This window comes from Cottoperca gobio, chromosome 11 (assembly GCF_900634415.1).
Source record: "Cottoperca gobio chromosome 11, fCotGob3.1, whole genome shotgun sequence".
Lineage (NCBI taxonomy): Eukaryota > Metazoa > Chordata > Actinopteri > Perciformes > Bovichtidae > Cottoperca > Cottoperca gobio.
In genome coordinates, this window is record NC_041365.1 from 5969133 (window position 1) to 6112266 (window position 143134).

The 143134-nt window shown below is 41.5% G+C and overlaps 11 protein-coding genes across 20 annotated transcripts in view; 3 read left to right on the forward strand and 8 right to left on the reverse strand.

The window, feature by feature from the left end:
• Positions 1 to 7276, reverse strand: part of sesn2 (sestrin 2) — a 9487-nt gene extending 2211 nt beyond the window's left edge. Inside the window, exons 1-8 of one of the 3 annotated variants that reach the window (XM_029443669.1) lie at positions 6452 to 6559; positions 5954 to 6249; positions 5316 to 5381; positions 4577 to 4765; positions 1460 to 1642; positions 600 to 836; positions 295 to 427; positions 88 to 203 (exon numbers count right to left, since the gene is read on the reverse strand). In XM_029443669.1, coding sequence (XP_029299529.1) covers positions 88 to 203; positions 295 to 427; positions 600 to 836; positions 1460 to 1642; positions 4577 to 4765; positions 5316 to 5381; positions 5954 to 5959 — 930 coding nt within the window. In that variant the 5' untranslated portion in view covers positions 5960 to 6249; positions 6452 to 6559. Of the gene's footprint in view, positions 1 to 87; positions 204 to 294; positions 428 to 599; positions 837 to 1459; positions 1643 to 4576; positions 4766 to 5315; positions 5382 to 5953; positions 6250 to 6451 lie in introns of all 3 variants that reach the window. The other 2 variants (XR_003833054.1, XM_029443668.1) reach the window with 2 other exon arrangements.
• A 1744-nt stretch (positions 7277 to 9020) lies between these two features.
• matn1 (matrilin 1) lies at positions 9021 to 13345 on the reverse strand. Its single transcript, XM_029443370.1, has 10 exons — positions 13258 to 13345; positions 11825 to 12009; positions 11563 to 11727; positions 11245 to 11467; positions 10235 to 10357; positions 9972 to 10144; positions 9651 to 9882; positions 9369 to 9521; positions 9185 to 9265; positions 9021 to 9070 (listed from the first exon to the last, which is right to left on the reverse strand). Exons 1-10 carry the CDS (start codon positions 13343 to 13345, stop codon positions 9021 to 9023), a joined length of 1473 nt encoding a protein of 490 aa, XP_029299230.1.
• A 5460-nt stretch (positions 13346 to 18805) lies between these two features.
• Positions 18806 to 29965, reverse strand: nobox (NOBOX oogenesis homeobox). The gene is made up of 9 exons (XM_029443405.1): positions 29810 to 29965; positions 27102 to 27841; positions 25100 to 25262; positions 24871 to 24977; positions 24523 to 24665; positions 24272 to 24408; positions 22566 to 22827; positions 21218 to 21534; positions 18806 to 19465 (listed from the first exon to the last, which is right to left on the reverse strand). Exons 1-9 carry the CDS (start codon positions 29841 to 29843, stop codon positions 19026 to 19028), a joined length of 2343 nt encoding a protein of 780 aa, XP_029299265.1. The 5' UTR covers positions 29844 to 29965; the 3' UTR covers positions 18806 to 19025.
• Positions 29966 to 34014: 4049 nt separating this feature from the next.
• sdc3 (syndecan 3) lies at positions 34015 to 67298 on the reverse strand. The gene is given in 6 exon segments (XM_029443403.1): positions 34015 to 37019; positions 39080 to 39269; positions 40205 to 40640; positions 40642 to 41071; positions 43615 to 43708; positions 66854 to 67298. Coding segments are annotated over 6 exon segments (1371 nt in total). The 5' UTR covers positions 66908 to 67298; the 3' UTR covers positions 34015 to 36852.
• A 1073-nt stretch (positions 67299 to 68371) lies between these two features.
• pum1 (pumilio RNA-binding family member 1) lies at positions 68372 to 94154 on the reverse strand. 4 transcript variants are annotated; one of them, XM_029442761.1, is made up of 24 exons: positions 94026 to 94154; positions 89328 to 89500; positions 88971 to 89024; positions 87572 to 87694; positions 87221 to 87289; positions 85956 to 86058; positions 84504 to 84697; positions 83999 to 84171; positions 83623 to 83887; positions 82922 to 83015; positions 82220 to 82318; positions 81958 to 82100; positions 81449 to 81587; positions 81086 to 81220; positions 79639 to 79935; positions 79201 to 79443; positions 77890 to 78160; positions 76211 to 76340; positions 75793 to 75927; positions 74913 to 75050; positions 73396 to 73521; positions 73181 to 73302; positions 72831 to 73023; positions 68372 to 71784 (listed from the first exon to the last, which is right to left on the reverse strand). In XM_029442761.1, the coding sequence occupies exons 2-24, from the start codon at positions 89487 to 89489 to the stop codon at positions 71653 to 71655; spliced, it is 3540 nt and encodes a 1179-aa protein (XP_029298621.1). In that variant the 5' UTR covers positions 89490 to 89500; positions 94026 to 94154; the 3' UTR covers positions 68372 to 71652. The 4 variants fall into 4 exon arrangements, with proteins under 4 accessions (XP_029298621.1, XP_029298619.1, XP_029298618.1 ...); XM_029442759.1 differs by having other exon boundaries at positions 85956 to 86061; XM_029442758.1 differs by having other exon boundaries at positions 79591 to 79935; positions 85956 to 86061.
• A 1509-nt stretch (positions 94155 to 95663) lies between these two features.
• Positions 95664 to 103757, reverse strand: nkain1 (sodium/potassium transporting ATPase interacting 1). Of its 2 annotated transcripts, none has more exons than XM_029443686.1 (8): positions 103688 to 103757; positions 102978 to 103373; positions 101967 to 102104; positions 101770 to 101850; positions 101011 to 101208; positions 100345 to 100405; positions 98938 to 99019; positions 95664 to 97878 (listed from the first exon to the last, which is right to left on the reverse strand). In XM_029443686.1, the coding sequence occupies exons 2-8, from the start codon at positions 103029 to 103031 to the stop codon at positions 97869 to 97871; spliced, it is 624 nt and encodes a 207-aa protein (XP_029299546.1). In that variant the 5' UTR covers positions 103032 to 103373; positions 103688 to 103757; the 3' UTR covers positions 95664 to 97868. The 2 variants fall into 2 exon arrangements, with proteins under 2 accessions (XP_029299546.1, XP_029299545.1); XM_029443685.1 differs by having other exon boundaries at positions 103581 to 103756.
• A 1747-nt stretch (positions 103758 to 105504) lies between these two features.
• On the reverse strand, positions 105505 to 110845 carry snrnp40 (small nuclear ribonucleoprotein 40 (U5)). Its single transcript, XM_029443428.1, has 10 exons — positions 110605 to 110845; positions 109726 to 109855; positions 109529 to 109622; positions 108931 to 109096; positions 108592 to 108714; positions 107769 to 107889; positions 107573 to 107655; positions 107076 to 107137; positions 106634 to 106737; positions 105505 to 105837 (listed from the first exon to the last, which is right to left on the reverse strand). The coding sequence occupies exons 1-10, from the start codon at positions 110713 to 110715 to the stop codon at positions 105788 to 105790; spliced, it is 1044 nt and encodes a 347-aa protein (XP_029299288.1). The 5' UTR covers positions 110716 to 110845; the 3' UTR covers positions 105505 to 105787.
• On the forward strand, positions 110810 to 114873 carry zcchc17 (zinc finger, CCHC domain containing 17). Of its 2 annotated transcripts, none has more exons than XM_029443429.1 (7): positions 110810 to 110961; positions 111884 to 112060; positions 112575 to 112675; positions 112757 to 112848; positions 112938 to 113038; positions 113168 to 113337; positions 113992 to 114873. In XM_029443429.1, exons 2-7 carry the CDS (start codon positions 111922 to 111924, stop codon positions 114160 to 114162), a joined length of 774 nt encoding a protein of 257 aa, XP_029299289.1. In that variant the 5' UTR covers positions 110810 to 110961; positions 111884 to 111921; the 3' UTR covers positions 114163 to 114873. The 2 variants fall into 2 exon arrangements, with proteins under 2 accessions (XP_029299289.1, XP_029299290.1); XM_029443430.1 differs by having other exon boundaries at positions 110858 to 110961; positions 111914 to 112060.
• A 1799-nt stretch (positions 114874 to 116672) lies between these two features.
• fabp3 (fatty acid binding protein 3, muscle and heart) lies at positions 116673 to 120627 on the reverse strand. Its single transcript, XM_029443576.1, has 4 exons — positions 120435 to 120627; positions 118070 to 118242; positions 117212 to 117313; positions 116673 to 117129 (listed from the first exon to the last, which is right to left on the reverse strand). The coding sequence occupies exons 1-4, from the start codon at positions 120505 to 120507 to the stop codon at positions 117076 to 117078; spliced, it is 402 nt and encodes a 133-aa protein (XP_029299436.1). The 5' UTR covers positions 120508 to 120627; the 3' UTR covers positions 116673 to 117075.
• Positions 120628 to 129794: 9167 nt separating this feature from the next.
• Positions 129795 to 139735, forward strand: dclk3 (doublecortin-like kinase 3). The gene is made up of 7 exons (XM_029443402.1): positions 129795 to 129861; positions 131301 to 131503; positions 131846 to 131977; positions 135149 to 136375; positions 136975 to 137107; positions 137295 to 137462; positions 137567 to 139735. Exons 1-7 carry the CDS (start codon positions 129795 to 129797, stop codon positions 138415 to 138417), a joined length of 2781 nt encoding a protein of 926 aa, XP_029299262.1. The 3' UTR covers positions 138418 to 139735.
• Positions 139736 to 139887: 152 nt separating this feature from the next.
• The window catches only part of zftraf1 (zinc finger TRAF-type containing 1), a 12665-nt gene continuing 9418 nt past the window's right edge, over positions 139888 to 143134 (forward strand). For 2 of the 3 annotated variants that reach the window (XR_003833027.1, XM_029443326.1), the window contains exons 1-3: positions 139888 to 140387; positions 140657 to 140993; positions 142205 to 142299. Coding sequence is in view for 2 of the 3 variants with exons in the window: in XM_029443326.1 (XP_029299186.1) it covers positions 140706 to 140993; positions 142205 to 142299 (383 nt within the window). In the remaining variant the exon portion in view is untranslated. Of the gene's footprint in view, positions 140388 to 140656; positions 140994 to 142204; positions 142300 to 143134 lie in introns of those variants that run through there. The other variant, XM_029443328.1, reaches the window with a different exon arrangement.

The following is a 143134-nucleotide window of genomic DNA, read 5'->3' on the forward strand; positions in this document are numbered from 1 at the left end:
CAATTAACAGGCACTGTATACTGTAAAAAAGTATGAATTCATTAATTAATTAAATAAACTTGAACATGCAGAAATGCTTCAAACTACCTGGGCTCTCATGGTGGGTGGTGCCTGCTCTCCTCTGGGGGCAAAGTCCTCGTATCTAAACTCTGGATCCTCCACCAGACGCAGCACCAGGTCAGGTGGCGCTCCCCGCACCACCGCTAAGACAAACACGACAAATAGGAACTAGTGAGTAAACGCGTGTACATCAAGTGACGGAGTAACGCATGGGATTAACAGGCATGATTGTACCGGTTGGTATGCTCTCGCTCCTCTCCCTCTCAAAGCGAGTAACCATCTCCTCCTGTGTGCACTCCTCCTCCTGCTGCTGCAACTCCACCATCCTTTGCATCAACATCTCCACCTCCATCGCTCCATCGACCAACTGGAGAAGATACGAGAGTAGGGTTATTTACTAAGGACTTTGTTTTTAACAGTAAATCAACCGTCTACTACCTTTACTCAGCCGGTGTGACTGGTGAAACTACACTGGAATAAATTAAACACTTATTTGTTTTTCTCTTGTTGACATTCTGAAGTGGTGAAAAATGACTCACCTCTTGCCTGCCGTCCTCATGAGCGGGGCTGTGAGGGCTGTGGGGGCTGCAAGGGCTGCGAGGAAGGTGACTGGGTGATGGAAGTTGAAAGGTATAACCTCCAATGTGGTCGGGCTCAGGGTTTAAGCCGCAGCCCCACACAAAAGAGCAGAGTGAGTGAGCGTGTGCCATCAGAACCACCGCATGTATGAGTTCAGCCAATGACCAGCGAGGCTCTGCTCCAGGACACACCAGCTCCTGCAGGGCAGAGAGGCGGGTGTTAAGTTAGGTTTCATAAAGTGGCAGTTGGTGGGAGGTCATCAATTATATATCTCAACAAATATTGGAGGGATTGCCATAACATTTTGTACAGCCGTTCATGTTCCTCTTGGGATGAATTGTAATGATTTTAGTTATCCTTTATATTTACATTTTCATTTATCCAAAACTTTGGTTCCTAACACTGATGACGTTCACGTCAGCCTCAGCTGCATTGTGTTTAGTGCTACAACTGTTTGCATGCTTACAGTGAGAAGTGAGGTTATTGAATGATGTCAGATGTCTGTTTTCATATTTTGTGTCTGCGCAAACAAAAGAAATGTCTTGCTCAACTCAAATAAAAAATTAATATATCCATCTTTTTTCAATACATTTTAAATTTTGGACTTGGAGTTATTGGAAATGTGTGTGTGTGTGTATGTGTATATATATATATATAGCGTTCCATTTTATATGAATCAACAAACTGCATAACGAACGATACATTCCAACAGTGCCCCTAATTTACAAATGGTCCAATGTGTGCAAGAGTGCTCTCCGGCGCTTGGAGTGACTATATACAAACTCACGTAGTGAGTGAGTAAGAGGGTGTAGTGTCTGACCTGTATGTGCTGCTGTGTGATGAGCCAGGGTCTGTGTGCCAGCAGCTTGTTGAGTGTTTGCAGGCTGCGGAGTTTAGTGGGAGCGTGCTGGAGGCCGCTCAGCCAGCTCTCCTCCCCTCCAGCCTCCAGGAAGCCTGCGCTGTGCTGCTGCACCGGGTACGAGCAGTGGTGTCGAGCCGCAGCCTGTGGAACATAATCAAAACACGGTACACCCTCAGTTAAAAACAAAGCTCAATCACTGGTGTAGAACAACTACATAATGCATAACAACTGCCCATGCTCATAAATATAAAAAGGGCTCAGAGGTTAAAGCAACACAACTAAATATCTCTACCGATAGATCATTTTGAGTCTAATGACTGGTATTTCTGAAAGGGCAGCTAATGTGATGAATATATGAGCGATGAGAGTCATTAAATGTTTATGAGGATCGCAGTCTTTGGCAGACCCTGTTAGTGGCTCGCTATGATACAGCACCTGGATAACCCTCAAGCAGAGAATGAACTGCCAAGTCAATTATGCATCCATCAACTTTCTCCTTCGTAAAAAGATCATTTAATTAGCTTCCTGCGACCAAAAACTCGCTCGTTATCCTCTCCTCTAGTATCCTTTAATATAACTATTGATTGTGATATCTACAGAAATGTGTTTATTCATTTTAGTCCCTTGAATGATAAACTGTTTCAGAAGAAAATGAAGGTCTACCAAAACACTTAAACTTAAAATTGATTATATTATAACTTTTCTTTATGTCTTTGGAGCACAATTTATAGATCCTTTCATATATCTGGGTATGTTTGAGAGAACTATCAACTAACAGCCATTCCTTTAATGGCCACTGAAACACTGATGAGGCAATAACGTGCGACAGTTCAAAGGTGGAGCATCATAATGAAATAAAAACATCTGGCTCATGATATGCAGGTCATGGTGCAAAATGTCTTAAAAAATAAAGAACAAGATGTACAAACAGTTTGTTTGTAGCTTTAACAATAAGTGCATTTGTTTGATTATGGTTTGTTAAGGATCAAGCGCTGACAATAATCATTAAGGTTAGTGCTTGCTCCAGTAACTGGCCCACATAAATCAAACTTAACTCGCTTCATTGTATTAGCTGCAGCTGTTTCCACCCAGCTATGGCACTGCGAGAGATTATGTTGGAAAAGTAGAAAAACAGAAGTGATATCACTTCACTAAACCCATGACCCAGTCTAAATTAATTTATTAATTAGTCACCAAATCCAACTGGGATTGTAAAAGCAGTGGGCTGCAGTGGAAACAGCATTACAGCAATATTATACCTGTATTACTGCAATACTGGTTTTGTCCAACTACTAGTGGAGGCATGAATAAAAAGCAAGAAATCATAAAAACCCTTTGGCACACTTGACTTAATCACAAAAAGAGAAAATAATAGCGGCAGACTTTGACATTACTTTTAAAGTTTAGACTATTACTCAAGCGATATCTAGTCTAAATGTTAAAAGGATAGACTCCCTGTACCTGTGGCCTTTCACAAGGGTTTATAGTTGTTGTTGTTGTTGTTGTTGTTGCCGCTTCATTTGACACAAATATAGATGCAAATAAACAGATGATTACTGAAACGCTTTACTCACTGGCTTCTGTATAAGATCAGGTTATGATTTAACCTGCGGTATCACCTCTTGCAGCATTAGCTCTGTACACCAAGATTGGAAATCTAACAAGGACAAGTTTAATTTGTACTAATATTACTTTGATTCATGTGTATTGAGCATGTACCAATCGACAATCATTTACAGTAAATCAAATGGTCAATATGAACAATATTTAACATGTCATTACATGGTATCTGTTATGACGCGAGAGCAAATTATATGAGGAAATAAAAAATATAAAGAGACTAGTTGCTTTACAGCAATACGACAATATATAGTAGCTGCAACTGGGACTCGAGTTGATTAATTTTCTTGACTAAACACGTTTAGTTTTAATTTATTACACGCTCAAGCTATCCATCTATTCAAGCACTCAGTAAAAGTAAGTCCTCTAATAATATGTGTTGCAATTTATTGTGCTGTAGTGTACTTTTGTCTTGTTTATTGGTTGTACAGGAAACACCTGCGTTAGTCATCACACTATGTGAACTACTCAGAAGACAGACACATAGTCCTTGTATGGAAGTCTTTGGAAACTGCTGACTCCAAGTTGATTGCAAAATAGTCAGCATTTGGGGATCTTCATTTGAATCAGGGCTTCCCAGGGTCAAAGGGTTTTATTGATAAGGCATAATAAGAGAATGAATACAGCTACAGAACAATAGATAGAAATAGACAATAGATTATGTATTATAAGCAAATGGAAGGAAAAGAGGAAGAGAGACACCAGCCTTGTGGTCACTTTTCATGTCAACACTAAACGAAGCAGATGAAGGATTTTATGACAGCAGAAGCAGGGAAGTGATCAGAAGTCGGCAACACTCGCTGAACCTAAGATTTAATAATAATAAATATATATATATATATATATATATATATATATATATATATATATATATATATATATATATATATGGCATAATTGTTTAACTTATATATATATATATATATATATATATATATATATATATATATATATATATATATATAAGTTAAACAATTATGCCATATATATATATATATATATATATATATATATATATATATATATATATATATATATATATATATGGCATAATTGTTTAACTTATATATATATATATATATATATATAAGTTAAACAATTATGCCATATATATATATATATATATATATATATATATATATATATATATATATATATATATATATATATATATATATGGCATAATTGTTTAACTTATATATATATATATATATATATATATATATATATATATATATATATATATATATATATATATATATATATATATTAGTTAAACAATTATGCCATTGCAAAAAGACTGACTCATTTTTTTCCCCCAAAAAAATCTTATGTCTTCAGAAACAGAGTATCGTGAAATATTTATTTTGAGATTGTTATGTTTTATTTTGACCCAGTCATCACCAGCGATATATATATATATATATATATATTATATAATAAAGGTTTTCTTACCATAACAGCAATGTAATGTCTCCAATGACGGGGCAAGGGGCCGTCCATCTCCAACAAAGCATGCTGGGTCCTCAGGAAGCAGCTGAGATAGGCGGGATGCAGCGCCATCACCATGGTGATGTGGTCCACACGACCCAATGAAAGGAAAGATTCGATAAGGATGTCCTGGTCCGGCCCTTCTTTCAACATCTGAAGAGAAAGAGCGAGACACAATGCATGTTCAGTCCCGGACAACTAAATTCATATCATACGATGCTTGAGGACACATCGTCAGGGATTCACCTACAAATGTTCCTTGTACAGAAAGAATGAAGCAGATACAACACTCCCACTTTCTCTAGTGGAAAGCTTGGAGTGAGTCACAGATGACATTTACATTTTTAGTCATCAACTTTTTCAACATATCACTGCTGTGTCTTCATTTGATGGCATGAAGCAACAGGCACGGCAGTATTGCGGCAGTTAGCTACACTGCTTATAATAGAAACTGTTGAAACAACCTCTCTACTACCAATAAACTTTATATGGTCAACGTTACACACTGCCCCGTGCCTTATGGGATTTACTATTGGAAAGAAAACACTGCACTTTCTTGTGATTTCACACTATAACAACAATTTACAAAGATGTATGTGGAAAACAATTGTAAACTACAGTATTTATTTGGAAATCAAATATAATAGTTGATATAAATAAATGAGCAAATAGATGTATTTTATTTTAAACAAGCCACACACACCTCTTTGGCAGGAATAAAGGCACTTGGACCTGATGCCAGAGCCCGAGGTACTTCAACGCCTTGTTCCTATGAAGGAAGACACAGAGAGTTAAGTTAATTATAGTCAAATAACGATTCATGTGACAATTATCTTCTTGATTTATCGTATTCAATATCAAAAAATACTAGTGAAAGATGTTTGTCACAATATCCCAAAGCCCAGGATAATGTCATCAAAATTGCTTTTTTCATCCGATCAACAGTCCAAAACGTAAAGATATTGAGTTTGACATCACAAAAAGCAAAACAAAAGGTCACAACTGAGAAGCTGGAACTGGGGAGTTTTGCTTAAAAATGATAAAACAATAATCAAAATAGTATTTTTCTGTTGGTCAACAAATCGACTCATTGGTTCAGCTTTACATTGAAATGTAATGACATTACTTCAAATCTTCTTTAAATTGGGCAAACTACTTAACTAAAGGATTGGCTAGTTCAGAATATATGAATAATACAAATAATAAAGATAAATGAGTAAAACTGCATTCAGCTTCAACCCCCTTGGAGTTGACTAGACTTACTGAATCGGATGAATTGTAACTGGACTGTTTCATAACTCGCAGCCAACAGAATATGTACAAACCATGCGTTCAACTCACCGACATGATCGGAAGAACCACCGCAGAATACCGCAAGTCACCGCTTGTTATTTCCAACAAAGAAAGACAAATAAACTGAAAAATGCGTCAAACGCAGTCCGACTTTTTATTTTTATTTCTAGAAGCTACAGTGGGCTGTGAAAAGGCTCGGGGGGTGTGTGGGGGGGTGTGTGGGGGGGGTGTCTGGTGTGTTTTTCAGTGCACCGGGAGGAGGCGTGTCCGGCCAGCTTGTTTGTGCACACCGCAGCAGAGTCTTGCATCACCACAGTTCAATGTCTGATGAAATATCCAGCAATCTGGTAGAAAGTGGTAATCAGCTGATAACTGCAGCTGATCAGCATCGACTAATAATCAATCATTCACATTACCTTGGAATTTCATGATAAGAAACAAAAAGCAATAGCGCTTAAAAATGAACAAACTCATTCCCAATAATATATTTATGTTTGGAAAGTCCGCGTCTCTCTGGTGTGAAGCAGAAAAGTATCCCAACATTACCTTTGCTGTTCGCAGCAGCTCAGTTGCTCTCCCCCGAACCTCTTTTAGTGGGCATGACCGGGACAGCCGAAGTAGATGTAGGAGTGTTTGTTCACTCAGCCGTGCCGAACCAGGCCGGTCCAGTTCCAAACACAACAGCACCCCTTGGCAGAGCTCCTCCAGAGCAGCTGCTCGCTCCTCTTCGTCCCTGCTGCATAGCCGTGCTAAGCTTTTGACAGTCTGGCCAACATCGCACTCTGACTCGGACCGGTTGCGACGTAAGTCCCCATAAACAGACCCTCGTCCCGGTGTGTTGCCTCCGTTAGCCTGGCAGGTGAAGCCTGCTGCGGGATTACTGGCCATGTCTTGACCCGAAGCACCTCGGAGTGACTCTTGAAGCCCCTGAGCTACCTGACGTTCCTGCTAGCGTCTGTTAGCTGAAGTATTAACTGTAAACGTTACGTTACTTTTCTTAACTGCCGGATACTCGGTGTCCGTTGACGTTGTTAGTTCACTGCGCAATCATCTGTTCTGCTAATCATTGACGCCTCTCTCATACCCGGCTACCTGGCCGTAAATACGGTCTACCTCTCACGAAGCTAGCTTAGCTACTGTTAGCAGATGCGGGAAAGCGTTTAACAGCGTTAAATGATGTCTCGGTAAGAAATAAATAAACACTTTGAGCCTCTGGTTTGTGTTTGTGCTGCGTACTCCCAGACTAGAGCACACAGTTTCGTTTAAAATCAGCTTTCATGAGGCACAAAACTACAGGTTTCAATCGCTGCTTTCTTCAGCTGTTCAGAGTTGGAGAGCTTTTTCTTCTTTTCATGCAACGTCACTGTGACGTCAGCGAAACTTTTCGTTTATGGACTTCAGGACTTCAAAAAATAGTTTTATTTCTGCATCATTTTACTAACTTTTAAATAGTTTTATTGTGAGGTGTGTGGTGGTTTCTGGCATATATGTTTATCATTAGTTGATTTACTGGTTTTTTTTGTGGAAAATGCTTAATTGTTACATTTTACCACATGCTAAAACTAATAGAACATTGGTTAATAATATATAATAACCTAATAGAAAATAATAATAGAAAATAAAGTCTGTTGTACACATAACTGTGTTCAAATGACTAATAACTATAGTATTGCCTATTAATCTATTAATCAATCAATTAACTAAGTCTATAAGATTTCTACACTGATGACACATGCCCATTATAATTACCCGAGTCTAAGGCACGGTCTTAAACTTGTCCTCCATTTTATATGAAGCAGCATCACATTTAGTATTAATAATGCTGTACATGTTTGCCTTGATTTGACTAAGCCTGATTCATTTTGTGACAGTCAAAAGAAATATAATTTTTTATTTTAGCTCTACATTACTTCCATGGCTGCACTCCAATGCAAACCTTTTTGTTGACAGGGAACCCCACAAATCCACACCGGAGTAGTGATCCTACTTTTATTTTGGTCCTTATTACTGCCATCTGGGAAGAATATTAGTACTTCAAAGAAGACTTTATGCAGAATAACAATTAAGTTGTAAGTGTAAAGGTCTGCTGTTGTGAAAATCTTTGACAATGATTTGAAATGGTTCACCATTTACTTTGAACACCTGTCAAGCCCTTGTGGTCCTCGGAGCCCACATTTTGGAGCCATAGGAATATTCTGTGTATACATATTTATAATTAATTAACTAAAACTGTGTAAAAGTAAGAATTGTATGTGTCTGTGTGTGCATACAATAGTTTCACAATTTATAATATATACTTCCTGAATCACCTTTATTTAGGAAAATAAAAAACATCAATGGTACCCATATTATTAGACATATATCTTATATTAATTTACCTGTATATATGCATGTATATATATATATATATATATATATATATATATATATAGCATGTGTATATATATATATATATATATATATATATATATATATACCATATATATATATATATATATATATATATACCATATATATATATATATATATATATATATATATATATATATATATATATATATATATATACCATATATATATATATATACCATATATATATACCATATATATACCATATATAATATTAAATAGGTGTGGGGCTAAGACTAGAAAGTTAAAGCCTTCAGATATGACAGGAACGAAAGGGAAAGATAGAAACAGACAAACAAGTGAGGGAGATGTGCTTCTCCGTTTTGACATGACAAGACTTTTTTGGGGAAATTCAACATTGGCAGCAACAAAGAAAAACCCTTCAGCGTACAGTCACCGTTTCCCTATGAGGGAAGACTTTTATTAACAAACACACAGGCTGGCTATGGAGGACGGCCTTCGGAGCACACACAAAGGCAAGGTCCCTATGGCAACCGGCGCTTCGTGTCCCAGGAGACCCAAGGGTAGGAGAGGTAAGACCGAGAGGAGGCGGCAGAGGTGATTTGGAAGAGCTCGGGATACAAGCAGAGGTCAGGGTTCACACACACGGGCTCTTCAGTATTTTACAGGAAGTAGAAATTGTTTGTGTGTGTGTGTGTGTACGTGAGTGTGTGTGCAGATGTATAGTAAAAAGGGATGTGAGTTCTCAGACGATTTTGTTCTCCAACAAGGCGATCCTCTTCGACATACTGTCTAGTAAGATTTTGTCAAGGACAGCAACAATAAAGACAAACAAGACAGAAAATATAATAACAACATTAAAACCCTAACATCTTATTCGCACACCATTTCACCCGTTGTAAAGGATATATTTTTTTGTTAGTGCCTGAAGGGCGTCTTCTACTTTCTTTTGGAACTTTACGAGGGAGTCACATTCGCAAGGGTCGTCCTCTGTGGGAACAGAAAGCACAAGTTCTGAGTTATTGGACCAGTGTATATCATAAAATGAGCAGTAATAACACAATTATGTTTGTATTTAATCATCATGTGTGACCTTGACAGATGTTAATCTGCAGCTTCTTAGCGATCTGGGTCATAGCCTTGAAGTCAGCGGTGTAGAAGTAGTGCTCTCCAGTCGGCTCAGAGGCGATCTCTTTCAGCTCATCCTCCACTGCATTGCCCACTCCAACAGCGTACATCTTGAAACCTGTAACACAACATAACACACACAACTAATCATTGCAGTTCGACATCTGACTGGTAAAAGTAGGCTTTGGATTGTATCTTCTTATACTACACCCATGCATTGAGAAGTAATCCATCCTCTCTCTCTCACCGTGCTCCTTGGCCTTCTTGGCGGCTTCTCCAATGTAGTCCTGACTGCGTCCGTCAGTGAAGACAATGCCCACCTTGGCAACTCCGGGACGGGCGCCCTGACCGGCGCTGAAGCTGTTGTCGGTCAGATAGCGGAGAGCCTGGCCTGTCATGGTTCCCCTCTCCATGTAGGCCATCTTCTTCACAGCATCCTTCAGGTCTTTCTTGTTGTTGAAGCGGCCCAGGGGGAACTCCTGTGGGAAGGAGACAGAACAATTACGTTGATACGGAAGAAGGAGGAGAATTATTAGATGACACTAAAATGGCAAACGCAGACACGTGCCTGTCTGACTGAGCTGGAGTACTGAACCAGTCCAACGTGAGCCTTGCTTTCAGAAACATCCAGTTTGTCGACGATCTGGTTGATCCACTTCTTGACCAGCTCAAAGTTCTCAGGACGCACGCTCTTAGAGCCATCGATCAGGAACACCACGTCTGTCGCTGAGTTGCTACAAGCTGGTGATGTCAGACACACAACAGGGCATGTTACTCTGATAGCACATTGACCGCGCCTGGACAAAAACCTTCATACACACACACACTCACCACTGCAGCTGCGACCATTGTCCATGAGGGTAAAGCCATCTTTGCAGGCACACTTGTATGATCCGGGGGAGCTGATGCATATCTGCTCACAGTCATGATCCCCGGTGGCACACAGGTCCGACACTGTGTGTGTGTGTGCGTGCAGAACACACAAACACACAGTGGAATATATGTTGAGGCACACACACACACAGACAGACACACAGAGGGGGGGTGTTGGTGGTTGGAGTTAGGAGGAGAGAATGAAACTATGTCAGTTTGAAAACGGGAAATTCTAGCATTGATTTTTAATGATCCACTGTGACTTGCAACCAACAGTTTTGAATGTGTGGATGATGCATGAGTCCAGTGGATCCTTAAAACAAACAGGTGGAAAAGATTGGAGTAGCCTCAAATGAAGAAGATCCGTTTGTATGTTTTTTTAAATGTGAGGCGCAGGCTCGTCCAATAACAATCCAACACTGTGATCATGCAGCTCTGCCCTTGGATGAAACATCTGCAGTGAGATTGCCTAGCAGTCAAAGCTGCCACAGACTTGGAGAGCCAAAGGGCATCACTAATTAGAGGTTTAATGATTGTCACTAATGGATCGGTAATTACAGAGAGATCAGTCTTGCCTCTCGGTTATGTGAGAGTTGACTGAAGAACAGGAGCGATTTTTCATTCCTAAAGGTTGTTCCTGACCTAATGCCCTCCAGCACTGGGAGTATTGAATGATTTTGAATGTTTGAATGAATATACTGAAGTCTTTTTGAGGACAAAAAGGAGGGAACAATGTAAAGGAATGAAAAGATGACAGTCCTGATACCTTACCCTCAGTATAGGGGGGCAGCTCTGTCCACAGTGATGAAGGAACATGATGAAGACCCACTCTGACAGTAATTATTTTCAACCATCAATTTCCTATTCCTATTTCCTTCACTCAGCACTAATCCCTCTGTCGCTCTAACTTTAAACAATTAAACCCATATCTTTCCTTCTTCTGCTCCCACTTCCTCCCCCCATCTTACCACAGAAAGCTTCCTGGAACTTCTTGGTGAGCTTCTCGATGACGCTGTAGCTCTCCACGTAGTCCACATGGTCATCCAGAGGATCACTGGCCATCTGCTTCAGGGTGCTCATGTCCACACGTCCCACACCGATGGCAAAAATCTCAATACCGGCATCCCGTGCGCGCTGAGCCACATCCTTCACGTTGTCCTGGGGACGCCCGTCTGTCACAATAATGGCAACCTGCGAAGGTAAAATTAGATTTTTTTAAATGATGATCAAAATGATGGAATATGTTGAATTGTACATGTGTGAATGCATTTACATGTGTGTCTGACCTTGCTGATATCAGGAGATTTGACACGAGCGCCCTCGCTCTCACTGAAGGCCACATTCAGGGCAAACTGGATGGACAGGCCAGTCATTGTTCCAGTGGAAAGGGGCTCGATTTTGGTCACAGCCTTAATCAGACCGGCTTTGGTGCGGTGCGTCTTCAGAGACACCTACAGTTGCATAATAGCAAGGTCAGTGATATTAAATAGTTTGACAAATAAATAAAAACGTCGCTCTGTGCTAGTGAAGGCTAGCGGAGTGCCATACCTCGTTCTTGACGCGGCTGGCGTAGTTGACCACTCCCACACGGGTGGCGTTGGGTCCAACATCCAGCCCCTCGATTACCTTAGCCAGGAACACCTTGACCTGCTCAAACTCTGCAGGGCGAACACTCCGACTGCTGTCGATGATGAACACAATGTCTGTGGGACGGGTTTTGCACAAACCTGCCGCTACACATGAGGAAAAGATGACAGAAAGGAGATTGTTGTGTATTTATATCTTAAAAGTTTGCAACTGTACATCCACGAAATGTTCAGAAAAGTAGATGCATAAAGAAATGTAATTGATGAAGAAGGGATAAAAGGGGGGAGGGTGGGAGGAGCATAGGGAGAACGGAGGAGAAGGGAGGGAGGAGGGGATCGAGGCTGGTGAGAAAGTGGGAGGAAACAGAAAAACAGGATGCAGGGAGGCAACAGGGGTGGAGAGATGTGAAGGATGAAGGCCAGGGAAAGATCAGATGAAAGTCGCCTGCTTTAAATATATATATTTTTTAATTACTTCTTAGATAATATTAATAAATAATTATTAGAATGATAACTGAACAAAAAATCAGAAAGACGGTGAGATGCTCAGAAACAATACATACAATAGGAAACATTTTTGCTGCAAATGGAGCTATTTTATATGTGTTAGAGACGGAAAACTATTTTTGTGATGGTGTCTGGTAACAATAATAATAAAAAACACTTTGCAACAGGAAACATGTTGGATTTTCAGTGAGGGTTCAGGCATTTGAGGCCTCTTTAAATTAATCGCTAAAACTTCCAGTGTCTGTTTAACATCACTGATCTCCCTTCTCACCCTTCACCTCTCTCCCACCACCTTCTACATCACACACACACACACACACACACACACACACACACACACACACACACACACACACACACCCACACACACACACACACACACACACACACACACACACACACACACACACACACACACACACACACACACAACCAGCAACAACACAAAAAGCACTGCTGTCTTTAACACTGGCTGACTTGTCACTCCAAATCAATACATGCCCAAAAACGCTGAAACTATATAAATCAATATAACTGTGGAATTATATTCTTTTGCAATTATTAACACCAATTTTAAAGCGAAACATAATGAAGCTAAATAAATACTTGCCTTTTTCCATTCCTTCCTTGCAATTCTGTTACCTCTGAGAATGTATGCCACTCTACAGGAGCTAGTTCACACACATCATACTCTCCTTGGATATGGAAAAGACCATACTCAGACCAGAGGGATTTACCTTCTAAAATACTGTCACCTCTGTATAAAGTCAAGCATTTACTTTGCTTATTCATGTTATCTATTCTGAGGTTTACTGTTTTCAGTAGAAGGACTGAAGCGTTATTACCCCATTAGAATCCACGTTAAGGGTTAGCGGTCATCATTCTTACCCATAGCAGCGGCCGTGCGGAGGTCCAAGGTGGCCCGAGCCCCTATGAGGCCGAGAAGCAACAGGAACAACAGCGGTGTAGGCGTCATGGCGACAGAGGGGTGACAAGTAAACGCAGGGGTCTGAGCGTGTCCACAGACAGTCCTAGAGTGAAGAGCCAGAAAGGAGACAGAGCAGGGCGAAGGGAGTTCCAGGCGAGGGGACGGCCACAAAGTGAGGCTGAGTGACTCTGAGCTGGAGGTTATCAATGCATGTGCTTCACACACTCAGCACAGACACCCCCCCTCTAAAGCTTCAGTTTGTGTGTGTAAATGTGTGTGTGCGTGAGTACGAGAGGGAAATACCTGCTCTGGGAGGACCTAATATGGTGGCCAAGGAAAGACAAACACACCTTGATATGGCTAGGATGGACAGATGTGTGTGTGTGCGTGTGCGTGTGCGTGTGCGTGTGTGTGTGAGAGAGAGAGAGAGTAGTACAATTTGTGTTGTGTGTGTGCTCAAGTACCTGAGGGTGTACAGTATGTGTGTGTGGCTGGGGGTACAGGAGCGGCTGGGGTTTGGTGCAGAGTGCACGCCAACGCAACCGCCCCAGGTTGGATTTGGCCAAAAGCTCAAATAAACACCAACATGAATTCCTCTTTTCTCCCCGTGTTCCCTCTTATAGCAAACACACATTTATGGTGCGGAAGTGAAGGAGAGCCACCGTACACAGCCCACAGTGTTCCTGCTGCTCTGCATGTTGGGAGGTGTGTGTGCATTTTTGCATAAGCATGCATTTCTGTATAACTTGAAGTCTACAAGCCAATTCCTAGATTCTTAAGTTCAGCTCAGTTCAGCTCCTGAATCATATGTAACATTTTGCGTATTTCTATCACGTTTAGTCATTTTCTCCCACCCTTCCTAATTTTATAGATTTTTAAAGCCTTGACTTTCATTTATTTTAAGATCAAATTTACTACGGAGCAGATCACAACAAACATAAAAATAGAAGGTAAATATTCCCTAAATTGCAACCATCAAAAACTTTCATCCTGACTCATTACTCTCCTCTCCACTGTCAGGTAGGCGGGCCCCAGCGACGTAAACACAGTAGGAAAAACACACTTTCATCAACACTCACATACACATCTTTAATCTCTATATATACTCCACATACACACTAAACAGAGACCCCTCTTTTCCCTCCGACATCCCGCTCCATGCGACCCAACCCTGCATTCCTCTGCACCTTCCCTCCTCCTCCACACACACACACACACACGACCTGAACAAGCCGCAATTGAGGGGGTAAGTCTGGGAGGGGAAGAGGAGTTGGGGGCTCAGGCTGTACAGTAACTAGCCAGACAGATTTCCTACCGAACAAGCTGTATAATCAAGAGTGCTTGTGTGTGGGTTTGTTATGTTGCCGTATAGTCGGAGATGAAAGATTTTAGATGTTATTCCTGGACAGCATGTCATCTCTGGGATGGGCTTTTTGTCTTATAAGAGAAGATACAACAGACACAGACGTACGCATGATCGCGGAAACACACAAACATATACAGTACACACACACACACACACACACACACACACACACACACACACACACACACAGGTTATGTAACCCCCGTCTGCTTGGCAGGCGGGACAAACATAAGCTGGATGAGCTTTACCTGCATCCATCAGCATTTGTGAAATATTTCACAGCACCATGAAATTTTCTCATTTTTCATCCGCTGTTTACACATGATTAGAGTTACATGGTAATAGAGGTTCACTGTCTAAACTGATGAAAATAACAGTCTGCTGTGTGTGATATACCCTGTTACAAAGCTAGATTGTCCGTTTCAATAAAACATTTACAAATTAGGCTGGTAACTTAAGATTTTCTTTCATGTTTCAAGTAATCATTTAGTATAACACATGTCCGAAAGAAATTGTTTTGTCTGACAGTAAAACATCCAAAGATATTTACTTTACATTAATGTACAACACTAGATTTACATTTGAGAAGCTTGAATTAGTGAATGTTGGCATTTATACTTTTAATTTACCTATAGCTGAAACAATCAGAAAGTTAATCAGTTTTAATCAATAGAGTTTTTTTCAAGCAAAAATAAACAAAATGTGCTGGATCCAGTTTCTCAAATGTGTTTATTCTGGTTTGCTTAGTCTTCTATGATGATACATTGATTTGAATGCCATTGGGTTTGAGATCTGTGACAACAAGATTCAAAAAAACAAAAAACCTTTTCTGACATTAGCGATTAGTCAATTAGGCAAGGAAATAATTGTCATATTCATCAATAATGGAAAAAAAAGCCATAATTGCAGATTTATCAGCATCACATTTGTTCAATTCAAGTTGAATAACATTTAAAAATCAGTTTAGTAAATTCACTATAACCCCAAAAGCTCAGTTTTTTTCCGTTTCCCTTTTTGTCTCAACCATTTATTTTCCCAGTAGCAAAACAGAAATCTAATCTAAAGACAGAGCATATTTGCTTTTTTACTGAAAAAAGGAAATGTTCCTGTAAGTCCTCTTTCACTGCCAATAGCCAAACCACCGCGGAGATAGATTTAGAGAATATTCATCACAATAGTCCTGCCAGACCCATAGATTAAATGGAAACAAGTCTAAAACAAACATATTCCTTCATCTCAACCACACTGCAAGTCATTGACATTTTTATACAAGGACACATTTAAATAACATCGCTCTCAGCAAATATATTTACTATCAACATGGGGAGGTGAGATATTTTGTCTCTGTCAAAGCTGGGCCTTTCATTGTTTGTCTTCATGTTTACACAGCATTTGAACAGACTAATCTATTCATTTTATCCAGTAAGTCGTTTTCCCCAACGACTCCCTCGTGTCATCTGTTCCCCCAAACCCAACACAAGTCTATTTGTTGTTTCTTTTCAAAACAAACTAAAAATCAACACCCTGAACCAGAGAACCAAAGCACTGGTGGATCTCCAAACCATGTTTCAGCTTTGTTCCACAACCAACATTGGCCTATTACGTTCAGTTATACTAATAGACTTTAACCACTAATATCAATAAACTGCCTTACTTGGCTATATCAAATCAGTGCAAGGTTTTCTTTCACTTTTTTTCGTGTGTGTGTGTGTGTGTGTGTGTGTGTGTGTGTGTGTGTGTGTGTGTGTGTGTGTGTGTGTGTGTGTGTGTGTGCATACAGTCACAAGGTTTTGGAAAGACTGCGAGGATTTCTTGTTAGACCACATCCATAAATATTGAAACAAGTTCCCTTTCTTCAAATCTCAGAATACTGAGTAAATATTGACACGGTGGAATCGGGGTGGACTGAAGCATCCCTTAACTGTGCTTAGACCACTCTCACATATGTGCACACAACACACACACACACACACATGCACAAGCACATGCCTTCCAGCTGTGCTCTGAGCACTCTCTGTTCACACCAGGGAAGTTGTGGAAAATTAATTACAAAGTTAAACCTACATGAAACCCTCCTCAGTCACACATGAAAGCTCACTGACACATGAATGTAAAGAAAGCTGAAACTGTGCATACTGACACGAGACAGATACACAGTGATAGGCTTCACCTATTCAAAAATAAAATCCAGAGTAGAAAACTCTGCTACACTGAATTTGAATGCAGCTCTCACACTCAGGGTTTCATTCCTGAAATGAATGTGTTGTGTGTTTCTTTATGCAAGAGAGTTTGAGAAATGAAGTTTTATGTGTGTGTATTCATGTGTGTTTATGCTGTGCTTCTCCTGCCAACAGTAACAGCTCAGTAGCCAGTGAGCAGGAAGAGAGAGGTTCATTAAAAACCCAAATACAGCAGTTACATAACCCAGTTCTGTTCATCCCAGAACCCCCTGTGCTACCAACACACTTCTCCCTCATCCCCATCTTCTTCTCCCTCCCACGCCTGCTGGCAGAGCCCACCCATCATCCTCTTCTCCTCCCATAGCAACAGCTCATCTCAGCTCTCCTCCCTTGTTCCCCGACCAACACACTGCCTCCCTCCTCCGTCTCCCCCCTCCTTTATCCGCTCCCCTGGTCCCTGCCACCTCCTCCTCACTCTCATCAAACATTTCCTTCTCTTACTCCCACATCATCATCCAAGCTTCAAACTTTACTTCACATGCAGCATGACTACGAACCAGGAATATTAACTAGAGTTAAAACAAGAAACTTTTAATGTTTTACTTTCACTACTGAGAGCAAGAAATTACACGATTGTTCCAAAACGTAATGAAAATGCCTTCAGCTCTTTCAGAGGTGGAGTTTCATATAGGGATTTGGTTTCCACAATCCTTTCAACTGACTTGCATACTAAGACTAAACAGATCGTAAAGTGCAGTTAGTGTGTAAACACAGCAGATGGCAACACAGATTAAGGATTTGGGCTGTATCAGCGATTGTCTGGGATACCTCTACCCTAGAAACAACTCCGTCCTGTTTCCCCTTCATCGGATTAACGAATGTCTTACATCCCACGATGGAAGGATGTCTGAGAAACCAACATGCTGTTAACTAAATCCCGGCATGCGGTCGACTCACATGAAGGAACAGTGTCCTCTTGTGGCCTAAAGACAGCCCTGAAGCCATATACTTTAGCAGCATATCAAATTAGGGTCAGAAGTGCCCAACCCGAGGGCTGTGGACTGTTACCGGGCCAGAAGGAAAGTTTATGGTTAAGCAAAGCTGAATAATAATTGAATGACTTTGAAGGCTATAATTGTCTGTACATACAATTTCCCTGAGGTTTATCAATCTGTGCGGTAATTATCCTGAACTTTTACCTCATGACTCACCATCATGCCCAAAAACAAAAACATACTGATTTTTAACTCCTGCTGATTACAAGCACACAAGGTAGCTGGTCTATCTCCACTATTTCTTAGTAAGGTTTTTCTGTATTTTATTATGTATTTATTAACCACACTGAAATACGGACAATGAAGTTGAAGTTTCTGTGTAAAACTTCACTTTAAGTCCATTTATAAATAAAGCATGGATTGTTTATAACACACTATAATGTAGATGTAAGTGGCTATAAGGGCATTTGTACATGCTTATTAATGTACAATGTGTCAACACTTATAACCTTCTAGTACATAACATATTATATTGCTGATTTACTATATTATGATTCATTATCTGCTTATACACCAGCCTCTTATGAAGGAGTTGTAGCTGCTGACAAATACATAAATAAACACGCATATCTACTTTAATCTACATTATCGCGTGTTAAAAAAAAGCTTTGTTTATATACCGTTTCAAAATGCTAATTAGCTAATTAGACAAATACAAACAAATAAAGTGTTGCTAGTTTCTGTAAAATGTTTACACCTGTCTTTCTCTTTGTACATTTTTTACTTTGTATTAAGGATTATTTGTGTGTTGGGATTTAACACTGAATCAAAGCGTTGATTTGTGAACATGCATGCATTTACTGATGGGCATGTGGGGAACAATTACGCTTAGCAATTAACACGCCCACGCCCCTCTCCGTCCGGTCTGCAACAAAATTGCATCAATAAAAACAGTCCTTAGTGCAACAATATGTTTGAGACCACTGATTTAAAATGAAAACAATGCTAATTAAATGCAAAAATAAAAGATTAACAGAACAATGAGCATTTATTGCAGCTAAATGCAGCCCAACCAAGCCAGTTTACATCATTATTTTTACTGAGAACATCATAATAGTAATACAAATGTATAATACAGAAATACTCAAATGTACACAAGATATATATTAACACAGACAAACATGTAGTCAAAAATGATTGGGGGAGAAGTCGCAGTGGAAGTGGCTGTGAATCTCTCGCGGACTGTCATACTCCATCTTGACATAAGGGGGCACTGGAGAGCTGTCTGGAGATGCAGGGCTAACATGAGTAGGCAGCAGAGATGCTGCCTTAGTTGGAGTGATCGCAGCTCTGAGGCGAGATGGCTGCAGGGTGGACACAGGAGGGAGGACGGTAGTGCTGCTGCTGCTGCTGGTGTGTGATGAGTACTGGGAGTTTGCATGTGGAGGCCCGTGGTCCCCCCGGGGAAAGAATGAAGGGGGAGGCAGGGTGTTGGATGAGGGCGACTGGTGATCTTGAGCACCTCCCAAGCTGCCAGGGTAAGTTGGAGGGCACTGAGTACGCTGGTGGATGGCAGGCTGACTGTACATGTTACCCCATGGGTATGACTGGTACGCTGTGATCCCACCTGCCAGGAAACACAGATTCAAACAGAGATGTGACAATTGAGCTTTACCTGAAGTCATTTAGCTCAAGTTTAGGAGCAGGAACACTCCTCTTCCTGTCATACGTCTACAGTGTTGGGCAAGTTACTTTAGAAATGTAATTTATCACACACTAGTTACTTTCATTTGAAAGTAATAAGTAACTATACAATATTACAGTCTGTGTAGAGCATGACATTACTAATTACTCTATTTTTGCATTACTTTCACCAAAAATAACTGCAGAAGTACAACGATGTTATAAAATGGAAGAGGATTGCCTCTTAGCTTTTTATTATCCATTTGTTTGAAATTGTTTTTTTTACCATGAGCACCAACCGGAGGATGCTTGCCCACATACTTTGTATGGATGAGCTCGTCAGCGCTCAATCTGACAAGTATGAAGCGAGGAGAATGTGGATGTACGACACGATCCACCGTAGACAACAATACGGTGAATATCATTGCCTCGTTCAAGAGAGACTGATAGATGGAGCCTGGTTTGTGCACATTCATATGCAGTGGTTACCACTTTGTATGGAAATCGCCCCTTCATATTAATATATTTTTTCTGATGGAGCACTGGCAAAAGGGCCCCAGGGTGTGGATAAATGAAAAAATGTAAACAATTAACACTTTGTGGTAACATGTTAATCGACATAGTAAATTAAATATTACTGAAATCCTATAAGTAACACATTATATTACTGCTAAATGAAATGCATTACTGTAACATGTTACTTTTGTAATGCGTTACCCAAACACGGTCTAAAAATGCCTACTTGCCCTGCATAGTGGTTTGTGCCCCACCAACACTCCCCCTTTCTCCCTCTCATTGCTTCCTTAGGTGTCCACCGAGCCCAGGAGCTATGGTTGTTATTCCACATCCAGCATTTATCCTGCTCCACCATTTTCATCTGCTAATCTTTATTCATACTGGGTGTCTGATTGGTAAGAGAGAGCTCTCCCTCTCTCTCTCTCTCCTCCTCCTCCTCCTCCTCCTCCTCCTCCTCCTTCTCTCCTTCTCCTCCTCCTCCTCTCTCTCCTTCTTCTCCTCCTCCTCTCTCCTTCTCCTCCTCCTCCTCTCTCTCTCCTTCTCCTCCTCTCTCTCTCCTTCTTCTTCTCCTCCTCCTCCTCTCTCTCCCTCTCTCTCTCTCTCTCCCTCTCTCTCCTCCTCTCTCCTCCTCCTCTCTCTCTCTCCTTCTCCTTCTTCTTCTTCTTCTTCTTCTCCTCCTCCTCTCTCTCTCTCCCTCTCTCCCTCTCTCCCTCTCTCTCTCTCTCCTCCTCTCTCTCTCTCTCTCTCCTCTCTCTCCCTCTCCCTCTCCCAAGGCTTTGATGGGTATGAAACTCTTCCAGTTAATCATCACTGTAAAAGATGAACAACTAAATCAGAAAATAGAAGGGCACTTGGAGAGCACGAAGCTCCGGCAAGGCCTTTTCCATAAGTGAAAAATATTGTGTGTATCGGGCCAATGATTCGCATCTGCTCCAACATTTTATGGGTTCTTCCTTGGCCCAAGCGACACGCTACCTCCAAGTTTCATGAACATCTGAAAAGTAGTTTTCAGTAATCCTGCTGACAAACAGATAAAACCAACAAACCGAGCCACAAACATAACCTCCTTGGTGGAGGTAAACATCTGGTTATTTGAAAAAAGTGTGCCTTAACCCCTGGGATTGGTGTGTTTTTGTGGCCTCATAGAAAGATCGAATCAAATTACATCCCAGTGACTCACCATGATGACCGGCTGACTGCAGCAGGATCTGTCCTGCGTTCTGGGACTGGAAGTAAGAGTGGCCTCCAGTGGAGTAGGTCACCATCCCAGTAGAGTTTCCTCCTGGGCCAAAGGTCAGATAGGAGGTAGGGTTTGAATCTGGAGGGTTAGGGGTGAGATAAGGGGAGGGGGTGAGGTAGGCCATGCGTGGCAGAGATGCTTGAGGTTGGAGCTGTGGCTGGCTGGAGGGGTAGGAGGTCTGGAGCTGGTAGGAGAGAGGGTTGTTCTGCTGGCCTGAGGTCAGGTAGTCGAGCTTCTCCCCAAAGTCAAATAGAGAGCTAAGGACAAAACAAAGAAGAATTTAGTCACAACACAAACGGACAACTATAAATATATAGTGTTACAACAGAGATGGCATATATGGTATGCTCAGATACTTCCATATATCTCTGATCCAGTCTGTCTTTATATTGCTTTCTTCCAAAGCTGGGGGGGGGGGGGCAAGGAGTAATACGAGGTGTTCATGAAGGCTGCAGGCTGCACTGCTATATAACTTTCTACACAAAAGGGAAGCCCAACAGAAATACTTTGGTAACCTTTGATATGTTCAATGATATTTGTGTTAGTCATATCAGCTAGCTGTCACCACAGCACCCTCTTAAAGTACCAAATACCAAGTCAAAAGCTGAGAGAGCGATAGGCAGCCATTCAGTGGGAATGGGACCTGCTGTTGCAGCCCGCCACCGCCCACTGAGCTACAGAGAAGGAAAATGCGCCCATCAGTACTACAGGAACTAACCCTAACCCTTTATGCAAAAGTCCTCTTAACTCATTGCGAGCAACAACCAGGCTTGAGCCAGCACTTGTTTTAATGTCCGCAGAAAAAGTTAATTTCTTGCCAGCTTGTATACCATTGATGTTTTAACAACAGTTACTCTACAGAACATACTCTCAACTCATCAAGAAAAATAAATGAACTATTATTTTTGTTGATAGAAGTTCGAATGAAAATATGTTCTTTTGTAATTTGGGTGAACTGACCCTTTAAGTCCCCTAACAGCAGGACATTTATTGATATTCATTTATTTTCTTGCATTGGGGAATTCATTTTAGAGCTGTGATAAAGAATTGTAGTAAAATAAAAATATAATTCTGTACAATTCAACTCCTAGCATGATTTCTGAAATATTTCAGAGTGCCAGCTGAAACCGACTCCCCACTACAGGCGCTGTCTGACACATCATTATATCAGTATTTCAAAGGATCCCTGCTCCTGTCTGCAGCATGTCCCTCTGTCGTCTCTAGTACTCATCCCTGTTCAAATCATCGTCTAGTATTCATCTCACAGTCTGCTGTGAACCGAGCTGACCTGGTGTCAGTCTGCAGAGCCTGGGTGTCACGATGGGCATAGGCGGAGCCACTCTCCAGAGCATCCAGGAACAGAGGTGGGGTGTGAGCCAGGGTGTTGAGGAGAGGTGGAGCTGGGTTGGCAGGGTTGTAGGTCGAAGTGAAAAGGGGGAGACTGGCTCGCCGCAGGGGGGGAGGGCTGTGTATGAGACGGGGGTGGTACACTGCCAACCCCCCCTGAGATGAAAGCTGATGCTGGCCCACATCTCTCCCTCTGGATTGACCTTGGAGATGAAACACAGAGATTAAACACTGAGATTAAAGAGACACTGTAGTTTTGTTTCCGGTGAATTGTATGATCTCAACATGCAGAGTGAAGCACACAGAGTTTAAACCTAGATCAACTCAATTCACAGAGCTTCTCTTAAAAACACCAAATACTGATGGTTGATGGTTGGACCATCAAAACTGATGGCCCAACTAAAAACTGTAAAATGATGGAGTTATAAATCCACTCATTTTACTATTAATACTAAACTGAGATCAAACTTCCCATTACATTGTTTTAATTGTGCAATAACATAGATGAATATTTACGGGACTTTGGTGGCAAGGCCCTATATCTCAACATAGCCCACAAACAAATGACTAAAGCCAAGAAGCCACACACAGAATTTGCCGAAAAGTACCAAGCTGGAGATGCGCGAAAAAAAAGCGATTTCTGAACTTCTGCTGAAAGCGGAGCAGAGCAAATATTCTTTCAAGAAATGGAATCAAATCGTCAAACTCATCTACTGCTGCTAGTTTTATGGCCGCTCAGGAGATAGCACGGCGTGGAAAGCCGTTCACAGATGGAGAATACATGAAAGAGCATCTATTTTATCTATAGCATCTGATATTGTTCAGAACATTTGAGATATGTCTCTCTCTGCAAAGACCCTCAAGGACAAGGCCATTAAAATGGCAACACACATCACCAAACAGCAAATTGAGGACATCAATTCAGCTGAAGCATATTCATTCGCCTGTGATGAGTCAAGTGATGTAAATGATGTTGAACAGACAGCGCTGTGATGCAGGTGTGTGAACTGTGATGTGGTGCAGGAAGAAATCATTGATTTGATACCGCTAAAAGAGTTTGGTGTTGTCCTAATAACAATATAATCTCAACAGTTTCCTTTGTATTTCTGTAATTTCATAAATGCAACAAATATAGTTTAACTATATATACAACTTAAGCTGTGTTGTGAAATATGTGTTGAGGCTCCAGACACATTTTATTTGGTGGAAGAGGTGGCAAAATGGCTCTTGATAGTAAAGGTTGCCGACCCCTGTACTAGTCGGACATTGGCTGTAGTCTTTGCGGTGTGTTCGAATGTGAATTTTTGGCAAACACACAGGCGGCGTGAGGTGAAGCAACAGCCAGGATTGCCTGCACACGGCTCTCATCTCTGACGTCATAGGCAAACATAAAAGTGGCTGAGTCGAAATGGCGGCGGCTTGCAGTGACAGAGTGAGTGTGTCGGCTCAGGACGCCAATACGCCCCTATATCTTTACATAGAAAATAGTTGTTTGCTTCTATATTAATGTTCTGAATGTCCTATATAGAACCTCTCTGAGTGCCCTTCTAGTTAGCATTTTATTTTGTACTTTTTGTAATGTAAAAATGTCTCTTGTATAAGCAGTAATTTAATAATTGTGTAATAAATACATGTGGATTTCAACACCTGGGCTGTTGAGGATGGCCAATAGGTTGCTGTAGGAGGGCGGAGTCTGGTTGGAGAGGGTGGAGAAAGAAGGTGCAGCAGGGGCGAGCTGGGGCAGCTTGGTGGCAAAGGGATTAGAAAAACAGGGAACTCCCTTACTGAAAAAGAGAAGAAAAAAACGTACAGAACTCGTATATCAAATTATGCTTAAATGAAACATGTTAGGACAAAAAAATAAACTACAAAAACACAGAGGGATAATGCTGTAATACCTGTTGGGCGCCAGGGCGGGATTGATTTGGTGAAATGGGGGGCTGCTGATGCTGAATCCAGCTCTGCTCTGTCTGTGATCAACCCTTGCTGTCATGGAGCGCTCCATTTTCCTCCACTTAGCCCTGCGATTCTGAAACCAGACCTGGTTCACAGCATGATGCAGAGGGAGGCAATACAATTGATCAGAAAAATAACTGAGGATTGTGACGAGAATATGGGTAGGTGAAAGAAGGGAGTCAAATCCGAGGCAGAGAGGTAAAACGTAATTCCCTGTTTGCTAATTTCTCTCTCTTTAAGGAGGTACATCAACAAATAACCAACGTAAAGAAGTCGGGGAGATTTCTAACCATAATTCTTTGAGGTGTGACACCAACTGACGCAGCGATGACTTTCCTCTTCTCCGCGTCAGGATAGTGGTCCTCCTGGAACAAGGCCTCTAAATGCTCTAACTGATCTGCACACAAACACACACAAACACACACAAACACACACAAACACACACAAACACACCAAATGAAGGTCAGGTTTTGCATATTCAAATCTGAACACACCTGAACAATCTGAAAGTTTGGTTACCAGTACTGTAGAGTGTTCGTGTTTTCTTTTTCGGTGGAGGTGGAGGCAGGCAGCTGTCGACGGTCTCTAATCCCTGCAGCAGAGGGAAGCTTAGAGCCCGGCCTCGACCCCTGTTGCTGTACCGAATGGAGCGTCGAGTAGAGTACACCTGGTTTATCTCCATCTGCCATAAACCAGACAAACATTATTAGTAGTAAAACTCAATCAGTTTACCATTGTCTGATTTTTCATCTTTGTGAAGTTACAATAATGTCTTTAACGCTGAACACAATGAATTGGAGGTGAAGACCAAGAGCCAACAGGGAAGTTTGTCTGCCAAAAAACATCAGAGGTGCACCGAGAAGTGCACAGTTGAACGTTTCAGCCCACATAAAACAAAGCAACAATGATTTTCTGGAAATAAAAGTTTGTTAAAATTACAAAGAACAAGTAATTCATTTCCAGTTCTGTTTATGCATCGCTCATATGTGACACAGATCTAAAACCAAAAGATTTAAACTCAAACTGTTCATTAATTATCAGGGCCCTCTGTATTTGTTAGAAAGGCTCTTTCCACCACCTTGTTTGTTCCTGGCTACTTTTATTTTGTAAGTGGGGGCCTGAAATCAGGGGAAATTAAATTGTATTGCTATTTTTGCTTTACATTATCTATGTTTATTTATCTATAGTTATCTATGACTACAGATTACTTTATGGTGTAGCAACAACCGGCAAATAATGATAAAATATAAGAGAAATTCCCCATTTCCTATTACATATTTCACAGTTAGATGAAATGCGTTGACACAGTTTGACATTAACAAATTCTGCATGCGTTTGTTACAATGCATCAATTAAGCACTTTCGCCCACTGATTTCACACTACACCACACACTGAGCCAAATATTTAAATCCAGGATGGTATTTTCACAGCTGCATCATTAATATTGCAGAAGGTTGTAGGTGTGCATCATTTCACACGTACGGCACTGTAATTATACATGAAAAACGAGTTATTATTAGACACCTGGAGATCTTCACTGGAAGATACAAATGTGCCTGTTGGGCTGAAGAGGTTAAACCTCATGCTCTGCCAAACATTATTCAAACCCACAGAAGTTTATTTTAAAATCTCGCAAACATCTCCAAGATCTCAAATGTGTCAGGGGAAAATGTGTTTAAAATGAAGCAGCAGACATACTAAATATTTCCAGCGGATTAAATGGTGCAGGCATAAAAAACATGGAGAATTTGAAGTTAAATATTTTAATGTTATATAACCATCCTAGCTTAAATGAAGAGCTGCCACAAGGTAATAAAAATACACTCAGTGGTACAATCTGTTGCGATCTAATACAACATAAAGTCTACATTTATGATGCCTATAATGTTCAATTAAATTATATGCTTTAGCACTGACAACATAGTCAGCGGTGTTGTTGTACTGGACTGCATTATATTCAGAGCTGTTTCTAATATTCTGCACCCCTCATGTACGTAAATAAAGAGGACAAAGCATTTGCAACAACTCTTAATATAATGTAGTATAAATTAACACCATCTTTAACTATGACAACAATAATGAACATATAATTAAATATATACATGTCCAACAATGTAACCAAAAACTGAACATGATAAACTTTCGTAAATTGCAATTGATTGTATAAATGTATCTAAAAAAGTGGCCACTGAGGGTATAATGTATATAATGTCACACAGACTGTAGTAAGATGACTTTTCCTGTCGTAAAGCCAGTTAAAAAGGGGAATTTCCCCAATTTCACAAATTAAAATCTGTTTCCTGGTCTTAGGAACTGCTGCATATTTAAAGAAGGGATCATCCCTATGTTTCCAAAGCATGTGTGTCTCTTGATATAAACTAAAATTGTAAGAGATTGGAATGGCGAATTGCGTGCAAGTTAAAAGGTTCAGGTACAACGTTGTTCACTATATACAGCATGTTCACAGCTCATGTGATTAAGTGAGCAAGTGATTGATAAACAGTGACGGTCTATTCTCACCTCTAGTGGCTGTGGGCCCTGCTCGGGGTGACTGTGAGGTAGAAGGGGGCTGTGGGGCCTTTTTGTCCCGTGAGGCTGAGGAGGTGCAGATTGTATCGGGACTGGAGGTTGTGAGGAGTAAAGCAGGGGAAGAGGAACTGGAGGGCAATACGGGCCTGTCCCTCCACAACCCAGGAAGACAGGATCAGACAGGTTGCAGCTGTTTATCAGTCCAATGGGAGGCTCTGACAGAGCCGAGCTCTCCTCTGAGCTCATCGCTGACACCTCGTGTATCTGACACTCCTTTTCCTCCTCAAACCGCTCACTTACATCTTTTAAACCTTTCCTGTTCCTCACTTGCTCACTTTGCTTCTTATCTTGCCTCTTCCTACTCTTTTTCTTCTCATATTTGTCTTCAACACTTTTTGTTTCTTTGTCCTCTTGTTTATCAGTGATTGTTTGCTTTTTGTTCTCAATCTTGTTGTCTTCTGTCTGCACCTCCTCCGCTCCCAGCCTACTCTCTGGATTCACCTGCTCGTCCTCTTCTCCCTCTGTTGCCATCAGTTCCTTTTCTGACACAACAACTTTCTTTTCTTTATCCTCATCCCCCGCCTCTTCTTCTCGGTCTGTCTCCTCTCCTGCCTCTTCATCCTCCGTCTGATTAAACACTTCCTCCTCTTCTTCTCTCCTCCTTCTGCTGCTCCTTTGGTCGTTCTTTGTTTCCAAATCCTCCAATTCCTCACACAGAAGGCTTGGACAGTCTGCAACAGAGTGAGTGAATTTTTTAATTTATTTTTACTTTTGTCCAGGCTTTACAGAAGCTCGACACTAAAGCTTGGAAAGGTAACATTGGGGAAGCTAGATTTGTTTAATTATCCAACCAAAAAACCCAGCCCATTGTTGCCAACTCTTTTCCAATCAAAGTAGCCATCATCATCACAGCTCCAAAAGTCACCAAGCAAGAAAGTCACCAAGTTAACAACACTGACAGCCCATCCCTTCAGGCCTTCTTCCAAAGCCACTACCCCAAAATGATGTACAGAGTTGCGTGCAGGCAGGCAGGTAGGTAGACTGGCAGGTCGGCCGTCCAATCATTTCATACGGTCCGAAAGTAATGATTGAAGAGACTTTTTACACAGTTACCGGATTATTTTCTTTTTTTTGTCAGAGCATTTGACTTGATTGCTGTCGTAATGAAAAGAGTATTTCAACAAATATAACAAAAATAAATTCTAAAATACATAGCCCACCCTAGCTTTTATCAAAACCAGACCTGGAGAAACTTCTACATGATGCTGTATCCATTGCCAAAATGCTGCAGCAGATTTTAACATGGACGAAGAGAAAAAAGAAAATTACACTTGTCTTTAAATCACCAATTAGCTTCCAGTACTAGAAATTACTTTATGGTTTCTTGATCTGCCTTGGCCTTGCTCCACCATGAGTTACATATATGAACCACTTATCTGTCTCTTGTATTCTTGCTGTACCAAAATCGGTGAAGCTGTCTTTAGTTTTATGCTCCCAGTTTCCTGAATAGGCTCCCTGAGGACTCCAATTACTTTTAAAAGCAGCCTTAAAACGTATATGTTTTTCTGTTTCCTTTTCTATGATGTGTAGCACATCCTTTATTTGTTTATGTGTGTTACTCTGTGTTAGTTGTAAACGTCTATTATCAATATTGCTTTTAGTAGTAGTGGTAGGATTTGTGTACCTTTTTCCATCTTCTTTGTTTGCATCTTAATCTTTATGTGAAGGACACTGAGTTTTCCCCCAGTGTTTATAAATTGATAATCATAATGATTTGTCAAAAACAATAGAAATGACAAATGTGGTCTCAATTATACAGCTGCCGCTAACAACATTTTTTTATGAATGTATTAATTAAATTAATTGATTGGTCTAGAAAATGGCATAAAACAGTAAAACAATTTTACTGTCAATAAATAGAAGATCTTAAGTTTACGTTCAATTACTCAATTTAATTTAAGTTGTGACTAAAATGATGCATCTAAACTTGATTAAGTTACAATATGTATATAACATTTTCATTTAAGTTGTCAGAGAACATACATTCTAGTAGTTCAAATAAAAATGCATTATCGAATTATGTTTTTTACTTTGACCTAATTAATGCATATGCAAGGGAAAAATTAAAATGCTGTTGTAAGATTACATTTTTATTTTAAACAAGACCGCCAACTACTTCCACACTGGAGGCTATAAATACTGGAGATTTCACTTTTAGAGTTCCTATAGTGTAAGAAATAACTTGACAATGTTGGAGGAGTTATTGCCTTCATAATTCATGAGTCATGCAGTGACCTGAGGTCGACATAACCTGATAAACGTCATCCTCACGAGAAGCTGCTGCCTACAGTGACTTAATTAGTGTCCCAGCTGTGCAGCGCCTCGTGTCACCTCACCTGACCGCTAATTAAATCTGAACGGCTAGCTGCAGCTACTAAACTAGCTAACCTGTCCTCGTCTACAAACATCGGGTCGTGAATGTTAATAGCCGAGTTTTAAATTCTGACTCTGTGTCTCTGTGGAGCTGAGTAGCATGGGGCGCTGCACCTCACAGGAGAGATAAAGAGTTTCAAATACACCCAGGAAGTTTTAAAAGTCTTTCAAAAGTTCACAAAATGACACAGAAGTTGAGTAAAGAAAATGTGAAAGCAAGCCAATAAACCAATAAAACAATTAAGTGTCAGCCAAAACGTCCTTACCAAAATCTTCAACTAATTCACAGTCTTCGTCCATTGTGAAGTCAAAACCAATAAATTAATAATCAATTAAGCAACATAAGGTCACGAAGAGAATTGCTCCTAGACTGGAGGCTAATGAGGTTGATTGATTGATTACCTCCTTCAGCAGTGTGACGGAGAATTATCGCGTGAAGGGTGAAACTGAACCAGCCAATCAGTGACCAGGACAGGTGGTCCTATACGGCTACAGAGAGATGTAACACACGTGATCAGTTTTACAATTCTTTACAATTTATTTTCTTTTGGAGGTGCTTTACTTGAGTATTTCCATTTTATGCCACTTTATACTTTTACTCTATACATTTCAGAGAGAAAAATTGTACTTTTTATTTGACTGCTATAGCTACAAGTTACTTTTTTAGATTATGATCTTACATTAAAAAACTATAAAATACAACACATTAAATATTAAACAGGTGGTTCTCAACCTCTTTTGGCGTGAGACCACTTACAAAAAAGTAATTATTTAGATGTCGACGAGTAGTTAACAGTTCCACTAAAGAAAGATTTCCTCTCTAAACTTCTCAGATGGTTTTATTTACATAACAGTTCAAGGACCAAAGAGGTAAAATTATCCAATATTTCATAAACAAGCAAAGTTTGAAGTAAATTGTAGCAGAATTTAGGTTTTTTCTTACCCCATTAATCATCTCGTGACTTATCTCGTGACCCTCTGAAGGAGGATGACGCACAGGTTGGGACCCACGGAATAAAATAAAATCTTAAATCTTAAAACTATACAGTAGCTTCACCCTAACCGGCTTCAACAGTAAAATGCTGCTTGTGTATTAATGATCTAATAATGTCATATATAAGTTTACACATTGTTCTACAAGAGTACTTTAACTTTTGACACTCTAAGTACATTTAGCTAGTAATGGAGTATTCTCAATGAAATTGACTTTTATCATCACAGTTATTCTGTATAAAATAGGGTATAAAGAAAATAATCCATGAAGCCTATAATTGTAAATAATCCTAACATTGTGAATCATATCATCATACAATTCTACTGTAGGTGAATAAAAGAGTAGATTATTATGAGACTTCAGCCATTTATTGCATTATAATGTGTTTTTGGACAGTTATGTGTATCATGCAGCGGCTTTGTGGCTGAAGAGTATCGAGACTTTTGGGCGTGTGACCCCTTAAAACAAAACAATGTACAAGCCAAATGTTGTACCCAGTTGTTAACAGTTCAACCAAAGACTTATTATTTTATCTGATTTGAATAAAGACCTTAAAATGGGAAAATGTGCAGAAATTTATAAGAATATTTTTAAAGATTAAGCATTACAATAAATGGAAAATATTGGGGAAATAAGTAAATAAGCATTTTTTCTATTTTATTTAATAATGTTGTGACCCCTCAGAGTTATCCTGGGAATCATTGTGGGGGTCCAGTGCCCCAGATTGGAAACCACTGGAAACATAATGCTGATCATTTGAGCTTCCTCTTCCACAGAGGCCTAAAACGGGCCAACGAAAAGTCTTTGTAAAATAAAGTATAACTGTTCACTATTATTCTGTTATGTAGCACCCAATCTAAACATTAGCATGTCAGTTGTAAAGATGGCAGGTTAAAATCAGGTCAAAATCAGGTTAAAATCAGGTCAAAATCAGGTCAAAATCAGGTCAAAATCAGGTCAAAATCAGGTCAAAATCAGGTCAAAATCAGGTCAAAATCAGGTCAAAATCAGGTTTTCTTGTTTCAGTTGTTCCACTACTACCCACCAGATGGGGTGCTGACTGGACCCCAGGCACTTCTACCTTCTTCTGTCAAACCCAACTCTACTGTTCCGCTTTTACTCTTCTGCTCTACTCCTCCCAAACAGAAAAGGGCTCACATAAAACCCCCCTGATCCTCTGTGAGAGGCCCATTTCCATATCAGCAGCCCACTATACCCAAGGCTAAGACAGCTTGTTGTCTTCTCTGGATCCAGAGAAAGGCCATCTGCCGGCTCCCTCCTCCACATCCTTGGACCTTGGTTTCATCTGGTTTGATGCAAAGAATTTAAAGTGAAGCCCCGTTTAGAATAGTTTCCTTTCCTGTGTGCTCACAAAACCCCAGAGAGAGTTTATCTAATCACTTCATGAGTACATTTTTATGCAATGACTTTAGAATAATAACATCTCTGGCTGTGGCTCCCATGAGGTTCAGCAAGTGTAAATAGGCTGTTAACAGGCTGCGATCACACACACACACACACACACACACACACACACACACACATATATATATATATATATATATATATATATATATATATATATGTGTGTGTGTGTGTGTGTGTGTGTGTGTATATATATACAGTAGCTCTGTCAGGGCATACAGGGCTGCGTGTAAAGTTACGGTGTCAGAGATGGCATGAAGGCTAATGCTGGTGTGTGAGAACACCAGAGTGAGACTTTGTGTCTGCATGCCAGCTCTTCTGAATGTCTGTTACTTAAATATATTCTTATTCTGAGCGGCCACTGCTGAGTCCTGAGGGACCAACAAATTCTGGGCCTCAAATTTGAGTTCAATCCAGCACCAGGGGGAGTTGAGCCATGGCAAAGACCAAGGATCAAAAGGGTCAGCTCACCCAAATTACAAATCATATATATGTTTTTTCACTCACATAGTGGCATCTAGTAATGCAAAACATTTTGTTGTTTTTGTTGCTTTGCTAAAGCTTCTGTCTCTGAGATGTATTCCTCCACACCAGCAAGTGGAAACAAATGGAATTTCATTTGTAATGCTCACAGCCTGGAAAAATCACATTTAAATAATTCAACAGTGGTGTGTCTTTCCAGCAACAATGCCCTGGTTACTTTGCTCTTTAATACAAAGACAATGCTGACATCACTGGAACTGCAGTTGGAGAAATTGTAATGTTGATGCTACCTGTTCTCCGGATTAAGTAAAGTAACCAGGACACTCTAGAAAAAGATGTTTCTGAAGTATTATAATTGCTGTGAGCAGCACACATGTATTACAGTAGAAGCAGAAGTGTCAAATAAAATAGAGCTCTATTTACTGCTACATAAAAAGTCAGTAAGTCACATTAATGTGTGTAGACATTTTACAAACTGCAGCTTTAATTAGGGGCTGGGGAGAGTACTATTGATTAAGTACAAGTGGTTGTTATTAACTTAAATATTACTCAAGTAGCCTAGATAAGTTAAAGTTACCTACATTAGCAGCTCTTCTAATTGATTTTATTACTCTTCAATTCTCTGTTGTTCTCCAACATAGCAACACAGTATTGTTTGTGTATTTTCTTTCACAGTATGAGTGATAAGAGCTTCTTAAAATGTATGATTCTTGTGATTTATTATGTAATGTCTTATGTAAAGTTGTTTAATACATTCACCCATTATCTATACCTGCTTATCCTTTAGGGTTGCAGGAGGCTGGAGCCTGTCCCAGCTGACATTGAGCGAGAGGTGCGTAAACCATGGACTACTCATAATTATATTAACGAACAAAGATGGATTACTTTGACCCCTAGAGACTTAAAAAATTCCCAGGTTCACTGCATGTTAATTGGTTTTAGTAATTTAATTAATGGTGCATTTGTTAGGGAATTAGCACAACTTAAGTACGCATTCAACTAAAGTGGCTCTGGTATTCTAATGGTAATTTAGCCCCGGGTCAAAATCAATATCATTTGAGTTTATATCCAGCTCACGTGGTGCACATTCGTGAAATCAAGTTTGGTTTAACACTCATCCAACCAACAAATTTAAGATACGACTACAGAGAATACGCTACTCTAAGAAACAACCATCATAGCAAAATATTACCTTATTTCTTCTCAAAACATTAATAGTTATGTAATTAATATCATGAGGAGATCTGTATGCTGCTGCATGATTGCCAAAGTTCCCCAAACCCCCCTGATAGTGTGTACTTTAAATTAGAATCCATGGCAAACATGAATTTAATTATTAAAACTGCATAGGCGGATTTGGGTGCTTATGACTGGGGTCACCCAGGACCCCAAAGCATTAGTATTTTAAAAAGGCACTAATTAAAACAAAACCGCTAGCCTGGCTCAAAAGTCCACCTACCAACACCTTGTGTATTATTGAGAGCAGATTAGACACTAACAGCACAATGGAAAAATGACAGGTGTTTTGATTCATACACTTAAATAAAAAATAAAAAAGACAAGTGAGAACAGATTTACCCAACCAGGTTTTTTATTTGGAACAGAGTGGCAGATTAGTGACAGGGCGGTGGCCGGGAGGATCTGCCTCCTCTCGCTCACTCAGCCAATGACAGAAACTCAGCCTTAAAAAAATGCAAATGTATAAAAACAGGAATGGGAACAGCAAACATAGAGTGGTGTAGCCTCCGTTGGGCTTCACACACACACACACACACACACACACACACACACACACACACACACACACACACACACACTAACACGCACACACATGCATACCTACACTCACACACGTACAAATTCACCCTCTCTCACGCACAAACACACACGTCTTATTTGGCTACGCAGGCTTAGATGGGTACAAACACACACTTTTTGTTTACACTTTGACAGTCACTTTAAAAAAGACAGTACGTGTTAAGATCATTCCTGCCTGTGAGAAAGTGGTGTGTTGTCTGTCCGTCTGTCCTGCGGCAGAGAGACAGACAGGCAGACAGTCAGACAGTGAAAAGACACAGTCAGTGTGTGTGAAAGCCGCTGTGAGGGACCAGCTGCCCCTCATTCAGCAGTGAACAGAAACACTCGCAGACACACACACACGTCGACAGGCTAGTCAGTGTACACAAGAGTCTGCTGTGAAATACCAAGGTGAAGCACTCATGCATACATACACATACACACAGGTGGCGCGTATAGATGAGGTGAAGACACATGCGTATTCTCACACTGGCAAGGGGGCAGGTGACATACATACACACACAAGAGTGGAAGAGGTGTGTTACCTGTCTGTGGAAGAGCGTGAGAACTGCTGGAGTAGGTAAACACACACTCTGCCACAGTACATTCCAACTTTAACTCACCCCTCTTTTCTTTCAAACGCACAAAAACACACACACACAGGCATCCACACACACTGAGACTAGTATAGTTTTGACTCCCATGCATTTTTGTTCTACAGTACTGAGTATAATAGAAGCTACTAGCCCAGTCGCACTGGTGTGGTTATTGTTACAATCTCTTAGATAGAAGCACAGCCCTCCTGTCTCCTCACATTCCCCAAACCGAACCCCTTTCCCCCATTTTCTCAACCCCAAAAAGAGTCCAACAGCAGGTTAAAGTTGGCTCCAAAAACACTAATTCAAAGTCTGTTTCTACTCATAACCAAAGCTTTAATGACAAAGTTATGATTTTGACTGAATTTGCAATGAAGGGAGCAACTTCCCGCGCGGATTCGGTTTGTCATTAAAGCCCTTCTCACTTCCCAGAGGCCCCACCCATCCCCAAACAGAGAGCCAATGGTGGAAGAAAAAGAAAGTGAGCCATGCAAAAGGTGTGTGTGGGAGTGGTGGTGGGGGGGGGGGGGGGGGGGGGATATCTGATGACGTGATGACTGGACATGTAGTTGTGCTTTTACACAAACAGACCAAACTCTAAACCAACCGGCAACTGATCGATAACTAATCAATAACATATTGAAACCACCTGATCTCGCTCGTATCACAAGTGATGACTATCACAATGACTATGATGATGATGAAGATGGGTTTGATATGTGTTTGAATGATATGATTAACAGTATACTTAAAAGTCTGTATGGTGTATTTAAATGCACAGCAAGTTATATGTCTGTGTGTGTGCGTACATGTGTTACGTGTGTGTGTGTGTGTGTGTGTGTGTGTGTGTGTGTGTGTGGCTGACGAGAGCACAGCTCATCTAGAGTGATGACGGATGTGATGAATAAAAACTCTTCATGATCATGCAGATGGTTAGTGATGCCAGAAAGGATACGCTGATATTTACATATAAACTTTTTTTAAATTGCTAAATACACATCCCCCTGTTTAAGTATTATTATCATTATTATTATTATAACGGTATTATTATCATTATTATTATTATTATTATTATTATTATTCACTGTCCAGCCCAAAACATTGATATATTATTGGTTATTATTACTATCCGTAACTAGTCTTTATACAGCTTAGGAGGAGCAGATTGGCCGCATGAGTAAACCTCTATGCGACCAGCGAATGTTTCCACAGCGGCTCCACGACGTTGTCAATCACACCGAGGGTTGAGCACTGTTTTCTGGTTGGCCGAGCACAGAGAGAGAGGTCAGAACCACCATCAAGCAGATACATGTGTGTGTCTGCATGTGCATGTGTGTAAGCATGTGTTTATGTGGCTGTATGAATGTGCGTATGCGTCTTCGAGCACCAGAGGGTTGGAAGGCACAAAGAGACCTTTCCTCTCACCTTTGACCCTGAGCTCTGTGCGGCCAACCAGATGCTCTGTGTGTTTTTGGGGGGGTGAGGGGCAGAGTCGAGCCCATCACTCTCCTTTTCTTTTGTGTCTCGCACAGCTCGCCTCGCCCCTCTCCTCTTTCTTTTTAGCCTTTTCATTCGCTCCATAAAAATAGAGGAGGAACGTTTTTTTGTGCTGGAAAACACAAGTCTTGTTTTGTTTGTTTTTCTTACAAAATAATCATATCATTACATACAGAACAAGATAATCTGTAGAATATTAATGACAACATTTACTTTAAAAACATCTCCTGTGTATGTGTTATTTTTTCAGAATATATTTGGATTTTTTTTTCTTTTTTTTTTTCGTCCTCTTTTTCGTTTTCATTGAAAAGAAAGTTCCAAGTCCGCAGAGAGAGAGGCGCTCTCAAGTGTTTCGGGGACGAGAGGAGAGAGGGATGAGGAGAGGCGAGCAGATGAGGGGGAGGCGACGAAGAAGAAGAGGAGGAGGAGGATGGGTGCTTAGAGTATCTTTCTCTCTTCTCTCTCTCGCTCTTTCTCTCTCCCTCGGTGTGCGGTGCGTCTCTCTGGCATACGAGTGTTATGCGTAAAACTCCTCCTGCTTGTCTGGTTTCTGGTAGGTGACGGTGGCCTGTTTGGGTTCCTCCAGCGTGTAGCTGCCCTCGTCCTTCTTCTTCATCCTGTACACCAGCAGCATCACCAGGAAGGCAGCAAACAAGGCGCCCACTACTCCTCCCACTATCACCGCTGAAGGAAGACAGAAAGAGAGGGTGGATATCTTAAAAACCTTCCAGAACATTACAGATCCTAAAACACTCAGAAATATACATAGAAAACACTAAAATGCCATTAGAGCCACTTTTACATCCTGCAGCAGACTACATCACTACAAACACGCGCTGCATCAAACACAAATAGACGGAAAGCAGAGCAAAGCTACCATATCATCACTATCACCTAGCTGCTAAGTTAAGACTGATGAGCCTGAATGTGTCAACAAATGTGCAGGGTTGACAACAGCTTTGTGCTCAATTGCAGCCCTGCATTGCTACATAGCAATCCCCATGTGGCTGTGTAACCAATCCGCACATCTCTAATTAACTCTTGCTACGTCCAATAGATTAATGTGTGGTTATCAAATGGGGAAAAAACGTTCCCTCGTTAAACTAATTGGTGTTGATGCCAAAACTGTTAATTTTCCAAACTGCTGTTGAACACTTTGTTTCCATTCATTGTGTGGGAGGTGTTAGTTTATTCCATTACTGCCAATATCAGAGTACACAGGCTGGGATATTTAAAAGAACACAACTTTTCACAACTGCACTGTCACTGCATAAGTATTTGCCACTCTTGACTTTTCACACTATTTCTTGTAATTAAATAAAAGTACAAATGAGTTAGATTTTCTTAGTCAGATCATGCCGTGTTTGTGTTTGGACTGTGGGGGGAACATGCAAACTGGCTTTTGGCTGCGGTCGAATATTCCTTTTTTTGCTTAGGTAGTTTCCTAACTGAGTGAAATGACCAGGAAGTGTCAGCCGTGATAAGAGCTGGTAGAATTCTCTAAATGCTAAAGAAAAATGTTTCAATGCTTCCTTTCTTATCTTCCTTCGCAGACGGAAGACTAGACCATCCTTACGAAAGGAAAGGAGATAATGCCGTCCCACAATTCCTTGAGGTAGCAACATTTAACAGTCAATCAAATCTGCCGTCGCTTCATAATTATGTGGTCTAGTGTAAGTACTGTACAGTCGGATTCTCTTCACACCGTGGAATTCTCCTTTACATCTTTCCTTGACCTCAGGACATTTTCAATCGAGGTCACGGAAAAGTCGTCATATGATGTCATTTTTAAGAAACTATTCGACCGCAGCCATTGTTTTGATAAAATATTGTCCCACCGCCATAATTCTGTGAAACTTCGTATAGATTTCAACAGTTGAAGGAAACACAACAGCAATCATTTCATCCACACTATTTGGTTTGGGCAAAAAATATGAGTTTTTGTTTCATTTATCAAAACTTAAAACTATTGCAGAATTTCTATTTCACCTTCATATACTCACAAACATTATCATAACTAATACAAATCTTAAATTCTTCTGATTCAGTGTGAAAAGTTGAAGATGGTAAATACCTGCACATCACTATATATCCTTCTTTAACATAAGTGAAAGTGAAAACTGTGTGTATACATGTCCAGCACTACACATACATGTATGAGTCTGACATGAACAGCTATGATTCGGTTCTATGATACAGTCTAGTCTAAAGTCTGCTGCCTCCTGCTCTTTACCGATGACCAGGAAATCAGCGAAAACCACCGCCATCACTCCACCAATCAGAAGAGCTGAAGGAGAGACAGAGAGCCAGTCAGGTCAGGCAAGTTGGCCGCTGCCTCACTTTCTACAACAGCTCTTTGGGATGAGGAGAGGGAGGCACTTGAAAAGAAATTGGATTTACCCAGTGGCAAAATGATGGGAAAAAGAGGGGGGGGAAAGGAGGGGTCGGATAACCCAAGAGGAGGTTTGCTTGTTCTCAACGGGTCAAACGGGGCTAAGTAGCACATTCACTTATCGTCATGAATCTGCATTATGTGAACGTGAAGTAAAGTCAGTTTATCTTAGCAGCTCCCAGAACGCAAAGGGAAGGATACGGGAGGCAACAGGGGAATGTGATCTGTTGATCTAAGAGGTGGCTACCAAGTGGTTTATTTGACAGAAAGGTAGAGTGACAGACAGAGCTGGACAAATACTTGGACAAAAACGTACAAAAACATTATTAACATTGAGGACAGATGCTCCTACCTATCAAGACCTCTTTTCTCTCCAGGATGTTCTTCTGTGGCAGCTGGGCGGCAGAGCTTCCTCCGTCCACTGTGTTACCGATCAGGTCAGGTTCCACTGGCATTATACCTCGACCGAGATCATTACGACGATCATCACGGATCTCGAAATCTCCACTCGGTCCTGCAGCACCCGCTTCGTTGTTGGCATCCTGAGACAGAGAGAGAAAGAAAAGTAGGACTAACGACAGGAAATTTACATTTGATGTAATCACATTTGTTCCACGGAGCTGCTGCACTGAAACGTATCCAAAACAACACAAACGGAGAAGTTTTCCACATAGCACATGTTCGCCTTTGAAACAATGAGCCTCTGTATGTTCTGATTGGTAGAAAGTTGCATATTGTCCAACATATATACACACTTCATAAAATCTGGCAGCTTAAGTACAATGTGGAAAACCAGATGATCCAAATGCATCATGCTTTAATGCAAGACGGCTGCAAATAAACCAATCACACCAGTCAGAGAAATGACTGTGGTCTGTAAATAATTAAGCTGTCAGTGTTGTGGAGGCAGTCAGAAGAAGGGTGGGGGATCAAACCTAAATAGTTTAATGGTACTGACCGAAATGAGTGAATTAGTACAAGTGGTGGAAAAAGTACTTTACTTTACGTCAGTAAAAGTTGTAATACCACATTGTAGAAATCAACATCTCTGTTACAAATAAAAGTCCTGCATTGAAAATGTTACTTAAAAGTATTAGGATCAGAATGAACCTAAAGTACTCATTATGCAGAATTTCAGAATAATATATATAATAGGATTATAATTTTTGATACATTATTGAGTTCATTGCTTTATTGTTGCAACTGATTAAAGGTGGAGCTAATTTTAATTGATTGATATACATTTTATATATTACTTACTGCTGGATGGCTTGTAAATGTCCCCATGTGAACCAATAATAAAAATAATATCATATTTTATTTATTGATTATATTTGTATTGTTAATCAGTAACTAGTGACTACAGAACGATTGTAAAGATTAAAGCAGACTTTTTGTTTTGGGATTTGTTATAAATACTCGCTGCTGTTGCAGGTGATGTTCCTTTTCTACATTGTTAACTTCCTGTCAGTCTCACCTGTGTAGTTGTGGGCTGCTGTGGGCGGGTCGTTCTCTCTGCCGGCACCGCCTGAGTGGCTGTCGTCATGGGAACCCTGGGCCTGAAGGAGACCCTGGTCTTGACAGTGGTGGCGGCGGCGGCGGTGGTGGTGGGTGCAGCTGTTGTGGGCTCAGGGGTGGTCTCTGCTGTGGTGGACGTGTCTTCCTCTGTGGTGGTTTCCATGTCAAAGCCTGGGAAAAACACTGAGGGTTCAGGTGACAGGTAGATGTCCTCTTCTTCTTCTGTGGTGCTCAGGTCATCCGAACCGGCAGAGGGTGCTGCACTTTCTGCAGGGTTGGTTGCAGGGTTGGTGGTCACCACGGGGATGGCAGCGGGGGATCGTGGGGCGGCGGTGGTGGTCTGGGCAGCAGCGGCCCTGATTTGCTCCAGCTCTCTCTCTCTTTCAATCTCACGCTCTCTCTGCCTCTCTCTCTCTTTCTCTCGCTACTCTCTCACGCTCCCTCTCTCGCTCGCGCTCTCTCTCCTTCTCTCTCTCCATCTCTCGGACCCGCTCCCTCTCTCTTTCCCTCTCCCTCTCCCTCTCCAACTGTTTCTCCCTTTCGTTCTCCTTCTCCAGTTCGCTCTGCCTCTCTTGCTCTTGCTCTTTCTCCCTCTCTAAATCCCTCTCCTTCTCCTGCTCTCTCTCTCTCTCCCAGAACACACCGCTCTCCCCATCGGCCTCAGTGGGCAGCGGGGTGGCGGTGGGGTCCTCTGGGTTGGGGCTCGGCTCAGCTGCAGGTGAGGCGGAGGGGGCAGGGCCGGTGGCCTGGGTGGTGGAGAGGAGGAGGGTCTCTTCTGTGGTGAACGACACACTCGCCGATGTCGGCCTCATACTAATCTCAGGAACTAGAGAGGAGAAGAGAGGATTTTGAGTTTAAAAATGACTTAAATAGAAAACAACAAGCAGAGGAGTGAACAATTTAAAATATACACATCTCACCCAGTCAGACATCCTGTTCATCACTCAACCCACCCACACACTCACACACCCACACAAACAGTAAATCAGAAACTGAGACTACGGCTGTGTTCAAAATCAATCCCTTCGACACTCATTCACTACTCGCTATATAACAAACACTCAATAATTTACTCTACTGAGCTGTAAATTGAGATTTCAGACACTTATAAGTCACCTTCAGTAACAGGTGCATTGTTGCACAAATGTATGTTTTATACAGTATCTGTAAAATGTTAACAAACACTACTTTTTTGGGGATAAAATATCATGCATACATTTCACACTGTAAATATAGTATATAGATTATATTTTAGGTGTTTTTGCATCAGACAAAAGGCAGAGAGGTGGACACATAAGGTCCCTGGCTGGATTCAAACCAGGGATGTTTCCTGTTACATGGCAAACAAGTCACATAGACTACTAGCCTTCCATGATGCCCCTAAGCCGGCTTCATTTGAAAATGCTTCCTTTTCACGCTGTTTTGGATTTCTATCTACATTTGTCTCACCAAAAAAGGGAGCTGGTCATAATAGCTCTTCATAGAGGATGAATCCGTAAACACCTGTCTTGTGTTTAAGTGTGAACAGGAAAACCGAGCTTTTGAAAAACGATGATGTAAGCCTGGTCGAGGGTTGTGTGGTAGTATAATTAAAGTACTTTAGTATTGCACTTCTGTAAGTTTGGGAGAATCTCAATGTACAGGCTAAATAAAGAATGGTCAAAATCTGTTAAGCAGAGGCCGAGATATCATGACGTTGAGTCAAGCCCATAAAAGTCTGTAAACTAAATGTCCCATAATGCAACTAATATTCCCTTTTTTCATGATAGCCTCATTGCCTGGTAAACCTCCACATCCTTTTCGATGTCGACATTGCTATGACATTATTAGGGTTATTTTTTCAGACTTGACTAAGCTCACAGAAGACATTATACAACACAGATGGAGTAAACTGACTTATGCGTAAAATCAGTGCAGCGCTCCTTTAAGAAGGCAACTGTCTGTCCCCTCTCCGTGATCACTCATCTTAAATGTCAATACAGCCAATCATACAGCCCAGCTCCATGTGTTTTGTCAAATGACTTCAGGATCATATAGTAGTGATTTTATTGACGACTGCAGAGCAGCAATCACAAACGCAATCAAATCACTATTTTCCGCTCGTTAAACTGTCTGACAACACAAACAGAATAATATGTAAATGAGAACTACAGTAAATTGTGAGTTCAGCGGTATTAAAACACAGAATGAAGATTTAACCAACTGAGACCAGGCGGTCTGTCCCTCTCTTCACCAGATGTTGGCTGTGTTGAGCAGTTTTATTGTTGGCCGACTGACGATGAAGAAAAATAACTGTTTTCTTTTTGTTATGGTGTTTTAGAGAGTGCATGTTTACGGAAATGACCTGAAAAAGCTGCGGTGGATGCACGTAAACAACTCTGTCAAAATGTGTATGGACATGGTCTGAGAGAGAAGAGAAGAGAAGAGAACAAAGGACGGTGATCCTTTTTCTTCTTAAATCTCATAATAGTATTATACCACCTTTCATTTTGTTATAGCTGTGAAGCTCCCTGGGTTGAAAGAGAAACAAATTGAATTTACAGACACAAAGACATGAAGGCTGACAGAGGAGCTGGGGAGGATATTGAAATATGGACTGGAACAATACAGCTTCTGTTAAACTTATCAGACGCCTCAAAATGCCATATTCTAACACAGCAGTGCAAAATGCACATCCGTCTGTTGTAAATGAGCTTTTCCTTTTGAATAAGACGGTTCTGTATCACAGTTTGAGATAAAGCAATTTGCCGGGCTGCTGTTTCAAACACAGAGGGTGCTTCTGCTGCACTCTCCTGCTCTGAATTGTAATTTATTTTCAGCGCTCTCGCTATTAGCGCAGTGCCTGAACCAAGCGCAGCCCTCAATGAGTCATGCTTAATAAAGGAGAGCCATGCTCAAACTTCAACAGCAAGATCACAAAATCAGACTGAATTACACCAAAATGATTAACTTTAAGTAGGTAATTCCTGCACACGCAGACAGCCAGCTCACTCAAACACAGACACGCTCGCAGATAGGTGCACACAACTGCCTAATCTGTTTGGACTGTAATCTGATTAGAGCAAGTAACACATGGGGGATTGGAGTCCGGGTTGCTTTTAGTTTGCAAGGGTGTGTCTCTGTTTAAAGGTGCAATATATCTGTACCAAAACCTGTGTGTCGGCCAAATGGCGTGTTTTTATGGTGTGATTGTGTGTGCGTGGACTCCCTGCATGTGAGTCTGGCGAGTGACCATAACTCGAGGACACAGAGGGGGGGCGGGGTCTTCAGGGTCAGCGGATTGAAACCAAGCAGCTGTCGAGTTAAAAAAACCAGGGCGTGAGACACACACACACGCACACACACACACACACACACACACACACTTACAGCCTGAGCCTGAGCCTGAGTAGAGATCCTCATCATCGTAGAACTCGTCTCTCGTCGAGCCTTCGTCATCGAGAGACGGCGACCAAGTCTGTCCCTGTGAGAGACATAGAGAATATACAGATTAGAGTTATTCATCATGTCTGTCATTACATTTCAATAGAGAAACCACTTTGGTAGATTACATGCACACAGACACACACACACACACAGGCAGCTTCGTGGTGGACAGGCTAACATCTGTCTGACTGTGGCTCCATGGAGGAGCATAGTTAATGAGTTGATCTAAAACTGGGATTTTGGCAGAGCAACATCAAAGCCTTTAAAGAGAGAGGGGTTTCATTCAGTCTCTGCTTACGTGTCAGTTATAAGTGATGCTCAGCCTGTAAAGTAGAAGAATACAGAGCAGCAGTTAGCTTTTGAACTAAAGCTGCTACTTACAATTTTCTCTTTGATTTATCAAATGTTAGACTCTAAAATGTTTTTTAAAATAGTGAAAAATGCCCATTTCACATTCACAAAGCCACAGGTGACGTATTCAAAAGTCTTATTTTGTCCGATCAACATCATAAAATCCCAAAGATATTCAGTTTACAACAGATAAAAGCCTCAAATCCTCACATTTGACCAGCTTCAACAAGAGAACGTTAGCTTTATTTGCTTGATAAACGATCAACTAATTGTTTAAGCACTAAATATTTTATTTATAAAATGTCAGAAAACAGTGAACTAAACGTCTACAACCATGCTAGCAGCTGCGTGCTAGCTCTGTGAGGATGTACACAGCAGGGCTTTGAGCTAAATGCTAACTGTAGCATGCTAACATACTCACAATGGTAATGCTAACCTGGTGATTTTGAGCAGGTATAATGTTCACCATCTTAGTTAAGCACGATAGAATGATAACAGTTGCTTATTAGTGCTTAACATAACGTACAACGAGTTTAATAGTACAATGCTACATCTTAAAATTGCTTGTTGTCTGGCCAAATGAACAAAACCCAAGATGTTCAAATTACTGAGATAAAAGCAGCAAATCCTCATGTTTGATAAGCTGTTAAAATGACTTCAATAATCTATAATCAATATTTTTGTTGGTAAATAATTTCAGTACCATTTTCAACTTTGAACGGGATAGAATCACCGCCTCTTTTGAACAACTGTAGTACATTTGAGAGTTACAGCTGTACTCTGCTCTCTGACTGCAAATGTATCTCATGGATCATCTCACAGCATCTTCCCTGCTCATCACTGCACCTTAATCCAGGCCTATTTCATGTAATTGTGAGGGAAAAGCACAACCTCTGTCAGGGTCAGGTAAGAGAGATTAGTCGTGGATCGTTCGGGGTTGAACCTCTGAAATGAGTGACCTCAGTCTCCGGTCACTTTGAGGCTGATCCCTCCTCTCTCTTCTTTCATCTCTTTCATCTCTCTCTCTCTCTCTCTCTTTCTCTTGACCTCAATCCCACATCCCTGTGATGCTTAAACACACACTTTAGCACTCACCCATCACATAGGGTCAACTAACGGCTGCTATCAAATGCATGCACTTAAGAGACACCGCCCGTACTGCAGAGCAAAGATATATTTCATACTACAGTACATATACTTCACTGTTCAAGACATGTTTCAAATTATCCCCACTTCTGCCAGTTTTGACAATGCTTAACTTTATACACCATAGCATTAGTAATAATAACTTTATTTTGATATTTTATCACTACGAACAACCCCTTATTAAATAGTCCTACAAGTAGCCTGTTGTTAAAGACACTTGATTGATTATAATGTATTTTTTATAGTGTGGTATTACTACTTTATTTGAGTAAAGGAGCTTAATACTTCTTCGATCTTTGCATATTGAGCCTAGATTCAGCTAAGTAGTACAATGTTGCGATCTTAAGAACAAAGGGCTGAGTTTTGCTCCAGGTATTGGAAAACAGTCTGCTGTCCTGCTGAAAATGTGGCCAAAACAAACTTATCTCCTCAACAATCTTAAGCCCATCCTGAGGCCGTATAGAGCTGTTTCTTTGCTAGCCTGTGTGATGCTAATTGTACACACAGACACACACACAGACACACACATACATACATAAGCAGAGGCTCCTCCCCGGCTCCAGACAGAGGAAACCTGATGCCTTTAAAAGCCAATAAAAACATAATGGAATCTAGAAACCCGAGCATCTCAATCCATCACATCTCAGCATGAGGTGGAGTTGAAACGCTATATGTACCTCCTGAAAATGAAATTGACTTATAGTTGTTTGGAGCCTCGACACACTGCGGATATGGGCTTCACAAAGCGGAAGGATGAGAGTGTGTGTGTGTGTGTCACGCTTCAAGTGTAAACGTGTGTGTGAAAGAGTGGGCCAGTTTGTGTGAGAAGGCCTGGTGACCTCGAACCCAGAAAGTGCCCAAAAAGTACTGAAAAGACATTTCAGTGTGTGTGTGTGTGTGTGTGTGTGTGTGTGTGTGTGTGTGTGTGTGTGTGTGTGTGTGTGTGTGTGTATGTGTGTGTATGTGTGTGTGTGTGTGTGTGTTTTGTATTCCAAGGATCAGTTTTACAATGAGGGCTGTTGCTATGGGCAACCTTTGCCTTCTACAGAAATTTCCATCTCCCAGTGAGAATCACACACACACACACACACACACACACACACACACACACACACACACACACACACACACACACACAGCTCTGGCAACATAAGCAAAGGTGTTATGTAATGTCGAATAAACAACCCTAAAAACTAACATCAAAACAGTGTGCTTCTTCAGCTCCCCCCTCTCTATCTGTCCCTCCCTCCCTCCATGCCTCCCTCCGTCTCCCCCCTCTGGATCCACAAACTCTCAGTATATCCCCGTTCCTCGCCCCATTTTCCTTTCATCTTAAACTCCTGTTTCTTATCTCAAGGCTAGCCCCCGTAAGTTAGGCGTGACCCCAAAAAACACACACACATACTTCAATAAACACACACCCCAATCCCCAGGGTGGCACCAGAGCCCTGCCCAGGGGCCCCTTTAGTCCCCTATACACACAAAACCCTCCACATACTCTACATACTGTAGCTGCAGAGGCTAGTCTACTGTTGGCCCATTTTCTGTGATCAAATGTGCATCATCTATATTTATCCTAACCTTTAACAGTAATATGTAATCACCCTCTGTGTCTCGACATGTTTAATTTATGAGACAATATTATACGTGTGAATTCATGGTATGGTGGGCAGTAGTGCGTCACTGTATGTAATTACAGCATTTGTGTGCATGTGTCTGTGGATATAATCACAGGGTTTCGGTTGTGGTGCGTGTGTACATGCACACACAAATGCCCCTCAGACCGATCTGTGTGGGTATGTGTGCGTGTGTGTTTTTTTATGTGATTTTGGGGGAGTCGAATATGGCCAGCTCTGCATTTTGCCTCTGTTTCGGGAGCTATAAACAGCTGTACTTTCTGCCTGCGCCACATAGCTAACTAACCACAACGAGACACAACGAGCTCTCCCGTACCACACTCATAACCCGGGGCCAAAACCGTCTGTATCTTGCCCTCAATTTCCCTCCACTACTGCATTTTGTTCCAATTCCTTATAAAAGGAAACTGTAAGATGACAGCCATATTCCACTGGATCTGCGGATTGAATGCAATCCTGGTTCTTGGCAGCGTATGAAGCACAGCCATTGTAAGACGTGCGGTGCCAGTTGGAGTCATTTTAAACAATCTGGGAGCGTTGGGATATATAATTATGTATACTTTTGTAAAAGGAGATGGGGGAAAAAGGACAGAAGCCGAAAAAGAATCTGAGCTTGTTGGGGTAATGTCATGTTCTGACAAAGCGAACATAGGTGCGTCCTCTGAGGGGTGTTGCAACATTTGCAGTGACTCAGGTAGAAACCTGATTTAAAGCTGACATCAGGCTTTGCTCTATATATTTGATCCTGTCCACTATAGCCGCTCTGTCTGTGTGTGTGTGTGTGTGTGTGTGTGTGTGTGTGTGTGTGTGTGTGTGTGTGTGTGTGTGTGTGTGTGTGTGTGTGTGTCAGCTCATTTTACAGCTACAAGAAGCTGGATTTTATATCTGAGCTGACAACGGCACGGTTTCACAGATATTAACATTCCTCAGGAGCTGAATTGTTCCAGATTTTAATTTAGAATCAGCATGAAAGAAATGCAAGATTATAAGGGTTTGAGTGTGTGAAATTAAGGTGGTAACACTGCAGCAACCCGACGATGAGAAGGTGTGTGTGTGTGTGTGTGTGTGTGCGTGTGTGTGTGTGAAGGTTATATGATGATTACCAGCCTGAGTGTGGGAGAATAAAAGCCCACGGTATGTTTTGAAGAAACAATGGGCATATGCAGCTCAGCTGACACACTAAGATGCAGGAAGTCAGATAACAATAGGAGACAGAGGTAGTTATATAGACACACTAATCACCAAATCAGGTTTCACACACACACACACACACACACACACACACACACACACACGCACACACAGTGTTAGAGGTAGACATGTGTGACCAAACGATTTTTCTTTGGGTTGATTTTTTGGTTTGGTTCAGTTCAGATATCCCCTTCAGGGCTAGCTGGGAAGATAGAGAGCTTCATTGTGATTGACTTCAAATGCATTCCTCAGTAACCCGAGAGGTTGTTACTGCTGCTGCACAATGCCTGGCACACACACACACACACACACACACACACACACACACACACACACACACACATTTTAAGCTCCTGTTACAGTACACGCAACGCTGCCTTGGAGAAATAATCGTTAATTGCACTTTTTAATATGTGAGATTTTATCAGAGTGAATGTTCTCAACTGCTGCAGCATCTCTGAGCTGTAAAGCTGTGAAGAATCATTTGAATACTCCCTCTGCTTTTTGGCACCATCTGTGAGTCCCACTCCTCTAGCCGGCCCTCCATTTACTGCATCCACAGTGTTGAAGGAGGAATACAGAAATACAATGAAAAACTTTGAGGTCATTCAATGCAACTTCCATGTCCATTTTTCCCACCACACTGTCCATCTAGGAAGGAAAAACATCAACTTCTATATTTTTCTCAAGTGGCATTACAGATATTTTGGCAAAAAGAGGTTGATAACAATCTAAATCTCAGCATGCCGGAGTCCTGCCCATGCAGAGAGTTAACCTCTGTATGTTTTGACATTACATCACTGACTAGAACAGTGTTTTTTGTTTGTTTTATAACCCCACAAAATGAAGCTGTGTCACAGGTTGCACAGTCGTTCTTAAAAAAACTAAATATATATATATATATTATTTATTTTTGATGAGTAATCTTGTTCATTCATGGTTTGTATTTCAGGCTCTGTCTGTGTCGAGCTTGCTCATATTTGCACCATCACATAAACAGAGCCACATCCCAAAACTAAACGTGTAATATTGTTGCAATGAATGGCTTTAACTTTGGTGTGGGTGTCCTGACTGAACTAAAGTTCTGGATATCAAACGTGTCAACCGTGCACTTGAACCAATGATGACAGTTCTGGCAAAAAAACAATAATCATCTGGCAGAATTTTTGAGACCCAAATCAGCCCTGAAATGAGGTAAAGTGATCTTTATGGACCACATGTGTAAACCTCCCTGAAGTTTAATTCACTGTAGGTGGAGTGCCCACGCTTCATAAAGCAGCTGCTGATTCACGGCCGTCTCTGTGTCTGCTCCTCTCCAGAGCAGACCTACACTGATAAGAGGTGGAGAGTTTGAGCCATGCTGCTCGCTGACAGAGGTAGACTGTTGATATCTCTTTAACAGACTGCTTGGCACATGCCCTCCGACTACTCGCACACTTACAGGAAAAAACTGCAGCCTGCTTTACTGTTGGTATTGTTCCACACCCATCTTTCTTTCCAGAGTGGATCCCCAGACCTGTCAGTAGTGACCTCTAATCTCCCTCCATCTTTAGCTTTTCTACCTCGGCTCACGCTCCGTCCTGCTCTTCGTCTCCTACCAGCTGGGCAGGTTGGATGGCAGCCAGCCTGGACGCTAACAGTCAGACAGGGAGATGTGAGAGAGATAGAGGGCAGTGTGTGTGTGTGTGTGTGTGTGTGTGTGTGTGTGTGTGTGTGTGTGTGTCTGTCTGTTACCAGGTGATGGCCTGGTTAAGACACCTGCCACCTTCAGCAGAGATTAGCACAGAAAGCCTCTGCACAGTCAGACTGCTCACACACTCGCTGACACCTTATAGCACGCACACACACACACACACACACACACACACACACACACACACACACACACACACACACACAGACACGGTCAGATGTCAGGACAGTATCTTATAACAGTTACGTCAGGTGCCCTCCTTTGAACCTTAAAACAGCTAACACCTGCATGCTACAGCCAAGGGGGTCAAATATAACCTGTCTGAGTCTATCTGGGACTTATATATACCTTTATTCATGGACAGATAGTGAGCCAAATAGCCCCTGGGTACAGACACATACAATTCTTACTAGAGCACCCCTGCACATGGTAGAAGGTTTCGCATTTCTTTCTGTTGTATTTTGCAGGTTAAAGTTGTTTTGTTCATACCTGAGATGAAGAGAAGCTGTCTCAAACCTCTCCAAACCTTCCTGCCACAATAGACTAACACTAGCAAAGTCTCCATCCAAACGTAACGCACATTTTAACAGAAATACATATATATATATATATATATATATATATATATATATATATATATATATACACATATACTGTGGGTCAAAACCATTTAGCATCCATCAGAATGATTTTCCTACTCTATTTCTAATACATTCTACTGTCATAGTTTTAATGTCTGTGATGGATGTCTCCTCCTGTGAAATAAGTTTCAGCCCCCTGGGCCTCGTTTGTCAGCAGTAAGCCTAGTAAAATATCTCCAGATTCTTAAGTTAAATTATCATTCAGTGTCAAGAGATTCTCTGCAGTAACAGCTGCAGCAGGGGGTCATAAGCAGGCATCACTTTGTGTTTGCAAAAAGGAACCCGCAGAGCAATTTAACACTGATTCGCTGTTTAAAAGATGAGAAGTGGTTATGGGTGTCTTGGATTAAATAGGACTACATGGGGATTAATTCAAAAAAGTACATTAGATATCAGTGTTTAGACTAATTTGCTGCTTATGTTATTTTTAAACAATCTAAAACTGCTATTCAACAGAAAAAAGGTTATTGTAAACATGCTGTTGTAAGTAATACCACGTGGGAAGGTAGAAAACATTGATTTAGTTCCCTGCCAAACACATTTCTGCTCTTTTCCAGAATGTTTGTCTCAGTATTTCACACATGAGTGCTCCCTGTGACCAATGAATGTGAACCACAGAGCAAACTTGTAAACAAGCTCATGTACAGCAGCCAGGAAATGAGTGAAACACTTTTTCTCCACCCAAGTCTTTTATGCCGATCAAATTCCCAATACCGCTACCGTGGCTGATCCAAATCGCAGCCACGTTGGCTGTATTAATTCTCAGTTCAAAACCTGTGGGAGGATGGCGTTACATTGACTCTGGTTTGTTATTCCAGCTCACTCTCAGTCTCAGTGCAGCACCAAATTAAAGCTGAAAAGCATCCAAGCACGAATATTATCTTTCTCCACTAAGTTATAAGGACAAAGATGATCTAAGTGATGAATGCCCTTATGGAAAGTCACGCACTTGCTAAATACGGTATATGGTACAGTGAATGGCTTGGTCAGAGAGCTGCAGGGATAGAACAGAATCATTCATCTGGATCACTGAAGGGCAATTTAAGTCCATTTTCATGCAGAAAGACTTTTAATATTTATCTCATATATCTGTTACAAATCAATAGACCCAAATCCATTCATGACAATGCTCAGTACCAGCTTCATCAATTCAAATCAGTAAAAAGGCTTTTGCATTTGCTTCATTGTTAACTACACAATTAATCCTCATCAGGTGGAAGGCTGCCTGCCCTCCTTCTTTTATAGAAATTGATTATAGAGGTCATGATGCATCTTAAAATTGAGAAACCGAGGTTCAAGTTAAATAAATCACTTGACAAATAGAATAGAATCTGGTTTCCCTTCATTGATTATGTAGAGAATCTGTCCTCTCTAGCAATGTGATCGCTAATATCGTTCACAAGCAGCCTTTTTTACCTCCTGCCAACAATATCGTGGAGTCTGCCATTTCCACGCGGGATTCAAATTGCCAACCTAAGCACTAGGTATCTGCTGGAAACAATGCTTGCATGTAAACCAGTGTTATGTAATCTCATCTCATTAATATCAGCCTCATTTTCCTGCAGTCATATCAAAGCTGCATTAGGTTACAGCTAATGCAAACCGAACACTTCCTGCAGCTGCTGCTCCACATTGAATGTGGCGAAACACAGGGTGGCTTTATTGTGAAGGAGTCGCAGGAAACGCAACGTATTGGTTACTAAGGTTAGGGCAGATTGTGAATGTTCGTCATAAAAGCGTTATTTGGGGGATAGTTTTGCCACAATGAAATCAGATCGCGATGATTTTGACTGACTTCTTTATTAAGATAACCTGAGTTTGTTTGGCTGCACTGTAAATAGAAACACCAGCTGCTCTTCTGTTGTATTCCTGAGCTCAAGGAGTGTTTGCTGTAGTATTAAACTGCACTTGCCATCACCACGGTAACCACAGATAACGTCAAATAAACGTCAGATAGACGATAAATTATTACTTTGCCCGTCGGTGACAGAGTGTGTTTAACCTGTAATGTCTCAGTATCACTGACAAAACGAGTAGCTGACACTGAAACTTCAAAGAGGTCACATGACTGTGTAGTGACACATCAGCTGGCCCGAAACCTTGTAATGCGCGCACACACACACACGCACACACACGCACACGCACACACAGGGTCAAGTATAGGGGAGCAGTACAGTGGAAGGAGTGGTGATACAGAGACAGAGAGGCAGAGAGATGTATATCTGTATGTAGGACCCAGCTGTTACACTAATCTGACAATCCAACAGGATTAAAGACCGCACACACACACACACACACACACACACACACACACACACACACACTAGGCCTTTCTGCATGGAATCCTCCTCCATTATATATGGCCTTATAAAACATGCATCTCCGAGTGAATGTGTGTGTGTGTGTGTGTGTGTGTGTGTGTGTGTGTGTGTGTGTGTGTGTGTGTGTGTGTGTGTGTGTGTGTGTGTTTGTCACTGTACTGCTGCCAAAAATGCCTTGAGATTCTGACACAACTGCTGCTCCCACACTGCACTGTGCTTATGTGTCCATGTTGTTAAGGGAATTCCAGTGTGTGTGTGTGTGTGTGTGTGTGTGTGTGTGTGTGTGTGTGTGTGTGTGTGTGTGTGTGTGTGTGTGTGTGTGTGTATTGATGTTTGGTTGGAGAAATGTTGCAGTGAGCAGTGAATGCTTCTGGTTGGCTGGTGGGTCAATAACTGTGTTTTTGTGGCTGCTTCTATGAAGTGCCGGAGAGGGAGAGGGGTGAGGCTGAATGCCGATTTATACGTGTACGTGTGCATGTGCGTGTGTGTGTGTGTGTGTGTGTGTGTGTGTGTGTGTGTGTGTGTGTGTGTGTGTGTGTATGTGTTTGTGTGTGATTACAGGCTGGCTCAATGGGCCTATTTCTGCAGGGCCAGTGGGAGGGCGTGGCGCCTGTGGCTGGAACTTTTCTCGTGTTTCTAAGGAACTTTTCAAAAGGGGCTTAGAAATGTGACTGCGTGTGAGAGAGAGCGCCCTGCGGACCATGATGCCTTTGTGTACCAGAGAGCGAGAGAGAGAGAGGGGCACTCAGAGTACACTCGGAAACGGTTATCAATGGTCTCTTCTCAGTCCCAAATCGAAAACCTTAAAACACACACATACACACACACACACGGAAATCAGACCATGATGGGAATCACATTTCTGCCGATATACAGTGATGTGAATCACAAGGCAGCATCATATAATTACAGCTTGTGTAATCAGGCTAATGACAGTCATGCGACTTCACAGACCCCAAGCCAGGAGAAGGAGATGCACAAAAGGCAGAGGTTAGAGAGGAAAGGGTGTAAATTGAGAATACTTGAGAGGAAAAAGCAAGGAGTGATGATGGGATGGATGGACCCAGAGGCAGAGGTGGGTGGAGAATGAAAGAGGAGTGTTTTTGTCTTTGATGCAGAGGAGAAAAATCCAATCAGCCCTGTGTAATTCAATCTGGAATGGAAAGATGCACCTTTGCGAGTGTGTGTGCAGAGGGCATGATGCATATTATTATCATGCCATACCTCTGTTTTTCTCACACGCACGCACACACACACACACACACACACACACACACACACACACACACACACACACACACACACACACACACACACACACACACACACACACACACACACACACACAGGAGGTAAACAAATTGCTGCTCCAGGGACGAGCAGCTGACCTTGCTGTGCTCTCTTGGCTCCTCTCTATTGGTTGAGTGACTTTCACGAACTGGCAGCTAACTGAAAATGCCAATGACAGTAGGCCAAGGGACTGTCAGCAAAGTCTGAGAGTCGGTTGATAGCTTCATGTATCATAACGTCTCTTGATATTGAACTCTAATTATGCAGGTCGTGTGATCTGGCGGCGGAGAAGGAGGGAGCACCATATGGTCTCCGTCTTAATGGGCCTCACAGACTGAATGCTTGTGAACTAATCAGATGTTTATCATGAGATACTGATTAACTCTAACAAATCAGTGTCAGAAGACTTCAACAAATCATGAGCCAACATTATAAACCAGTAAGGAAATGAGCCATTTGCTTTTGTCCAGATTTGTTTCAATGAATGTGTTGTCTCTGCAGATGTTATTTTATAGTCTGCATCATCTGATATTTGATTGTATAAGGCCGCATGACCCACCAAGAAGTTTAACAAGAAAAGACTCAAAATTAGGTTTATTAATCCGAAACCTTCTTTAATGTTTTGCTATTTTCTTGTAGATATTAGATCATTGTTGATCTTTAAGCCTCTTAAAATGTTCAAATGAAACACTTTGAGCAGGAAATGGAGAATCACTCTTGAAGCAACTAATAATGAGGAGTCACATTTAAAAAGGAATAGTTTAACATTTTGGGAAAAATGCTTTCTTGGTGAACAAGTAAAGTCACGCCTGTTAGGAGACAAATCTACAGCCCATATCTGCCAACCCCTGCTGTAGCACTGGGAAAAACTGTGGTTCATCAATAAATAACTCCAACACATAACGCCCCCTCAAACCACAAATTGTCAGTTTAACAAATGCATGACGCAGGTAGGTGTAAGCAAGTAGATAATGAGGATTAATGGGTAAAATGTGTAGAGCAGGAGTTCCTTGTTGCCACTCAGACAGTGTTATCTTCCTTCAGCTTCTGTTAAATCACCTTATCTGAAAGATAAATATTATACCAAGCTTCAGGTGCGAGCGTGTTCATCCATCTCTGATTGTTTTTTAGCAGTACGGTTAAAGCTTCATCCCTCAGTAGGCAACATTACTCACTGACTAATTAATTAAGGTGGATTTAAGAAACTAATGGCTGGAGAATGATTGTCTAACTAACACATAGATTAGCTTCAGAGTGTTTGGTATAACAATTGGTGATCATTAATTCCTTGATACTGTGCACTTTAATTAAAGTGGGATTGTGGAGCTTGTGAGTGGCGAAAGTGGTCAGTGTCGGAGTAAACCAGGGGAAACGTGTAACTGGAGGACAGGAAGATATATGGGTTATGATACGATCTTGCTCTTACAGCCCTCCTCTCTCTTCTGTCTTGCTATAATCCTGTCCAGGTTGTTCCCTCCATTCAATCCGTCTCAGCTGCTCTAAGCTCTTTACAGGCCTGCCTCAACCACCAGTCTCTCTCTCTCTCTTTGCTTCTACCGGGACACCAATCCACCCCGTCCATCTCCCTTTCATTTTCTCTTTTTTCTTCCTCGTCAGCTCCTCTGCTCTTTTATCATTTCACTTTACCTAAAGCCAATCCCTCCTCATTCATCTCACACTATTTTTCTGATGAGCCACTCATATCCTTTTAGCACTTTTACATATTTAACAAATTCTATTATGTCTCGACACCCCCTCCTTTCCTCCACACGTCTGCTGCATTTCGTTCTTCAATCCAATCTGTTTCTCTTTTTTTTTCTATTCCTCTGCTACACTTTAGCCTCCACCCCTCCTTTAATATCACTCGGTCTGTGATTGCCTCTGACCTTATTCCCCCCGTCATTCTCTTCAAATCTCCTCTCCCTTCATCTTCACACAATATCTAATCACTTTCAAATCTGTCGACACACCTTTTCTGCTTTGTTTATTTTTCGGAGGGGACATTTCCCAAGAGCTGTGAGGTGTAAAGATACAATTTATGCTCAGTGATTACTAAGCAAATTTCTTGGCACGATTAAGTTTAGTATTGAATGTGAATACTGGGGATTACAGGAAATGAGAAGGTAGAAAGGGGGAATGACGTGCAACAACAACAAAAAAGAATCAAACTGGGGGCACTTTTAATCATAGGCTATGGTATTCCTCCTGACCACTAGGCTACCATGACGCCAGAACCTCAATACTATTTTGGTACTGATGGAAATTCGTCTGTAGCAGCGAGTACAGAAGGAGAGAGGAAAAACTGCTCTGATCTCACAGGATAAGAGTCAGGATATATTAACCCAATTTTGTTAAGCAGAAATGCATTTTCTTCTTTTCTTTTCAATCTTTTTAATCATCTCGCAACGAGGCCCGCTCATTGAACCGCTGTACTTTTTTGGTAACGACTGAAATCATATTCAAGCTTATGTTAGACTGTATTTTAGTCCTGAAACAAACAACAGAAAAATTAAGCGACAACTATTTTGATAATCGATTAATCATTTCAATTATTTATCACGCAAAAATGCCAAACATTTTCTTGTTTCATCCTTGTTTCCGTCTTCAAACAGACAACACAAAGCAAAGTCGGACAAAACAAGCAATCTGAAGTCCTTGGACTCTCAGAAATAGTAATGAGCCCAACTGTATTTTATTCAGCTTTAGACAATAATTTACATTTGAGCTTCTTGTGTTGAATGAAAAAAGTAAGGTATTAAATAAAGAGTTTGGTTGGAACCTAAACTCAGCTTCTCAAATGAAAGAAATTGCTACTTTCCCTTCTCTTAACATCAATACAAGCTGAGGATGACAAAACAAGACATATGATGACATCATCTGGGACTCTGGGAAACTGTAATGGGCATTTTTTATCGCTTTCGATTAAAACCTTCATCAAGAAAATAATTAGCAGGTTAATCAATTATGAAAATAATCGTTAGTCGCCGCCCTAAATTTAAACTGTAACCAAACTAAATACAACTGCAACTAACATTTGGGTTGATTGAGAATGTCAGAAAAGGAATTAATGTCAAAAGAAGTCGTGCCTTTCCTCCATCAGCACCTGCTCCTCCTCCTCCTGCTGCTGCTGCTGTCTCTAATGTTTCAGTGTTGTGTGACCTGTCAATCTGTCCTGTGTATCTGCCTCAGTCATATCATGTCCTGGCAGACAGACACCCCACACAGTGCAACACGGGGAACAATTATCATGTCACATATAGGGCTTAATAAACAATACACCTGAGGACACACACACACTCAGTGTCAGTCAGCCTTTCAGCCCTGGGTCTCTGCTGGCTAAGATTAGGGCTAATCCACAACTGTTGGAATTAAAGATTAAGAAGGAATCACCTGCCGCCGCAAAAGTGTGTGTGTGTGTGTGTGTGTGTGTGTGTGTGTGTGTGTGTGTGTGTGTCTGTGTGTGTGTGTGTGTGTGTGTGTGTGTGTGTGTGTGTGTGTGTGTGTGTGTGTGTGTGTGTGTGTGTTTGTGTGTGGTGTCATTTATAAAAAGACCCTATGGGAAAGAGAAGCTGCTGAAACCACCAAGCAATATTACAGAATCCCTACCCTCCTAACCACACCCACACACACACACACGCACGCACACACACACACACACACACACACACACACACACACACACACACACACACACACACACACACACACACACACACACACAGCTCATTAGCTTCGATGGATCATTCAAACTGCAAACGTCTTTGAAAGAGTCCTTTAAAGCATGGGGGTTCAAAGGTTTACTTGAGAGAGTCCACAGAAGCGCAAACACACACACACACAAACATACTCGTACACACACATACACACAGCGGGTTTCAGTGTCTGCATTTAATTGGATCGATGTTCTTCCCCTCATGACTTGCCCATAATTGAGGGGACATGACTAACATGTGGGAAGCCTTTTGTTACTAAGTTCCTGTTTATTAAGACAGGCAGAATAAAAGCGGAGCTCTGCAGCGACGGAGCAAGAAGAGGAGGAGGAGGAGGAGGAGGAAGAGGAAGAGGGCTGGTGGGTGTAGAGATGGATTGATGGAGAGAGGAAAAACGTTGCAGCAATGAGCTCCTGACCTCGTTCACTCCTCTGTTGGGACGTTGGGCTAAATAATTTAAACGCACACATACACAGTCACATGCCTTTCGCACACAGTGTTTCTCGCTCTCTTTCGCACAAGCGGCCTCCCTGTTCTCCTCCATCGCCTCCTCTGCCTCTGTTACACACATGTAAACACACACATGTAAAAACCCACACCTATATAAAATTCCCCCTCTGTGCACCACTCAGGAAGCCCCCTCCTGATTTAAAGCATGAAGGCCGGATCTATAAATACTCACTTCCTGTGTCCATCCTATAACCAAGTAAGCAACCAGTGACCACTTAAGCACACACACACACACACACACACACACACACACACACACACACACACACACACACACACACACACACACACACACACACACACACACACACACACACACATATATGTTGTACACGTCAGTATGCAAACAAGTAGATCTCTGCCAAAGTGTGAATCTTAATGAAATGCCTATAAATAAAACCAACTTAATCGCAGGAAAGAAAACATATTAATTATATCTGCCTTGATGAAACACAAGCATCAGAAATGGATATCTGTAAATCAAAACTGACGAAATCTCTTTGTTGTCAGAGAAAAAGATGACACGGAGATCGTGTTTGAAAATAGAAACTGTGACGCTGACAGATCAAAGACAAGACAAAATGAAGAGATGACAAATTGGATGACAAAACATGTATATATCCACTCATGTGCATGGATGCATCTTAAAAAATCTAACTGTGATTCATTGTACTTTTCTTCTTCAGGTGTCACCAACACCCCATGAGACATTAGAGCTGTGAAGTACTTTCACGAATGTATCACCGTACAACAAGCCATTCAAATGTTCACGTATATAAAATATCTTCCATTTAAATTTGGCTTGACGTTGTTCCCATTTATTTAATCTTTACCTCTTCCTGCAGGACCTCAGAGACAATCCCCCGGGACGACGCACTCTCCATCTTCCACTGTGTCTTCATTTACAAGCACTCTCTACCACCATTAAGTGCAAACTAACTTAGCTTGACTCAGTGGCCATAGTGGACATTTTCAAAGATGGGCTCCCAGAGGAACAGTGATAGCATTTCCAGCCAAAGGCAGTCAAACATGTCTCTCTACCAATGACATGCAGCCAAGGAAACAAGTCCCTTGAAGAGAGCTTTGAAAGCAGAAAAGACTTGGTGTCATTAGTAGACAACTGGAGCGTAAGCTACAACCTTGTTCCAAGGTTTTATCATTTGTTATCAAAGGCACAGTTGATCATAAACAATATTATTTTATGGACAAATCGATACCTGTCAAGTGTCCATGGATGATTAGTCTATAAAGTGTGAAAAATAGCCATCACAAGTTCCCAGAGCGACGATTTAAAAAGATATAAATCAGAAAAAAACTGTAAATCATAAATAGGCTGGAAGCAGAGAATGTTTGGATCTTTTTATTTTGGCCATTTTATACTAGTGATGACAGCAAATGAGAGGAGAGGGATGGGGAATGACACTCAAAACAAGAAATCAAACTGGGCACACTGTGATTGTGATGCGAGGTGCCTTAAAGGTCTTCCACCAGGGTACTTCAAATCTTAGCTTTTCTTTCTCTTTTTTATAAATGTGTTCAACAATTAGTCGATTATGATGATTGTTTGTAATTCATAGTCTTTGACAAAACAATCTAGAGCTGCAACTAATAATTAATCTGATGATTATCTATATTAAATGTTTATTTCAAGAAGTGTCTGTAAGAAATGACTTGTTTTGTCAGTTTAACACTTTGATTTCAACGAAGAGAAAGAAAAACAATAACTATTCACATGTTTTAGAAGTATGAACCAGAGAATGTTTAGCATTGTCTCTTTAAAAATTACTTTGGAAAAACTTGGAAACCAAAGAAGATTAATTTTCTGTCAGTCGACTAATTAAATGACTAATCATTGCAGATCCATCTCCATGACAACTAGGAAAACTCTCTCTGCTGATGAAGACAATTTGATACGGCTGAATGCTCCAGAAGAAGCTTGTGGACTTTCGTCAAAGCACTTACTCCAAGAACCATGAATGAACATGATTAATGTTCTGTTGACCAGCTAATCAACTAAACAAAAGTTTCCACATTCAACTGGACAACTGCACTATTCATTCAAAAGGTTTAGCAAAACGTTTAGGTGAGAAAAGTAAATGTGAAGTTGCTGCCAAAATGACCATCAACAAACAAACAGGCCAACAGATGGAGAGGGACATGGAGGGGATTGCGTGCCTCACAGCGACAACACTGAGGGTCCGATCGGGAGTGCGAAGGTCGGCCTTATCACGGCCTGAGTCCACTCTTATCAGTCGCCTGCCAGGAAATACACATTCCAGCAGTCCCATTGGACCCCATTGGGTTTCAGCTCTGCAGGACCCAGCCCATCCGGCCCTTCGTTAGCCTAATTCCCTTTACAGAAACGTGTGAGGAACGAGAGTCATACCAAAGAGATACAAATACACACATGAATAAAATGAATGGAAAATGATACCATTATAGCAACGTCAATGGTCGGCATCTGTGATTCTCACTCTGTCAAACACACACACACACACACACACACACACAGGTTCGTTAGTGGGAAGGAGGCGCCCTGTTTTTGAGGTTTTCATTTATAGCAAAAGCTCTGAAACACAGAAATCCCAGAATGCTTTGTGGTTTTGGGAGCCGGTACTGCGTTTATGCTCTCTAATTTAGAGTCCTGTAATAGCACAAACACACACAAACACACACACACACATACACACACACACACACACACACACACACACACACACACATACTGCTGTAAAAGTGAAACACAAGTGCAGTCTCTCCACTTCTATATTTTTGTCTTTATTGTAGTGGAACAGACGGAGAAGAGAAGATGAAAGAGAAAGAAAGAAAGAAGCATAAAGAGACAGAAAGCAAAAGTAAGATGGAAAGGAGAGGAGTGAGAAAATAGAGAATGAGACAAAAGCTGTGAATGAGAGAAGCAATAGAGGTGACAATAAAAAAACGAGATGAAACAGAATGAAAAAAAAAAAAGGAAAAAGAGGGGAGGGCGGGGAGAAAAGGGCGATAAAGCTGTGACAGCGGCAGCCATGGTGGTTGTCATGGCAACGGCAGCGGAGAGCAGGTAGAGCACGGTCTCCTGGGAATGAGCAACGCACGCCTCCCTCCCCCACCCTTTTCTCCCTCTCTCACTCGACATCCCTCCATCCTGGCTCTGTCTCCATCCCTCATTCCCCATCTTTCTGGCCTCACTCCATCCCCATCATCCAGCCCTCAAACCCCCCCCCCCCGTTCTCCGTCTACATGTCCCAGTATCCCCCATCTTCTCCTCGTCTTGCCTCCCACTCCTGGTCCCGTTCTCCCTCAGCTTCTGGGCTCTACCCCTTCTTTTTTCATCCTCTCTCGACCACTCATCTGTTTCCCTTCTCTCTCTTATTTCGCCCTTCCACGTCGTCCCACTGCAATCTAGCATCCCCATCTCGCCATTACCTTAACTCTTTTTCCATCCTTACCTCTCTCCATTTTATTTCCTCCAGTCCTTCCCTCCTTCTCATTATCATGTGGTCTGTACACCTCCCTTTTTTCCATTCCTCTCCTCTCCCTCCTCTTCTCTCTATATTCATCCAACCCCCCTCTCCAGAGAATATGTATGCGAGTATGTCTGCACAGTGCTGCCCAATTACTGCAAGGGTGACTGTGTGTGTGTGTGTTTAGTATCTACACGAGCTGTGTTTCTAGCCTGTTTTGACCTACCTAAAACACCTCCAGTGTTCTCCGTCTCCCTCTGACTCACTGAATCAACAAAAGTGCTGCACACCATCGCGACTATTCACACTAGCACGGCGAGAGTGTGTGTGTGTGTGTGTGTGTGTGTGTGTGTGTGTGCGTGTGTGTGTCTGTGTGTGTGTGTGTGTGTGTCTGTGTGTGTGTGTGTGTGTGTGTGTGTGTGTGTGTAAGATAATCAGGACTTTAATGTTAATGTGCATCGGTGCATACATGTTAACAAAGCGTGTCTGCACCGGTCTGTTACCGGTCGTGATAAGAGGAGCCAAAGTTTCCAGCTGGATGAATTAAGGCTATAACTGAATTATTTTCTAATACGTGGGATGACTCAAACACATTCCACAGGGAAAGTTTAGTGTTGCACAATGTTGTGGAGCCAAATGATTGAAGAAAACAGGTACTTTCTAAACTGACTGGCAGTGTGAACAAAGATTCACACAGACTAGAAAGTACAATATGGTAACTCAGCCAACATTTCGTTATATGGCACCTTTCCAGTATTTGAAGAAGCATTCACATCCTTTATTTATGTGACAGCACCAATACTGCAATGTAAAAATACTTCTTGTTACAAGTGCAATACTTGCATTTTAGCTAAATGGTATCAAGTAAAAGTACTAATTACCTCCACCAAGGAGGATGGTTTGTAAGAAGGATTACGGAAAACCACTGGCCGGATTTTCATGGAAATTGGTGGAAGAGGGAAGCATGGGCCAAGGAAGAACCTTTTAAATGTTGGCACGTATCTGAATCACGGGGCGGATACACTCGTTAACATTGCGAGAGAGGGCATTTGTGCTGCATTCATGTTGTGTGTGAAATTAGTTCCCGACTAGGAAAGTTCATGTAAACGTCCCCTCGAGTTGGAAAATCAACTGGGAACCAGCTATCAACGTGTTGTTAAATACAACACATCTCTGTAGTCTCCTTGTTGTCTCCACATTACGACTTAAAGCTCATGAACACATCAAAATCGGAGACGGGACCATCCGAGGAGCACGTGAATGCAGCATTGGCCATTCTAGTTCCTCTGTGACTGATTATTAAGCACCAATGTAAACGTAGCATTTTACTGTTTTATCTGGTCGAGGTGGAGCTAAAACGCCTTAAATGGTCACAAGATAAATCTGGGAGGAAAGAAGAAAGAAAAAAGTTCTAGTACACTGATTTATATTAGGTTTTTGGACGACACTCAAATCTTTTCTTTTTTCATGAGTTCTACCTCCTCAGGCTTTGAACTATTTAGAAAGTAAATCCTTCCAAACTTTTATGGGTGAAGAAAACAAATACTTTGTGTTTTTGTTTTTTTACTGAGTTCAATGTCCAGTGAACTTTACATTACTGTATGTCTTCACCGTGTAGTGCCTGACAGTTGACGAGTAAAATATTACATTGGATTTTAAACTTCACTGGTAGCCAAAACACTGGCGTAATGAGCTCCCTGCACTTTGTCTTTAGTAGAAGACAGGCTTGAGCATTTTGAACCTTCTGCAAACAAGCTGCAGCGCCAAGGCTGAGGCAGGGATATAATGAATTACAATAATAAAGTCTATAAAAGCATGGATTAATGCCTAAGCACGCTCAGAAGATAAAAGATGTCTGACCTTAGAAATATTGTAAGACCTAAATGTGACACCTATATTATCAGTATGCAGTTTGACATTAGATGTTAAAGTTCCCAGAGACTGCAGCAAGGTCTTTTGAGCTCCCTTGGGGCCAATAACGACAGCCTCTGTTTTATCCTCACCCAAATTGATAGTTTTATATCTGTGCTTTTAGTTAGTGCAAATTCTGAGCTACCATTGTTCTTTCAGCTCAGAGGGAGGACATAGAAATAAAAAGGTATTGTGACGGCAGGTTTCTCCGTTCCCACAAGCTGTTATCAGTCTAATGGGAAATTCCCTTCCTTTCCGAGTTGAATCAGACTCTAAAACTTTCTCAGATAGCAAGGAAAATTAATTTCAGTCAGATTCGGCACATCTGCCTCGCCGGTCCTTCCAATGTGATAAGAAATTGCTTTCAGATATGGGTGAGCAGCATGTATACAAATCCAATACACACACATAAATAGCCAAAAGGGAGGAGATGGGGGGAGGAAAGAGGGGGAGAGATGTTTTTCTCCCTGAAGGCTATCATTATTCTCTCTTCCTGTCCACACTCACTTCCAGACGTCTGACTTTTGAATGCAGCTTCGGATATGAACCTAGATCCTTTTCATTTCCTCTATTCACTGGAAGGTGACCCTCACCCATCCTTTCACACACACACACCTGAAATACCTCCTCCACACCAGGAGTGTTTTTTACCTGCCAGCTTGTATGTGTGTGTAAGGGGACTTTGTCCTCGAGAAGGGTGAGAAGGACCCACTTCCTGTGTCAAATTGCCTCTCACATTCCACACTCTCCCTCAATCCGCCTCGCTCGGGCTATTTTTTCCTGTTTCTTGCTCCTTCTCTCTTTCTTCAGCTCTCTATGGGAGGCTTTGTCAGCTATTGGAGGCACAAAACACTGATTCATTCCATGAGTTAAACATGATCCTCAAGAACACAACGCTTTTCCACCACACACACACTCACACACTTTTCAAGGAGTGAAGGTTGGCGAGAACAAGTTTTTGGCAGTGAAGATTCACTATTTTTGAGCCCACACACAGACAGATGGACAGGCAGCGTTCTCATGAAGGCAGATGGATGCACACACACACACACACACACACACACACACACACACACATACACACACACACACGCATTATCTATCTGTGGGACACAACAGATGTCTGTGGGAAATTATTCTCCCATGTAAAATATAGTCCCCGGATATGATGTCACAACTCCGATAACAGGAAATACCCACAGAGACACGACACCAGGGATCATTCATCAGAGGAAACACACACAAAAAAACACAAATCAGCCAAGAGGCATCTAAAGAAAGAATTGGTCAGCAAATGCATGTGACTGAGGGTCATGTGCATACCTTAAAGGCCTGGGTTGCTTGAGGTGAGTCTTGCAATTATTAGACCGTTGGTGTGTGTGTGTGTGTGTGTGTGTGTGTGTGTGTGTGTGTGTGTGTGTGTGTGTGTGTGTGTGTGTGTGCATGTGTATATATGTGCCACACCTGTCTCCATCGGATCACTTAAAAACAGATTAGGTCAGGTGGAAACCAAGGATCTTTGGCAAAGACTGCAACAGACTGTCCAGTAATAATCTGTGTGTGTGTGTGTGTGTGTGTGTGTGTGTGTGTGTGTGTGTGTGTGTGTGTGTGTGTGTGTGTGTGTGTGTGTGTGTGTGTGTGTGGTGTTGAAAACCCCTGACAAGACCAGTGGGGCATTACAGCCGAAGAAGCAGCACAAAGGCACTCCAAGATGTTGACAATACAAACACTGTGTCCAAGAACAGACATGAAGGCTAAATAAAGTAAGGCGGCGAGACAATCAACTGCCCCGGGGCCACGGACCACGAGGGGACCTTAAAAGCATCATGTACACTGCATGTCAATTGGTTTTGTTTATATAATCATTTGAACACAATTTTCAGCATTAAAATACAATAACAATCAAGGTGAGTGGTGCATTTTAGCTGATTTTGTGGTTGTGTCTTGTGTAAAACATTTAGTTTCAAGAGCCATAGTTTATATTGTGCTTATATGCTACATGTTCCTGAATAAAGTTTTGTTTTTGGAAGAAAAGATCTTAAATTATCGTTCTGAATTTGAAAGTGGGCCCAAGATTACATTCTGGCCCCAAAAGCTCCTAACAGCTTAATCTGTCTATGATTTAATGTAAAGTTAGGGATAAAACATCATGCAGTATAATAAAGATTACTATAATAAACTCACTGTTGCACCAGTAACACAGACTAGAGGGATATTAAAAGAATATTCTAAGGGATGTCTTCTTCTTAATTTACATTCAAAAGTAGACCTGCATTTGGACTATTTTTGGAGCTTGCTTGCTTTTCTCTCAATGATTCAATGAGCTTCCACCCTCCTCCTCATAGGATAAATCTGGATTCATCGGTAACGGAAGGTGTGGGCGTGCTTTAGGGGGGTGCGCGTGAAGATCGGCGTGGATGGTTCCGGAGAGGAGGTGTGTGTGTGTGCGGGGAAGGGGGGGCTCGCGCATTCCTTATCAGCTTCCCTCCTCGCGATTCCCGATGACATCATTCCATCCAAGCCTTCGTTCGCACACCGCATCGCCGTTAACGTCCCCGTTACCCCACCCACTTTTCACCACAAACACACACTACCGCACACACACACACACACACACACACACACACACACACACACACACATATTATAACGGGGAGGATAGCCCTCGTCGGATTCTGGCATTCGGACAATGAGGCCGCCGTTATCTGGCAGTTAAGAGAGCGTGCACCTTACAGGTTGGAAATCGGACGTCCAACCCCCACCTCTCTCTCTCACACACACACACACACCACACACACGTCCTACAGCGCGACTATACCCGGTAATAAAGTCGTTAAAGCCGCAGTATGACTGGAGCCCCCCAAATTAACGGCAGGATGTGAGCTAGTGACAGACACCACATACCGAGGCACCACACAAAGACCCATAATTAAACTCAATTAGAGATTACCCGCTAATTACCGACACACACACATGCATGCACACACACTTCCTGACTCGAGGGGACACAGGCCACAATAAACCCCGACACTGAGACACAAAGACGTGTGTGTGTGTGTGTCTGTGGGTGTGTGCGTAAAATCTGGGGGTGGGGGTGCACTGGAGTCGCCAGCCCCCCTCACGGGAGTCACGGTCGGCCAATAAGCGCTGATAAGTAGGTCGAGTGCAGGATTCCCAACCGATCACCGGCCGTCACTGTCTCACTGATGATAGCGCACCGCGCACACACATACATGCACACGCATGTACAAAAATGCCCTAGGTCCTGTGTGCACAAGAGCTCCCCGGTTAACAAAGGATCTGATGCCCGTGCTTACCGTGGCGGTGTGAGCAAGCAGCGCTGTGAGCGCCAATAGCCAAGGCAGCTTCATAATCGGGGTGCGCGGGCACAGCCTCCCGGTGCCGCCGCTGCCTTCAGCTGGTTCTGGGAGGTGGGGGGGAACAAAAGCTGCTGCTCGCTGTCGGTGTCTCGGTAGTCTGTCCAACTTCAGAGCGCGCAGCCCGTCCGCGCGACCATCCGTCCTTCTAGTCAGGGTTTTTAATCCAAGGCTTCACGTGCTGCTGCTGCCGGTCCAGGTAACAAGTAAAGCATTCAGATTTCTGCGAGGCCTCTTCTCCCTCTTCTGTCTGTTCCTCCGAGTTTTTGTGCTCGAGACCTGATAGACTTTACTACCGGGAGACGCCAGACCTCGTCTCTCTCTCTCTCTCTCTCTCTCTCTCTCTCTCTCTCTCTCTCTCTCTTAATGCACACACAGCCTCTCTCTCTCTCTGGTCACACACAGCTCTCTCTCTCCTCCCCCTCTCCGTTGAGGGCAGGATGTTCCGTATGGCGACGCTGCTTGGCCTGGGAGTCTGGCAGAAGGAGGGGTGTGTGTTTGTGAGAGCGCATACATGTGTGTGAGCATTAAGAGAAGTAGGGGATCTCCGCGAGCCAGGGCGAGGATGCCCCCTGCAGCTCGTTTTGGCAACCACAGCCCCCGTTTAAACATACACACACATGCAGGAAGCAGGGCGCACTGCGCACCGCAGGGCGTTCATGGATGCTCCCAGGTTGTGCCTTTTGTTTCGCGCTCAGGTGTTTCCGGTTGGCTGCACGCCATTATAATACACCTTTACAGGTCAGCTCCGGTGCTTCGCTGTGATTGGCTGAGTCACGGTCAAGCAAAACAACTCCCAGATGAGCTCACACCTTTACAATAATTAATATCCATGCGCTACTCGCACTGTAGCCTACTTGTGTCGCCTAGCAACCGAGCCGTTTAACATTTGATTCAACTAAGAAGCAGAAAACATTCAAATTTATCTGCCCATTTTAAAAAACCAAACATCATTTTTAAGCAATACATCACTAGGGGATGTCTAATTGCTTTTGCCATTGACCCAGTTTTAATCTTTAAAACAATACCCCAACAAACTATACACCAACAGTTACTTTAGTGGGCACGTGTCCACTAAACCCGCTCACATTGACCCAACTAAACTTAACTTGTGTGTGTGTGTTCTCTGCCTTCACTATGTACTCATTAATGGAGAACTCTCTTCCTGTGTTACTGGTTCTACTCTGCAGTAGATTAATCAGGATTAGTTAGGGATGGGTTACTATGCCAAGGCTAAATTTAGAGTTAACACCGAGCAACATCCAGCTAGTCCATCAACATTTTTATGGTTGATTAGGGAAACCACAGTTTGGAAACCACTAATCTAGATTATATAGCATACAGAGCGTACACAGTGGTTCTCTATTGCCATGCTGATCATTTCCTTTAATAGCAAAGCCTTTTAGCACTCAATCACCCAAAATCATGATTGACAAAATTAAAAACATCATTCTGAAATTAGAAACATATTTTTTTTAATGGTTTTCTTGCAATAGTACATACTATTCACATTTGTATCAAAGTTTTGTACAATGTATTAGCTATGTTATGAACCACAAAAAGCTTTCCTCTCCTCATGGCAGCAGAGTCAACTTTGTGTTTGCTGCGGGACCGCCCACCTTCATGATGTCATGAGGGCATTTATGATTATGTGGTTTCTCAGAAAGGACTTGGCAAAAAGAGTTTTTATGAGGTGAGTGAATAAACCCTGTACAGTTACACTGTGCCATTTGAACAATAATTCCCTACTACTCAAGGACAGTTACAAGGCAGAACAATAGCATTTAATCATTGTTTAAAGGCACAATCTGTCATTGAAAAGGGTAATACCAATCAAATATATATATATATATATTGATTGACATGTTAGCTTATTCAACAACTGACACACTAAAACTGCTTTGTAAAATAAACTTGAAAGTTATTCTCGACTCTACGGCGGATATCTTAGTTTTGTTTTCAAATTCAATTTAAAAAAAAAAGCTAGAATTGGACCTTGCAAAAAACTATTTCGTCAAAAAACAACTAAATGATTTCTGTATCTAGTATTAAACCCATCTTGAGGTTTTGTATTCCCAAACAGCTTTGAAATGAATGAAATTACAACAAACTGACAAACAATAAATACAGGTCTTTGGGTCTGAGGGTCAGGGGTAGTTGGAAAACTTTTAGCTGGTTGGTAATCCATAAAGAACACACAACCTTAATTTCCAGGGTTTAAAATCACTGCAGGTAATGCACCCTCACTTCCTCAGGGTTAATTATTATTATCCACTTTAAGAAATCAACAACGCCATGGGATCACTGCCAACATCACACCCAACCTGACTTGTTTTTCAAAGTAACATCCTGGCTGTTTCCATATATACTCCAAACAAAAACTGGACAAGTAAAGGCAGGATTATTTTTGACCTCATTTCTCTTTAGAAGATACAATTGGAAGACCGCAAGAGGGATGGTGTGTTTTCATAGACACCCTGCCCCACCCCGAGTGTAGTCAGGTAATTCTTTGATTTGATCCCCATTAGCTGTCACTAAGGTGGCAGCTTCTCTTCCTGGGATCCGCACACACCTAAACATATACAACAAGAGATAAAAGAAGCGATACTGCATCCGTTCTGGGTTTTTGTAGCTTGCCTTGTAGTGTGACTATGTTGGTCTCTCACACAATTTATTGGTGTTGTTTACTATGACATATTCCTAAAGAAACTCATTATATTGCATGCCAAGCTACCTCTACTCCGAGCCATGAGATACTGGCATACATTCTCTCTGTGCTCTACCTCACGCCTAATCTCTTGTCGGGGTCATTGCTCATGTCAAAAGTAGAATTATTTTAGTACTTACATTGCTAGTTGCCATGCTAAGATGCCAGCCTTATTAATCAGTCACATTTATGAAGAAACTGGAGCAAGTACTCTGACTCACGCTGTGTGTTGCGGTCTTATCAGTGCAAACACATTCACTCAGATGGCTGGAATAGAAACTATGGCACAGATCCCGATCCTCTTTTATAACAGACACTTAAAATGAGCAGTTTGTCTGCTCCCTCCCTCCACCCTGTGTGAGTAACAAACATACAATAAAGCACACTTAAGACTGTTAAATTTTCAAAGATTTTTTTGTTCAGTTTGGTTTCAAAATAAAGATCACACAATTGTTTAGAGACAATCTACAACAGGAGTTACAAAAAATAGTTGCCCAGGCAATAAGCATACACAGGTTCTGTTAACTATACACATATGGTTACAGGTGTGCTCGTAGTAAATATACACAAGGCTGCTCCAAATGTACACCGCGCTGTGGCGGGCTGCCTTTCTCACCCAAAAGGACATGGACAGTATGATACAGCACTTACAGCACTAGAGAAATGCCAAAAAAACACAAGAATCTCCTCTGTACAATCCACGGGTTTACCCCACTGAAAAGTCACGGGTAATAGAGGGGTTTGGGGGTTAAATGAGTAAAAGTTATTTCTCCCATCCAGCCAGCATACCCATACACATGACACATTTCATGGGGTAAAGCATTCCTATAAAAAGATCTTAAAAAAAGGTCAAAAACAAAAAACCTTCAACATAAACCAGAAGACACCACTAAGTCTAACAGAACGTGTCCAACAGGGAGTCAGTGGGCGATCAACGTTTTAAGTTAAGCAGTGACAAGATAAAGATAAAACCAAGCGTGGCGAATCTTTGTACAAGTACTACGCTGTATAGAAAGGGCTTTTCAAAACAAAAATTTGATATTACAATTTACAATATACAACAACTCATATGTCACAACCAAGGAGGTGAGAATATACACTGAAATGCACAGGGTTTTTTTTCTAAGATTTTTTTTCCAGAGTGAGCTTTTCTCTTTTTTCTTCTCATACCAAAAAGGGTGGTAAAGCACTTTTACATTACAAGGGTTTACAAATGTACAATTATACAGTCAGAAGTATGTGGTCACTACTAGGATACATTATAGATACAGATTCAACATCAAAAACCAGAAAAACTACAAAGTTTTATATATATATTTATATATATATGCAAAGGTCTACACCAAGTATACACGTTATATTTATAGAAGCAAGACCAGAAAACGAATCTCCCATGCTAAATGATCTGTCTGCTGGTTAGCTGATGGCATGTGCGTGTATTCGTCTATGATTCTGTGACGTCTGACAAATTAAATACTCATTCCATCTCATAGTGGTAAATAGCTAGGATGGGAGGAGGAGGGGGACACTAGGATTGTGTGTGCAGCAGTAGCAAAAAGTGAAATGATTTTTTGAGTTTATCAGAAAAGAGGAAATAAAAAGGAAAAAAACACAAAAATAGGAGAGAGTGGAGCGATGAGCGGAACAGGCCTCACCTCTCTCTCCACTCCCTGCCCTCCTTCCCCCAGTTCAGTGGGCCTGGGCTCAGGTGGGGGAGGGGCAACTCAATCTGACAAAACTAAGGCTGCCTGTAGCAACAGGCTCCTCCCAAGGGTTGTCATGGAAACAAGGGTAAGAGGGGTACTCGACGTCCTCTGTGAACAGGATTTGGAGGGGAGAAAGTGGGCATGGTGCCCTCTGACGGGTCAGAAGGGTGGAGCTGGCAGACATGACAGCTTTTAAGGAGGGTGAGGCGGGGGGGGGGGGGGGGGGGGGGGGGGGGGGGGGAGAAGGTGAAGTGGCAGACATGACTTCAGGCCGGAGGTGGGGGGTGAGGGGAGGGAGGTGGGGGGTGGGTGGGGGGAAGTCGGTTTTACATGATGCCATTTGGAGGGCCACAGAGAGGACCCAGGTCAACGCCGTTCTTCATGTAGTACTTCTCCAGCTTGGCCAGGATGTGTTTTCCATACGTGTACTTCCTCAGGGTGGAAATGTGAGGCCGGATCTGCGCAGAGACAAATGATGCACATGTTCAAACTGGATATGTGCCAGTGATCACTTCCAACACACCTTTCTGAAACGTTTGCGCTTCCTTTGTGCAGGTGTTACAACCACATGTCACAGCTACAACCCATTTATTTGGAAATCGATGAGCACTCGTGCTTATGTCGTTGCCTAGGGAACCATTGACCTGATTAAGATGTTTTGATGTGCAGCTAAGTGCCGGGTTGATGAGACATGATATTGTTTTTCAAGACATGAGGTTAGTATTTAATGCTGAAACAATTAGTCATTCAAAACTCAAATTAATCAAGAACAATTGTGATGATGTGCTTCTCCAAACTGCATTTTGTATCCTTTACATTTATACTGCAACGTTGTAGCTCTAAATATGTCATTTCTTTTGCAGAACAATGGCATTGTATTTGTTTTGTTTGCACAATAGCCTACAAACACATGTTCATAATAATTGAATGAAAGGGTTGAACATTAACCTCATAATACAATTGATTGGGGCTGCAAGTATTCTGCAGATTAATTGTATAAGAAATACTTTTGGATTTAGTTTTGCTTCTTAAAGCAAAAGAGGAAATAATACCGGTCTCTAGACAAGTACTTTCCTTCTTTGTATCAACATTTTATTGAAGTGCTATATTACATTCTGGGTTTTGAAGAAAACATTTTCTGTAATGCAGTAAAAAAAAGAAAAGAAAATGATATTAATTAAGTCAATATTCAGGCCTCTTGCTCCCTGTGCGCGCTCGCTGTGCGTCTGCATCGTCTCATCTCTGCAGCGCTGCTCGACTTATTGCTCAGCACTCGGACTGCAGACTGGGGCATGCCTGAACGCTCCTCTCCTCACTAAACTGTGTAAGCTGTCAATCATGTGAATACAGAATCGCCCAGTGTGCCACATCCCTCTAGTGCACTTCAGTTTATACCACCAACATAATTCTAGTAAAAACATTGAACTTGAAGAGGTTTAGAACAACCTCCCTTATCGCAGCATTTTGCCGATACGTAAACGACAAACTTCTTTTTTCCACCTACCTTGTGCATTACGATCTTGCGCTGGGTGGGCTCGGCCACGTCGATCATCTTCTGCACCACGTAGTTGGCGTACTGGTCCTTCATCATAGTGTATAAGGAACTGTGGGGGCCCTCAGTCAGGCTGCACACCTCGTCTATCAGCACTGCTCTTTCTGCCCGTGACGCATGAGTCACACACTTCTCCACCACATTACTAGGGAGGGGCGTGAAAGAGCATTTAAATGAAGAGAAAGAGAAACAAAAAAGAAAAAAAGTCAGGCTGCAGTTGTGGAGAAATGAAAGAAACACATTTTAAAGAAGGAGGGAAGACGAGACCGAAACCATGCGTTTGTGTTAGTTGTGGAATTTACCTGGCAAACTTGTGCTGGCTGAGTCCCAAGACATTTCCTCTGATCTCAGCCACTATCTTGCTCTTATCCTCAGCTCGGCCGTGCTCCAAAACGTGCTGGATCACATAGTTGCCATACTGGTCCTAGATGAAACAAACCACACAAGACACGTTAACTAAAACGTGACTGGTGGAAGAAGAAAGACAGCCACAAGTGTTGGTTCGTGTGTGTGTTACCTGCACCAGCTGCTCTGTGTGTTGATGGAGCTCCTCCAGTATAGGCAGCGTCTGTTCAGGAAGGCAGTGTTCGAGAATGCGCTGGATGACTCGGCAGCCATAAGGGTGAGTGGAGAGGGCAAAGACCTGAGAGACACATTACACATGTTTACTTAGTCAACACATACATCAAGTTGTCTCTTGGTGTACAGCACCAAACAGGTATACTTTCACACACACCCTGCAGGGAAGGTAAAGGCAGATTCCAGACATGCTTTCAGCTACTCAACAAATCTGTGCCATCGTGTAGAAAACTCGCTGCTACAAAACATGTAAATGAGTGAGAAGCAACAGACATCAGTGAGTTTCTCTGTCGCAGCATTCAGAGTGACTTGAGACTGAAACCTTACATCAGTATCTAACAAAGGAACAAAATCTTTCTTTTAACACTTTATGGATCTGTGTGCATGTTATGTGTATACATTATGCATGTAGCCTACAGTGGATATAACAAGTCTACACACCCTTATAAAATTATGTAAAGACAGATAACAACGTAAATGTCAGACTTGTTCCATCTTTAATGTGATCTTCCAACAAACAAAAATCCAGAATATGTCTGCACACCCCACCCAACTAACACTTTGTGGAGGCACTTTTTGCATTTATTACAGCAGCAAGTCTTTGTGAATAAGTCTCTATTACATTTGCACATCGAGACTTTGGGATTTGATCCCACTCTTTGCAGAAAAGGTGAAGTTCCTTCAAATTGCGAGGGGATCTCCTGTGTACAGCTCTCTTTAGGTCCTGCCACACGTCTTTACATTTCCAAAACCTGCTATTTTATAAGTGTGTGTAGACTTTTTATATCCACTGTATGTCTAAATCACTTATGTCAAACTCAAGGCCGGCCGGCAAACTTGCAATTTAGGTCCTTAATAAATGTTTGACCCGCCTAGTTGTAACTGAAGATGAATTGATTAACTTGCATCAAAGAAAAGATGTCTGGTGGCTGTGAATAGATCTCTAGGGGACTAAAAAGTCATATTTAGTTCAATGAAATAGGTGTGCGAGTTTAGCCTATTTGTAAAAAAGTAATCAGAATGCTTTTTTGCTTGACTAAATGTCAAAATACTACTAACCGTCTGGCCCTTGATGTGATTCTCATGTCCCAGTGTGGCCCTTATTCAAACTTTACTCACTGCTGTATTGGCGATTACATCTCTTCTCTTCAAATATAAATATAAAGTAAAAAATGTTATCTCAAAGAAACAAACACTTTATGCTAATGTAACATTTAGCTGGCGGATAGAAGATGGCCGTCGCCACTGGGCTGGGGTTTCCGTTGCCATGGCAACACACCATGTCCCCGGAAAAGACTGAGTAAGTGTGTCTTTGTACTTTGGCGGTGACAATATGCTTGCTGCCTCAAGGTAGCAACAGTGTATGTGCGTGTGGATGTCAGCCAACCACCGGCAGGCTTTGGTGATTGAATGTGGAAATATGTTTGCGAGTGTGCGCTCACAGAGGGGACCCACCTGTCCCTTAAAGGCGTCTATGATGAAGTGCAGCGCGTGAGGCTGGACACACTCAATACACTTCTGCACCACGTGGTTACCGTTCTGGTCCTTCACGCACTTCAACACATGGCCGTCCAGCTCCCGCACCATCTCACTCTGCAGGGAGGAGACAGAGGCAGAACAAGGGGGAGAATGTGAAGAGGGTTTGTGAGAAATCAAATATTGCCTGAAAGCATTTTCCAAACTCTCCTTAATTTTTCACAGTGGCTCACAGCCCAACAAATAACACTGGACTTTGAACAGCTGCCCTGGAGAAATCTATTGAAGTCCATTAAGGAGAGATGGATACCTTTTTCCCCACACACACCACACACACACACACACACACACACACACACCCTTCCGTTTCCCCGAAACCACTAAATTTAAGCACAATTATTTCCTGTTGATATTCAGCTACATTTATCTTAACACCTGCAGTGTAACATTTGCATATAAACTAAGATATCATTAGCCTCATTCGTCGTTGATGACAGAGCGCCTGCAAGGACCCTGCTGCTACAGGATGCAGCTCCAACATAAAACCCATAATGTAGATGAAAAATGACATTTCAGCGCGAGGACCGCACCTTTTTATCGATGCGGTGTTCTGCTATACAAACAGAAATTAGTGATCTATGAGCAGTGCTACCTCATTCATGACTGAATTATGAGCACATGGATATTAGATATGCTTTAAAATAGGAACACAAAGAATATTGAGCTTTTACTTTTTAAAAAGTAACAAGCCAAACTCACAGCAGGGTTATGGCAGGGAAGGGTTAATGGAGGTTGTTTCAGTACAAAGCTACAGGCTGTTTCTACCTTCATACAGTTCAAAGAGAACTAGTGTACTTACAATGACCTGCTGATCAGAGGGGATGAACTCGAGGGCTTTCTGAATGACCCTGCAGCCGTACATCTGCAGGGCCAGAGACAGCACATGACCTCGGATCCTCTCTGCCAGAGCCAGCTTCTGGTCCAGGCTGCCGAACTGAAAAACGGCCACAAACACACAAAATAAGCCATTTGATAATACCCAACACAATAACACATTAGACGGCCACACAGGACAGAAAAAGCAGGTGCCATTCTAGATAATCATTTACCGAGTTTGTCACAATTATTCAAACTTGGTGACAATTCAGGTGTTGTACACTTTGATGATGATCGGACTTTTCACACATCAACTTCAACCTCATTTGTGTAGTGGACAAATAAGAAAAACCTAATTCAAATACATTAAAAGGGTAAAAACATGGCATAAAAGCACCCACCTCAAAGAACTTCTGGATGACATAATTTCCAAAGACGTCAACCATGAGCTGGTAGGCCGCCTGCAGTATCTCACTGAAGACGAGCTGGCGCTCCGCTGAACTGGCTCGTTCCAATTTCAACTGGATAAACCTGTTGGAGACAGAGAATAAGCCTTACATTAACCACAGATACATCGCTTTGTTATTCTTCATTTCCTTTAGCTTTTGCAACGTATGAAAGCCTCGTGAGAAAGTACACAGCTGGCACTAACCCTCAGTATATTGAGTGGAATCACAAAGTTTGGATGAACTTGAAGACGGGGGACATATAAGCACATCAGACAGTGACATGACAATAAAGTGAAACAGATGTACAGGCTGAGAGAGAGCTGCTCCTATATCTTTAACCTGAGGGAACAGTCAGACAAAAGGAGATGAAAGTCTCAGTGGAGAAAAAGCCAAGAAGAAGGAACGAAGCAGTCTGCGAGGTGAAGTAATGGATGCCAGTAGAGCTAAAAAGGACAGTGATGTTGAAGAGACTGAGGAAATAAAGCGTCTGGAATGTGCAGACTGGACGTCATGGTGTATTAATAGATCATTTTGGTGGAAAAGTGTCCCCTGCCCCCAAATGAGCCCATCTCTGGATTGTATCACATAAAGGAGGTAGAGATGGTAACATATCAATGACACCGTTTGTTCCGTTTTCAATACTTGAGAATATACGGCGACAAAGAGGCAACATAACACACACACACACACACACCAAACTGTGAAAGACTTCTGAAATATCCCCGTCACATTCACAGCTTTAAATCCTTTTTTTCTATTCAGAGGCAGAGTCCCAGGAGTGTACCAGTATATATTGAGCATGAACCTGAAAGATATGACATCGGTCATATGTATATATAGTCTGAGGGCTGTAACTGTGAAACATTAGCAAATCCAGTCTGTTCACAGTCCATGTTGAACATAAAAAGAAACATGAACTTTGACCGGGGTTGTTCATTTACAGAACTGTTAAGGCCCCGATGCACTGAGACTTACGCTGTCCTGGACGGAAGTTGATAAATTGAGAGAGAAATGTGGTGAAATTTTTGTTGCTAACCCAAACGGTGGTCCTAGATCACATCCAGACATTTTAAAAAGGGGTATTCCGCCAATTTTACACATGACCATCAGTTAACTGGTCGTGGTTTGTATTACTCCGCATGTAAAAACAGCTTTATGATGTCTTCTGCGGCTCTGGAGGAGCTTCGTCGAGTCAACCTCTAAATAACCTTTAACAGCTTGCTCTGAGAATACAAATGTTACACAAATCCCTTGCAAACTGGGAAACAGTGAAGTTTGAAAGCTGGGGCATAAATCACGGAAGATCTAATGAAACACACTCTTGAGTTGCATTATGGGAAATTGATCCTATTGTAGTATCCAGTGTTAAAAAAAAAAAGAAAGAAAGAAAGATATTATACAGTCTGACAGATTACATTTAAGATTTTATTAGACCGTGTGACGTGTGACGAGCACTGAACCTGCAAGATCCCCGTTACCTCACAGTGAATAGGTGTCTTTAGCAAACACGGTTGAATTACATTAGTTTTTCCATCTAAGATGAAAGGCTAGGTACCTAGGACACACCCTGGGTTTTACTGATGTGTTTTTTAACTGTGTATTTTAGGGTGATGTAACATTTGCGTGTGTACCTGCTGCCGTGCTGATCCTGGCTGAACTCCATGATGTGCCCAGCGATGTCTCTGAGCTGCAGGTTGGGGTAGCGGTTGTTCCTGAAGTCCTCCAGCAGGCGGCTCCGGCCTGATGGCATCACGTCTGACATGCCGTAGCGTAGCCGTGACGACGGGAACAGCTGACTGCTGGGTGAAAAGAGGGAGGAGCCTGAGCTGGCGGCGCTGCGGTACTTGGCCTCTGCTCCTGGAGCTGCAGAGATGAAACGTCCACTGCCATTGGTCAGGCCTCCTGTGGGGTCGGAGAGAATAGGGAGGTGATGTTACCGCTGGCACAGTGCAAACGCTGAGGCCCAGAAGCTCTGGGATTAGAGGACATTTCAAAGAAATACAAGGCCTGAAAACCAAGACCACACGGAAAAACAACAGAAAGGCAATCATCTTCTTCCAATACACAAATATCCAGAGGGGACATTTACATCCTATAGTGACAAAAACAAGTCATACTTGAGGAAACTTTGTTTCTGCTATAGTCTATGGCAATTTCTGAAAGCAGAGGGGAAAGGACAATCTCTCTCTCACATTGAATTTCAAATTCTGCGGCCATGATTACTTGCATGGGTTAACATGAATAATTGTTTTAATTGATGACACTGCAGTGCTAAAATGTTGAGATCATGAAAATGACATTATAGCAGCACAGAAACATAGCATTGGATGGCAGCACTGCCTCAAATATTAGGATGGACCACCCCAAAAATATTTATCCTTTAATGTAGTCATCTGAAATAGATTGTGTTCATATATACAAATAAAAAACTGAAGTATTCTCAAGCAACAGGTAGCTAATCACTTAAGAGGGCCATGATTTGTATTCTGGTGGTATATACAAATATTTTAGACCGTGTGGTTCAGAATAAAAGTGCCCAGGACAACTACACCACACACACATTTAAACACATCTCAAAACAACATGTAAACAACTTAAAATATAAGAGACATTTGACATTGACTACACAGGAGCTTAAGTGCTAAAATGCTCGTGTATTTATTGCAGATTGCTCCACTTCATTATGATTTAGAGCTCGGTAGGATACATTTAGTGACGCTCGTTTTTAAAAAATTGTAAATGTTAACGTCTAATTACATTACAAAATAAATGTAGATATGTGAACAATACATTCCTTGGCTTTGAGACTACACCGGGGCATCTACAAAAATGTCCCATTTACACCTAGTACGTAGCAAAGTAGCAATTCAAGTGCATTACTGTAAAACAAAACCCAATCAATGACAGTGGTGATCTGCATCACTAGAATCAAAGACACTTACCGAGGTTGAGGTTGGACGAGGAGCTGTGATTGGACAGGGAAGGTGGGGGTGTGAGGGAATGGGAGGGGCCCTGGTTGGGGAGGGGCATGCCAACAGGGCCAGGGGAAGGACTGAAGCCCAAGGTGCCGTTATAGAAGCCTCCATGGCCAATCGGGGTGAGGCTGGAGGGCGTCCGCTTGTACAGCTCATTGTTGCCTGTCAGGGAGTCCCGCCTGGAACCGCTGCCACCACTCGAGTTAGCCACTAGAGGGAGACAAGTACACAAGTTATATTAGGGTATCTGGACAAAGTGAAATGATCAACTATTGTTCATTTCTTTGTAATAGCTACATTTACTGCAAACTACTTATATTTATGCTAAAATTTTGAAACAACAAAAAAATAACTTACTACTGTGATAGACTCCAGCTGTAGATTGTGGGGAAAGGTGATTCCTACCTGCAGTGCCAAAGCCTCCCAGCGTGGCCCCCAGTGAGGCACCGAGGGAGGACGAGGCTTGCTGGCTGAAGCCCAAGGAGGCAGAACCTGGTCCGGGCTGGCCAGAGCCTTGTGAGAAAAGAGAGGAACTCTGGGAGGAGGAGCTGAGGGAAGAAGATCCATAGAAGGAGCTTCCTCCCAGAGCGCCACCAGGGCCACCCTGCTGCTGAGGCTGCTGGGACTGCATGGTACGAAATGGACCGTTTGACCCACCCAGACCACCGTTGGCACCACCTGCGGAGGCTGCTGCTGCTGCAACTGGAGGCAGAGAACATAAAATAAGTGATTTGACAGATTTTCCTTCTGTCCCACTAAAGTGTCCTTTCTAACAGCTCTAGAAGTCATTAACAGTAAATTCTCGTACTAAATGTATTTAGTTTGACCAAATGCCACAAAGATTCTTAAGGAGATGCATTTCAGGGAGACTTACAACATAGCTCTAGCCTTTTTAGGCATTTTATTGCTGAAAGTTAAATATTGTACCTTTAACATAAAGCCACATTCTCTGTACTACTAATTTACCATCAACACTGACTCATGGGAACTCCCTGTAAAGATCTAGAGCTAGACTTGAAGGTACAATCTCATAATCTCTAAATTGCATGTTGTGGATGAATTCAGAACATGTTTTTAAAAGATCACAATGTGCAATACGTTGTTTTGTGTGCACGACATCCTTCTTTGTCCTGTTGGTAAGAGTGAACAACAGTGACAAGTCAAACCGTAGAGCAGTGTTACTCATTGCGCAGCTCGCAAGCCGCAATTGGTGGCTCGCATGGCAGTGGGCTAAATAAAGAGGTGATGTATATGATTATGGAGTCAATACAGATATTTCATAATCAAGCAGGGCTATTACATATAACCCATTAAAACACTGAAAGTGTCTGCTCTATTATCCTACAAATAATTGATAAAGGCTGCAAATATAGACAGAAACAAGATATTTAAACTTGCTCGGCACTAAACTGACTCACTGCGGAGTTGACAGTTTTGGCGGTCCATCAGCACTACAATGGTGAATGTGCTCTTGGACAACTAATACAGCTGAACATCTGAGGCATCTTTTGAGATCGCATGGATTTTGGCTCGGGCAAAAAGACCTTCTCAGACTCAAACATTGTGAAACTGCTTTCTGGCTTCAGCAGAAATATTGCTTGCAGAGTTTGACATCATCCCAGTATTAAAATAATCCTGCTTTTATTGAATGCATTGGTTGGCTGCATTGCATATTGTATGTTCTGGGTGGGATGACAGATTAATAAACAGACGTACTTTTTATGACTGGATGTTGCTTTTCATACTTTGCGGTAAAAGTGGCTCCTGTTGACTTTGTCCTGTCAATGTGGCTCTCACGTAAACATAGTGAAGACCACTGCCGTAGAGGCTTTACGTGCACTGCTGTCTTTACCTGCTTGTGCTGCGGAAGGAGATATGATGACAGAGGCAGGGGCCATGAGGCGGACAGGCCCGCTCCTAGCTCCAGTGTTGACCACAAGGGCCCCTGTCTGATCATAATAGGCTGCAGGGGCCAGGACTGGGTAGCCTGAGAAAGAGACAGCAACAAAAGGAATATTCAGAGAGTACCTAAATTGATTTTTAGCAAGTCTTTTTTTATTTATGTAGCAATGGTTGGTTGTGGAGGATTTTTATCACCGACTGAAGTTTTACAACCAAGATATCTGGAAGGTGTGATGTAATAGCAAATGTCTTTGGATTTGTGGAGAGTTTTGCCAAAGTAATAAAAAACAGTTGTGCAAAGTGTCTTACTCACCGGGGACTCCAGCTGCTAACCCCTGGCCAAAGGCAAGGGCTGAGTTGACTGCTGCTGCTGCTACCAGTTGGTCATTCTGCTGACCCTGTTGACCTTGGCTGGGGGTCAAAGGTCGCTGGTTTCCCCCAGCACGCATTACCTTTATAAAAGGAATTTAAAAAGTCATCATCAAAATATGAAATCAGTTCCAAAGCAGAGAACCTGTGGTGTGATGTTCACATTTCCTTCTAGTTAATGTCTAAAGCAATGTGCCCACACACAGAGATAAACGGTGGCATGTAATAAATAGCCAGGATAAGATCATTAGAGGAGTAAATAAACAGCAGTTGGATGAAACGTTTGCTGTTGAGTGGTATAATCTACACAGGCCGTAAGGAGTTTTCTACTTTTAGATTCAAGTTGAGCAGCAGTAAGATTCAATGCACATTTCCACGGGCACATAAGAAGGCAGAATCATCTTGAGCCACTCTCAATCTGCATGCCAGATTTTTGGCGAGCAGCTGACTGACCTGCTGTTGGTTCTGCTGGCCCTGGTTTGCCGCCTGCTGATTGGCCGAGTTGTTGGCTGCTGCAGCCTGCTGTTGGAAAAGGTTGGCAGGGTAGACCCCCCAGGGTGTCACACCGTAGTACTGTGGAGGCATCACTGCCGGACCTAGACACAAACAAATGCGCACCATAATTATGCAATTATTGTGGGAAATTAATTAACATGGAAATCTTTCCAACAGCATCTAAATGGGCTCAGGGTCAACTTTAAAAAACATGTCTCACCGAGTGTAGCTGCTGCTGCTAGTCCGGCTGCGTAGGGGTCTGTCCCTGGTGGAGCCGCACTGATGATGTAAGGATTGGGCACAAACGCTGGGGCCAGACCTGAGAAAACGAGGGAAAAGGTGAACCAGGGCAAAAAGGTTTAACATAACATACTTCAGGGTGAAGTGCTGAAAGGCTCTTTAAGCTTGTTAAGCATTACATGCCTTTCATTAAACCTAAGAAATATTAACCCAGCATTATTAGTTACCATGCGACTTAAACCACTTGTAGTTTTTTACTTGCAACTTCAGTGCTCTGAATTGCAGCATCCACTGAGTCACTGTTGTCGAGTTACTGGTACGGACAAATGTATGAAATTCCTGGATTGGAGTCTTTCTTTCGGTCTGACATTTCCTTGACTGGTGGCATGTGGTGCTACCCCTCTTTGGTCATGATTAATGAATTATTTCCAAGAAACTTATGATCTCATACAAATTTCTTTAAAATCAAGGACATAGTAGTAATCTATCGCATTTCCATCACTACTAATCTAGTAAGTAAAATGTTATAAATCAAAAAGAATGATAGCAAAAGCTACAGAAATAAGACCTGTGCTTTAATTTGTGTCAGTTAAGAGCATGCTGAACGTGGCAAACTGTCAAATGAAATGTAACATACATGTCAAATAACAAAGTGCATACACACACTCTCTCTCTCTCTTACCAATGTGAGACTGCTGTGCTGCTGCCAAGGCATACTGCTGTTGCTGGGCTGCTGTTAACTGCTGCACTGCTAGGGCGTTGTTTCTCTGAAACAGCTGCAAACAGCACAACAGGTGAATCCTATTTTAAATCTCACCCAGAGTCCATGACAGATGTTTATTACCAAGGGGAAATTTTCAATTTGTGTTTTGACTTTTTAATTATATTTTAGTGAGTTACGTTTGCAAGTTTTGTTTTAGTTTTAATACATTTAGTTTTATAGATTTTGTTTTGTTAGTAATGTCTCAGGCGTATGAAGCTACATATGAATACACGGTTGGAGAACTGTGTAGGAACGGCCACACACATTTCATCGTGACCCTAGTTGTTTAACATTAGATCTGTAGAGGTGAATAAATGACATCTTGAATTTCATCTACAATAATATTTAAATCATGTTCTTGTTATTTAAATCTAATAGACTGCATGTGAACAACAACAGGGATAAATTGTGAAGCAATTGCACTTTCGAATTTCAAGTCTGTTCAATTTGTGTGATTCAATGTCATGTTGGCAGAAATTCATGGCTTCTTTTTTCAGTTGGGATGTAATTTAAGGATATCGTTTTTTATTTAGGTTTACTTTATGACCATATGTTTCACTGCTAATTTTCATTTTAGTTTCCGATAATAGCCATGTCACATAATACTCTCTTGCTCTTACCTGCTGCTGGTTGGCGTAATCGAATAAGCCCACGGTGGGCGCAGAGTCCATGGGCATTTGGGAGTTGTAGTCAAACTGAAGCGGCTCCATCACCGACTCCATTTGGTCCATGGTGACGCCACCTTGTTCCACACCTGAGAAGTCCTCAGGAGGTTTGGGGCCTCCACCCCCTCCCAGGGCCGTCATGCCATCAGTCCCTATACCCCCGGGGCCTCCAAGCAAGTCACCCTCGGGACCAGGGACTGGCATGTTGCCTGGGGGACGACTGCAGGGGTGAGAAAGGAGAAGTTCAGTTAACATCTGATGGCTGTTTTGTAGCGCAAGACGCATTTGAGGTTTTGAGTGCGAATGTGTGCCGGGTCACGCCGAGTCATACCAAAACTCTTTGACGTTGACGTCAAGGCCATTCTGCACAGGCAGCCCATTGGGGTTGATGACGTCGTTGATGACATCCACTTCAACTTCTGTCAACTCTTTCAGTTTCTCTCCTTCAAATGTTGCATTTTGATTCTCCCTCTTCTCCTCCTCCACCTCTCCATCCCTCTGCCCCTGTGTGATGGAGAGAGACAAGAAGTATAACTGATAATGAAAAAGTCAAATATAGGTGCTGATAATCTGACAGTGGCAGATGGCAAACGCAAAAATGATAATAATAAAGTACATAGTGGGAAGGACAGGTGGTGAACGCCCCGTCCTTATTTGATAATCTGACAAACAGTGAGAGAAAAACGAGAGATGGGGTGTCGAGGTTATCGGCGGTCTGATGGCGAAGTGGCTTCATAAAAAATCAACATGGTTGCGATCAGAAAACAAAGTGATGCAGAAAAGAAAGAATTGATTATAAACAGGAGATGTGACACATAATACACGTCAAGACTTACATAAGGTCCTTTTCGGAGACAGGAGTCCAGTTTTTCAGCGGGTGAGGAGGACAGGACGTACTCCACCATGCTCACACCCAGCCCTCCACTCTCTGAGCGTGGTGACATCACCGAGCCCACCCCGACTTCACCACCGCCATGGAAACCTTGCCCTGGCCGACGGGACACCATGATTGGCTGAGACACGGAGTGATCTGACATCAGAAGGAGAGGGCCTGTTAGATCGCATTCATGCACGTGGGATAGCAACATTTATTCCACAAACTGTTCAGCCATGAAAGCCTTACAAATGTCTTACAACACATAAGCAGAAACGGAAACAGTTCCCAGCATTTGATATGTGGCTGAAGGAATTCTGAATGTATAACATCTTGAAAAAATTAGATTTACTGTCAAACAGAGAGGGAACAATTGGAGTGAAATGTTAATGGTCTCACAGGTTAACTGGGTCATGTCATGACCTTGTAACTTATGTGATAAATTAGGTTGAATTTCTCTTTGTTTCTCCTGCACATTAGTTGTTTTGCTGCAATTCTATAGCGATCTTTAAAATCAATAAACATATGTTTTTAAAAGTTAGATGTGTATATCCGAGCCACCTGCTCCAAAGAAATAAGGGGCAGTATTTCACCTCTAAACTGGGTCCATATAATCTCTAATGTTTATATTTAAGTTGTAGTAGTTTGCCATATTTATTGTATTCCAATTTATTCTTTATATTGTGGATTGCATTTACTCCTGTGTAATGCCTGTCAGTCAGTCAGTCAGTCAGTCAGTGGGCAACAACACCAAAATAGTTCAACTATAAAAACAGACACGGAATATGGCTGTAATATTTACAACGAGTCAGGCAGCCGTACTTCTTCTCCCTCTGCTCTGAGGGCAGACAGGCGCTACAGAGACTCACTATCGCCTCTAGAAGAACAAGTGGTGTTACAGACGGGACGGAGCGGGACTAATCAGTTAGCGCGATAATTTCAGTAGATATCTCTGCAATAGAAAACAGACGTCTTTGACATAACGTCAACACTGTTACCTCTTCACATTCTGTTGATAACATTAGTTAATTGTTTAAATTCTGGCATATCTTACAAATTGAACCTTTAAAGAGAAAGTTTCACAGGGTGCTGCATGGGATAGCTATACATCCGCAGCAATGTGGCCAAATGCAGATTACACTTTTATAAAAACATGTTAGTCTGGTAATGACTCAAGAAATGTGCCATCTAATTTCAAATCTCATCAGCATCTGAAAGAACATAAGTGTGATTTCACTTTGACATCAGCTTTTGATTCTGAGAGGAATCTAAATATGTTTTCCGACACCAGATGGTGATTGTTCTAGTGGTTTCTTGATTTGCTTGTGAAACAAAACTGCCATGTTTCCCAAACGATCAGGCATTATCAACAGCCTGTCTGCCTCTGTATCACAAACGTAAGACTGTTCTATACCTGAGGCACCCCATGCACTGTCCCTCCACTGGTCCAGAAAGATCCCTTTTGGTCCATCCTTCCCAGAGTCATCCGCCTCCCAGAACTTCTTACCAGTTAGCAGCTGCTGCAAAGACGCAGAGGAGAAACAGACGAGAAAGAGGGAAGAAAGACAAGGTAAAAATGGTTGCACAGATAGTGCTAGCACATGGCCGAATATGATTAGTTTGTATAACTGGCCAATTGAGCAGACGTGTTGTTACAACACAGGATAAACTTCAGAATGTCTTGTTTTTATTTTGGTGTTAAACTGCTAATACGCACATCTGTTGGAGGTACTTTGATCCCCGACTGCACCCCAAACAAACAAGAGCAGGCCATTCTTACCGGATAAGAAAAAAAGAAACAAAATACCACACTACTAAAACTAAAGCCAGTGTCTAAGAGCAACCATAAAACAATTACAGCTCACTATTAAAAAGCTTTTTGCTAAATATTTCTGAATAGATTTAACTAGTTCAAAGTGTCCAGCAGCTTATTTGAGTTTCTCTCCATGTCTCTCTTCACTTTCTATTAGTCAGCTACTGTCTCGTTTTAAAAACAAACTTGTTTCTATAAATGTGGCCAGTAGCTTCTGGCAACAGCAAACTCTTGGTTGAATGGGGAGTTGATCTGAAAATGTGTGAACTAGTCTGCCATTTCTTGGTTATTTTTGTAACGCGTTAATACATCTTATTACAGATGCATCAGTCCAGAGCAGCAAAACAATATTCACCCATGAGATACAAACAAAAGTACATCAGCACTATATTCAACGTGCAAAAACTAATGGTAGGCACTGGTCCAACATTAACAGAATTACTGAGTGTAGACTGTGTTTAATAAATGCCAGAAGCCAGTCTGACCAGCTCATCTTTCAGTGCTTCAGTCGGGAACAACAACTCCAACACAAGTCTAAACTACTTTTGGCTCAAGGGCCTGTCACTTAGCAACTGATACGTTTCTTTCCTTGAATTTCGTGTTACTCCAGTTTGACATTGTGAGCAATCCATCATGTGTTTGTTCAGCCAGGTTTCCAACTCACAAAATACTGGGAAGCCATTTTTATGTCATGTGTTGACTTATATCATCTGACCTATTCAACTCCAGTCAGTTTAAATATAAAAACTATGCCAACATGCCGGGAGTAACCACAGCCCAAATACATATCAGATGAGGTGTTAAAGCCACACAAGTCACCTTCTCTAGAAAATACACGAGCCTGACCATCAGAGCTAATGCCTCACCTCTCCCATGGCGCGTCCCTCCAGAGCCAGAGCCTGAAAGTCGTGGTGCAGCTCATCCATGGACCGCACCTGCAGACAGAGAGCCCAGTTATGTCTCTCATACTCGACCAAAGTATAAACATAGACCCAAGGTTAAATAGTAAGAACATTACAGTAGGTAACACTAAAGTTACACGTTTTTACATACGTACAAGATTTTATGTTACACAAGAATACAGTTTTCTGTGTAGAAATGTTTCAGTGAACTTTGTACGAGCAAACAGTAGTACACATGACACAATACAACAGCAGCAGTGCCGAAATACTATGTTACTACCTGTGCAACACCCTCCCACTCCCACCTCCACACACCTGGCTGTCATGGATGTTGTCTCCAGTGGGCCAGCGATGTTTGCCGGGCTGTTCACCGTGCTGCCTCTGGAAGAAATAGTCTACCATGGCATCATCCTGGGAACGTCCAGCACCCGCCACACCCTGAGAGACACGCACACACAGACGTGCACATTATCCTGAAATTACTGACAACAGTAGCAAGCAGACAATTGTAGACATGCAACCTGGACTTTAAGTATGTACCTTTTCTTTTTTTTAATAGAGATTATAAAATATAAATTTAAAAAACATGCCTACAATCAAATACACGTGGAACATACAAAATATCAATATAATGTAGTTGAATAGCCGAAAACAAGAACAATGCATCGTAGAAATATCAGGGAAGAAAAAAGGCAAATCATTCAAGATCCAACACCACAACAAAATCTAATTGTGTAATGTTTACAGCAAGACTACCAAAGTATCTGCCTGCTATATAAAAAAAAAGCCCATTCTTTAGTCTCTTAGCAGAGAATATGGGACGATAGTAGTTATTAAATATAAGTAATCTGCTAAAGACATACAATTCCCAGGTGGAAATAATCTGACATTACCAACATAAACCACATATTAAGATTCATCATTATCAAAACTGCCCCATTGGTTAAGGTATTTAAGCCAAATCCTCTTCTAAATACGTCCAAATAAGAGGCAGCATTTCATTACACTGGTAAACTTAAGTTGACTTCCTCTCTTACTCATTTTGAGGGTAAACACAGAAGTTCTCTACAACACACCCGTCATCAAAGACTCAGTCACCATGTTCTGGAAACAGATGGGCTCGGTCATTTGCTGTACACGCAAAGTGTGCAGTAGAGCAAGTTGCCAAGACGCCATTCAATCAGACTAAATTGCTACTTATCTTTATGGACTGGACTGTATTTTCCTGGATTAGTCATGAAAAATGCAAACCCGTTTTTGAGAAGTAACATTTTACGCTGACACTCTACAGTGCTCTGAATTTCAGACATGACATTGTTCACCCTTAATGCATTTCAGAGTAGACTACGGATAATCTTTATTACACATTTTAAAAACAATAGAGCTAGCCCGTCTGACAAGCAGCAACTATGAAAGGCTAATAGCCTTCCTACATAACATCAACATCACCACTGGACAGAGGGTTTCAAACAGAGCAATGACTGCTTGGTAATACTCTAACCCAACTAGAGCTGCAAATAACAATTGATCTATTATTTGTTTTCCTTCTTCAATTTATCAATAACAAATAACCATGATAAGCAACCAGAGCCCAAGGGGATGACTTCGAACAGCTCAAGCATGTTTCATATACTTCCGGACACGTAATGTTGTTAAATAATGTCAACACAGGTCCCATCTGAATTACAACTTTTACAGGCTCTTTCAGCTCTACCTTATGATTAGCAGTTGCCATACCGATGATGCTATGAGTTGCTATTGTTGTGATCTGTAGAAAATGACAAGTATAGTTTCTAAAAGTTAATTAACAAAGTTAATAAATAGACATTTAACTTTTCACAGACTCTTACCAACTTTTATATTGCAACCATTATTTGATTGTCCGCATTATGCCAAAAATATTTTTCTTTCACTAGGCTAACATTATAAAGGAGGTAGAGCTAGCAAGAGAGGGAGAATACAAAATGCTCTACTTAGGAATGGAACTTAAATGTCTATAGAATAAAAGACAGACAGATGTTTGTCTATTCATTAATGAAATATGTTAAGTTGTCATGGTGGTGGTCTTTACCTGCTGGCTGGGGGGTGTGGCCTGAGGGGTCTGCCCAGTTGGAGGGGCATGTCCTCCGCTGCTCAGCACCACGGGCATGCTGGGAGATGTAGTTCTATGGTGGGGGCTGAATGAATCCTGCCAGAGCACTGCTTTCCTCTTCAACACACACACACTGCTCATTCCACCACAGCCTGTCCAGAGAGAGATACATCCGTCATATGCAAACAATGGCATCCTGGGGCAACACATTGAACAAAGAAAACGTTTGATAGGTTCTGACCAATTTAAAATAATAATGTAAATATATGTCTGTTAATTCACCGTCTAAAACGAGTTGACTTTTATTGTGAAGCGGTCTCATGGAATACAATGTGTTTTTCATTAAGATTGACACCGACCAGCATCATCTACAAACAAAATTAAGAAACAATATTGCGGGGAGTAATTGAATAGTCAGGATCAGCCACAGCTGTTAGAGCAAGGTAACCATCTATTCTCTCTTTGGCTGTTTGCATACTCCTGCCATGTACAACATAAAGTCTTTAACACACGCACTAAACTTTTTTCAAGATCTCGTGCCATCTTAAACTGTACTCGCAAACAAAGACAAGCTTTGATCCATGTTCTACAACCCTGCAGAAGAAGGAGACAAAATATGTAGTAGAGCAGATGGGTCATGTTATCCCTAAATGGTTAAGGATCAGTGTTGCCGTTTCTATAAAACAAATCAGTCCTACGTGAATGACAATCTCATGTAAATATCTAGTAGGGCTGCACAATATATCGTTTCAGCATTGACATCGCAATAGTCACATCGCAGGATGTAAGATGTCAAATTAACGCAAACACGTTTAGCTACAACTTTTTTTGCTACTTGACACAAAAAGGAAAACTTGCACAGTTCTCATTTTCCATGACTAATCTACAAGTAGAGTTTGTTGCTGGTTGGTCACATGCACCCTCTGCATGCACAGTGGACCACTAATCGCAATCATTCCTGGTCAATTTATCAAAACAACCAAAGCAGGCCCCGCTAGTCATCGACCACAACCTGAAATTGCGCGAGGATCAGGAAAGGAAGCGTTGGGTGCAAAAAGAAACGCAACCTCAGTAGTATGGAAACAAGTTGGCTACAGGAAGGATGTCCTCGGTCAAAAACAGGTCTGTTTTTTCATATGCAACGTCAGTCTTCCAATACATGCAGCCCTAAGATGGAGCAAATATCTCTTGGTCATTTGAGAACAGAAATGGGCCTCCTACATTTGAATACTTCACACCAGAGATGCATATCTTAAAGAATATTAAGGGTTCATACAGCTTTTTAAAGTGTAAAATTCAAGCACTTTCAAGGCACCTAACCAAAAAATGTCCAGACTCACAAAGTCTTTATCATCCCATCTAATAAAGTTTACAGAATTTATATTCAAAGTTAGGTTTGTTTATTTTATATGGACTTTGATCACGATTATTTAATGCCTTCTAATATCCAGAGTAGGTGATCCACAGAGGACTTATCTAGTTCTGAATGACGAGTGAACACATACAGAACTTTCCTCTTTAACTTCCATCTTTATGATGTTAAAGAACAGCCTTTAAAAAGCAGTGTACATGTAGACATAGAGCAGCAAATACAGCAATAGCTGTAGGCCTACCTGTTCAAACAAAGAGGATAATGTGAACAAAAAGGATCAGATTATCCTAAAAGAATATTTACATAATTAAATATCTACATATTTACATTAGAAAAGTTTAATGCTCATGGCAACTCATTCAAACCAACACTGAATATTGTACCTTGAACTGGTTTTCATGTCAAACTTGAATGAAATTATATATATATATATATATATATATATATATATATATATATATATATATATATATATATATATATATATATATATATATATATATATATATATATATATATATATATATATATATATATATATATATATATATATATATATATATCCTAAAGGTTGAATCAACACCTCTAAAAACTGAACATTATAACAATGCATTCAGTGTTTTTGTTAAATGTATTTGATCGGGCAGTCTCATTGAGATTCTCTTTGGCAAGAGACGCTATTTTAGATTGCATTAGATTTAGGTTAGGAGTACAAAGTATCCAAAATTGCCATAGTAGAAGAATACAGATATTTTCACTCTAGTAAAATACTACAGTTGTCTCTATACCAACAGTCCCCATTTGGTTGAAAATGTGGTAAACTTAGTAAATAAACTAATTTAATGTCTTATTTTGAACATACAGCTGCATATCATTCTGATGCACAGCACTAATTAAATAGAATGTAAATAATCAAATGAGTTTAAGTGGATTATGACACATAAATTCAAAATTAAAATTAATCATACAGTAGGTCTAACATTCTTGCTACATAAAGCTACTTAATGGCTGATGATCCCAGCTCTTTTGTTGTGATTAACAGCTACAGATATAAACCAGGAAAACACTTCACAAGCCAGCCGAGGAGGCAGGTGATGTAACTGCCAACCTGCAGTCTGCATGACATCCATACAGTAAAGTTCACAGTATGGATGCATGTGGCTGGGCCTAAACATACCTGGGCAAACTTTGGACCATAAAAGACAAAAGTTTCCCACATTGGAATTTCATTGAGTGTCTATGTTACACACCACCCCAAATACTATTTACCTTTTTTAATAGTTTAGTGTCTGCTACACTGAGAACTTTAAATGTACCTGTATTCTTGTTAACTCAATACGTTTTCTGTTAATAAATGTAAAGCACTTTGAGCTGCATGTCTTGTGTGAAAGGTGCAATTGTGTTACCCCTTCTCTGGTTTAAGGTCTTCTATCCACAGCAATCTGGGTGTTATGTAAAACTGTGCAAGCATGGCTTTAGGTGGGACGTGGTTGCAGATCACTGCTCATAGTAGAAAGTTCACACCGTTACAGCTGATATGCAATAACACCACAGGTGTACATACTCAGTTGCCAGTTTATAAGAAACAAAACCAATGCTGTCAAATACATTTCATAAAGATTGTAATGTTCAGGTGAACATTGTTTAAGAGGTGTTGATCAACTTCAACTTTGGAGGCTTGTGTTGAATTGTATTGAATTTTACTGAGGTGTATTGAATTATTATTATTTTTAAATCAGTGGGTAGACTATAGGAAACACTTCTAAGTGTAACAATACAGTTCAAAATGACCATAAAGTTGAATCAACACCTCTCTAAAATAATATAAACTGTAAAAGACAGCTTTACTCTGAGCTAGGTGTACCTAATAAACTAGCATCTACGTGTATTGTGTAAATGGGAACTATTAAAATTAGTAATCATCACAATAAGTAGTAAGTTTGGACAAGGGAGGTTACTGACTTTATTTGCCAAGAAATTGAGACAAACTGGTGGCCTTTATTTTGAGAAGGTCAGAGGGGCTCCGTCATAACCCGGGGAAAGACAGATTGTCATTATGTGAGCAATGATAAACCAAATAAATATTTAATGTGCATGCTACATGGCTACATGCATGTGTGGTGGTAGTGGTCAAAACAATGCAAGTGTTTTTTAGCAGTCAGAGGGATATCAATTGTATTTTCTTATTCCTTATCCAACAATCTCTGTTAAAATGACCAGTTTCACGTTAGTGTCCCTTCAGGACATGAGGACATTACAAGCACTTTTTACATTGAGCCAAATACAGTAATTAACTTTGCCAGTCTGTCTGACTCTGAATCTTCAAACGCATGCAGCTTTCTCTCGACTCTGCTGAAACCACCTCCATGCCGGCTGAACAGTCCCAAAAGATAAAAACAAGCTTGCCAAGTGATCATTCACATATGTACTCATGATTTTGTTTTCCTGCTCCACTCTGCATTGAGCAACAAGGACATGTTAGCTCTTTATTCTGCTGCTAAAGCTCGAGATCAGGTAGAGAAACACCCGGAAATCCACAACACTGCCATTCCCCAAAGCGAAACGCACACGGCGTGTTAAGGTACAAGTTTAACCCAGCACACGGAAACATGCACGGTGTTACACTTGGTTAATCATTCAATACCGGGGGATCAATCCACCGCATACCGGGCACAGACAGGGGTGTGACAATACGAGCAGGCAACCTGCAGCTAGCAGGCAATAACGTGAGGGGTCTCAACACAAAACAAACATTTCCCACCTGACAGACATGACACATCAAAACGAAAGGGGCTATGTAGATGCTCTGTTAAAAAGGGGTCGTCACGGTTACCGGGGGTTTTATTTCCATGCATCTGTGTCCCTTCACGTCAATCTCGGATCTGTTATGGAGGGTTCAATGCCCATGTCTACCAACAATAACACGGCCTCCCGACACAAGCTCAGCCCCGGCGGACCGGTGGCCAAACACGGGCTGCACACAATGTTTTTAATGGCGACAGTGTTGCCCTAACACCACCGTCTTGTTATTAAGAAACGCCTGGGGGTGTCTACCTGTCTACCGAGCCCGTAGCCCCACAGGTCGCCGTGACGCGGATGCTAACAAAGGCCCGAGAGCTGTCTGGAGCGGAAGACCGACACAACGGGAGGAAGGAGGCAGGCAGCAGAAAAGGAGGCAGCCGCTTCTCGCGCACATAATACTCCCGTTTCGCCTCTCTCAAAGCCACCATAGAAACAATAACCGCACCGATGTGTGAATAAACTATGCCCCGTGCTACCGCGACCTGGGAACAGGTGATACTCACCGGCGGAGAAGGAGGATGGACGCGGATTTCGGCCCCAGTTTCTCTCTGACACCCCAGGCTTTCACTCCGACAACATGGCGGCACAACGGAGGAGCAGGCAAGAGCGCTGCATGACGGGAAGGGATGAGAGAGAGCGTGCGGTTCATTGCGCCAACCGGGAGGGGAGGGAGGGCCATGTCGGACCGGTCCCTTTGTTATGTGTTGTGTATTTATAATGCATTTTGTTTTGATTTCATTCACATTCTTTGCCTATAGACTAAAAAATAGCCTTAAAAAAATAATTAAAATAAAATAAACATTTGGTTCACCTCCGGTTTTGTACTTAGTCACTAAAATAAACTACAAAAAACATTTAATTATTTAAATATGTTTATGATACCATACGGTGTAAGTGGTGCTTACAGCAGAAAACACTGTAACATGTCATGTAATTATCTACTTTTATATGGGGGGTAGTAGCCTACGTAATTTCGTTGGGGGTGGACTGTACACAGATACCGGGGTCTCTACGGCAACGGGGTGCTTGGCAGTCATGGCAACGTGCTGCGCCACACGGTCAGTGAGTGTGCGGCTGCTGGACGCTCCGTTACACCTCAAGAATGTAAGAGGGTATAAGAGGGTGAAAAAGGGAGCGTGTGTCCCAAATAACAAAAAAAAAAAAATACCCTTTTGGCTGTTTGGTAAGGTGCCAGTAACGACCCCGAGGCTGCAGACTGGGGTAAAGAAGACTGCTCTGAACCGGTACATGGGTGACGTAATGCAACCAGATGATGTAAGAAAATCTATGGTAATCATATGGAAATATTTGGGATAGGCTGCTGGACATACTTGTGTGGGCAAGTCATACTTTATTGAAAGGCCTGAAGTGTATACCTATAAGGTATGCCCATAAAGTCAAAGTCATAGGCTATATTAATTTTGTAGCCTACTCACATAAAAGTTGGGCTAGGGTATATATCTATTTTCTTGCAAATCAAAAACAATTGCAATGTTTAAAAATAATCTCATAAAGCTGTCCCATCCCACTCCCTCAAGCACAATTTTGTTGATCTTCTTTTTTTGCTGGCAGAAAAGTTATAGCAAATTAAAATGTTATTACTACAGTCAACCTGTATTTAAATATGAATAGGCTCACACTATAATTTGTTTTACATATGTAATGATAGCTACTTTTATAGTCATAAACAATCAAACTAACAAAGTCATTTTATGAATGCCAAAGTGCTATTTTTATTACAGTGGTTGATCTTTCTTTAAAATTGTTTTGACAATCAAATCTTTATTGCAGAATATTAACTTGATGCCAATAAAAATGAACTTAAACGATAGGGCCACAGTGAGCTCCCGCTTTATGAATATCATCGTGTTGTTTTGTAATGTTGGGCTGTTTGTTTTATTTTACACGCTATGCTGCAAAACCAATAGCCCTACGGGGACAAATAAAGTTGAAAGTTGAAGTCTTTATATAAAATGCATCAAATTATTTTGACAAATCAAATCCTCATTAGACAATATCAACTGTATCTTTTTGTATAATCTGGCAAAAATGTAGGAATAGGAATGAATGCACTCATTTTATTAAACCTTTAGTCACGCTCATTGAGACAAATGTGTCTACAGATAACGACAGAAGTCATATTTAACGTAGAAAGTGTATTTTTTATTATTTCAAACTTCTCCTTACACCCAATAAGGTCTTCACCTTATACCTGTCTCCCTTTTCCCTCTTTGTCTCCAATTACATCTACAAAAACTACTGACCATGACATTATATTCCTCTCATGTCTCCTTTATCGGCATTCTCCGGTGGAAATCAGCGAATGAGCTACAGAGGTGAATGTAGTTATTAAGAAAGATAATGGAGAGAATTAGCTGCAGGTGGGTTAGAAGAGGGCTGCATGAGGATATCCAAAAAGAGAAACAGGTATGAAGAAAAACTTTGATGTGTACCCATCTTTCCCAAGCCCTACCCCTAATGCAACCCCCCTTTTCTAAATGGAACCAACAAAACAATCATTGGCTGGTTATTTACATGCACAGTATCCCCCCCAGCCACACCCCCCCCATAGACACACTAATGCCTGATCCCAAAGCCATCTGCATCACTAATCAACAGCACTACATGTCCAGTAGACTGAATTAATTTTCCTGAAAACAAAATACCCTGGAAATGGACATTTGACTTGATTTTTTGCAGTTACTCAGAACTTTAAACGATATGTCTGATGATATTCTACATTTATCTTATTGTTAATAAATCGCATTAAAAGACCAAAACCAACAAAGAATTGATCGTACTGACAAGTATTGTCTGTGTAGCCAAAGCCTGATGTTTCATTCCTCTGTGAAATCCATTGTTGTCCAAAACCTTATAGAAAAATGAATGCATAAAAACGCATGAATGAGCCACACTATGTGCCTTCATTGTGGTGAAGCTGGGCACTGTGGTTTATTTTCAGATGATCCCACAGTTTCCTGCAGCTGTAAATACTCACTAGCACAGCGCATGTGCAGCTGAAAATAGTCCCAGACAAATAACTATTTACTGCTGTTTGAAAGACATTTTCTGTCACTATACGATTATCGCGGCCAAAAGAATTACAGATAACAATATTGCTATATATACAGAAGATAAAAAATCATAATGCTGTCAGCCAAAATTATCTTTAACTTTGCTTATTGTGTGTTTTTTCTCATTTTTGGCAAATTAATTACACTCAAAATGTGAGTCTGTGCGTACAAAAAGAACGACTACACTAATGGATAGTCAAAAAATCCACAAGGCCTAACATCTGCAAACACAATATTATCATGATATCAATATTTCATCAATAAATATCAGTTATTGTCAATACCGGTATATCTCAACACCACTCGCTTATATCTACAGTGTCCAACTGTTTTGGGAAATTATTTTGCCTTTTTAAAAAACAAAATAAATAAAGTATATTTCCGGGACCCCCCTTTTTTTTTTTTTGGGAAAGTTGGAAAGTTTTGAGAGACAGATAAATGCATTTGTTGGTTTTGGTCAATAATAAAATGTATTATATATTGTTAGCCTGATCTTTAAATAGGTAATCCTTTCCGCTCCACCGGCTTTGTTTTACTACCTCAGCAGGCCAGTGTAAAAGGCTTGAATGTCAACAGTGGTAGGTAAAGATGGCTTTGGGAATGGGAATCATCGTAAGACTGCTCTAGTTTGACATCACCACATTCTAAAACGACAACAGGTACGAGCCGTGCCTCTTTTTATTAGTGCCCCACACACACACACACACACACACACACACACACACACACACACATCTCTCCCCCCCCCCACACACACATACACATCTCCCCCACACACACACACACACACGAGCACCCAAAAATAATTATTCACAGGGACACCGAGTGGTAAGAGTCCAGGGTGCAACCACACCAGCTAGTCCTGTGGAGTTACACAATCACACACAAACATACACACAGTTGTGAGAGTGGTGTTGAGAGCTGGCAGTTTAGTGAAGTGTGTCCTCAGTGAATTGACAGAGGTGTCCCCAGCTCTTGTTCTCTTGTTCTCTGTATCTCTCCTCCTCCTTCCTCTCTTCCTTCATCTCATCACACCACCTGGCATGCTGGTTCTTCCCTGAGCTCTGTACATTCTATTCAGGGCTGTATTTCTCTTTCTCTTTCTCAGACACAAGCACACATGCACACACGCACAGACGTTTCCCTCTGGGTGGGGTAAGTCCATTCCTCCGGTAAACTGTGACACACAGAGTGAGTGTAATCGAGGCAACCGCCGCTTTCCATCCACAGTGACACCGTCAGGGTTTGGCCTGAAGGGGGCGCTACCAGCAGTTAACCAGCCCTGGGATGCAGAGAGGATGACATCGGGGGAAGTCACACAGTCAGACATCAATGTTACGGTATACTGCACTTTGATATGAGAGCATGACAGGGGCGCTCCACTCATTTTAAACATAGAGTTTGAGTTACTCTTCATGAGGAAAACAATTGTACAAATGATTTCTGAGGATCTGGACGGAATTTTGCAATGTTTGAAAAAATAATGTCATTAGGGTTAAATCGACTCAGCCGTGTGAATTCTTTTAAACAAGAATCATGCATTTATTCTTCATATATCGAATGTATTTCAACCTTTTTATGTATCTGCTGGTTCACATCACTTTGTCTAAAGGACAAGAACTGACTGCAAGGTGTTCTTAACCTCTTAACCGATTATCTACGACCTCATACATGTCTTCTATAACTACTTTAAGCTGCTGCCCTCAGGAATGGTTTAAGATTGTCTGTATGTTCGACAAATAGGAGGAAGTTTGCTTTTAGTCAACAAGCCGCTAGACTTGTCTACAGCCACAGTAGAAGAAAGTACAATAAAAAGAGGCAAGTTCACCTTGCGTATAGACTGATAAATGCCCTTTTGACCTTTTACACGTTGACCTGTGTTAGATATTCCTGCTATTAATCCATGTGTATGTTTTTTTTTAAAACATATTTCTTATTCTTGTATTTTTAGATTGTTGTTTTTTTAAAAGCGTGTGCATGAATCGTCTTTGTGTATTTCTGTTTGCATGCCTTGAATTGCCCGCTGCGGGATAAATAAAGTATACAAACCGAAGATGTGGGGTTTTAAAGAAGTGGACATTTAACAGAGTAAATAAAAAATGCTGTCGAGTTGCTTAGTGGAAATGTAGACCCTGGAGCCTGATCACACTGGGGACTAAAAGTTCGTACATATCTTGTCCTGTGAAACATTGATTGACTGTGAGGGCTCCAAACATGTGAGAAGTGCAACACTAAATCCCTGGAGTACCCCGTAAAAAAGACAAATGATTAACAATAAGATCATAAAAGAAGTAGAACAAAGTAGAGGAAAATTAGAGCATGTAATATATTTGTAACTCACGTGTAAAGAGGCTGCAGTTGCAGATGGGAAGACTTCTGAGGAGGCTGGTAGCCATACGAGTCAAAGCCACCGATGAAATCAACTTCAAAATAAGAGAGAAAGAGAAGACGAGACATCAACCTACTTTCCTTTCTTTTGTTAAGTGTTGTATTTCAAGATCAGATTTTATTTTGACATGAAAATCTATGAAGGTATCATAATGCTTTCAGTATACCTGTAAACCCACCGTGGCATCAGAATCTGCACCATGTTTCTCACTGCTGCTATGTCACTGATACATTGTTCTAATCTTTCTCAATCGATTCAGAGGAACAAAGTCATGCGGTGAAAAAGAAAATCGCCCCTGATCACTGGAGATACAGACCGCAAGTTAGGGATCTTTTTTCTCCAGACGCAAGAGCTGACATTTAAAGAAAATTACTTCTGTGATGTTGTATTGTTGCAATTCTTTCTCTGAAATATTGTCCGTTATTAGTTTATTACAGATAAGTTATCAGTTGTATTTATTGGCCAATACGAAGCAAGAACAGGAATGTGTAATATTTGTTTGGAGTTCATTTGGAAACATTGTTTACAGTTATAGTGTGTCTGCTGAAAAGTATATTTTCTATAACAGTTAAATATCCCGCTCAGTATATATGCTGCTCTGAATTCAAAAACTAATTTTAAGGCTGCTTGTCCAAAACTTTGTTTATGCTATGAATGTATGGTAAGAAAATGAATACATCATTAATGGATGAGTATATCTACTTGTTTATTTAGTTGTCAAATATTAGAAATACGCGAAATGTTACATTTCTTTTATTTTGACGACTACATGTCTGTTTTTAAATATAAAAAATGAACGATCAAATACAGTATTTATAATAATAATAATAATAATATCAGCATGAGCTTTAAAAATGCAGTATTTGTCGAGGTTTAAATTATCAATGCATCAAAAACATTACATTGCATGTCATTGTTATTTCATCATCACCACTTTGTTATGACATGCATATAATTATGACAACGCATGCTGTTCAGACATGACAGGCACAGCGGGACACTTCCTTTTACAGGAAATTCAGATGTCATATTCTAACTACAAGTATTAATTTCTCCCATTGAGTAAAACACTCATGAGGAGCAGAAGCATTCTGACACACAGATGGCACACCCAAGGCCACAGACAAGCACCAGCCAGCAGACAGAAGGACACTCTTGACAACGGGCAGATATCACTAATACTCCTCACAGATAGAGCGCTCAGATCTTGCTCGGCATAACTCAGGCAGGAGAAGACAATGAGGTAACAGCACTCATATCCAAAGCCGTGGATCGCTAACACAAAAGCCCTCTCGACAGAATGACACACGTAAACCTGATCGGCTGAACACGCTTTTAGGAGAAGACAAAAGCACTCACAGCTGTCCTCGTCATCCTGGAAGACTTTGCTCACGTAGCAGGCGTAGACAAAGCCAAAGAGCTGTTAGAGAAGAGATGGTCAGAAATCAGGTGACTGTTGCTGTACAGGCTGAGTCACTGCTGACTTACGTGTGTGTGTTTAGGGTCAGCAAACTTAAAAGAAATAATGCTTTTAACAATGTTTAGAACATTTTAGTTGTGTGTTTGTGAATGCAAAAGTGTATCAACGCAGTGTATGATTATTTGTACAGGATTCGTACAGCATTATAAGAACAAATTTCAAGCTCTTTGAAGGTACCTAAACAAAAAATGTCCGGACCCTCAAAGCACTTATCATCAAATTTAAATTGTTACTATAAAGTTTACAGAATTCCTTTAGAACCACAAAATCAATGTATATTGTTGTTTTTTTATTTTACAAGCCGTATTAACTTTGATTGTATGTTTGATTTGATTGAAACTCCAGATCTTGATGAAAATCAAGCATTTCAAGGAGTATATTCAAATTCAAGCATTTTCCAAACCTTGAAAACATAACGGTTAAGAACCCTGTTTGTTTGTGTGTGTGTGTGTGTGTGTGTGTGTGTGTGTGTGTGTGTGTGTGTGTGTGTGTGTGTGTGTGTGTGTGTGTGTGTGTGTGTGTGTGTGTGTGTGTTTGATACGTACAGTTAGTAGGACCTGAATGGCCGAACTCAACACCTCTATGTACTGGTAGTCGAGGAGACACCCGGACACAGTGATGACATGATGATCGTCAGGGGCCATGCGAGAGTCTTGCACCGGTGTTACCAGGCAACCAGGACCATGCTCCATCCACCATGAACGATGAAGGGATGTGTTGAACGTCATGAGAAAGTCCCTGTCCTGAAAACATGCACACATGCATAGACATACATAAAACGATTATTGTCATTATTGATTCCTCAGTTGATTATGTTTTTGATTAACAGATTAATATTCAAAATGTCAGAAAATCACAAAATAAATGTCAATTACAATTTTCTACTGACAATTTCCACTGATATAAAACAGAGAAAAGCAGCAGATTCTCAGATTTGTGAAGCTGGAACTAGAGAATATTCAACATTTTAGCATGATACATAATTTAAATCCCAACTTTGGGGTTGGGGCCCCACTAAGAGATCACTTAGGAAATATCGGGGTTGCAATGAACGATGGTTAGAAGAATAAGAAAGAAGAACAAAACAAGACATTGCCTTAGACTTTGAGATACTGGGATGGACTATTTTCTGACGTTTTAAAGACCAAACGATTAATCGCTTAATCTAATTGATAATGAAAATAATTATTAGTTGCAGTCCTAAACTCAACGAAGCGATTACATAACTAAAGACAGATGAATTAGAGCAAATGTCCAAGTTGTCACAAGGCATCACACACAAACACAAGACGCACGGAACTTACCTGAGACAGGTTTCCAACCTCCAGGTAGAAACAGATAATGAACGAGTTCCAACCCACCCAAAGGACCAGCCATACAGCATACTGCCAAACAGATACAGAGATCAGTTTCTCTGTGAGACTAACTGCACACTTATGCATTATCAATTTAAAGTAAACAAGAACGGTGTGCATCATCACAAGGTAGGGGATATACTCACAAAGATAAGGTATCTAAAGCGAAACTGCACAGTGCCAAACATGCCCAGGATGACAGCCATAATGTGCAGGAAGTTGGCCAGGATGGGAGCCCATTGGTAGCCCAGAAAATCAAACACCTGCCTCTGAAGGGCTGCCACCTATGGGACAGGGGGAGGGGTCATATATACACACACACATTAGAGGAAAATACATTACACACACAACCGAGGACATATGCAAATGACTTACACGTAGAAACACACACACACACACACACACACACACACACACACACACAGACAGTGCCAGGGACACACATACACAGGTCTGCCGCAGTTGTTTCCATGGTAACTGCCTGGAGCACCAGCCAGTCCAGTGACTGTAAAAGAGGAGCACCCCTAAACTAATGAGAATCTATGGGCCGAATGAATCCCCCTGCCACACAACAACTCATCAGCCCTGCAAACAATAGCCTGGATAACTCGCCCTCACACTGCTGCGCTCCATCATCCTCACTACAGGAATAGCTGATGCTGTCTCATATTACACACTTATTACATTTTAGAGGGATAGTCTCGAGCTATTTGTAGGCACAAGGCACAGCTAACTTTAACTCCAGAATGGAGACCAGATGGTGAACAGGGCCTCCTTGTCTGTCTTAACATTCACATGTTTCTTTGCCAGAATGTGGCTATCACCCCTCTCTCTACTACAGACAACCAGGCCACCCTGACACCAAAGCGCCCCCCACCCTACATCAAAGACACACTCACACCCTCGCCTGTAATGTGGCATGGCACCCAAGCAGCTGCAGCTCAAAGCTTTGTTAGTGTGACTGTACACAGAGGCTGGACAAAAATGTATTACAATGTGCGTGTGTGTCTGTAGCATGCTGCTCTAATTATATCATCATGGTGAGTGAGTGAATAGAGAGGCAGCTCTGGCACACACACACACACACACACACACACACACACACACACACACACACACACACACACACACATAAACATATAGTTACACACACTTACCAACTGCAGTGAACATATCACCAGCAACGTGCATCTTCCGTCGCACTTCCCCATCTTGGAGGGCTCAGGACGCGGCTTGGAGCCGCGGAGGCTCCGGGGGAATGACGGGTCCCCGGTCAGATCCAGACTGCCTGGCTGTCTTAGGTCACACCATTCCCGGCTGAATATACCTGCCCAAGGCCGCCGCCGCCTCCTCCTGTAACGCTGGTCTGGCCCTTCTTCTCACAGCGAGTGACCCATCTTGGCCGCTGATCTTTTTTGTCGGTAAATACCAATCGCGAGGAAAGGTGGAGGTGGAGGCTGAGTTGGGGAAGGGGGGGTGGGGGGCGTCCACTGACTTCACACCGGCCTGCTGCGGTCCGACCACCACCGACAACCGAATCACCTCGGCCACACCTTCCGGAGAGGGGACACACAAAGACACAAAGAGAGACGGAAAGCTGTCATAATCTGCTCCGGGCTACAGACAGAAATTAGCATCATATGATACCGAATCACACGGGGCGGTGGGGAGGAGGGGACCGACCCCGCAGTGTTACTACACGGCTAACGTTTGGCTACATGCACTCCGCTACGGACACAAAGCAGCCAGTTGTGACTCACGGTTTTCTATGAACAGAAGAGTCCTCGTGCCCCCCTAACCCCCGTCGTCCCGACCTTCTTCTCCTCTAACTGCTCAGGGAAACTAGTTAACGGGCGGATCTGCTCACCAGTACCGGGCTCCGGGCTCCTTCGCTCCGTATCGTAGCGTCTTTTGTCAACAATCGTTGTGCCGGGGCGGGCGCAAGAGGAGCCAGGGGGGGGGGGGGGAGACGAGGGGGTGGGGGCTCTCAGTCACCGCGACCCCCTCGAGGAGGAGCTGCGTGGATTCTGCAGACCCGCGTGTGTGACTGCGCGCGGCCGAGCAGCAGCTCAGAGAGGTGTTCAAAAAAAAACGGAGCACAAAAGAAACTGGGGCTTGCGGTGGTGGAGGAGGTTCAGACAGCCGAGAATAATAGTCTGAGTGTGGACACAGACCGAGGGGAGAGAAGCCGGCCCGCTGCTCGTCTCCTCAGGCTGCGGTTATTCAGAGCGGAAGAAACACAATTAACAGCCTTGTTTAATCTCAGCTATTTACCATGAGAGCAGTGCGGCAGTGTAACAAAGTGGGCTTCACAGAAAGTTAAGATATGATGAAAAGGCAGATAATGACCGCTTAGGTAACCATTACATGTTATATGTAGTTTACTATAATCACCTTAATAATATTTCTCAAATAAAAAAGTGATGAAACAGTTTGAAGCATAATGACCTTTAAGTGTGCCGTTTAATATGCTTACTCTGCTCTGTAACTGCACTATAACTGTATTTCAAGTCTGTTATGCTTCGTCTACTTCGTTTTATTCAATTGTAACCGATCGTTTTTACATTCTTTTGTACAAATACATGTCTCCACCTTATGTAGCCTCAAGCACTTTGAACATTAATTCTAATAGGCTAAGTGAAGTGAACCATAATCAAAGCCCTACTTAGTGAAATAAACCCATGTTCAATGTGCCGACATGAATATCCGCAATAACATGCAAGTAACTCTGTATAGTGATAATTAAGACCGTATTTATTATTAATACAGACAGATAGATAGATAGATGAGATAGATAGATAGAAATAGGGATAAAATTAAGTGCAGGAAAACAAAGGGCTGGTTGTGTTGGGAACTGAGAGTCAGTTTGTGGTGCATTTGAATGAAGTGCATTCATTGCAAATAGAATAAAGTAAAAATGTAACTTAATTAACCTCATTTTCCCTCAGCACCCAGCATCTTCAACTAGACAGACTATCTGTCCAGCATGAGTTTGCATTTCCTTGTCATTTGTCTGAAAATGTGTTTTTTTTTTTTTTTTTTTTAAAAGGAAGGCTGCTGTGAACTAGTGATTTTACTGCCTACTGCAACACTTTTTTTCAACTGAGTCCTGCACATTTAAACACCCATACCTACCACTACCTAAGAAGGTCAGGAACAAATATGACAGATCTGTAAAACAACATTAACTTCCTGCCCACATTTAAAACAGTAAACTTCCACAGAAAGTACTTCATTCTTACATATTGTCCCTGTGTTCATATCAAAGTTAAACTTCTTGTCAATATTATAATAACCTGTAAGAAGAGCTCCATGTACTGCTGCTGCCTTTCAACACTTATCTGTGTATACACAGATTTGCCCAGTTTGTCCACTATTACTCATATTTGGTGGATTAAACCTTCAGCAGGTTGCATGTAAAACTAGAAGGGCACTTTAAGAGAGCAGATCTCCGCCAAGTCCTTTTGGCTGCCCCGTGATTCAGATCCACTCTAAAATGTAATGGGTTCTTCCATGGCACATGCTACACCCTTCCACCAATAAAATTAAAAAAATCGGGCCAGTCATTTTTTGTAATCCTGCTGACAGACAGGGTGTGTGACAGAGTGACAGACCAAACCTCCTTGGCGGTGGTAACTACTTTAAACACAGGAAAGCGCCATCATGACAAAAGATTCTCACAAATAGTTTTCATAGAATACTCAAGTTTATTAAAAAGAAACACATCAGAATAAAAAACAAGTCATTGTGGAGGTTGTTGTGACTGATGCTAAACTTCAAGCACACGTCCTGAGGTTGTTCTCTAACAAGCTGATGCACATGAAATTACAGAGACTCCTAACCTACAGTCGAACACCGCCCATACACTTCTAAGGCAGGACACTCGCTTGCAGGACACACACAAGCACACACTCATCCAAGTGAACACACACGCTCTCTCTCACACACACACACACACACACACACCCTACTGAATTTCTCCCATGTAGAGCCTTTTGTCACTGGAGCCAGAGAGCACTATGTAGAAGGACAAAGAGAAAAAGATGATTAAACTCTTATTGTCAGTCATGTTTTGCAACAAAGCCTGTTAACAGTTAATGTCATATGAACACATACAAACTAAGCGTTGGGTGACGCCCACATGCTGGTAAAACCACAAAATATTAAAATGATCTTCCCTAAAGATCCCCCGGCTCTCTGCTCAAGATAACCACAGGAAGTCTTTAAATATCTCTATTCCATTCAAACTCATTTTAGTTCAGGGGCCACATGCAGCACAATTTGATCTCAAGTGGGCCGGGCCAGTAAAATCACAGCATAAATAACCTATAAATAACAACAACTCCAAATTTTCCCCTTCGTTTTAGTGCAAAAAACTACAAGTACATTCTAAAAATTGTCAAACTTTTTACAAAACATTATCAACAATCATTAGTTTATCATTTACACGTGTGTTACAACTTACTGATCACAGTGTATCTACAGAGGCTTTTACTTTATGATCAAAACAACTCATTTTTACACTTTGCAAAGTCATCCCGCATGTTTGACACCCCTGCTCTAACATGTATTACAGCGTGTATCCTGAGACTAAGGGCTACATCCACACTAATACCTTTTATGACGAATACCTTTTGCTTTGTTTACACCTAGCGTCCACACTACTCTGATGTTTTTGCCTACAACAGAGACTTTTGAAAATGCTGCTGAACCCCGTTGTAGTTGGAAGACTCTAGGATTGCGTCGTAGGATTGCCTAGTGTACGTGAATTGTCATAAGTGTGGATGTAGCCTAAAGCAGTAGTTTGACTCACCTATAGGCTCCTCTGGGTGAAAGGCCACTTCGTTGACAGAACCGGCATGGCCCGGCAGCTTGTACAGGATTCTGCGTGATGTGGTGTCCCAGATATACACAAATCTATAAAACACAGACACGGAAAACAGATAGAATGAAATCTTGGTGCGAGACAGCGCAAAGCTGAGATATGAGAATATAATATCTTTGTTACAATACATTTTGTGCTGTATATTTATATATAGTTATGTTGTTGTTGGTGGATTAGGAAGAGTTGAAAGAGTTAAATTGCATAGAGAACATTGCAGCTAGATTGCAATCTAAGATGGGTATTTATCTAGAAAGAAGTACCTTATAATTACAGTAAGACAATTAATTCTCCCCAAACTAGATAAACCTTAATCTTATGTGTGTGAAAAAGCATGTGAATGAGGTGTGTGTGTGTGTGTGTTGCTTCTCACCTGTCAGCTGAGCCGGCAGAAATCTTACTGCCGTCAGTAGACCAGGAGCACCTCAGCAAATTCTGAAACACAGGAACAAATGTCAGAAACTTTATTAGCAACATGACACAACCATTCTACATGTGAGCTGCTGGAACCATAGTGAGATGAACTGTTGTTTATTATAAAAGGACAGCAAAACCCTTATGAAAGAGGATATATAATATTCAATGAGAGGGAGTGAAGATCTGACAATCCTTTATTGACCACAAACTAGTCTGGTGGTTTAAATGTGATTCACAAAAGCACTATTGAGTTATTCAACCAGACATTTTTATCACTAACTTTTCCTCTCATCCGTTTTATTTTTTCAAATTCATCTTTTTCCTGTTGTCTATACTTGAACTGAACTTACAATAAATTACATTTGCAATACGGCATTTTCCTTATACCTGTATGCTATTTCACATGTAAAACATTTTAATGTCCACATTTTTCACATTTTATCATATCGTTACCTTCTCAAAGTTGTGAACATTGCCCTGGAAAATCTTCACACATCTCTCCTTGGGTGCAAATGGTCGGACATCCCAAATACGCACTACACAGAGACACAGACAAAAGACAAATAAAGGATTCAGGTATAGAAACTTCAGTGTTATGAGATGGGGAAAGACATTTCTTATACTGTAAATATACACACAAACATTTTACCTGTGTTGTCCATGGAGTTTGAGAGAAGGTATGATCCCTCAGAGCTCAGGCTGAGTCCAGTTACTGAGTCCCCATGGCCGTGCATATTGTAGATCAGTTTGTTCTGCCTCAGGTCCCACACCTGCACGACCCAAAAGACAGCTGATGACAGAGTTTATACAACAGGGCATACAGTACACACATGTCTATATGTAAAGACCAAAGAGTAGACTTCTTCTGGTTTTGTTTAGATTGGGGTTTGTTTACTTTATGTATTTTTTATTCTGCTTCAGATTATGTTTTGACCAAATAAACCTCCTTCTTCCACCAAGTTCTGATTGGATTTTGGTATCCAATTAGTAGCTATATCCAGAAAAAAATTAATGTATCCATTCTTTGTATTTAAGGCTTTCTGACTTCTCAGTTCAGCCAAGCTGACTAGTTGGGTACACTTGCTCTTCGTATATTTCCATCTTAACCACAGATATTTCAGACTGCCCATGGGACAAAATGTAAAAGCTTCGTTATTTCTTGCACCTTGCAGACCACCATGCCATCTTGGATACATGTAGATGTCTTTACTACCAAATTAATTTTCATGACTTATTCACAGTTGATAGAAGGCTTTCCATGATCACTATTAGCCATTAGAGGTGGACCGGCAATAGAAGTCACTCAAGGACAAAATTTGGCCAAACTGATATGTTTACTTCGCTTTCAAAAAAGCAAATTTGAATCTCTCAGATCTGATCATGATTTTATTTAAAATATTTTTTTTCCCAGGGCATTATCATTTGCTGTGCAATTCGCAGGTTTTCTGTGTATGCCGGAGTAGTACCAGTACCTTGATGTCGTTGTCGATGCCTCCTGACAGGATCTGATCGCTGGTGTCATTGAATGTTGCTGCCAGCACCTGGTAGGTGTTCTGGAAAGTGTGGATCGCCCCTTTCTTACGAATATCCCACAGCTACAACAGTGACAAATACATGTAGGAAGATAAACAGGAGCCTGATCAACTGAACTGGAGTATTTGAGATACATTTGTGACAGCATAATAATAATTTCCCAAAACATAGTCTATTATTGAGACCAGTGAGAGTGGATAAAAATTCAATCAAATATCATCCAAAAGCTACGCAGGCCAATTGATTAGTTTCAACTAATTTGCAGTTTGAAACCTCACCTTGACGGTCCCGTCATCGCTGCCCGTGCAGACGAGCTGGGGCCCTCGGCGGGCCGGGTAGCAGGTGTTAACGAAGGAGGTGTGGCCCTTCAGACGCTTGATCCTCTCACCCGTTTCACTGTCCCACACACCGACAGTCTTATCTGTGCTCGCCGAAAACAGCATGCTGAAATACACAGAAAGAAAAAACAGTCGATCAACTTATTAAAGACACATTTATCAACCTGCAGGATAACCCTTGAACTAAGAAGCATGAGTTTGACTCATTTAAAGTCAATAATCTGAGACAGCTAGTAAACTTTAACAAGCAGAATGTGTGATATCGTGACCTACAACTATTACTATTACAGCTCTAACGCCAAAATGACATGAAAACAAGTTTTGACTCATACTTGACTGGTACGGGTCAAAGATGGATACATAAATTGTGATTAATGAGAGAATCAAGAAGAAACCTCTACCATAGTGTAGATGTTCATGGTAGACTGAACTAGACATCACATTATCATCCGTTTGTTAATATAGCTTATTATTTTTGACTGAAGTCTGTCCCTCAGAGTACCCTATGACCTTCTACTTAATCTGTGATGGTTCATACCTGCCATCTGTGTTGTAGTGCAGCTCCATCACTGCTCCACTGTGGCCCTTCATAGTGGCATAGTTGTCACAATCTCCATACACATTCCACATCACTGCAGCAAAGAAACACATTGTACAACACGTTATTCACAGTAACTGGAAGTAAGAATACATTTTACCTAGGATATTAGAACGGCAGGATTTTTAATATCTTACATATGAGCCTGTCAAACCCTGAGGAGGCCAGCGTGGCTCCGTTGGGGTGAAACTTGCAGCAGTAGACCTCGCCCTCGTGGCCAGACATCAGCATAATGGGAGCCTGCAGGCTGGAGCTCCGTGGGGGACCCTATGGGAGATGCGTTAAATGGTCAAATATGGTGGCTGTCTTACTTTGAGGTTAGGGAAGGGAGGTTATATAGATATTTGCAGCAGAACCATAGAAGAAGTCTGTCTTTCACCATTAGAGCCTAACAGTCCAATAATAGTTTACTCATGGTAAATGGGTAGACCTATAAGTAACAAGAAATTGCAGTACAGAAATACCAGCTGTGTTTGAGGTTATTCAGAAACAATGTTGTCTTTATGTAGTTTGTCCTGACATGTTATTTTACAAAACAAATATTGGCCATTTGCCATTGGATTTTTATTAGCTCTTTAATATTGACATCGACCACAAAGATCCAGAATTGCTGGAGTGTACATTAGAATAACATTTAAGTTACAGATCCAGTTGATGTTCATCACAGTGGACTGCAAACTGCCATTTTAGAGACTTGCAGAAATCATGACAATAAAAATCCCACCAGATAATTACAATAATAGAAATTAAAATCTAAATATTCAAGCTTATCCAGGGCCTAGTTGAACATGGTTGACTGAAAGCACATCACAGTAATGTTATTTTTTGTCTTGCATATCCGTTTAGCGAACGACATGGTCCCATTTATGCACCTATAGACAATTGTTAGTCCAGTTAGTGAATTTAAGAGAATATGTTGGGTAAATGTGTAGTAATTACTGACGGTCTTTGTGTTTTGGTCGCCTCTAACAGATCGCAGAACAGTACTTTGGTTATAGTAACGTTACTCTACGCACCATAGCCACGAGTTGCTGAGACTGAGCCGCCGCCACCAGCTCCGTCCGGGGCCGCTTCACGGCGGCAGGAACCACCGCCATGTCCGCCGCTCTCTTCTTAGGTTCAATCATCCTGAGTTAGTTAACAAGAAACGACAAAAGCGTTGATTTAATGCTAGAGTTTATAAAAATATGAATGGCCGCCTTTAATGGAGGGACGTCGAGCGACAACGAAGAAGAACAGAAAACTACTTCCGCTGGTTTTGACGCGTGTGATTGGTCTCAGCCTGTCCCGACTGCGCTGATTGGTTAATATGGCTTATTGTTAAACTGATCTGCCCCGGATGTTAAACTGAACCAGCTCTGCTAAAACGAAAGGTAACACTATTTTATTTTGATATTTTCTCTTGAATTCGCACTACATTGTGCACTGGTTATCCTATTATCGATTGGGGTTTATACTTCGTGTACGAACAGATTATCCTGTTGGTGTTTGTCGGGTGAACCAGGTTAACTTTAACAATGCTTTAATCTAGTTCGCTAACGTTAGCCTCACTGCTACTATTCAAGCTAAGCTACTCTGTTAGAGCAGATGTAAAGTTAAGTAAGCCTACTGCAGTCTTTTATTATATCTAATGTCCCTCTGCACACGTTTTTACTCTCTGAATCTCAACTCTAGTGTTTCCCTATGTGAGACTGAGCAGTATCTGGGCAAGGAAATACTGTCGAAGAGAGCAAGTAGTAAAAGTGTTTCTGTTGCATAATTAACCACTGAAAATTAAATATTTTAAAAATTATTGTCGAGGTTCCTCTAATGTCTCAATATGACTAGTACTAAAAATATGTTAAATCAAAAATCACGATGATAAATATACATAACATTGTACTTTATTTATTTAGCAATCTACAAATATTAGCCTACCGGTTATACCGTTATGAAGACTTTACAATTAAGTACAGTGTCCTTATTATACTGCTTGAATTACAAACCATATTAAATGCCATTCCTCCTGGTATGATTCAGCTTTTAAGAGGTTATGGTTTATCAGATCAGTTACAGTAAATTGAAAGGAATTGATTAATTGAACAGATTTACTGGACTTCAAAGTATTCAAAGTTTAAGACTCTTCTTATAAACCCTCTATTCACATGTGAACTGCACATACATTTAAAGTAGACACTGATGGTATGTGTTTTCTGTAACGCTTGTCCCAAACGTCTTGAGGAAAAAATATATATTCTCCCATATTTTTATGACACGGCAAGTAAAGAAATATGTTCTATTATCAATCTTCTATAGCCACTTGATGATCTTTGTGGTCCACCTCAGCTGAAACAATGTCTGACAGTGATGGCCAAGCACACGAGCCTGCTGGACTGGAAGATCTGCCACAAATGCACAGCATTTCCAAGGGAGAAGTGGTCTCTGTGCAGACCTACGGAGCCTTTATCAGACTACCAGGATACAAGAAGGAAGGTTGGCGGAAAGTTAATTTATCTATAGACTTATCTATATTTACACTTGGAATACTTTTTGGGTTATGATTTGTTGTGGTTTAAGTGTCCTTGACCATGCTTGTCAATTGAAATACCTGCTGCTCATTTTCACCACTGGAGGGCGGAATGAGCAACGTTTACTGGAGTAAATTCAGCATCATGGTGTTCAAGTTCTAAGAAATGTTTAAACAAACAAAACTAAATGTTGCAACAAAAAGTATTTGATGGAAATATTTTATTTAAGTTTAAATTTGGAGTAGGTGAAGGCAGTTCAGATTGAAAACCCACTAATACTAGTTATTTTGACAACAGCATGTTTTGGTCAGAAAACAATTCTTTTTTTAATCTTTGAGTCTTGATATTAGCCTAATGCATATATTTCAACATGAGCAAAACAAAGACACGTGTGTCTAAATCCTTTTGAAAGCGATTTCTGCTCAGCATTTGATGTATTTTTTAGATTGATATCTACACATTTTCCCTCGAACATACAGGCCTGGTACATGTGAGTGAGATGTCAGCGACACGGATTGAGAGTGCCTCAGAGGTTGTCGATATGGGGGAAAAGGTTTGGATTAAAGTCATCGGGAGAGAGGTAAGAAGACAGACACACACACACACATGATGTGACAGTGAAGTGAACAGGATGACTGCAGCTCTGTGCCCCGTCTCTCAGATTCAGGGTGACAAGGTGAAGTTGTCCTTCTCAATGAAAGCTGTCAATCAGGGAACAGGACAGGACATGGACCCAAACAATGTTATGGCAGAGTAAGTGCTTACGGTTTAATTTTATTATGGTGTGTCTCCGCACGGGTGCATGGACATGTGTGTGTGACATTGTCTGTTTGTGTTTGCAGGCAGGATTCAAGGCGACGCAGGAAATTTAGAGATCACACAGGCAATAGGATCACTCTAGAGGCTGTACTCAACACAACATGCTCAAAGTGCGGCTGCAAGGGTGAGACTGTCATACCTTGAAAGAAGAAAAAACAGATTCTGCATTAATTTCCTACAACTGTCTCCTGGGTTGTTTGCTTGAAATCTCTTTAAACAGTGTGCAGTTTTAAGAAATAGTTACTCTTTTCAGGTCATTTCACAAAGGACTGTTTCTCCGCTCCCGGCTTGCAGTACGCTCTGTTGCCTGAAGATGACGGTGAAGGGCCAAAGCAGCAACAGCAGCAGCAACAGCAGCAACAGCAGCAGACCACCACTGTTGCACCACAAGAAGACTCAGACAAAAAGAAGAAGAAAAAGAAGGTAAATCTTGTCCTGCAGCACTTTTTCCCCCCAAGCTCCTTTCTTTTCGTGTCTCTCGTTTGAGTCATCTGATGGAACAGCCCACATGTCTACATGACAACGCATGTCTGTCGTTGCTTACACAGAGATACAAACTGCTTTGTGAGAACTGTCAAAAGTATTGTTTGTTGTTGCTTTTGTGCTGATATATTGAAAAATAATTGTTCAGTGATTGAGTTTTGAGGTATTGAAACTGCTGTCTGCTTCCTGCATTGTCATTGTGCAAGTTCCTTTTTTATTGGCCCACAAACAAAGAACCACAACTCACTTGGTATCAGACTTAGCTGAGGTCAAATCTTTTTAATAAGAGATCTTTCGATCGGAGACCTTCTTAAATGGAAGAACAGGTAGCAAGTGAACGCAGCAGTACCAAAGGTTAGAGGAACTTCACTTGATTAGCCCTAATGCACAATTCCTGTGTGTCTCAGTTGGACTTGTGGGGCTAAAAACACCAAGGGAATTGTAGTCCTGGGTATGATGGACTAAATGGTAAAGAGACGCCTATAGAGACAGTCAAGAAACACTAATTGAATATAATTCACAATACATACAATGTAAACATCAGCCTTAAACCATCACACAAAACACATTCTCTACTTGTATGTTTCCTCCCAGGAGAAGAAAATGAAGAAGAAGAGGAAGAGGGAGAGGAAGGAGTCGGGGAGCGACAGCAGCAACAGCAGTGACGAATGCAAATCCAAGCGGAGGCGCCACGAGCACACGCACGACAAAGAGGACAAAAAGAAGAAGAAACACAAGAAACACAGATCACACAAACACATCTGAGACAGCCGCACAATGCAAACACTTCAGTCACACACATTGCAGCTATCAGAGAGAAGGAATAGTGGGTAGCAACAGATGGAGTGACAGACTGCCAGCTGTATATCTTTAAATAATCCCTCCATTTTAGCTCATTATAGAAATCTTCATCCATTTATGTTAAACCCATGTTATCGAAAGCACGTGCAGACTTTCTATCAAGTTTAAAGAACAAAAATATGTCAAGAGCTAAAGTGTTGCAAAATCAGGTGACAAGCCCCACTTGCCCTAAAGTAACCTCTGGCTCCCCTCAGAGGGAGGAGTTTACTCATCCTACTCTATGAAACCAGATAAGTGTAACCAATATGGCAGCAAGTGGCTATCCCACTTGGAATCCAGATATTGTTTCACATCTATCTGGTTTCATTTAGCAGAATTAGGAGGATCTAACATAAAAAGTCTGTGTGAAGGCTACACACACACACACACACACACACACACACACACACACAGGAAGTAGTAGAGACAAACAGAAAGTGTAATACCGCACAAGTGAGCGTGCCAACTTCAAGCTATGATGATGCCCTGAGGTTTTCTGCTGCTTACTGTCTATCTACATGTGTGTGTTTGTGTAGCTGGCCTCCAGGGGACTGCTTGAAACACACACACAACTGTCTTCCTGCATGTCAACTGTTAACTCCATTAAAGGTGTTTTTATTTGTGAAGATAAAAAAATGCCTTTGGATGTCTTTTGTTTTCGGACCTTGAACTCATATGTTTCATTTTAAAGTTAGACCATGGGGGACAAAAACACACGCACACAAACACCAGAAATTCTAAGGTTGGCTCTTGACCCTGTCAAATAACTTCACCGAAGGCATTTTAGGATTGAGCTGAAATGTACACACCAGGTCACTTCCAGAAAGGTAAACGTTGCAAAAAGCTGACAGGGTGGCTTTTGTTTTTGACGGATAACTCCCTGTTAAGCATCTTGTGTCTTTTGACCTTGTCTCAAAGCTCCCACTTGTAGGATTGTGGAGAAATGGGTTGTTTCCAGCTGCAGGGATTTGACACGGCTCAGTCTCCTGACTCTTTGATTTCTTAGGTTCTCCTTTCTGTTATCACCAGACAGATGTACAAGATGAGTTTAATATGGCCAGTTAAATATTAAGTATGATCCCGAGCTTGCACGGCAGAATTGTGAGTATGTGTTGCACATAATCTGAATTAAACAGAAACCATCAGTCAACAGAAAAAGTAGAATCTACCCTTGATTTGACCTTGGGGAGGATCTGGAGGGTTTTTTTCTCTGTAGAGGACATCCTTGAAATATGACACTTTTCTGCTTCCATAAGGTAATAACAAAAGTATCTTGTTAATCTTTGTACATTGTGTTGGAAGGATCTGGGAAATAGAATTGTGGGAATATCATATTTTGTCTATCAATTGTTTCTAGCATTTAAAATGGGCTCAAGTTCATCGTACTCCTGTAGAGGGGATGGCCTTCATGGAAAGTATTTCTTTGCCACTTTGTGCACCACATGTCGATTTCCATGTAGCTCCATTAAGTTCAAGAAAAGGCAGATATCGCCAACGCCTAGCAACTCACGCTAAAACAATCTAGATTGATTAAATGGCACTACAGATCGGAAAAATAGTGAGGGAACTGTCCCGTTTTAAATTTTCATCCTTTCTTGTGACCATTTCAGTTCTTTCTGGAGGCAGGTCACCTGGATCGCCCTGCGACCTTTCACCTTGCCTCTAGTTGATAGTCTGTCACACATGACAAATCTGTGGAGGGAGTGATCTGAATTTAAAAGGCACACAAACAAGTACGGGACGTAACGCTACCAACACACCTAGTGCCAGTATAGGACATTTGGTATTTGCTCAATTTTGGGGGCACTTTTAAAAATTAGCTGTAATAATAGCTGTGTTAATGTGAAATGAGCAAAGATTAAAATGCCTACAATAATCTACTCCTTGTGCAGACATGAGTGAATGAGCCTAAACTGGTTTCTTGGAAAATTTCCCCTTCGATCAGTTTTTAAATGGTATTCTGAGATGTGTCTGATAATGCCTAGTGCAAGCTTTAACAAGACTCCCCTCCCCTGGCCAGGGCCAGACACACACACTATAGAGTTAGAATTAACAGAGTTCCTGTAAAACCAGCTGTGATGGAAACTGGTTACATTCTACAGATATACTTGTACACTTTCATAGCCAGTCAGTCTTTTTCTAAAGACACAAAAACAAACTTCTGGTCAATTCACAACAGACTATTGTTTTTCTGAGGCCTTTGGCTGAATAAAACTTTACATAACCATCTACTGATCACAGCTGCCAAGACATTAACACTTTATTCTGAAGTTTTACAATAAATGAGAATAGTGTTGACAATATCCTCAAAGGTTATTTGCTCATTTCAGTCACAGTTGAGAATATATTTGGACTTTAGTGAGAACATGTTCTGGACCTGCTAACTGCCATGAACAAACATTTAACATCTCATGAACAAAACACGACATGGAGCATTTTCATTGTTTTACCAGTTCGCCCAACTGTGCAGACACTTATTTATTTTTTTCCTTTTCTCAAAAGACAACCTTTGAAATGCAAACACCTTTGCCAGGTTTATTATAGGCACCGTGCACAACACATTTTCTAAAAAAAAAAAAGAGATGCAAAACTGGACTTTTAGAGAAAATAAATCATTGGAAATTATTCAGTGTTTCTTACAGTAGGAGGAACAACCGTATAAAGAGAAGGACAGGAAGTAAAGGGAGGTCAGCGGTAATGTTAATACTTTGCGTACAGTAAGAGGGGACATTTGAGGGAATTCTGCAGCAGCCATACGAGTGGTTAACTTGACCAGGGGGTGTTTGGGGGTGCAGGGCTTTAGCAAGTAGATGCTAGAGGAAGGTTGCAGTGTTGGTTTTACTCCGCCTTCACATAACGACGTATGGAAACGACCTCGTCCATTGTAAGTGTCTGTGATGGAGAGAGAAAGACAGTTAAAATACAACGAACGCACGCACGTCGTTCAATGTACGCATTTTGTGTGAGCACTGACCAGTGTGAGGTTGTTGCCGTCGACTTCCCTGACCAGACTGGTCTCTTTGCCGTCCCACTTCTGTGTGTGCACCAACTTCCCACCATCTATTTTGACATGGGACTGAGACAAACAGAGGGAGTTTAATAAGTGTACATAAAAGATCATATCAATTATCTCATGAATACATTTGAAAATGTATTTAAGGACAATTACTTACGTACTTGCTTTGCTTGAGTGTTTCCATTTTATGATGCTACCTTATACTTCAACTTCACAGAAGCAAGTACTGTACTTTTCACTCTATTACATTTATTTGATAGCTATAGCTAGCCTACCTTGCAGATGAAGTTTGCACATGACATCACAAAACATAACATAACATAAAAACACCAAAACACTATATAAAGAAGTTTAAATTAGCTCCGCATCAACCAGCTCCAAAAGAAAAAAAGCTACTTAGCTAAGTAATGTAACTTTAGCTGAACAGCAATATCTATTTAAAGTACCTTACCATCTATCTATAGATGCTAACGTTAGCCACCATATAATACCTGGTCATACCAGAACAAGTCAGGCAGTAGCAGCAAACCCCGAATATATTAAATGGATTATAGATGAGTTTTAAAAATCGCTTGTAAATGTAGCTTTTTATTTGTAAAATCAAGAATGTGTTATTTTCTTCTCTCACAACTTACATAGTGTCACTTTAAAGCATCAGTAATAATTAGGGGGGTACGTAGTTTCACTTTTAATACTTCCACGTTTTGCATCGGCTCTTTATTTATAGATCTTTATTGAAAATGACATTGTTAAAGTAGGTTTTGCCCATTGACTGATGGTATTCCTCGCTGATCTGTCTGACCTTTGACCTCTCACCTTAACTTTCCTGTCATCGGCGGTGGTCTCATCAAAGTCCTCTCCCAGCTTGAAGGAGAGCTCGGTGTTCTTCATGGAGCTCTGAGTCTTCACTGTCACCTTGTCACCGTCCACTGAGATGATGGTAGTGGGCTTGGTCACGTTCCCAACCTGACGTGTAGCAAAGCCAATACCTGGAGAAAACAAAGAATCATGGGTAATTTTATATTCTTTGATTAATACAATAAAAAAAAAAAACACGTTGGAAGATCTGAAGCCGTAAAGCACGGCCAACAAACTGACAACGCCTTACCTCAACTGCCAGTGCTTTAGGCTAAATGCTATCAATATTCTAATTATTGTATTATAATAATAATTATAATAATTATCATAACAACAACAAATAGTTGTCTCTGGGGAAAATGTACATCTGTACCAAAGTCTGTGCCAGTCCACCAAGGAGATGTTTTTTTAGACATTTGACAGGATAAGTGAATACTTTGACCTGCTGTTGGTGCTATATGAAATGGCCAGGTAACAAAGTTATTATTATAAAATCATACTGTTGGAAATATGAATTTGTGTACCAAATTTAATGGAAATCCATCCAATAGTTTTTCTGTTATTCCACTAAAAAGAAACAAACGTGCCACCGTTGTGGTGACGCTCCAGGAAAAGTCAGTCAGTAGGATTCCTCCTCTGGGGATCCTAAATGTCTGCAGCAAATTTCATGGCAATTTATTCAATAATTGTCAAGATATTTCACTTTATTTTCTCCTCATATTTTTGCTGCAGCCATGCCTCCTGCTCTATGCCTCTTGAATATCCTAAAAATAAATGAGGTGGGAAGAAGGCCAAGAGGCTAAAAGTCACACTCACTAAAGGGTCATACTGACACTGGACAGGGGGCGCTATATATATAAAAAAAAAGTATTATCTTTTTAAAATTATTATACATCTACGTGCATGTAAAACATACCTTTACAGGGTGTTTGTGTGTATATAAATATGCATTTTTATTGGTGTATTATTAACTTGAGTGTAGCTTTTATGCTGTTGCTGGGTTTTTTTTTTAATATAGTTTTAGTCCGTTTGCCTTTTTGTGTAAATATCCATCTATAAAATGCATTGGACTGCCTTTTTAAATGTCTGAAGAAAACAATAAAAAAAAAAAGTAGCCATGCCTTTGTCCTTTAGCTCTCCTTCAATCTCTAATCTTTATTTGTCTGCTGTCCAACCTTGCAGCAGGTTCTGCAAACACTGCAGGGTCCCACTGACCTGTCTGGGCATGCATGTGTGCAAATGATTGCTCGCTTTCCATTTAGGGTGTGTGTGTGCAAGTGGGATAGATCAAGAAAGTGCAGGTTATAGTGACTCACACTTTAATCAAAGGAGAAGATCTGGCTCCTTTTTTGTGCCAACAATCCAGTTTATTGCAAAGAGCTGAAACAGCTACTGTCCCGCAATCAATACAACAAAAGTCACTGTGTGCGTGTATGTATGTATGTATGTATGTATGTATGTATGTATGTATGTATGTATGTATGTATGTATGTATGTGTGTGTGTGTGTGTGTGTGTGTAGTGCCTCATTGCTCAAGAGGATTACGGTTAAAAGGCTAAAGGGTCTCGATTTCTATGGTCGAAGTTAATATGGCTCTGAGGTTATGGTTCGCTCACATAACCTCACAAAGTCAAATACTTTAGGGTCATTCGTCACGGTCAACAGTCTGAACACCTGCCCCCATCACACACACACCGAACTATGGGAGTGTGTGTGTGTGTGTGTGAGATATTTTTGATGCCCATGTTATCTGTAGGCCTACAAACATTCCCGTCCCATTAGCTCCGCTGCATTGGGACCATCTTAATATTCAACTCCTCCCATGGCCTCAAACAATGAACAGCTTTCAGCGAAGGTCACCCCCATTATGCTCAAGTATGTGAATGCCAGTTTGTTGCCACAGTGGGGGGTGGGGGTTCTTTTTCTCCACTAAAAGACAGCCCCTCTCTCGTTTCTAGCAGCACTTAGGCCATGTGGTCAACCACTCTTCCTCTTTATCCTCCCCCCCTCTGGTTCCCATCCTCTCCTCTCCTCTCTTTCCACCCTCGTTCCTGTTCTACCTCTTTTCCTCTTTTTGTGTGGTTCCTCCCTTGTTTACCACTTCATGGTCTCAAATTATATTATATACGTTACCATGGCTACTTAAACAGGTTTAACACAAACACTCCTTAAAACATTTATCTTTCCTTATTTCCCCATTTTTACATGTGCTCGCATGCACCATTGGCAGTCCCGGATCATCCTCCTCCTCCTCTCCGATCACACATGCGCACACCTTCACATGCATACATAAATAAATTGTACACACAAAACACACACTTACCAAGCTTCTTCATGTAATCATCAAACTTCTCGCTATCCTTGAGGTTCCACGTGCCCACAAAAGCGTTGGCCATGTCTGCAGCAGAGTGAAGGTACGAGGGTAGAGAGACTGTGAGGGTGTGTGAGAAGCTGCAAAGCGAGGGAGCGACAGACTGAGAGGAGAGGGAGAGAGGCAGGGACAGTTTAGTCAGCACCAAAAGCTGTGCTGCGATCCTATAGGCTGGATTTATACCGGCTGTTCATGATGTCATCAGGCTGTGCAGGGAGCGCAGGGGAGGGAGGGGGGAGTGGGGAGGGGACGGAGATGGAGACTAAAGAGAGAAAGAGAGGCAGTTTGTTCAAAGAGTGTAGAAGCACAATGTATGTAAGTTCTTTGGTGATTGTGTAATACTTGTTTTAGTAAAAATGGCTGCCATCCAAATGAAGTATATTTGAATGAGAATATTTTATAATGTTTAGTTTGCAAGAATTTCTTAGTATTCGATATAGTATTGTGTACAGGAATGTAGTGTTTTTATTGCATACTGATTGAGTGCGCCTTCATTGTAAGCCTTGTACAAAAATGCCCCCTGGCAATGCTGTACTTGCTGTGCTCTACTCATTTGATTTTCTTTAACACTTAAGTAAGAGAGACAGGGATCAGTGAGGTCAACAGGGCCATCGTAAAAACACCCAGGCTCAAGAGAATAAAAGCGGAGTAAAGAGAGGGGGGAGGATGAAGAGGAGGAGGGGCCCTCCACTGTCAGAGAGAGAGAGAGAGAGAGAGGGAGAAGAAAAACAGATGGAGTCTGAGGGGAGGAGGGGAAGATTGATTTTGTTTCCAGGGGAGGTTGAAAGTTGAAATGAATGTCATGATAGTCCTCGTTGCCCCTTCGTATTGCTTCACCACGTTTCTCCTCTGTGACCCCTCTTGCTCAGGTTTTCCACTTGCTTCTGTTCTTGTTTGACTTTTAATGACCTCTGTCTGGTCTGCCAGAGCACAGAAGGGTGACAAGTACTGTGTGTTTGTGTGTGCGAGTATGTTGTGCACACCCTTGTAACACACATGCATGCTCGCACATGATGGCAGAGTGAGCTGTAGTCATGAGTGTCAAAATAATACGGTTGGTTTATTACTACAGTGCTCATTATGCACACAGAAAAAAAATTGGTTCTGTGCCAAACAATGCAAAACACTTATGTGTATGTCGCAAAGATTTAGCAATTTTATCTTTCCTAACTATGTGTAATTATTGTATTGCAACTTTTTAACTCAACCTTTAAACTTTAAACCTTTTTGTTTGTACTGCTCTGTATCACCAAGTCAAATTCCTACGTACATTGTACATTTGGCGAATAAAGCATATCTGATGTTTGTTGTTTAGGAGGACATTACACTGACTTACATTAATTCCCTGAAGACTTGCCTTAATCTTAACCTAAAAGATTAAATCTGGTGATATTCTACAATTATCTTGTTGTGAACAAATCACATAAATCTATTCTAACAAATATTGCATGTGTAGCTTATTCATTGGTGCCATAACCCTCAATTTTGTTAAAAAACAAAATGTTCCACACCATTAAATGAACATGGGCATTGTAATCTATTTTAAAGACAAACCCTTTCCAGGTGCGGTTTATATATAGCACAAGACTAGAGCACCATGTGTATTCATCCATGACTGAAAATAGACCCCAACAAATGCACAATTTACTCCTGTTTGTGTAAAAATAGCTACAAACTACAGCCCAGCTGTTTTTGTATTTTATTGAGCCTTACCTAAAATGAAAGTATATTATATATGTGATCTTCTTTTTTTAATTTTATTTTTTGCTTCTTCATAACAATGAGCTAACTGACTATTGCATTTGATCTTTTCTTTGGGATTTGTTGACAATACAAACACCAGCCTTATCTATTAAAGGCTCATTTGAATTTAAATAGGGTGACAGGCGTGGAGTCGTTTGCTTATATTGCCAGACCAATCATATCTGATCAAATGACACCCATACGGTCCTGATGAAGCTGATTCCCTCAGTCTTTGTTAATCTCTTAACACTGTTACGGTGCGGTAAAGGAGGACCCAAATGCAGTAAACAGACGATGATTATAACAAAGCTGAATCCAAAATACAGGTACAAAAAACAAAACTGAGGGAGCAGGTTAAGATAATATGAAAACACAAAACACATCCAGAAACAAAGGTGTAACATGAATGACAAACCGACAACAGACAAAGGGGCTGGAGTTTGACAACAGGTGAGGTGGCTGCAGAACTGATGGGACAGGTGAATGCAATCAGGGCAGGAAGTGAAATGGGCAGCGAGGAGAGGAGAGGAGAGTGACAAAATAAAACAGGAAACAGATCAAAATACAACCAGATCGTGACAAACACGTTATATCTCATTTGTTTAATTTGCACAAAAACTGAAGTGTAAAAATAACAAGTTGTGCTTTATAAGGGGTATTATGTGCCGGACTATTTCTTGGCCTGGCGCAGGGACTTCCAGTCCTAGTGTTTGTGTTCATATTTACAGATATAAGAGAGGTTTCCATCTTCTCATCCAAGCATAGCATCAAATCACCAATCAAAGCAAATATGCGTAGTTCCCAAAATGTCAAGCTATTCCTCTAAAACAAATATTTAAAGCCCTAAAGCCAAGTCCCCCTCAATGAGCCCAAATAAAATACTAATCAGTCCTCACATACTATATCGATGTACTCGAAGAGACAAACACAGCAGCATTGATCGGTAAGCACAATTGTCCACTTATCGTCTCTGATGAAATTCCCCCATCTGCAGATGGTCTGATGATCTCTAAAAGTTGTGTAGTTGTGTAATAACAAACACACACACACACACACACACACACACACACACACACACACACACACACACACACACACGCACACACTGAAAAAGCAGAGATTGAGGGGGAAAAATAAATAGCACATGCTGTTGACATCACATTAAACTGTTTCACACCCTACCCCATTGCCCCTTCTCCTCCAGTTGTCTCCCTCTTCTCTTGTCTATTGGTGTGTCTAAACTGGCACATGTGTGTGTGACAAATCTGTGGACTGCGTGGTATAACATTTGACTCAAACAGGTGTGAGAAAGAGAGAGAGAGCGAGAGAGAGAGAGAGAGAGAGAGAGAGAGAGAGAGAGAGAGAGAGACAGAGAGAGAGAGAGACAGAGAGAGAGAGAGAGAGAGAGAGAGAGCGAGAGCGAGAGAGAGAGAGAGAGAGACAGAGAGAGACAGAGAGACAGAGAGAGACAGAGAGAGACAGAGCGAGACAGAGAGAGACAGAGCGAGAGAGAGAGAGCGAGAGCGAGAGAGAGAGAGAGAGGAGGTGAAAGGTTGAAATCGTTTCGCTCCGGCCTGAAATATGTTCACAAGCTGTCTGCGTCTATGCAAGTGAGTTTAACATGTGCGTGTTTGATCTTATGCAGTCCCATGATATAGTGTTTTGGTATGCCACTAAGGTCATAACTAACATTAAGTTGGACTTGTTTCCCAGCAGTTCCAAGCATGAAATTCCCTGCTTCATAAACACCTGCATGGTTAAGGCTCTAGGCTGGATAAAAACATGCATTCTAGTGGTAAATAAGCACACATAAATGAACACAGATGCTCACATTTATTAGCAATCACATTAGCAGCATCTTTATCCTGTTTGTGCAGAAATTTAGCTTCTATTGAGTTGAACCTGTCTGATCTGTGTATACATAACAAAATCAATCTGTTGAGGTAGTTGCCCTGAGACATGATTACAGCCGCAGGCAAACTCACTGCACTGCTTGTGTTTGGCCTCAACACACTGCTTTATCAAAGCAGGCATCTGTGAGCGCCTGTGAGTGTGTCTAAATATATTGAGCTGACATAGCAGAAAGCTGTTAGGCCTGGAACGCTGAACAGGGTAAAATCCTTGAACACATTAAGTAAGTGTGGGAGTGCCATAAACCAAGGAATGTTGATACTTCTTCCAGCTTTCATGCGGCTTTCCTGTGCATCTGTGTGTGACTGTGAGAATAATACAACTGAATAAACATCTGGACATGTCACTCCCTTCTCTAACACACACTTGTTTGTTCATTCATTCTGCAGCCGCTCCTTTGACTTCTCTGGCTACGCTTATCTGCACACATTCTCACTCCCTTATTCAGATGGACATTGAGTGACAATATAAAAAGCCGATTACATGAATGGAGGGGTAAAAGCTTCAGCGTCAGGACTCTACAAGTTACAGAATGAATTGTAGACTTTTAAACATGCATTATGCCATTTTTTTAAAAGGCACCTTTTAATAAACTATAAGTATATAAGCTGTAACTAATGGCTTTATTAATGCTTAATGGCTAACAACACATTAAAACTGCAGTTTTAATCTGTAATAAATCCTTAATAAGGGTATAACAAGCCATTGAATCCATTCATGTTAAACTGTCCAGATTTTCTGCAGCTCTTTTCAACAAGCAGTGGAGGAAAGTAATAACATTTACAATTACATTTACATTATATTTAAAGTTTTGGGTACTTGTACTTACAGTAATATTTCCGTTTTAAGCTACTTTATGCTTCTACTTCACTACATTTTGGAAGCCAAAATTTGTATTTTTTTACTTTACTTTTTTTAATTTACTTTTTATTACATTAAATGTATTTGATAACTTTAGTTACCTAATAAGTTACTGAACTACTTAGTTACAAAGTCTAAATCAACCAATTCAAAATGTAATTTTTAAATTAAAACTACACTGTCAGTGAGCTGTAGCCAGCAGCTGGTTAGCTTAGCTTAGCATAAGTCCTGGAAACAGGGGGAAATAGTCTAAAGACTAGGAAAGGGCATTCAGGAGAGTGCAGATCTCCACCAGGTGTGTCTCCCTCTCCCCTGCCAAACAAAGAAGAGTTGAATCTCATTCAATTGTCCCTCCAGGCTCCCTTACAGTCAAGAAATAAAAAGATAAAATAGGAACACGGATAGAGTCAGTCTGTCAGATTTCCCTCCATTATCTTACAGAACGTTTCACAATCAAACCTGTATCATACCACGGCCTGTCACTTTAGGGGTTTTACAACTTAATCTCAAAATATAATATTATTAGAATGTCATGTTTATCTAGCTGAGTAGTTCTTCCAGGGAACCACCAAGCCTGGGTGCAACTGCTCTGGCTGCTGGGACATACAGTAGGCACACTTGCCTCCTCTGCTGTCTCAACACTGCAGTGCATCATTATTACTGAATTTCTTGAACTAATATATGCCTATATATAAAATGAATCGCGAACACCCTATAAATTAAAATAAGTAATAATCAACGTTACAGTAATCCACATCTTGTTTTCACCACAATCTTAAAATTATGAAAAAATGTGTTCCCCTGGTGGCCTATGGGTTTAAGAATCTGGCTATAAAATAACACTGTCCTCTGTTTGAGTCCAGCTGCAGACATGTGTTGCATGTAGTTTGGGCTATTTTGCTTCCATAACATGTTTTCCTTCAGACTAATGGAAAGAAAACATCTAAAATATACATTTAGGTGTTGTTTTGTTTACTACACTTTGTACATCTGCGTATATCGATTTAAATTCAACAAAAGTTAGCAATCGATAATGCCAATTATAATGCACAAAAATAGTGTCTTAATTTAAGAACATTTTCATGGTTATATCTATTATATGATTGTGGATTTACACTATTCGGCACTTTTGTTTTTGAGAAACGTTTGAGACAGCAGACCCACTGTTGGGTCTCACGTGTGAGCCCAGGATAAGATGCCGGAATAGGATTTGTTGCCCAGTGATTCAATATTAACAGTATCCTTGGAGACAGAGCCATGGGGGGCAGCATATTAAAAGATCAACCGGATACTGTGTGTGTGTGTGTGTGTGTGTGTGTGTGTGTGTGTGTGTGTGTGTGTGTGTGTGTGTGTGTGTGTGTGTGAGAGAGAGAGAGAGGGAGGCAGAGTATTGGATTCCATCAGTGAAACCATGGTATCTGCCCTTGAGACTGGCAGCTCCCCCCTGACTCTGTCAGTGTGATTTTACACCACATCATTGTGATACAAAAGGTTTTGTGTGATAATTGATGCATTTTTTGTTTTTTTATCCTTCACTAACTCTCTAGTCGACACAGAGACAGGTTTTAACAAAGGCAGTAGCTATCATTGAGAAGTTTTTTATTCATTTTTTTATATTTGGAGGTTTTAACAATCTGAGGAAGAGATTCATTTATACAAATACACACTGAGGATAATAGAGAAGGGTGATCATGGTCAGCCATACCTGTCAACATTGGAATTTCAAAATAAGGGAATTATTTTGGCGGACTCCGTCTATATTTTAACAGCTCTCAGCCCCCCAGCCCCCACCCATATAATGAAAATGTAAACACATAAGGGATGGGTATATACATTCAGGAAATACATGTTTATGTAAAGTATGTATTTTATTTTTTTGTTATTATCATCAATTTATTTGATGATTGATGATTGGACTGCCTTCTTTCATCTACGTAACATTGCAAAAATAAGACACATCCTGTCTCAAAATGATGCAGAAAAACTAGTCCATGCATTTGTTACTTCAAGGCTGGATTACTGCAACTCATTGTTATCAGGTTGTCCCAAAAAGTCGCTTAAGACTCTTCAGTTGATCCAAAATGCAGCGGCACGTGTATTGACAAGAATAAGGAAACGGGATCATATTACTCCTGTATTAGCTGCTCTGCACGGGCTCCCGGTAAAATACAGAATAGAATTCAAAATCCTTCTCCTGACTTACAAATCAATTAAAGGTCAGGCTCCAGCATATCTTAAAGATCTCATAGTACCTTATAAACCAACTAGAGCATTACGCTCCCAGACTGCAGGGTTACTTGTGGTTCCTAGAGTCTCTAAGAGTACAATGGGAGCCAGAGCCTTCAGCTATCAAGCTCCTCTCCAGTGGAACCAGCTTCCAATTTGTGTTCGGGAGGCAGACACACTCTCCACATTTAAGAGTAGGCTAAAGACTTTCCTTTTTGATAAAGCCAGTTAGGGCTGGCTCAGGTTTGCCCTGGATCAGCCCCTAGTTATGCTGCTATAGGCTTAGACTGCCGGGGGACACCTCCCTGCTCTCTTCCTTCTCTTCCTCTCTCCTCCCCTCCCTCTCTTCTTCTCCCTCTCTATCTGTATGCATTTATGTAAATGTAGTTACTAACTCATCATCCGGGGCATCATCCCCGGAGTTTCTGTGTCTCTCATGTGGCAGGTTGCCACTGATAAAGTTTACGTCAGGATCAGGAATCGTGGCTGCGCCTGCTGACCTGGTCCTGCTGGACACCGGGAAGCCTTTTTGACATTTTCCTGGATTCATCCATCCAAACTTTCTCTTTTTCAACACGACATAATTTCTGTCAAATGTTGTATTTGTACTATGTTGTTTATCCTGTACACACGACATCTATTGCACGTCTGTCCGTCCTGGGAGAGGGATCTCTCCTCAGTTGCTCTCCCTGAGGTTTCTTCCATTTTTCCCCTTTAATTTTGGGGTTTCTTTTAGGAAGTTTTTCCTTGTGCGATGCGAGGGTCTAAGGACAGAGGATGTCGTAACCTGTACAGTCTGTAAAGCACACTGAGACAAATGTGTAATTTGTGATATTGGGCTATACAAATAAATTTGATTTGATTTGATTTGATTTGTGGCTTTCGTTTTCCCCCACCTTGCGACTGAAATCAATGCAGAAGCTGAAGGCTACATTATTTTTAACGCAAAGCATCGACATCTTACCCTCAGCTCTGGTCACTTGGTCTGCCTCTGACACATGTTCTTGTCACACATGAAGTCATTGACAGTGTATGTATTTGTGCCTCTTGACGTGCTTGTGCTTGTGCTTGTGCTTGGACGACTTTCTTGCTGGCGAACATCGCTGTGTGCGATGCTAACATCTGAATGGCACACTTTACAAAAAGCACGAGTTGTCCCGACTCTGCTTTTTATTAAATAATGGAAGGTCTCCTCTCATTTGGCCAGGTACTTACATAAAGTTTTTACTTTTTTGGCAGCGTCTCCATCTATCTTCCGTTCACTGTGACTCTCATCCATATGTTGTCGTCTTCTTCTGTGTTATTGTTCCTGTTTTCTTCTTCTGTGTGTTTACTGGCGGATAACGTTTTTCAGCTAAAGTTAAATATAATACTGCCATCTGCACTATCAGAGGCCACTTTACACTTTTTTTAATTAGGCCTGGAACGGGATGGAAGTAAAAATACGGGATAATCCCGGGAAAAACGAGAGGGTTGACAGGTATGTGGTCAGCATAGCATTCAAACCCCAAGGCCAGCAGTTACCAAACGTTTTGTTCTAGTGAGCCCTTAAAATAAAGTAATATCAACTTGTGACCCTGGTTAGTGGTTGCATATGTTTACTTGTTAAATCCAGTTAAACAAAAAAACCCTCCAGTAATTTGGAGGATTAAACTAAAATTATAGGAAAGGCTATGTACCTTGTGTGGGTCCTGACCCTCAGGTTGGCAACCAGTGCTGTAGGTCACCAGGGTGCTTCTCCAGGCTTGTTATTATTACATTTTTTAGACTATCTAAATGTGACTGTTTAAAGTTAAACATAAACAAAGGGATTATGAAAATATTAAATGTAATTATGTCAATTGATTATATATATATATATATATATATAGGTATATAGGGAAGACCTGGGATCGTTGTAAAAGCAAGACATTCACCAAGAAGGGATGACCTTAGAGTCATGAGATCATTTCCATGTATGACCACTTCCTCGCTGTCCTTGCATATGAAAAGTCATAGCTGTGTGAAGTGTGCAGAATTTACAGCCAAAACACTGATTTTCAGGTATGAAAGTCATTTTTGACTATACCTTAATTATTACTGCTTCTACTAAAGTTAGATTTATGTTATTTGTATCATTTTAGAGAGTAGTTTCTTGTATACAATGTGAGTACATTTATAGGACGATTGGGTTGCATTTGGCACTTTGGAGTTCCGGTCAGATTTCCAAAATAAACGTCTTTGATGAACTATCCATCTACAAGCATAACGTACACTGATAAGCTTCAATACTATTATTATATAGATGACAACCAAATGTTTATTTTAAATGTATGCTGCACTTTGGATAGTCCTACAGCACAACATTTCAGTTATTCCAACTAATTTGGTTTAACGGCAAAATCGACTTCCGGTATTGTCTCGTTCTCTAGCCGTTCAGCTTGACGTGTATCCATGGTAACCACAGTAGCTACATCAGGTCTGGTAATCTCTCAGAGCTTCCCATTACTTTTACCAGCCGAGGACTAATGGAGAAATAAAAGTGAATGAAAAATAAAATCGTTTTTAGCTCATGTGTTGCTCTGGAGAGTCATGACGCCCTCACAGAGAGCTCGGTATGGATGCGAAGCGACTCGAAACGCTAAATGGAGAATGGCAGGTGAGTCGACGGCCGGATTGAATGGATTTTTCCTTAAAGTTAAAATCATTTAAAACTTTACTGAGTAAATATGCTAGTTATAGAAATGTGTTGAGTAACGTCGAATGGGTAACATTCTTACCGTGTATGTTACGTGCCTCGTATGAGGACATTTGCCCAATAAGGTGTTAATATATATAATATATATGTGAGGGATGGTCATACTTATTTATATGTGAAGGGTAGGGATGTAATGTGATGTTTTGCCCTGTATGTCATTATTATTGGATCATTATGTATGTGTGAATAAGAGCTATATCTTCAATAATATCTGCCCTTGTTGCTACTATTTTAAAATAGGAGCGATAATTATACTTAACATGTATACTATTGTTGTGGTCAGTGATATAAATATGGCAATACTTACCCTCTATATATATTTTTATTTTTTTCCTGTTTCTTTATCATTATTATCTTTCAGCTTTGTTCTGTGTGATATATTTCCTTAAAAAGCAATAAAAAGTTAATTACAAGTTTTCTTTTACAGAGAGTTAGTCAAGAGTTTCTCTTTAAACTGAAATGGCTACATTTTCTGTTTGTTGTTATGCTTATGCATTACCTTGGTCACACTAACTTTTTAAAGATTTAAAACACACACACACACACACACACACACACACACACACACACACACACACACACACACACACACACACACCTAAGAAAAGATTGATTCAGTGTTTCTTGACCGGCTGGCTCTTTATGTGATGTTTAAGCTTAGGACATGGAGTTTTTTGTGTCCACTGTGAAAAGCTTTTATTGTGTGTGTGTGTGTGAGTGTGTGTGTGTGTGTGTGTGTGTGTGCTGTTGGTCACTCTCAGTGGTGTCTTGTTAAAAGAGGGGGCACTGGCCATGTTAGAGGGTATAGGGTCTTGTGTTTCTGTCTGTTGTTCTGCGTCTGGAAACAAAACAAAAAACAAACCCCCACTGACTGGACAGATAACATCTCTCCGTCTCTCTTAGCGCCAGAAAGTGAAACGTCAAAGATGCTGTGTGTGTCTCTAATGCTTCATTAATCATGCAGATACAGCTGAGCCCTAACCAGGTCAAGCAAGCTTTTGTTAAGTTGTGTGTGGGTGTGCATGACTTCAGGAAGCCTAAATAATTCAGCCAGGTGTTTGAAGAATCTCAAATGGCCCTTGCACTCCATGTGATGGAAAACACTCAAATCTGATCAGCCGGATTTGTTTTCAGACACACACACACACACATACACTCACAAACACACTAACACAGGATGACAAACTGGTGTTGTATTACTCATGAGTTTTCCTTTGTATTCAAGTCTCAAAGAAACACTGTGATGACACCAGTGTTATTGAGTACACTTTCAAAATAATCCAACTCTTGCTTTTTGTCTTTGTGCTTCTAACCCTGTCCTCCTTTTCTCCCTGCTTCAGCTCCTCCAGTGCCCATGTTGAAGCGTGGTGGTGGGGCACCCCAGCCATGGCCGATTCACCCTAACCCTACGGGACAGGTCCACAGGTTTCACTTCCCTCCTCCTCACCTCCCTATCTTCCACACCCGCCATGCAGAAGAGAGCGCAGAGAGGCCCCATCTGGTCACAATCATCCGCCCCGGTGGTCAAAGTACACTACGCAAGGTGAAGTCAATCTTTATATTTTTAAGAAGCACTTTAAAATAAGGCGCAATTCAAGAAAAGTTTATAGATTGTAACTAATGGATTTGGATGGATGGGTAATAAGGTGGAGATTAGTTATAATGTGTTAACAAGACCAACCTTTGGGTTCAAATATTGTGGGTTTTTATAGTTTTTGTCATAAATGTTTGTAACACATTTTATGGGTTTTTCACTTGGTAATAAGCCTCCAAGCCTGCAGTTATAAATGTTATTAGGATTTAATACATGGATTTTGGTGTAGAATAATTTACATGGGAAAGGATTTCATAACTTAACAGTTATTTTCATCTCTCTGTTTTCAAGGTAACAGTCCTGTTGAACCGTAGAGGTGTGGTATCCTTCGAGCAACTGCTATTGGATATCTCTGAAGCATTGGGGGTTCCTCGCTGGCACAGAGCGAGAGTCACACGCCTGTACACGACCCACGCACAAGAGGTGAGGCTCAACCATGGCCACATTAACCCAGAGGCAAAAATACACTTAAGGGCCCCTATTAACTGTTACCACATTCTTCCCACATTCTTCCCACATCCTCTACAACAGGGGTCGGGAACCTTTTTGGCTGGGAGAGCCATAAAAGCCGAATATTGTTTTATGTATTTCCTTGAGAGCCATATATTTAATACATTTGAATGCAACTTTATGCAGTGCATTTTTTAAGAATAACATGTCTCCTGAGTACTAATAGAGGTATCAGTGTTTCAAAAGAACAGGTGATCTTTTATTAAATAAACTAAACGCTTACGTTATTTATCTCATGTATGTGCACGTTTCAGTGTTTACTGCACGGGTGTCAAACTCAAGGCAATTATATCCCGCGAGAAAATATCATATGTCTGTCATAACTGGCCCGCCGGTTTTGGCAATGCATGGCACAACCACGGGGAAAGACATTTGAGGAAGTATCTAAGTGTGTGAATGAAATGAAAGTTTTTGGAAAGCAAAGGGAAAGACACCACAGATCTCTGGGACGAAAGTGGCGATGTGAGCTGGACTGTTTGTGCGACATACAGTATATCTCAAAAGTGAGTACACCCTTTAGATTTTTGCAAATATTCTGTTATATCCTTTCAGGGGATAACATTATCCTACTGAAACTTTGATATAACTTAAAGTAGTCAGTGTGCTGCTTGAATAACAGTATAGATTTATTGTCCTTTGAAAATTACTCAGTACACAGCTGTTAATGTCTAAACAGCTGGCAACAAAAGTGAGTACACCCCATAGTGAACATGTCTAAATTGTGCCCAAAGTGTCAATATTTTGTGTGACCACCATTGTTATCTAGCACTGCTTTAACCCTCCTGGGCATGGAATTCACCAGAGCTGCACAGGTTGCTTCTGGAATCTTCTTCCACTCCTCCACGACGACATCACGGAGCGCACGGATGTTGGACACCTTGCACTCCTCCACCTTCCTCTTGAGGATGCCCCACATGTGCTCAATTGGGTTTAGGTCTGGAGACATACTTGGCCAGTCCATCACCTTAACCTTCAGCTTCTTCAGCAAGGCCGTTGTCATCTTGGAGGTGTGTTTAGGGTCATTATCATGTTGGAAAACTGCCCTACGGCCCAGTTTCCGAAGAGAGGGGATCATGCTCTGCTGCAGGATGTCACAGTATATATTGGAATTCATGTGTCCCTCAATGAAATGCAGCTCCCCAGTGCCGGCAGCACTCATGCAGCCCCAGACCATGATGCTGCCACCACCATGCTTGACTGTAGGCAAAACACATTTGTCTTGGTACTCCTCACCAGGGTGCCGCCACACACGCCGGACACCATCTGACCCAAACAGGTTTATTTTGGTCTCATCAGACCACAGGACATGGTTCCAGTAACTCATGTTCTTGGATTCATTGTCTTCAGCAAACTGTTTGCGGGCTTTCTTATGCATCGGTTTCAGAAGGGGCTTCTGTCTGGGGCGACGGCCATACAAACCGATTTGATGCAGTGTGCGGCGTATGGTCTGGCCACTGACAGGCTGACATCCCACTTCTGCAACCTCTGCAGCAATGCTGGAAGCACTCGCACGTCTATTTTTGGAAACCAACCTCTGGATATGACGCTGAGCACGTGGACTCAACTTCTTTGGTCGACCCTGGCGAGGCCTGTTCCGAGTGGAACCTGTCCTGGAAAACCACTGTATGATCTTAGCCACTGTGCTGCAACTAATTTTCATGGTGTTGGCAATCTTCTTATAGCCAAGGCCATCTTTGTGAAGCGCAATAATCCTTTTTTTCAGCCGCTCAGAGAGTTCCTTGCCATGAGGTGCCATGTTGTCCAGCATTCAGAGAGAATTGTGCCCAAAACACCAAATTTAACAGCCCTGCTTATCATTTACACCTGAATCCTTGTAACACTAACGAGTCACATGACACCAGGGCGGGAAAACAACATCATTGGGCACAATTAGGACATGTTCACTATGGGGTGTACTCACTTTTGAGATATACTGTAACTGTTAAACCTGCAGCTTCATGTGTGTGATGCAGTGAGAGCTTTCCAAGCCGAGCTGCCTGTGGGAGACTCGGATGCAGCAAGGAAACTTTGGTCACTACGTGTTTCCCTCTCTGTGAATGAGTTTGACCCCCCCGGTCTACTGCTTGCTTTGTGCAGTTTCTCCTCTGCTCAGTTTCGCGAAGGGCGGGGTTCCGCCCCCTACACACACATGTGCGAACACATTTTAACCTACAGCCAGAGACAGAGCGGAGGAAAGGAGAGGGGAGAACTAAAAACAAATCCGCTGCTAAATGTTTTACTTTAAAATGACACAATATAATTATTTATTACTTGTTAATCATGTTAAAAAATGTCAGCTCAAAATTGTCTGCGAGCCATATTGCGTTATCGAAAGAGCCATAGGTTCCCTACCCCTGCTCTACAAGGTGTACCTGGTCCCCAGGTGGACTGTAAGGTACTAGGAATACGACACATGTAAACACAAATCCAAAGTAATGAAGGTCTTAAAAGTAGATGACACACAGACCCTCTTTGCATCGTTGGGCAAATAAATTAAAAAAGGAAGCTAAAATAATGGAATATGTGGACACAATCTCAATCTAGAAATGTCATGTTCCCAACTTGCATGCAATAATTCTACACAGGTCCTAAATGACATTTCTAAAAATCTAATTTCCTAGGAGCCACTGTCCGGGTTGTTCTCTCCTATAGGAGCGCCACTTGCAGGGAGATAAAAGTCCAATATTGCAATAACTTTAAACTATAAACACTCTGAGGCTCAGATGAGTTGCTCGGTCTCTTTCTGCTGTCATACTGAGCAGCATATTTAGAAGAGTTATGCTGCTTGAGATTGTATAGCTGTAGAACAATATCTTTCTCTCCCTCTTGGTCACATTACACTCTAACAAGAAACAATAAATTGTTGACCTCCAGGTCTTTTCTTTTAGAATACATAGACATTTTTTCAATGCGATAAACTGAAAGACTAGGGTGAAATCTAAAATGGGAAAAATCAAGAAGTACATTTCGGCTGGAGGTAAGAGTTCTTAACAAGTCAGGGACCTTATGAAATTGTCTTGTGGTTCAGATCTGGTCCCCTTGCCCGTTTTAAATTGTACATTTTTGTCTTTTTCTTTTCTCTAGGTGAAAGGTATTTGTGATTTCTTCCGAGGCGAGGTGGCCTTCTTGGCGCTGGGGAAGGTTCGTCCAGAGCTGAGTAGTGTGCAGGAGGCTCTGGAGGAGCTGTTTCCAGAACATTCTCATTACCGGACTGACGCACTACGGGCCTGGGAGAAAAGACTTCGTCCAGCGCCAGATAAAGCTGCTAAAGCAGACAGTGGATACAGTGAGGGGACGGACAGCAGTGAGATACACACTAACCAAGTGACAAACCAGGACACAAATACACATGTCGAAAATCATAATAACACACACACAAGTACACAGCCACCTCACCATATAGACGCACACCAGCCTGAATATTACAGCTCGGATGTTCAGAAGTGTCATAAAAAGAATTCATGCAGAAAACCTGCTCACCTGCCCAACCACCTGCAGAGACTGCATGTGAGGGGTGGGGTCAAAGGGCGACAGCCTTCTGTCATTGGTCCATTTAAACACGAGGAAGGTATTAGAGAAGCAGATGTACTCTCTCCTACACTGTGTGAAGACTGCTTAGCAAGGAGAGTTAAACATCAGGGTCCAGAACGACTCAATCTACTGTCAGGGAAGGTCCCATTACCTCCCGTGTCGAGGAAGCAAAAAGGAAGTTCTTCTACACAACAGGCAGTGAGGAAATTAAATGTTCACATCAGCCCTCCGCCTCCTCAGCCAATGTGCAGAGATGAGGAGAAGAGTGTTGCCCAATTACTTTCAAATCCTCTTCCAGATGTAGGTCAAGTACACAAGGACATACAGCAGAGGACGACCTTTGACCTTCCCTCAGGCGGAAGTAATGTCACCCTGGCAAATATCGAGCGTTGCTATGAAATTGGATGCGCGGTTGGAGATGGTAACTTTGCGGTAGTGCGAGAGTGCCGCCGTCGTGACAACGGACAAACCCTCGCCATGAAGATTGTCGAACGTTCCAAGCTGATTGGTCGAGAGCACATGATGCAGAACGAGCTGAGCCTTCTGGGTAGCCTCTGTCACCCTCGCATAGTGCGGCTGTTTGCGCACCACCACACACACACTCACTCCTACCTGGTGATGGAGCTGGTGAGCGGGGGGGATCTGTTTGAGGCCCTCAGTGAAAAGGGGAAGTTTCCAGAGGCAGAGGCAGGACTGATGGTGTCAGATGTGAGTGGAGCACTGAACTACATCCACTGCAAAAGTATCGTCCACCGAGACCTCAAGCCAGAAAATCTACTGGTGAGTGTCCGATTTAAGAATTAAATCTAAATTGTATGTGATTATTGCATCTTTTAAAAGATTTCTGATGGAATACTTTGTTTGCAAAAGGTTTACCTATTTTATATATTGCTACTAAGAGGTGCCAAAGATATCCCTTTTTAATACGGTGGCTTTATATTTAGAAAGCAAAAAATAATAATTTGATTTCTTCTTTCTTTGTCTCACACTATAGCCAAAATGGACTTTATCTCAACTCAAACCACAATCAATTCTTAATTATTACTTTTTTCTAATGTGTAATTCAAGGCAACAACAGAAAATCTGTATTAATCTTCTGTCTGGACCCTTTGTAATACTTTCTCCTGCCTTACACATCATACTGTGCCACATTGGGATGTTGTCATACGAGTACATTACATGACATCTAACTTAATCTGGTGTTACAATCAATATCTCTTGATACAAACTCAATATTTTGCAAGAAAAACAAAAATGCAGTAAGGTGTCAGTAACACAGATTTATATGGCAAGCATGTGGGTGCCCCTGGAGTCATTTGAATTGCAAAAATAAAATGTCATCGCCTCCATGTCTGACATTATTTTTATTCCTCTCTCAGATAGAGCGTGTGGCGGCTGGCGTCTGTAGGCTGAAGCTGGGAGACTTTGGTCTTGCCATGGTTGTGACAGAACCAGTCTTCACCATATGTGGCACACCCACGTATGTAGCCCCAGAGATTCTCTGTGAGACAGGTTAGTACCGTTTGCTGCATAAATTACTGCTTTACATTGCTTTTTACTTTTAAATCTGTATATGATATCACTAAATACAAGTGTTTCTTATTATTAAACTAGCTAAACCTAGCACTTCTTTTTTTTAAATCAATTTCCAATCTGAATGCGAGTAATATTTTCAAAATGAACTGGTTTGACCTCGCAGGTTATGGTGTTGCAGTGGATGTATGGGCTCTGGGTGTTATTCTCTACATCCTGCTGTGTGGATTTCCCCCATTTCGCAGTCGGGATCGGGATCAGGAAGAGCTGTTCCAGCTAATAAAACAGGGACAACTCCACTTCCTGTCCTCCTACTGGGACCCAATCTCAGAAGGTGAGAAGTACAGAACAATAAAGTGTGCTGGCACAAATGCCTATACACAAAAACACAAATAAACAATGTGTTTCTCATTCTGTTGCGTGTTTATTTGTGTGCAGAAGCCAGAGGCCTTGTCAGAGATCTGCTTCAGCCAGATCCCACAGTAAGGCTGTCAGCAGAGCAGACCTCGCTGCATCCCTGGGTGAAAGCTATGGCTTCAGTTTGCAGGCAGAGGGTGCTCGCGCACAAAACTCATAAGGACACAGCAGACACTGGAGCAGAACCAGACAAGTCCAGACAAGTCCAGAGTCTAGCTCAGCCCAATGCAGCAGAAACAATGTCACAAGGAGGACATGACAGCAGCGAGGGAGAAGTCACACATACTGAGTTCAGCAGGCATGATGAGAGACAAACTGAGATGAACACAGGAAGAGGACAAGATGAGGACAAACTACCACGGCCACAATCAAAAGAGACGAGTACAGTTCACACCATATCTTCACATCTACAAGTGCACACTCCTTCAGAGGCCACACCTGGTCAACAAAAAACAGACTCTGGCTCACACAGCAGTCCAAAAATACAGGGTCCCTCAGAATCACAGTCTCCAGTCAACCTGAGCGTTGAACTTAATCAGCTCGGTGCCACCCCAGCCCAAACTGAGCTTCCATCCCAGATTAGGACACAAACAAAACAAAACAGCCAACAGCAATCACCTTATTCACCACCTTCCATCAATACAGAGCAACAAACCACCACAGTGGGTCACTCAACGCACCACCAGCCATCCTCCGACCCAGCAGCAGCTTTCTCATCTCACTCTCTCCTTCAGCAGAACTTCATCTCTCCCTTGCACAACTCTACCACAGCTGTCGTTCAAAACCACCTGGCTGAAAACTACGATGAGCCGAATGTTCACACCACCGCTACACACCCACCTGCCCAGCCTCACTGTCAATCTCCCGCTTAACCGTGTGATTAGATCAGGGTCATTACTTTCATGGTTCCGGACAATACCGCTGATTTCCTGGCAGCTGAATCCCTGAATGACCTGCAGATGATGTGATTTACTCTGTTTGGATTGATTAGGGTCTGATTGACGAGGTTAGATAAATCTCTTAAATGTGTGTTATTAATCACAAATGAATGAGATGTTGTGTAATGACCAAGGTATGAGGAGGGGATATAGTCAAGCACGGTGAGCACTATGTTGAAATTAATGGAATAGGGTTGATCAAGTAGGACTCAATTTGGATTTAAAACATATTAGCAGTTTGTCATGGTTTCTAATGTTGTGGTGTAATCATGAAAATACTTTGTAGTACATTACAGTGTTTTTGTTTTGGTTGTTATATTTCTTTCTGCAAGCCATGTTTAACTTTGAGGACATGATTCCTAGTGGTAGCTATTTGTGATTGCTTGTGTGACAACATTGACCCATCCCCTTCAAGTCAATTCCTAGAAGTCTGTGATAGGAGTGTTTATCTAGCAACATTTGTTTACTATACCTTCATAAACTAAAAATACTTGTACTGAGAACTTTTCATTTTAGTCCTGGTTAAAGCTTGCCATATTTACTAAACTCTTAAATGCCATCTTTATGACAAAGTGTTTATTATTATATATGTTTTGTACTGGTTTTGGTTGTCAATAATCCTGGCACTGTAACTGTGATGATTAACAGCCAGTGAATTAGCAACCTTTGGCAACATTTGGACAAATTCATTTGTGGTAAGATCCAGTGGAATATAATGGGAATTGCCAGTGTGTGACCACATACAGCTACTGAGGGTGGTATGGCTTCACTGCCAAATAAGGCATATCTGTCTGTCCAATGGGAGTGGTTAGTCTTGTCCCTCCCAAATGTAGACAGCTGACATTTTGACATCCCGCCCCACCTCAGGGCTAACCCAGAGGACTGACACACACACAGCCCCCCATCCTTTACACAAATGCACCCCTCCAAGCTCTTGACGCTGCCAAGTCACATATTTGGGGCACTGAAGGGATGAATAAGCTTATAAATGTTTCTGACCTAGTATCAGTGTTTCTTCAATCACCCTGTTTTTGTGGATGAATTATTGATGCTTCTTTAAAACACACAAACACAGGGCTCCTTACAACCAGTTGAACCACTTTTGATAGATTGCTGCCACGTATAATATAAACATGGCAGTAGAAACAATGTGTTTTTGTTGTGAAGTTTTGTTAAAAGTTTTTGATTAGTTATTAATGTGTTATAATGTGTATATGTGGTTTGTAAACATTGCATATGTATAAAGATTGCGTCCTCCATTGGAGTGCCCTAAATTTGTCGCATATCAGGTTTGGTCACCTTTCACGTCCTGCCATACACACTGACCCGCAGGTGCTTACTACGCATGCGCCTTTAAAAACTCTTTAAATACCCCAAGTCATCTGCCATAATAAAACATTCCGCTGTCAGCCAACACACGGCTGTTCTGAAGTAGTCACTGGCACATAGAGGCCGTTAGAGACACAACATATTTACTTTGAAATACGCTACTTCAGTTATTAGACACGATCGAGAACCTGCCTGAGTAATAACGAATTTGACCCGGAGTCGTTAAGGCTGTGCAGGGTGAAGTCGGGGGAGACGGACAGGAAAAAAAAACAAAGATGGCTGTGTAACCAGAGAGACGAGTCCCAGCAGAACTGTCTCTATCCGCGGCTTTAATAACCGACAGGTCCAGTTGGTCCCGTGGACAGTCAGCCGGTACCGGAGCAGGGACGTTAGATGAGCAGCCGAGCTGGGCCGCCGGTGTACATCGTTGTAATCTGCTGTCATAGCGAATAACGGCGTCGAGAGTACAACAACAGCTGAGAGACGCCTGAGTTGTTTTTGTTCTGCCTGGGCAAAGGGAGAGGACTGCTGTGTTTTTGTCAACGTAGCTAGCCGCATAGTCTGCTAGCCTCACTGTAAGTCAACACAACTAGTCAACGTTTAATTAAGTTATTATTACATGTTGCACATGATCTCGTTATTACACAATCATTGGCTTGTTAAATTCCAAGTTCGTAAGTGGGTGGCATTGATAATAATAATAATAATAAGTTAGCCTGCATTCCTTTCTGACAGCCTGCTGCCGTAGCGTTAGCCTAGCTACCGTTAGCTAGCTGTCAGCTGACCGTTAGCTTGACATGTTGTAAGCTAGCCCTGAGCTAACCTGCTAATATTTCGGGCTCAGCCTGGTCGCGGCAGGTACACCTCAGAGAAATTTCTAGACAGCCACCGCCATGTCTTCAATGGAAGAGAGAGACGTGGGTGTTGTGGCCGCACCTGGCTCCTCCTCGGCCGGCATGGGGGTCGGGGCCGTGGGGGCAGCGGTGGAGGCTGTCGCCGTGGTCGCAGCCATGCAGGAGGAGGTCGGGATACGGCGAGAAGGGCCCGAGCCTGACCCAGACGAGCCACCCAAGAAGAGGGTGAGAGTGCCCGATGGAGAGTCAGGAAAGCTGGAGGAGAGACTGTACTCAGTGCTGTGCTGCACCGTGTGCCTAGACTTGCCCAAGGCGTCTGTATACCAGGTAAACGTGGTGTCAATCACAAACCTTCCCCTCATAATAACCCTAAAACATACTGTCAAACAACAGCAAACAAAGCTGCACCTCATACTAGAAACTCCCCATGTGTCCCAACCGCTTATCCCCAGAGTCAACCTGTTGAATATGTTTACCAGCTCCATATGTTTTAAGTGATACTAGATACAACACAGGCCCCCAGTGTATATATGCTGCAAGCTGGGCCATGAGGCTGAGAGAGCAGACACACCCAGGCCGAGTGGCCAGTCGTTTAACATTATACTGTGAATTCTCCTCAAATAACCCTTCAGCAAAAGCCACATCCCCAAACTCCACATAAGAATTCAAACATTCAGAACTCAACCAAAACCTAAATTTTAAATCATATTTTGCCCTTCCCTTCAACCCACCCCGACATTCTCCTTACTGTCCTCAAACTGCTCTCTTCAATGTCAAGTGAATACATTTGTAATTAATAATAGTTCAGTTAATCTTAAACATCTACATTCCCTTATTCACCATGCACCACACATGCGTTACACAGTCATTTAACATTTATTAACAATACTGTGTAAACACAAGTTGACATTCTTTCCATACTCAATATTCTGCCCTCAAAACGTGTTGATTCAGAGAATCACAACACGTTAATAACATTAGGGCCTGTTAATCCATATGTCCCACATAACTTTTCCATTATTCACATAGAAAACACAACTCTAGATCTCTCTCCTCTACAGAAATACTTCTTAAGTTGTGATCTTGCAGTTATATTTCCAATGGCGCAGCCCGTCTTTTTGCATTTACTCTGTTGTTGGGCAGCTTTAATCAATCCATTGTTATAACTTAAATTAAAATAGACTCTTAGGAAATATGCCTAGCCTTAGCCAAAACAAATTATGTCTTTTGATTTGAATATAACATACAATCCTAGAATAGTCCCCGTTTCCTAACTCAAAATATACATTTAGGCAGTCCCAATTATTCATCTTTAAATATACCATATCTTTAACAAATTATGTTCACAATGTTTGCCATAACTTTGGACAAGTGAAAGAAAAAATTGAAATTTACAGCTCCTTTCCAGCTTGAACTAACCCAAATATAAAAAAAAAAAAAGTTTTCCCTGTACCTCTTCCTACGTAAGATCCATAGTATTTTTTTTCCCTTTCCTTTCCCGACTTTGACTGTCGCCGTAACTTTCTTTCCCACCACAGTGTACCAATGGACACCTGATGTGTGCAGGCTGTTTTATCCACCTTCTGGCTGATTCTCGTCTCAAGGAGGAACAGGCCACATGTCCCAACTGCAGGTACACCAAACTCCCTGTAGATATGAACACTTCTTGACTAGTGCATATAGAAATAAAATCTAGTTACTCAGTCTTAATTAGAAGAAACTAGATACTTGTGACATTTCGGATTCCCCAGATTTCAGCTGATCGGGAAGAAGCCTGAAAACCAGTTATCAACTACATAAGACAAAAAATAAATGACTTGGAGAAACAAATCTCATAAGTGCGTCACAATGAAACAAAGAGGCCTTCTTTATAATAATGAAAAAATGGCTCTTCCTTAATAAGGAAATGTGTGTGTAGGGGGTTTCGACAAAAATAAACCAATAAACAAAATAAAGCCTGCGGGCATTCGGTTATTGTTAGGATAATAGTGCTAACACCTGCCCTGATGCAGGTAACCTAGTGGAAAGGTTTTCTTTAATATTCACTTCAGCTAGGTGTCAGAATGCTCATAAATCATCCTCAATCAGAAAAGTTAGGAATGCAAAGAATGTTCAAAATGGCCTAAAGACCAGAGTTTCTGCTAAAATGAGGTTTGCATAAAGTCAAGAATGCCCTGGGTCTGCAATTCCCTTATCTCTCCTAGGGCACGGTCACGTGGGCAAAAGCAGGCGAGTGACCATAACTTACCGAGACGCTATTCGCCGGGAAGTTCATCAAAGTTGAACCATCCTTTGTTTACGTTGAAGTGAACGGGAGAAACAGGAATGCATTTGTGACTGTGTCATTAAGCCCTTAAAGAAAGGGCGTTGTCACATCCTGATTGGCCAAGAGGGGAAATGCACCAAACTGCTCTCAATTCTTTATTAGGAGCCAGTCCCCACACACTGCGCAACAGGTGACCCGAATA

Bases quoted from the DNA above. Each gene is read 5' to 3' on its own strand.
- fabp3 (XM_029443576.1), bottom strand. From the start codon at position 120,507: ATGGCCAACGCTTTTGTGGGCACGTGGAACCTCAAGGATAGCGAGAAG. The intron at 118,243-120,434 runs GTAAGTGTGTGT...TGTTTTCTCCAG, and splicing joins TGATTACATGAAGAAGCTTG to GTATTGGCTTTGCTACACGT. The intron at 117,314-118,069 runs GTGAGAGGTCAA...TGTTTGTCTCAG, and splicing joins CCGATGACAGGAAAGTTAAG to TCCCATGTCAAAATAGATGG.
- zcchc17 (XM_029443429.1), top strand. From the start codon at position 111,922: ATGTCTGACAGTGATGGCCAAGCACACGAGCCTGCTGGACTGGAAGAT. The intron at 113,039-113,167 runs GTGAGACTGTCA...TACTCTTTTCAG, and splicing joins CTCAAAGTGCGGCTGCAAGG to GTCATTTCACAAAGGACTGT. The intron at 113,338-113,991 runs GTAAATCTTGTC...GTTTCCTCCCAG, and splicing joins AAAAGAAGAAGAAAAAGAAG to GAGAAGAAAATGAAGAAGAA.
- snrnp40 (XM_029443428.1), bottom strand. From the start codon at position 110,715: ATGATTGAACCTAAGAAGAGAGCGGCGGACATGGCGGTGGTTCCTGCC. The intron at 107,656-107,768 runs GTAAAATGTTTG...GTCTCTGTGTAG, and splicing joins AAACTCCATGGACAACACAG to TGCGTATTTGGGATGTCCGA. The intron at 106,738-107,075 runs GTGAGAAGCAAC...TGTGTTTTATAG, and splicing joins TCTGCCGGCTCAGCTGACAG to ATTTGTGTATATCTGGGACA.
- nkain1 (XM_029443686.1), bottom strand. From the start codon at position 103,031: ATGGGGAAGTGCGACGGAAGATGCACGTTGCTGGTGATATGTTCACTG. The intron at 101,209-101,769 runs GTAAGTTCCGTG...GCATGTTTTCAG, and splicing joins AGGTTGGAAACCTGTCTCAG to GACAGGGACTTTCTCATGAC. The intron at 100,406-101,010 runs GTACGTATCAAA...CTTCTCTAACAG, and splicing joins CCATTCAGGTCCTACTAACT to CTCTTTGGCTTTGTCTACGC.
- dclk3 (XM_029443402.1), top strand. From the start codon at position 129,795: ATGACGCCCTCACAGAGAGCTCGGTATGGATGCGAAGCGACTCGAAAC. The intron at 131,978-135,148 runs GTGAGGCTCAAC...TCTTTTCTCTAG, and splicing joins ACACGACCCACGCACAAGAG to GTGAAAGGTATTTGTGATTT. The intron at 137,108-137,294 runs GTTAGTACCGTT...TTGACCTCGCAG, and splicing joins AGAGATTCTCTGTGAGACAG to GTTATGGTGTTGCAGTGGAT.
- pum1 (XM_029442758.1), bottom strand. From the start codon at position 89,489: ATGAGCAGTGTGTGTGTGTTGAAGAGGAAAGCAGTGCTCTGGCAGGAT. The intron at 75,928-76,210 runs GTGGGTGCTTTT...GCCGTTTTTCAG, and splicing joins TCATCCAGAAGTTCTTTGAG to TTCGGCAGCCTGGACCAGAA. The intron at 73,303-73,395 runs GTAACACACACA...TGTTTCATCTAG, and splicing joins ACACAGAGCAGCTGGTGCAG to GACCAGTATGGCAACTATGT.
- nobox (XM_029443405.1), bottom strand. From the start codon at position 29,843: ATGGACGAAGACTGTGAATTAGTTGAAGATTTTG. The intron at 24,978-25,099 runs GTAACCAAACTT...GTTTGTGTGCAG, and splicing joins ACGAACACTCTACAGTACTG to ATCAGTTAGAGCATTTAGAG. The intron at 22,828-24,271 runs GTGTTGAAATCC...TTCATCTCCAAG, and splicing joins GGCCATCCTCAACAGCCCAG to GTCAATCCAGAGGGAGAGAT.
- matn1 (XM_029443370.1), bottom strand. From the start codon at position 13,345: ATGACGCCTACACCGCTGTTGTTCCTGTTGCTTCTCGGCCTCATAGGG. The intron at 11,728-11,824 runs GTATGGCACTCC...ATGCAACTGTAG, and splicing joins CCAGCCGCGTCAAGAACGAG to GTGTCTCTGAAGACGCACCG. The intron at 9,266-9,368 runs GTCACACATGAT...CTGTTCCCACAG, and splicing joins GCAGATTAACATCTGTCAAG to AGGACGACCCTTGCGAATGT.